This window comes from Ictidomys tridecemlineatus, chromosome 12 (genome assembly GCF_052094955.1).
Source record: "Ictidomys tridecemlineatus isolate mIctTri1 chromosome 12, mIctTri1.hap1, whole genome shotgun sequence".
Lineage (NCBI taxonomy): Eukaryota > Metazoa > Chordata > Mammalia > Rodentia > Sciuridae > Ictidomys > Ictidomys tridecemlineatus.
In genome coordinates this window covers 65663604-65781566 of record NC_135488.1, presented here as the reverse complement: position 1 = coordinate 65781566, position 117963 = coordinate 65663604, and the positions used below count along the sequence as shown (strand labels likewise).

The following is a 117963-nucleotide window of genomic DNA, read 5'->3' as shown; positions in this document are numbered from 1 at the left end:
AAGGTGGGGGTGATGGAAACACACCTATTCAATTTCTGAGGTTGTGGGAGAGTCAGGAAGAAAGAATCAGGAGGGATAGGAGAGAAGAATTAGATAAAAGGAAGCAGAGTAAATTTTCTTGCTCATTTTGAGTTCATGAAGGAGGCTATATAGAGGCTCCCTGCCCATGTGAGATGAGCTGGCACAGCCAGGAAGAGAGTAACTCTAATATAGCCTCCTAGCCTCTGTTTCATATTGGAAGCTAGAGGGTTTACCATCATGTCTACTATTGGTGGGAATAGATTGCCTCACAGCAGCTACTGGAGGGAGATTGCCTAGTTATGAAACTGCAGTGTCTTGGAAGAGATTTGGGTCTACAGCAAGCCATCACTAAGGGTAGGCCTGATCAGCATGAGAACTCTCTCCCATTCACCACTGCTGTGCCCCAGAGAAGAGGCCACACTTACATCAGATGTAAGTCAGCAGCAGATGCCAGCAGAAAGTCCAGGGACAGATTAAGTCAACTATGCTTCAGAAGATAGCCTAAGACACTGTCGCCTAAGATAAAACGGTCAAACAACAGATGTTGCATGAGTTTTTCTGGCACAAAATCATGTGAGTCCTTCTGCCCCCAGGTGCCATTTTGAATGGGAGTAGGCAAGAAGGCAGTGGCAATACAAGAATTTTCCTCAAAGGCATGATATTTATAATGCTTTGTTACTGGATTTTATCAAAGGTTTGAAAGGAATTGAATATTAAATCTCCCTTTCTCTGCTAAAACCCAGAGGTTAGGCCTTAGGAAGAATGCCTGATAACTTATATCAACTAACATTCCTTTCCTATGCATATTTAGTTGCGTAAGATAACCTATCATGGTATTCAGGATAACTATTGATATTTATATTTTTCAATTTATGTACCAGTTCCTTTTCAAAATAAAATTTCCAAAGTTATACAAATGTGTATGAGATTATATGCTTATGCCACAGTTCAGTAAAAATAAGGCAAATTTGATGTCTTTCATCAGGTGAATTTTCTTACAGTCAGCCCACTTCATTCCTCCTACAGTGCTGCCTTGACACCTGGAGGCATTTGGAGTTTATGCATTTCTGTATTTAAAGAATCAAATGACTCTTTAGGATACAGAGGGAGGAGAGAAAAGAAAAGTCACAAACTAAACTAATACACCTCTCAATTCTTGTACTTCTCACATGCATCCCATTTGGGATATAAAATTTGGGTTTCCTTTGTGTGAAATGTGCTAGCTGAGAAATACAGCAAAAAAATCACACGACATGGAAATAATTTTGAAAAATGAGGGTGGGACGGCCCTGTGAACTTTAGGGGTTCTGCTTCCACAATGGAAGTAGAGAGAGAGCAGCCTGTGTTTTCTTTATTTATACAAGGGGGCTTCAAAGGATTTCAACGGAATGTTCTTTTGTCAAATAAGGTAGGAGGTGGGCTGTCCAAGTCTAATGGGTAATGCCCAAGTCCGGAGCTACAGAGCAGCATCTCTAGCTGAGCTCATGTGTTTTCGTAATAAGCCACAAAATGACTTGTAATGCCAGACCACAATCTCCTTGGCTCCAAGGCTGAATAGAGGTTATTCAAATAGCTCAGGGATGGCCCTCCACAAACACCAAAAGGATGTTTTAAGTCATTAAAAAAAAAAATGGACATGGATCTACTTAAAAAAATATGCAGAAGTAGCTTGTGAAAAATTTGTCTGCCTCATTCTGTGGGCGATTGTAGAAGGCTAAACAGGATATAGTTCTTCAAAAAATTAAGCTTGAGTGTTACTTTAAGGGTATTCCCTCTTCTTTCTTTTCTCCTCTTATTTCTTTCTTCCTTTTTTTCAGTAAACTAGTGCCAGACCCAGTGCATATGACAAGCATGATGGCACTCCTGGGTGATACATTAGGGAAGGGGACAAGAAAAAACAAGTAGATACACATAGCAAAATAATTGCAGAGTGTAGAGGGTCCTCCCTATGAAGGCAAAGGGGATGAAATGAGAAATCATAAGGGCTCCAGTGGGAAACCTGCTTGGATCTAGCAGGCAAGGAAAGCCTTGCCTAGGAAATGATACTTGAGCTAAGACTTGAAAGTAGATGATCCAGTTGACCCAATTTTCTCAGGAACTTTCTTGGCTTTAAAACTCAAAGTCCTGCATCTCTGGAATCCTCATAGTCTCAGGCAAACCAAGATGGCTAGTCACCCTATTTGAAAGATTAGAAAGAGACAGCATTGCAAATGGGGGGGGCTAGTACCCCAGAAAGAGAGGATGGCACATTCAAATGCTGTAAATGGGATAATTTGGCATAGTTGAATTCTCAGTCTAGAAGGATAGGATGAGCAAGGGGATGCAAGGACAAGATGAACCAAAGACAGGCAGGGACCAAGTCACACAGTTGGAGGCTCCAATTAATTTGACGTACACTAGAAAGCTATTGATGGGTTTTATGTAGGAGTGACATGATCTGATAATTTAAAAGCTCATGTTGGTTTCTGGATAGAAAATGGATAGAAGGGTCAAGATTTGAAGCAAAGTTGGAATGACATGATAGTAACCCAAGAAAGTAGTGACATTTTTGAGAAGGGTTAAATGTAGGACACATTTTGGAGGTACAATGGACAGAAATTGCATGGCTATCTTGTGTTGTCTAGTTTAGTCTGTGGGCTACACAGTTGACTACAGTGGGGAAAACTGAAGGAAGAAGAGGTACTTTATGCCTAAATCTTCATCCTTCATATAAACTAGTTATATATGAAAGGCCATTAGTTTTAGAACAATGTAACTCCTTGAAAAGAGACACTCATTCCAGTGCTATTTCAAACATGCTTCCTGCCTGCATAAGGAGAAAGCTCAGAGCCCTGCGAAGGGGTAGTCATTCTTGAGTCTCAGGCAAAACCAGTTATGTCAATTAACACTTAGACAACCAGTGAACATTTCTTCTTGGAGAAAAACAGTGAAGGAGATGAATAATGTGCTAAGCAGAGTCATCAAGGCAAGGACATAGATGAAAAAAAAAAAAAAGCAAGGATCTAATGGACTTCAGCACAGCTGTGCTACTTCTTGACACATAAATCCTGTCCACCATTACAGTGTGGGAGAAAAGAAGAAGGAGGTGGAAAATAAGAAGAAAATATTGTAAAAGACATTGTGGACAAAAGAAAACATAATTTATAAGAAAAAATATGAACAGAAATTCAAAAGAATAAAAAGGGAACTGTAAAAAATAGGAATTGAGATGAGAATGACTAAAAATTAAGTAATGGATTTGCTTAGAAGTAGAAAATAAATAGGGACATGACTAAAAATTTAAAGAAATAGAGATTAAGGTTAAAAATTTGGGTTAAATTTAAAAGAAGGTAAAAAAGATTCAATATACAAGTCAAGAGCAGACAAAGTGAAAAGTAAAAACTCTAAAGTCCAACCTTGGAAAGCTAAAATCATCACAAAGCTAAGCTAAGCTGAAGGATAAACATAGAGAACAAAAATAGAGAGGCGACAAAAGACTAAAGGAGGAAGTGCATAAAATTAAAATGTTAAAATTTGCTAAAATTTAACTCTAAATCCCCAAGCATTTATGGAATGAAGGTCTGGAAAGACAAGCTGCTATTATTTAAAAAGAAATAAAGCTGTCAAGTTAAATGGCTTACTAAAAGTGATCTCTGGGTTGGGCTCTCCATTTGAGCTTCTTAAGGGCAAGGCTGGCCTGAAGTGCCAGGCTCTGAGATCTCTGATATGTCTTTTTAATGCCAGTAGCAGTCTTACTGGTTAGGAGCAAGGAATCATCCTGGAGCATCAATACTAACCAGAGTTGACACTGTTTCTATTGCCATATCTTTGTTTCTATTTGTCACTGCATAAACCTGTGCAATACAGAAAATACCAGAGGGGAAATGATCGTTGAGTGTGAAAATATTGCTAATGACTTCTGCTAATTTAGTGACTAGAGACATACTCCAGGATGAGACTGGCAGGGAAAATAGCACAATCACTCAAAAGTGTTTTCTTCTGGAACAGTGTTCTCCCTCTTCATTATGGAACACTCCCAAAGCCAAGCAAGATTAAAACAAAACAAACCTAACAACAACAAAAACAACCCTCTTGTGAGGCAGAATAGCTGAAACAACTTTAAAAAGAACAAATTTGGAAGACTCATCTTGCCCCATTTAAAACCTAAGACAGTGGAGTACTGGCATAAGGATAAACATACAGATCAATGGAATAGACTTAAGAATCTAGAAATGAACCCCACACATCTATTGGTCAATTGAGTTAATTTTTTATCTTTTTTGTAATTGTATATGGACAGCATGCCTTTATTTTGTTTACTTTTATGTAGTACTGAGGATCAAACCCAGTGCCTCATAATTGTGAGGCAAGTGTTCTGCCACTGAGCTATAGCCCCAGCCCTGGTTAATTGGTTTTTGACAAGGATAGTAAGACCATTCAATGGGGAAAGAATCTTTTTTCCCAATAAGTTGTGTTTGGGACAAAAAAAAAAAAAAAAAAAACCTATCAAATACCATATACAAAAATTTCTTGGAATGAAATGAAATGAAATGTCCAGAACAGGCAAATCTATAGAACATCAGCAGTGAGTGAGGTGATGGAACGGTGGGGCATGTGGAGATCGGGTAAGATTGCTAATTCTCATGACAGTTCTAATAGTAGGATACGTTTGTTATCTTCATTTTACAGATGGAAATCTGAGGCACAGATAATTTAACCACATAGTTAATAGGTGGAAGTTGCAGGAATGCAATTCTTCTAAGGGTTATTGGGAGGAGAGCTTCTACATAGTAAGCACTCAACTCAGAGTTGCTGTTATCATCTATGGCTATTAATCCTGAATGATGACTTTTGAACTACAAATACATGATTCTTTAGGCAGGGACAGGAAAGTAGAAACTAAAACTAAGAGTGAGATAAAGTTATGTATTATAGTTGGGCACATTTTGCTTTCCATTTTGAGAAGTAGGATATTAGTGTGTGTGTGTGTGTGTGTGTGTGTGTGTGTGTGTGTGTGTGCGCGCGCAAACTTACCTGTGAAAACTTTTTTATTTTTATTTTTGTACTGGGCATCTAATGCAGGGATGTGACTTACCACTAAGTCATAGCCCCAGCCCTTTAAATTTTTTTTTTTTTTTTGAGGCAGGGTCTATCAAAATTGCTTAGGGCCTAAGTTGCTGAGGCTGACCTTGAATTTATGATCTTCTTGCCTCAGCCTCCTGAGTCTCTTGGATTATAGGTGTACGCCATCACGCCCAGAGATAAATTTATTTTTAAATGAAATGGAATCTTGCACATGAATATTGATTATCTTGTTCAGTTCTCCCAAGGCCCCTGGCTTCTTCTGTCATATATATAAGTTTCAAAGGGAAAGAATAAAAACATAATTTTACAAGTGCTTCTACCTTTAGGTGAGTTATTTTTATAATCCATATCATATATGAGATTAGAATTTATTTACAATGTTGGTAAGTATGAGAAATTTCTTTGTACTTAAAGACTGTTAAACCAAAAACGCTTGATTCTAGGCCCTTAGAACCAATGATATCAAAGCTGACATCTGTTAAGTCAATGAAATTAACTCACCCTTATAGCCCAACTTCATAGAACTAAAGAATCAGTGGAGATAGTGGGCTGAAGTTTTAGGCACCCATAGAATACAAAATAATACCCTTGTGGAAAAATAACTGCACAGATAAATGACAGATTTTTTTTTGTGTGTGTGTGGGGGGGCGGGGTATTAATTGTACCTTTGGAGATTAAAATAGAAAACTACTGGGTAGCTAGGCCAGGACTGAAGGGTGTAGTGGGATGAGAAATATCTTCATTGGGGTGTTATGTCCCCTAGCATCTTAAATTTATAGCAGTAGTGGCTGTTTTTCATTTTGGGGGGTCATAACCCTGTGTTCTCTTCAAAAATAAAAGACCCCACCCCACTATCAGTACAACCCTGCCACGTTGGATGGGAAAAACTGGTTTCAAGTATGTGATCTGGACAAATCTTGACTTCTGAAATTTTTCATCAGCAAACATGGCTGAAGGGAGGCAACTCAAGTGCTTTCTTTGCATGGGTTTCAATTGAAATATTGCTCCCTCTGCTGGCAGGTGGTTAGCATTTACCACATCTCAAGGATGATGTGGAAAAAAGGGTCTTTCTCCTCCACCCACAAGCTATTTGACCTTGTTCAAGTTGCTTTACTTCTATGAATCTCCATTTTTGTATCTTTAAAATTTTAAAAACTGCCTTTCAAAATGCCATTAAGACTATCTGATTTATAAACAAACACATAAAAGATATTTAATGGGAGATACTGTCAATGTAAATTGTGGGGAAGAAAGCTAGCCTGTTTAAGTTTGTTAAGGTTATAAAATATGATATTCAGTATCATTTATTTTCTGAGTTTGAGAAACTTGTGTGTGCACTGTGTTAACCAAGAATCTACTATTATGAAGCATGTAGTAATAATGTAATATTTGTAAAGTTATTGATAATTCTCAAGAAATCTATAACTTAAGTCACAGATGCCCAAAAGCCTTTTTATAAAATTCAATACACATTCTTAATAAAAGTACTAGAGAAAATAGAAGTTAATAAATATCCCCTTAATATGAAAGTTGAGAGGGGTGTACTTTTTAGAAAAAACCCTACCATATCCAAGTCAATAAACAAACTACAAACAGGGAGAAATGTAACTGCAACATATATCATAAAGAATCTCCTTAATTTACAAAGAACTCAAAATTGAGAAAAAAACAGAGACTCATACACACCAAAACCCACAAGGGTTCCTTAAACATATTAACTTTATTCATGGCAAGAGAAACATGATAGGAAAGTTCTTTCAATTTTACTGAACATCTGAAAAAGTTCATGGTAAATCATTGGGGAAAAACTAAGATTACAACTTCTTACTATCAGGTTGGTTTGCAATCAGAGCTTGAAGATACACTTTTCCGTGATCAATGGAGGGAATTTTAATTTGGCAGGATATTAGATAAAAGATAAATTTCTTTTTATGGTGTTATGGTAATAGGAAGGTGTTTATTCCTTAAGAAATACATGCTTTGATATTCAGGGCTGAATTGTCAGGAGGTCTGTAACCCTTCTTTTAAATACTTCTACTCAAAGAAGTGTATAAGTGATGGTGGTGGTGGTGTGTGTGCACTTGTGTATGTGTGAAATGCAGATTACTAGTGGTTCTTTATGAGAGTGATTTTTTTTCCCCAAGGACAGTTGGCAAAGTCCAGAGATAATTTTGGTTGCTCTGGGAGGACATGCTACTGGAAAGCAGTTGGGGTTGCTGCTTGACATTCTATAATGTTCAGAACAACCCCATAAACAAAGAATTATCCAGTCCAAAATGTCAGTAGGTGAAAGTTTAGAAGTTGGACATAGATAAGAATGAAGCCAATATGGCTAAAGTCAACAATTGTATATCAGGTGATTATACTGTCATGTTTTAAATAAAACATTTAGGGGAAAAGCAAGTGTAAAAAGAGTAAAAGGAGTCTAAGAGAAAGAAAAACTTCACTCTAAAACAACAGGGAAAACAGTGATAAAAACAGTCTTTTTTTTTTTTAACTTTCTTCTTCTTTTTAAAAAAGTGAGAATATAGAAATTGTGCCCAGTCTATTCTCTAGGTGGTGGCAATAACAACAACAACAACAAAAACAGCCACAGCATTAAGTTGAGAGATTTTCAAATGTAATTTTTAGAATATTTCTTTTATAATTTTATGTATTTTCTACCAGGCTTCCACTGTGTAATGATCAGATTGTATCATTTTGTCATATTAAAACTAAATCAAAATGAGCAAACTGGGAAACCATTAGCTGGTTCCTTCCCTGGGGCTCAGAAGACTTATAACTGAAAAATAGGCCTCAAAAATAATTATTAAAATTTTTTTTTGACAAATTAATTTTTATTATAACACAGTAAATCGGCATGGTTTGTAAAACTCTGGGTTTATCTTATTTTAGCATTCATCCTGACCCAACTGGGCAAGGACTAGAAGGTACTGGAAAATGCAGAATGAGTTTACTAAAAAAGTGGGGTTTATTTATGGTAGAAATGGATACAAAGATGCTGATCTCTTATCAGTAATGTGACTAGCAGGCCTTGCTTTGCTAATTACCTTTTTAATCTTAGCCTCTGCTGTTTTTCAGTTCTTTTTCTTCCTTTCTCAGGGTTATTTTATTGTGAAGAACAATAATAAAATGAATTGATATCTCTAAGTACTTTTCCACTGTATATTTCATCCCTAGTACTTCTTATTTTCTTGTAGCCTTCCATCTGTGAGTTTTGTGGGGAAGGTGGATACAGATAAACATGGAGTCAGAGCTCAGATTTTAATTTCTAAAGACTTAAACCGAAACCCCAAAACCAAACACACACACATACACACACACACACACACAAAAAAAAAAAAAAAAAAAAAAAAGCCACCCCACAAAAACAAAAAAACAAAAGCAGAGTAGAAACAGAAGAGTTCAGTCAGTCAGGCCACAAATGCAAAGATCCCAGGCATTTGAAAAAAGAAGAGGATCTCCTTAATTGCAAATAATTCATATTGAATAATGTAGGACATATATTTATTTAATTAATTATCAACAAATAGGAAATAGGAAAAAGATAAAATGTCCCAAATCAGCATTCCCACCCAGAGATTGAGATGTTTGCCAGATGAAAGAAAGAAGACAGATGGTCACAGGAGAATAAAGGAGGGTTATCTGAGGCATCTCTGGAAGGGTCCAGTTAGAAACCTCCAGACACATTTGAGGATTTCATGGCAGATTCTGTTCCACATTTCTCCAGGAACTTGGGAGAAAGAAGACCTATACCAGTACATCAAACTGGAAATTGGATATTTTGTGGTGTGTTTAGGCAGAATGGGTCTGAGGAGGGAAGGAGTTAACTTTACAAAGTCACCACTTGGTCAGCTCCCATCTTCTATTCCCTGAGGAATGTGGAGTTGGTGGGGGATGGGACACATTCTAAGATTTAATCTTGTCCCTGAAAAGTGCTCCTGCTATTTTTGTGTTAATTCAACGTCAGCACATTACTTGATCTTTGGGGGTTAGAATTGCCAGGTAAAATACAGATACCCAGTTAAATGTGAATTTTGGATTTAAACAAAGGAAAAACTTTTTAGTATAAATATGTCCCATACAACATTTGGGACATACTCATACAGACAAAATGATTTGTGGCTGACCTGAAATTCCTGTATTTAATTGATAAACCTGTCCACCCTATTTGGAATTCTTCTCTCCTTTTTTCCCTTCATTTCCTAGCATTTAGGAAGAGCAAGCAGCTTAAGTCACAGCACACTATCAGGAGTGAGGGTGCTGTTTCCCATTCCAAATAGCCTTTCTGCACAGGCCTCTTTCCACTTTGGACAACAGTCTCTTCTCTCATTGTACCTTTTGTCTCTGTCATTTGCAATCTGTTTTCAGCACAATTAGTGCTCAGGGAATGGCAGGTGGGAAGCCCCCGAGGGTCCTCCCACAGTTGTCTCTGGGCTACCGCAAATCTCTCTGATATTGCCATTGCTGAAAAGACCCTGCAGCATCCATGATTTGGCTCCTGGTTTAGTCGGTCAATCCCATGGCTTCTACTTTACCTTATTATTTGCCGTATTTCTCAGTTACTTCTATAGCCCTCTCATGAACCATGGGAACTTTTTGAGATACCCTCAGTGTCCCACTAAACTGAGGGAAATTTGAGAGCTACCTTTCTCTCTCCACGCCCTTTGGAACTCTAACATGAGTGTATCAAACCTTTATATTTGTTCCATAATCTCTAAATCCTTTTTTCTTAAAATTGTTTTTTTTTGTATGTGCTTTGGCCTAAGCATTTTTCTATTGTTCTATTTCTCAATTCACAAATGCTCTTTTTACAGTGTTCTAATCTGCTATCATACTTACATTATTTTGTTATTGTAGTTTTCAGTTGTAGTATTTCCATTTAGTTCTTTTTAATTCTCTAGTTTTCTGGCAAAAGTCTCTATTTTAATCTACTTCATTTTCCCCTCCATTTGCATGGGCATACTAGTCATAGTTATTTTTAAATTGTATATAGGCAATTTATAAACTCTACTGTCTTTAAAAAAATTTTTTTTTAATTTGTTTTAATTAGTTACACATGACAGTACAATGATCTTGACATATCATACATTTGAATCAGATGGTGTATAATTTCTCATTTTTCTGAGTGTACAGGTTGCAGAATCACATTGGTCATACAGTCACGTATATACATACAGCAATAATAATGTCTATTTTATTCTGCTGTCCTTCCTTTCCCCCTTCCCCACCCCTCCCCTCCCATCACTTCGCTCTACCCAATCTAATGTGACACACTTCTTTTTTTTTTTCCTCACATCATCATACATGTATTCTGTATAACGATGAGGGTCTCCTTCCATCTTCCGTGTAATTCCCCTTCTCCCTCCCTTTCCCTCCTACCCCTCTTCCCTATTTAGTGGTAATCTTCTTCTCATGCTCTTCCTCCCTACCCCATTTTGAGTCACCCCTTTATACCAGAGAAGACATTCGGCATTTTAAACTCCACTATTCTTGAGACTTGGTTCTATGGTCTGGTTTTTGCTCATCTTATTTTTAATGATTTAGTACTATCTTTGAGCATGCCTGATATTTTTTATAAATTTAATGTATACATTGCATATGGAAAACTAGAGACTCTAGGCCACATCATCTTCTTTGAGAGGATTCACCCTGTCCTCTGCTAGGCAGTGGGTTTTATTTACTCGAATCAAATCAGGGATCCAGTCAAATTGAGGATAGAACCCTTTGAATGGAGTCCCCTAGGGGTTCTAACTGAAAACCTAGGTTGTTCACTAGATCCCTTGCCTCTGCTGGATTTTCAATTGTAATCATTGTGTCTTCAGTACTGTGAGACTGTAAAATCTCTATTTTGTTTCTCACGGGTTTAGCTCTTTAGCTTTCAATCCTGTAGAGACTGAGAACTTAGCAAATGTCTTGGAGGAAACCAGTCATGTGTCAGGTAATGTCTACAAAGTACTTAGCACACAGTTAGCCACAGGAGAGTATTTAGAAATGGATTATTAAAAAAGAAGCTGTGATTCTATGGACAAAAGTCTCTGAAGTGGAAAAATTTGGTTACTGCCTTAATCCAATGTCAGACTACCATCTCCTATAGTACAATTAGATGTTACATACTTCTTAGGTGATGAAATAAGAAGTATATTATATTGCCTTTGTAGTCTAACTGCTAAATATATTTTACCTAAATCAAATCATGAAGAATCAGATGAATCAATTACAGAATATTCTATGAGATAATCAACTTCAGTTCTTAAAAAAATGTTAACATTTCGAAAAACAAAACCAAAGGCAGGAAGATGCTTCTGGTTAAAAGGGATTAATGAGACAAAAACAAAACAAAACAAACAATAAATCCAACCTAACCCAACCAAAACAAAATAAAAAACTCTACGTACATATATAAATCTTGTTTGAATCTGTAAGACATTTTGAGGGCCACTGGTGAACTTAAAATGGACTCTAAATCATATGATATTGATACTAAAACTTTCAGATGTGTAAATGATATTACATACAGAAAACTATATTCAAGAGATGACATGCTGAAGTACTTAGGAGTAAAATATTATCATGCCTACAATTTACTTTCAAATGTTTTAACAAAAATAAATATTAAATAAAACAAATGTAGAAACATGTTAGCAGGGCTGGGGATGTGGCTCAAGCGGTAACACGCTCGCCTGGCATGCTAATCCCAAAAAACCAAATGCCAAATGGTTTCTCTGATATAAGGAGGCTGATTCATAGTGAGGTTGGGAGAGGGAGCATGGGAGGATTAGACGAATTCTAGATAGGGTAAAAGGGTGAGAGGAAAAGGGAGTGTGCATGGGGGTAGAAAATACGGTGGAATGATATGGACATCATTACCCTAAGTACATGTATGAAGACACAAATGGTGTGAATATACTTTGTGTACAGAGATATGAAAAATTGTGCTCCATATGTGTATTATGAATTGTAATGCATTCTGCTGTCATAACAAATTAGAATAAAAAAATAAAATACTGGGCTGGGGTTGTGGCTCAGAGGCAGAGCACTTGCCTCACACATGTGAGGCACTGGGTTCAATCAGCACCACATAAAAACAACAAAATAAAGATATTGTGTGCATGTATGACTAAAATAATATTAAAAAATAAAATACTGAATCTTTAACTGTAAAAATAAAAAACACTCCAAATTCCTTAACACTCTTTCCAATAATCTTACTTCTTTTACACACTGGGTAAACTTAACACATGACTTTATCTATGAGTACGAGTGCGCCTTCCTTGCATTCTGCTCCACCCACTTACATTCTCAGATGCTAATGGCTTGCTCTGATAAATGCAGGGTTTAAGTCCATAACATACAACTAATCAACAAGTTTCAAAGTTTTCCTTTTGGTATAAACTGTGATCATAGCTTATAACTTATTATACGAGTTGTTTTAATGCAACAGTAGTATAAAAACCAAACTAAAGTTTATTCATTTAACTTGCAAAGTAATACATAAAATCGATTGAGGTGACCCAGTAACATAAAATAAAAAGTGGTACTTTTGAGGCTCAGTTTATTTTCAAGTGTTTATTAAAAAAATAACAAAACACTTCTACTTTTCTCTTACATCTTTATAGAAGAGTAAAACACTTATTCCTTTGGTAGCATTAATATCAAACATCTCCTATGTCTTGAGCATTGTACTTGCAATTCAATGCAATCTTGTCCATTAACAACATAGTAAATTTGTTACTATAACAATGTAGACCTTAAATTACTTACAATAAAGAATTTTATTATTATTTTGAATAGAATTAAAATAAATAAACTATAGAAATAATTTAACAAATCTATGGGGTACTACCATGTGGAATACAAAAGAATAAATTAAAAATGGTCCCTGCCATTAAGAAATTCACAGTCTAAAGAGACAGAAAAAGAAAATATAAAATTTAGTATAGTATGACAGCTTTGAGTGTGGTACAAACAAAGAAGTACAGAAACCTTAAAAGGATCACTTAATCCAGAATGGTAGTAGGTAGGACGGTTTCCAGGCTAAGGTGATGAGTTCTACAAAAGATTTTGCCAAGAAAAGAATTCATGGAGGATGAAAGGAAGAAGTTTATAGATATATCAAACAGCCTGTGCAAAAGGCAGAAAATCAAGGGAATTTACATGTTCAGAGAACTGCATAGCTTGATGTCACTGAACTGAAAAGTTATAGGATGGAATAGTGATGTGATAAGAGGCTAGATACAGGTCAGACCACATCATTAGAAACTGTACAAACTTTGCCAGGGAATTTTGACCTTTACCTGAATGCACTGAAGTGTAACTGAAGTTAGGTCATATTATAATTTGGGGACTTAGAAAGATTATACTGGTGAGGAAAGAACTGGAGGCAGGTACACTAGTTAAGAGGTTATTAAAGTAATCCCAACTTCAGATAAGGATCAGAATTAAGTAATGAAGCAGAGATAAATATGGAGAAGGATTGAAATGCCTAGGTATTAGGATGATAATATCACTAAACCTTGACTTCTGCTTGAACATGGTGAATGTTGGAGAAGAGTAAAATATGGTAACTACTGAACAAAGCCCATCATTCACTGAGGTCTTGGCTGAAGAACAATTATTTCTGTGAGAGAATGAGTTCTGATTCAGGTGTCTGGAGCCTATGGGGCAGATCTGATCTGTGTCCTGGGTGTGAACATCATCAGCACCAATGAGGGCCATAGTTGATGCTGGAGGAGTGGGTGGGATTATCTAGGATGTTCCTTAAGAAACATCAACATGTAGTAAGTAGCAGAAAGAAAGTAAGTCTTTGAAAGAAGACTGAAAAGACTGGTTAGAATAAGTAAAGAAAAAATCCAAGAGGTTCTAGCCCCAAACCTAGAAGTTATAAGAACTGAATGTTTATGGGTGTCAAATACTTGAACAACCAAAATGCATTCAATGGATTCATCAATTAAGTCATTTGTAACTTGCATAACAACAGTTTTAATCATGTGGAGTGAAGGTCAGTTTACAGAAGATTGAGCAATGAATGACTGATGAGGAAGTAAGAGTCAAAGAAGTGTTTTCAGGACATAAAATTAGAAGCACTATGGACAAATCAAGGTTTGATATCTTAAAAACATAGACTTACGTAAACCACAAATATCACCCCCTAGACAAATAGACAAAGGAAATTACATCAGGTAGGGATTTTAGTGCAAAGGCTGAAACTCAATTTGTGTTAGTTTAGGTAAGCAGACAGGGAATGACTAAAACCAGGGTCCCAAATGCAAACACACCTCTCCTGTAGCTGTTTCTCTTTCCTATTGTCTCCATATTCTCTTATAAATAATCTGTTTTTGTGTGGCAGGGGACCATTTCAACAGTAAAGAGGAAATGGATTTTCTCCTCTGACTCATGGAAGAGGGTGGTTTGGATTATGTTTCTATCCCTAGACTCACACAGAGGTAGGGGAGACAGGACACTGTAAATAACAGCATGGGGAAGAAGTGAGAAGGACAATTTCCCTAATTAGGGTGATCTCTATTAATAAAGGAAGGCAATAGATGGTGAAAGGGTTGGGCAAAGACAAGAGTTCACATCCATTACAAAAGATGATACTACTATATGTGTTCATATGCTATTGTACACAGATGCTATTCATAAAAAGCTTTAAAGCTTTAATTTTTCCAATAATTTCAAAGTGCTTTCTTATTATCTCTTATTAAATAAAATTAGTAGGGTCTCTTTCTTTCCAATTACATGGGCAGAAGAGAAGACTGCTGGGTCCAGGAATTATGCTCTATGAATAGCATAAGTTGTGGAGAAGACATAGGAGGAGACAGGTTAGCAGTGGCAATCAAAGAATGATTGAACTAATATGCAAATGTTACAGAGAGGTGGTCTTCAGTTCAATGAGGACAAACTGATATTGATCAGAGTTATCCTAGCATACAATAGGACTGTTCTGTCACATAGTGGGGATCCTATAAGAAGTATTTGAACTTGGGTTTGCTGACTGACAGGGTTTGAAGGAGGAAATTATTGTACAGCCCTGGAAACGGAACTGCCTGATTTTCAAGGCCTTTTCCAATTCTAAAAAGATAAGTAGAAGATTATCACTTATTTTCTGCTTGATCCAACAATGGCAATTTGTATAGAGTGTATAGGCTTCTTTCTTATAGTTGCCTACTGGTTAAATTCTAGTATTCTGGATTCTTATTTTTGTGCCATAGAGAACACTTAAAGAAGAAAACCTCACACCAACTAAAATGCTTTGTAAATACTTTTTAACATGGTGGTGACCCGATTCATAATGAACACTATAATGGAATATTATATCATCTGCTCTTGCGAAAAAGAGAAATAAAAGTTGAAATAAAGGTTCTTTGAAAGTTGTAAACTTTAACAAAGTCAAGTGTCAAGGATTCTTTAGGATAACTTAGATTTTCTTTTAAATATGGAGAAAACAAAAAGGAGCTGAAAGTCCTTTGTCTTTATACCAATGAATAATACACTAGATGGTGCTCTAAGGCCATCAGAAGTTTTACTAGACTATATATTATATAGCAGTTCTGATGGTATTTGTGCTTTGGAAACTTTCCACACATTTTCAGCCACTGAGAATAATCTCAGGTTTGTAGGAAAGTAATGGAAATCTTAATCTGATGAGCTTTAGCCCTAAAATCAGATTGATTTTAAACTAAACCATAGGTTTAACATTTAATAATTTGATAATTCAATTTGATTCCATTGGAATGGAAAATTTAAAGTTATTGAAATGTGAGTTTATTATTCATTTAAATATATTGCTATTATTTTCATGTAGTCCTCCAACGAGTTTATTTATGTCTATTGTTTAAGTTAGTTTTTCCAAGTTGCTTCCTAAATTTTTGAATTATCATTAAACAGAAAACACAAATACCAATCAAACTCTTATCATTTAGTCTTACTAAATACCAACACAAATACATTAAACAATACATTTGAAATCATTCTATCAGTATATTATTCCTTACATAAAATAGTTCATGATTTTTTCACATTACAATAAAAGCAAAAAATATTTTTTACTAAAGTGTAAAACAAAAATAAAGTTTTACTTTTAAATGTTAAATATTAAAAAGGTATATAAAAAATATCAACAGAACTTTCATAAGTACAGACATTTTGAAATGTCAAAGTCACAAGATCTGACTGTAGTTTTTTCTACTTATCTTTCCAGTTCTGCTTCTAGAATTTCTCCCCACGTATCTGCATCCATCGGGCACATAATTTTTTCTGGGAGGCTAATGGGAGAACGTATGTTGCTGTATCTGCCACTTAGCCATTCATGCTTTACTTTACTCTTCTGGTAATTCCTCAGAAGTATTACCTGAAAGGGGTAAACCATCATCGTTCAAAAAGAATGTAGGAAGTGGTTGGTTAGTGAATTTGTTCAAACTAGAGAAGCTGACTCACAGGGCTGAGAATATTAGGTTCTTACATTGATATACACGTTAATACATTCATGTGTATGCACATGAATGTGTGCATGTGTTTATGTATATGTGTGTACACAGAGACTGAGCCACAGAGTTTACTGGACATTTTGGATAAGGAGACTGAAATGGCTAACAGGAAAGTTCCTGAATTTAGGATTTGAAAATATGAAAGGGTGAATGGGAGATAGTGTGGAGTCAGTGTATTTAGCAGGAAAATAATAATAACTCAACTTTAACTCATTTTCCAAAGTCCTCACACTCTGTACATTATTCTGCATATGTAATCCTACCATTTCCAAACCCACCACCATAATACTGTCAAAAGCACTGTGAACAGGAAAGGGTAAACTTACCCTCCAGGAATAACCACTTTCTAGGTCGTCATCTATTTCTCTTTGGCACACAGCTCTTACAGTCAAGCAGTGGGGCTTCCATAAAGAGTCACTGTTTCTTATTGTGTAATTCCAGCTCCTACATGTCACAGAAGCTCTGCACAAACTCTGGATGTCCAGCTGACTGAAAATTTTAAAAGTGACTTCTAGAGGCAGCAGTTCAACAAAGTTATTTTGACTCTCGTTTATTGCCTTCTCAGCATCCACAGAGTTCAATTCTATGTCAGAAACTCTCAAATTATTGTTTCTCTTGGAATTTTTCTGCATAGCGTGATGTTTTAATAAATTATCTTCATTTGTAACCTAAAAGGCAAAGTTTAAACATATTCAGTCTCTTCAGATAAGACTACAAATCCTACTCAGAATGAGATACCTTTTGGGGTATGATTAAAGAATTTTAACTCTTCTTTACTTAAGCTTCTCAATCTGTAAAATAGGGCCAATGCTGTTTTTCATGTGGTTCACAAAGATTGACAGGGATAATTTATAAAATAGCCTCACATCTGAATCACACATGGGAGGCACTCAACATTTTGGTTACCTTCTTTATGGAATATTTTTAATAATGGGGTTGTTTCTAAATGTTTTGTTTTGTTTGGTTTTTTATTTGTTGTTTTGTTCTCAAAGAACACTGTCCAAAAGGGGAAATGATTCTCCATGTCAGACCATATTTATTGAGTTTATATTACTGAGAGAACACATTCAAGTATTTACTAAAAGTACTTTTTAAAAATGAGTATGAGTCAATTCTATCAAACCCAAGTAATAATACTTGTTTGTAAGAACTGATGTATTGCCATTAAGTTCTTCATCTATAAATTGTGACTTAATCATAAGAAAGATTCTTTTTAGTAATTCATATAAGAATTGTTTTTCTACCTGCACCTAGTGGGTAGGGGCTCAATTTGACACAAATACTAAAGGAAATGGACCAGAGAATGAGATCCTGGTCATAATGATACAAAGTCTCAAATATTTAATTCAAACTAGTGTTTTAGAGATGACCTCTTAAAGATATCCTACTGGTATAGTTAATTATGAGCTAAGTATAATAGTATCTAAGGCATCAAACAAGTGAGCAATAACTATAAACAATGTTTATAATTCAGCCAGCTGGATTATGTGACTACAGATTTAAAGGTTCTGAAATTGCTATTCTTGAGCTACCTTCACATATAAAGACAGCTTGTATTTACTTAAAATCAGTTTAGAACGTTTTGAACTTCATTTTAAAATGGGCTTCAGGGTATAGTAGAAGGGGTTCAAGATACAACTGAATGCTTCTTTTAGCTCAGCTAATAGCAATTGCCCTAGTGGCTCCCATACTTTAGGCTGTTTATGATACAAATTACTTGTAGTGATTAGAATTGTAACCCCTGTGTTCAGGAAAGGACTTCGTCTTGAGGTTTTGGGGAAGTGAGAAAACTGACAAAACAAGACGATGAGTCATGAGCAATGAATCTTCCCACATTCTCCCCTCCTACCATCCATACAAACCAAAGCCAAACCACCATGTTTTTGAAAAGAATCTCATATTAGGAGGATGTTACACTGTATTTAAATGTTCTTACTGGGGAATAAAACGCTTCCTCCCATCAGAATAATTCCACTGGAGGAGGAGGAAGGTTTTTGAGATTGACAGTCGGAAGTGCCTTGACCAGGTTCCTAAAAATCTCTCTATGAATCTTTCTTCAAGTTCAATTTTGACTAGTTGCCTGTAAAACTACTTCTTTTCTGTCTTTCATGAATCAAGCTTTTCAGTTTGGTAGGACGTCGGGCTCAGACTAGCTCTCGGAGAGCCTCCATCCTTCTGGAAACCACGGTCGGGACCTCGGGTCTCATCCCAGTCACTCTCCTGTGTGCTCTAGGTGAGCTGCAGCTGCCTGAAACCCAAGAACACCTGGCACTGACAAATGAACAACTGTCAAAACTGTCACCTCGGTTCCAAGCCACTGAAGGAAGGCTGGGCTTGCGCATGGGTCGTGCCCCAGAGAGTGCAGGCCTATAGGTCCGCGAAGGGAAGACCCTCCTACCTACTGGGCCGCGGTGGACTCTCCTCCAGCAATTTAAATCCTCCGGGATTCGAATCCTTCCCCATCGTCCTTCACATCCCGCCCACTCTAGCCCCGCCCTGCCGACTCAAATTCGCACAGGCGCAGAGGCGCGCGCATTGCCTCCTGGGATTGGTAGTTTTTCTATGTCATCTCAGCTTCTGAACGAAGGCAATGGAAGGCGCCAAGGACTACAAGGCCCGGCGTCCTCCAAACCCGGTGGGCGGTGAGAATGGATGGGGGTGTAGGGAAGCCGGGGTTTTTAAACAATAATTCGAAAGACCTGAAGGGGGAATCCCCGATTGCGTCACTCGTTCGGGTGGAGGGCGGGACTCCGGAAGTGGCGCTGGGGCCCCTGCCCCTCAAGGAGTGAACTCTCCCGAGCTGAGCCTTTGCTCCCCCTCCCCCTCCCCCTCCCCCTCTGTTTTCCAGGGGCCTGGGCATGCCCCGCGCGTGTCTGTGGAAGGCGGAAACGGCTGCTGGGGCCCATGTTCTTGCGAAGGGACCTAACTAAGCCCGCCATGTCTGGGGGCTTCGAGCTGCAGCCGCTGGACGGCGGCCCCCGGGTGGCCCTGGCGCCCGGGGAGACGGTGATCGGTCGCGGGCCGCTGCTGGGAGTAAGTGTGAGCGGGGGCTTAGCGGACCTGGAGAGCCTTGTGAGGTTCTTGCTGGCTCTTGAGGCCTTAAGTCCTGGCTCCATTCCTCACAAGTCCTGCCTGACTGGATTTTGGAAGTTTGAGGCAACATGTTTTTCAGTCAACTCACAAAAGCACGGCCTGTATTAACCATCATTATCATTTTATCCAGGGGGTTGGCAAACTAAGACTGTGAGGTGTTGTATCGACCCATGAACTAAGAATACTTTTTCAGTTTAAAAATGTGAAATTGGCGAATAGTTACTCCAAGGGTTGAGGATATTGTATCTTGGCTTGCAAAGCCTAAAATACTTACCGTAGAATCTGGCCCTAAAAAGGTTTGTCAACAATGAAATTATCTCACCTGAGTTAATCTCTTTTCAGCTCTAGCTTTGTGGGTCTTTCTTTTATTATAATAACTTTTTTAAAAAAGTAATCTCTATAGCTAATTCTTAAGTAGTATGTGTAGTGTTCCAGCCATTGACCTACAGAAACTTTATTTTTAATTTTTTTAATTGATACTGGAGATTGAACCCAGCGGTGTGTAACCACTGAGCCACATCCCCAGCCCTTTTCTGTTTTTTTTTAATATTGAGACAGGGTCTCACTAAATTGCTTAGGGACTCACTAAGTTGCGGAAGCTGACTTTAAACTTATGATCCTCCTGAGTCACTGGGATTACAGGATTGTGCCACCATGCCCCACTAGGAGACTTTATGTATACCATTCGATTTAATCCTTTCAAGACCCTGTGAATCAGGTGGTTTTATTATCTTTATTACGAAATTTGAACAATAGATTGGTTATTTAAAGGTGATACATATTGCCACTAAGATATATGTTTATTCTCTTTGTTACAATAAAGAGAAAAGCTTCAAATTACATTATGGAACTCTATAAATGCCTTCCTGAGCACATCTCTGCCCCCGCCCTGCCCGCATCCAACACTTCTTGTGTATTGCCCAGTTTGTGTAGAGCATTTTGCAGACCTTAGTACTGATGGGGCAAACAAAGCTAAGTGGGGCATGGGTCCCTGCCTTGTAGGAGTTCTCTCTTGTATTGATATGTGGCAGCCAATACCAGCAAGTAAGGAATGTTGACTATTACCCTGGTTAACTTACAGTGTCTTAATGGACCATTGGTTACTTACAGCTCCTCTGGGAAAAAAAGGTTGTCTTGAGGAAGTTGGTTCCAACGGTGTGTGTGTGTGTAATTGTAGTAAGGTTATTGAGTTCAGTACTATATATTTTTCCTGGGCAAGTAATTATTTAAATGTTACATAACACCTTGTTACTTTTCAACATAGTGTGTTAGCCTATTAAACATTTGAAGGTGGGACCTAGGAGTGTTTTTTGGCTTTACTTGTTTCTTTTAATATCAAGGTTAGAAACTCAATGTAGTATGTGCTTTTAGTAATCATGTGTCTGGACTAACAAGTTTTTACCTTGCTTAAGGAATTGTGTCACCAATACAGAGTACTGTGGGACTGGTTAAACGATGGATGGATTTTTGGCTTGTGTTTTATAAATATGGCAACAGGCTGCAGACCCTGGCACATTATAAGCCTTCAATGCATCATCTCTTTATTTTTGTATCTCAGCTTCTTACTTTTTCTTGCCTTCAAAAAGAGTCCCAATGTGATACAGAATGTAAAAAGAATATCTTTGAATTTTGAAGTGAATTTGAACATTGTAAAGAAGCAGTGCTACCATTTACTAAAGCTTAAGTAGCAACATTTGTAATAATTATGTGTTAATTAGTTTTGCTGTTGTATTGATTAATAATTTGCTAAATTCAGAAAATAGTTGATAAGTATATAAGAAGGAGTGTAGAAACAAAAAGAAGGTGAAATAAATCATTGCTGTCAAGAAATTTCTAGGTTAGAGGTATGATACATAAGCAGATAGATAAGCGGGGTAAATCCTTAAATGGGGACTGGAGCCAAGCATGCATTTTGAGTAAAGTGGGAAGAGTAAGAAAAGCAATATAGGAACAATAATAAATGATAACATCTTGCCTCAGGGTTGAGGCCACAAAGAGAGGGATCTCATTGTAGTTCCTGCTTTTTGCTCCAATCTGGTTATAGTGTGATATTGTTTTTACAGAGTAGTAAGCCATCTGGATTTTAGATATTATCCCCCCTAATTTTAAAAAGATCACCCTTAATTAATTTTTTTCAACACCATGAATCAAACAGAATTATGTTATTCGGTACAGAGAAGTATAGAAGATGCTTGTGGTTAAGATGAAGGATCAGGGTAAGCTTCCTGAACTCAATGACATACTGAGTTGGACTTTGAAGTGTTAGAACAGTTGTAATTTGGTGTGTAGGAAGTGGTGGTAGGGATGGAAGGGCCCATCAGCCTGATTGAATATATGAGTTAAGGCTCTAAGATTTGAAAGTGTATGGCATATTGGATAATTGAGTAAATACTGACTAGACTCTCAGTATGTCAATGATTCTGTTTAACAAACATTACTTTTTTAAAATATTAGTTTTAGAAAAGAACTTTTAAAAATTTTTTTAGTTGTAGGTGGACACGATATCTTTATTTCATTTTTATGTGGTGCTGCTGAGGATTGAACCCAGTGCCTCGTGTGTACCAGTCCAGTGCACCCTACCACTGAGCCCCAGCCCCAGTTCTTAGAAAAGAACTTTTTATTGAATAGTTTTAGGTTCACAGCAAAACTGAATAAAAAGTACAGAATTCTCATATGGTCCCCCATCCTTTCCCTGCTATCAACAATCTCACACCAATGTGGTACATATTACAATTGTTCAATCTACATTGACACACCAGCATCTCCCAAAGTGCATAGCGTGCACTAGGATTTACTCTTGAGATTGTGTGTTCGATGGGTTCTGACTAACGTGTAATGACATGTATTCATAATTGCAGTAATGTGCAGAAGAGTTGCAGTGCCCTAAAAATCCTCTGTGTTTCTGCCTATTTATTCCTCCTTCCCCTGAACTCCTGGCATCCACTGAACTTTCTACTGCCTCTACTACAGTTTTGCTTTTTCTTGAATGTCATATTGTTAGAATTGTATAGTATGTAGCTTTTTCAGATTTTACCTAATTATATGTATTTAAGTTTCCTCCATGTCTTTTTCAAAGCTTGATGACTCATTTCTTTTGAATGATGAATTATATTTTATTGTTTGAATGTATTACAGTTTATTCCTTCACTTACCAAAGGACATCTTGGTTGCTTCTGAATTTTGCAATTAGGGATAAACCTGATATAAACATCCATGTAGAAATTTTTGTATAGTCATGTTTTTAATTTATTTGGGTAGATACTAAAGAGCACAATTGCTAGATTATGTTGCAGGAGTGTATTAAGTTTTGTAAGGAATTGCTGAACTGTCTTTTTAAACTGGCTGTGTTGTTTGCATTCTTACCAGCGAAGAATGAGAGTTTCTATTGTTCCAGGTGTTTATGTTTTGGCCATTCTAACAGATGTATAAGGAATTGCTTTGCATAACATCAGTGACTCCAAATTTTCCCTTCCTGTTTCCTACTCACCTGGAATGTACTATCTGTTCACATGTCTCTATACTTTTGTATGAATTTCTTTCTCTGGAAGTGTGATTTTGTAGATAGTGTCTTATGTCTGTATTTTTTAAAATTCTGAAGGTGATTCTGTTGCAAAGCTAGAGTTGAAAATTACTTCTAGACATGCTAAATAAAATGATTGACACAAATTTTTAAGAGGTCTCTGCTGAATTGAACTGAATAAGAAAAGTAATGTAACTTTTCAGAAGCATACATTTTCCTAAGCTCCAAGTGGGGATTTAAATCCAATTTCATCTTCCTAAGCTCTACTTATGTTTTCACTTACTATCACAATGTATTAATGATGAGGATGATGTTCTTGTACTTGTATGGCATTCACTATGCAGGTAGCATCGTGAGGTAAATAGGTTGGGTGAGTAGAAATTTAATGATATCAAGTCAGGCAGTTCTATTATATTGGCTAACAATTCAACAAGCTTGAAATAGTGTATCTCAAAAAGCATTGGATTTTAGTTTTTAAAATCAAAATTATCCACATTTGGTCACTGTTATGGATAAAATAATTGTTTATGAATTAGCCCGATAGTCTGCCATTTACACCATTATTCTTATGGGAAAGTACGTTCACAAGTCCAAAGAATGTTTCACATCTAGTATATTAGTAACCTTTCAAGAGAGCTGGTTAACACCTTTGAATCTTTTTATGGAAAGCTTCAGGCCAAAATTGAGTCCATTTCTTTAAACTTTCCGTATCTTAACATCTTAAGATGTTATCTTAAATCGGGCTTTGGTACATTGTAAGAACAGTAATGTTAAACATAATCAACTAACTTGCTCTGCTGTGGAATAGGACCAACTTCTCATCAAATGTTATGGTAGAGTCTCAGTGGTAATGACTGAACTCTGGAGTGCATGCTGGGACTGACTCTGGGCAGCTCCATATATAAGAACATTGATTGGTATATAGAAAGACTTTTTTTGCAATAATTGGTCTGCATTCAATTTCAGTCTTAATTTTGCAGTTTTATTGCTGGAGACACAATAAACACGAAAGTACTGAGAAAACATCTTATGAAAATTATGCCTAAAATAGATCCCATATTTCTCCCTTAGTTTATGAATTTTCCCATAATACTGGTTCAAATTTGATTTTAAATGATTTTTAGTTTACTATAAAAATTTGAATTTGCCTATTGTTAAATTTGTCTATTGTGGATAGATTAAACTAGATACCCTTAATTATAAAGTATTGTATAATATAATTTTTATTATCTTAGTCCTTAGTATATCATATGGTTCATACTGAAAAGAAACATATCTTGTCTATTTGGCTGTACTTATGTGTATAAGAACCATGCTAAATGGTAATGTTAGCTATTGGAATGGGCTTCTTTTGCTCAATTCAATATAGAAATCAAAAATACAAAGTATAGCTTTTTTTGTACCAAGCTCATTTTGATGTAAGCTCTTGGTATTAACACCTCCCTGCTCTTAGTGTTACATACAGGCCCATCCTGGGGTTCTTTTGCTTAGCTTGAGATAGAAACCATGAAGAGGCAAACATGAACATGGCTTTGCTGGTGCTTATGCTCCATCACAAAGAAGACTGTGTCCCCAAACTGCTTGCTGAGAATATTAGCAGAAAAGTTTATATAGACAAAGAAAAAAGAAAAAATACCGGCTTATACAAGCTAATAGCTGTTACACACAGTTACAGGATTTCTTTACACATCTAGTCACTTCTTTGTTGGCTGCACCAGGGCTTGCACATGAACATGGCAATCAATGTGTGTGCCTTGGATTTGTCTGCACTTGCTTCACAAAAGATGATATAGGTGCTTTCTACTGCTGCCCCAGGAAGATCAGATATTGGTCAAATTAAGGCATATTGTACATGAAGGGCTGCTGGAAAGCTTTGGGAAGAAGTTAGCAGCTCGTGAACTTGGTCTGTTGTGGAAACAATTCTTGGATTCAGGGCTCTCCTTTCCCTGTCTCAGGAAATTGAAATCATGAAATATTTTTGCTTATGTTTTTTAGAAATTTTTCTAGGAAAATATTATAAGAAAAATGAATTGATGTTGTTTTTTTCGGTAAATATTATATTTATTTTCAGTAAATATTATATAAAAAGAAATGAAAGTTACCATTGCATTCTATTTCAGAATCCAGTAGTTTTCTGATTTTACTCCATCTAAGTTTGATTTTACTTTGAGAATTTTGAGATCAGTAGTTAAAACAGGTCAGAGATGTGATTCTGAATACTTAGGCATTTCTGTTAGTAGTATAAGAAAAATCTCCATTTTGTTTGACTTAATAAATGCTAAAAATAAATATTTGGCAATAACCAAATCACAATTCAATTTTTATGTTTTCATATTTTTATCTTTTCTTCTGGCACCATGTTTACATCTTAATAATAGAAAAGGAACTTGTACAAATACTAAAATGAATAAAACATTCAATTCAAAACCAGGAAACAAAGGTCAGGTATCCATATGGTATCAATATTTTGTATTGATACAAAAGTGATATAAGAACAGAGAGCCTTGAATATGTTATTAGATATCTAGATCATTATAACAGTTGTTAGAGTAATGTGTATTAATCATAATTGCTTTTGACTGCAAGTACCAGAGATGTGAGAAACAGAATTTAAGCAAACAAGATTGATTTTTCTTCTGTAATATATATGAGTGTACACATACTTAAAAAAATTTTTTTTGTAGTTGTGTATGGACAGCATGCATTTATTTTATTTGTATGCGGTGCTGAGGATTGAACCCAGTGCCTCACACATGATTGGCAAGCACTCTGTCACTGAACTATAGCCACAGCTCTGCATACATGCTTTTATTTCTTCTGAACACAGTTGAAAGTACATTGCATACATGGTGGCACTTAATTGCTAAATACATCAACCTGATTTTTTTTAAAAAATGAAGATGTTAATTTCTTCTTCACTGTAAATACTTGGATTAAAAGTCTCACTATTGCCTACCTGTTTTCTTAACTACTATGATGGCCCCAGATCTTAAATACAGGACTGCCTAAATGCCTCTTAAATTTTTTGTCATTATAATATATATTTGTTGTATTTGAAATGATTCCTAATGAGTACATATTATATACATTTTGTTCTCATTTTATTAATTTTGTTGGTAAGATTTTCTACTAGGTGACCATCATGAACAGAACTATCATGTAAAGTTCTGGGATCTTTTAGATTCCAAGCTGATCTTGGTCTCCATCATTTACTCTTCCGTGTCTTTGGGCAGGTCTCTTAATTTCTGAGTTGTTTTGTTATCTGTTAAATGAGGATAATCATTTCAATTTAAAGTTGTTGGGTGAATGATATATTTCCTAGCTAGCCTACTGATTTCAGAAGCATTGCCAAGGGTTTTAATTGCTTAATTGTTTTGTGTTTTCTGAAGCATGTAGCTGTATTTGGACTTTTAATTTTTTAATTTTTTCTCCTGTAGATAACTGACAAGAGAGTATCCAGAAGACATGCCATTCTTGAGGTAGTGGGTGGTCAGCTTCGAATCAAACCGGTAAATATGTCATTCACTATTTATTTTATTATTTTGTCCCCCACCCTTTCAGTGCCTGATTAGAAGTATTTATTTTCTGAGTTTATGGAAATAGGGAATTAATGTCAGAATATGTCCTTCTAATTGCCAGAAGTTCCTTGGGAGATTAAGATCTAAATTGTTAAACTATGATTTTTCTCACAGGACAAACCTACATTTGTATGGTTAGAATTTAATGAAAAAGTGACTGCCAGTTCATTTATATATTATGCTCTTGTTCATAACTGCATATTTCAAATAAGATTGTATAAGAAAGCCTGTAACTATGTAATGGTTGGTTTTTTGGGGTAGGAGTTGTATAGTGTCACAGGGTTGTATTTTAACAAATTTCTATACTTTATATAGAGTTGGATATTTCTAAAACTTTGAACTTATTTAACCTCAAGTTTTTTGTTTGTTTGTTTGTTTGTTTTTGCTGGGTCTTGAATTTAAGGCCTTTCTCGTGCTAGGCAAATGCTCCTCCTTTGAACTACATCCCTAGTCCCCTGAAATTTTAAAAATAATTTTTATTTGGAATTCCCTATTGAGGGTTCTAATTTTTATTATTTACTTTGTAGTTTAAGCCCCAATGATTTGCAGGGTCAGCAATTCTGAGAGTATATTACGTGATTATTCTCTTTCATTTGTAGAATCTGTTGTGTAGGAGAATGAAGTATTATTTGTATGAGGGTCCATTTATTTTGGATGAGGTGTGTGATGATAAAATCATTATTATGGAATTAAATTAATTTATATTTTAAAACCAGTTTGTATTTTCATCTTTTATGTACAACTGCTTGTTGTTTCACTAGGTATTTCTTTTTACACAAGTGTTACTTTTTTTTATTCTTGTATTGAACTGTTTCTAAATTTGAAAAGTATCTTTTTTTAAAATCAGAGCATTGTAGTTATATGTAGTATTGGGGGTACATTGTGACAAAATCATATATGCATGGAATTTGATTTACCTCATTTCAGTACCTGTTCTCTACCTTTCCCTCCTCTCTTCCCTCTCCTCATTCTCCTTCTTCTACTCTATTGATCTTCCTTTCCCTTATTTATTTTTTATTGGTGCTTTCTACATATACATAAAGGTGAAATTCCCTGTGATATGTTTATATATGCATATGATGTGACTTTGTTAAATTAATTCCTCATTTTCCTCCCCTTTTCCATCTGTCCTCCCTCCTTCTTGATCCTCCTTCTACCCCACTGATCTTATCTATATCTTTAAGATACTCAACCCTCCCACCTTCCCTTATCTTTCCCTCACTTCCACATATGAGAGAAAATATCCAATCCTTGATTTTCTGAATCTGGCTTATTTCATTTAGCATTATGCTCTTCATTTCCTTCCATTTACTGGCAAATGCTATAATGACATTCTTTATGGCCGACTAAAACTTGATATTGTGTGTGTGTATCACATTTTCTTAATCCATGCATCTATTGATGGACATCTGTTCTGATTCTTTAATTTGGCTAATATGAATTGTGCTGCTATAAACATTGAAGTTATGTATCACAGTAGTATGCTGATATTAGATCTTTTGGATAAAAACCATTAAGAAGGTAGTCATATGGTGGTTCCATTCCTAGTTTTTAAAGAAATCTCCATACTGCTATCCAGAGTAGTCGTACTGATTTGTAGTTCCACCAACAATGTACGAGTGAACCTTTACCCACATTCTTGCCGGCATTTATTAAAATTTGTAGTCTTGATAATTGTCATTTAGATTTGCATTTCCCTAATTTCTAGAGATGTCGAACGTTTTTTCATATATTTGTTGGCCATTTGTGTTTCGTCTTTTGAGAAATGTCTGTTAGTTTTTTTGACCATTTATTGATTGGGTTATTTGTTATTTTGGCATTGAATTTTTTGAGTTCTTTATATATTCTGGATATTAATCCCTGGTCAAAGGATCAGCTGGTAAAGCTGTTTCTGTAGAGTCTCTTAAACTCTTAGTCATTACTTTTGCTGTGTAGAATCTTTTTAATTTGATGGCATCCCACTTATTCTTTTTTTTTTTTTTCTTGAGCATTAGGGGACTTGTTACAGAAGTCACTTCACGCACCAGTGTGGTGAAATGTTGACCCTATGTTTTATTCTAGCAGTTGCAAAGTTTTGGTCCAATTTCTAAGACTTTGATCCATTTTAATTTTTGTTCAGGGTGAGAGATAATGATCTAATTTCTTCTTCTACATATTGATATCCAGTTTTCCCAGCACCATTTATTAAGAAGATTCTTTTCTGCAACATATATTTTTGGCACCTTTGTCAAGTATCAGATCACTGTAAATATGAGGGTATGTCTCTGCATCTTCTATTCTATTCCATTGGTTTTCATATCTATTTTGATCCAATATCATGTTTGTTTGTTTTTTTCTGTAGTTCTGTAGTATAATTCAAGGTCAGGTATTGTGATGCCTCCTGCATGGCTCTTCTTGCTGAGGACTGTTTTGGCTATTATGGATTTTATTATTCCAAATGAATTTTAGTACTTTTTTTCCTAGTTCTGTGAAGAATGTCATTGGTATTTTGATGAGGATTACATTAAATCAATTGCTTTTAGTAGAATGGCCATTTTTATAACATTAATTCTGCCTATCCAAGAACATGGGATTTCTTTGTATCTTCTAAGTTGTCTTCAATTTCCTTCTTCTGTGTTCTGTGATTTTCATTATAGACATCTTTCACCTGCTTGGTTAGATTAATTCCCAAGTATTTTATTTTATTTTTTTGAAGTTATTGTGAATGGAGTGGTTCCCTGGTTTCTTTCTCAGTGGAATCACTATTGGAATATAGGAAAACTATTGATTTATAAGTGTTGATCTTGTATTCTGCTACTTTGCTGAACTCATCAGATTTAGAAGTCTTCTGGTAGAGGTTTTGGGTCTTCTATATATATGAGATCAAGTCATCAGCAAACATAGATAGTTTGAATTCTTCTTTTCCTGTTTGTATCACTTTAATTTACTTCTCTTGCTTGGTTGCTGTGGCTAGAGTTTAAAGAGCTAAATAGAGTAGGAGTGGTGGGAATGGACATCTTTGTCTTGTTCCTGATTTTAAAGGAAAGCTTTCAGTTTTTCTGTGTTCACTATAATGTTGACTTTGAGTTTGTCATGTATAACCTTCATAATGCTGAGGTAAGTTTCTTTTATCCCTAGTTTCTTTAGTGTTTTTAACATGAATGAAGCCTGGATTTTTATCAAGGGCCTTTTCTGCATCTATTTAGATAATCATATGTTTCTTGTCCTCAATTTTATTTAAGTGGTGAGTTAAATTTATTTATTTGCATATGTTGAACCAACCTTGCATCCCTAGGATGAAACCTATTTGATCATTCTATATTTCCTATATTCTTTCCCTTAGTGGGCTTTATTAACAACAAAAAACTTTAAGCAGAGCAGTTCATTACAAGGATGTTAGAAATTGGGGACTGGAAAACAACACAGTTTAAAAAAAAAAGTCCATAATGTCCCAATTCCCGGAAATGTCATATATAGTTCTTACTACAGCACCTATTCTGCATTAAATAATATTAATTAAGTACTACTATGTTGTAGGTATTATGCTAAATACTAGGAATCATATATATAGGTATATTATCTTCTCCATGTGTTTTTGAGTGTGGTTTGTTAATATTTTATTAAGAATTTTTAGAGAGAGGTGATGGGAAGGGAGCGGACAGGAGGGGGATAGGAAAGGCAGCAGAATACAACAGATACTATTATGTATAAACGTGGCTGTATAACCAATGTGATTCTGCGATCTGTACACATGGAAAAATAATTCACACCCCATTTGAATCAAATGTATGATATGTCAAGATCATTGTATTGTCTTGAGCAACTAATAAAAAAAAGAATTTTTTTGCATCTGTGGTCATCAGGAGTATTGATCTGTAGTTTTCTTTCCTTGATGTGACTTTTGTCTGATTTTGACATCAGGATTATACTGGATTCATAGAATATGTTTGGGAGTGTTTCCTTCCTTTCAATTTCATAGATTAATTTGAGAAAGATTGATGTTAGTTCTTCTTTAAAGGTCTGTTAGAAGTCAGCTGAGAATTCATCTGGTTCTGGACTTTTATTTGGTGGAAGACTTTTAATTGCTGTTTTAATTTCATTACTCAATATTGATTTGTTTAGGGTTTCTATATCTTCCTTTTCAATTTGAATAGGTTATATATGTCTAAAAATTTGTCAGTGTCTTCTAGACTGAAAAGTATCTTTTTAATTCTCATACTGGGAAAATGTTTGAATAGAGCTGAATTTACCCTATCTCAACCTGAGTACATAATTTTTAAAAAATTATATCTCATTCTGCATTGTCTTAGTATTTCAGAAAAAGCGTTAATATTTGTAGCCAGTATCCCTTGATAGCTCCATTAATTACCATCAATTATTCATCCCTTGATTCCTGTTCAGCTATCTTATCTTAGATGAAACTTTCTGGATAATAAGCTCCTTTATGATAGGAATTCTGACTAATCTTTGGATTCCTAATATTTAGCATAATATCTATTTAGCATAATACCTACCACATAGTGCCGCAGTCTGGCTGGGCACAAATCACGAGCCACTTGAAGATTCAAGCAGGAACGAAGTTTATTTTTAAAACCCATGCCCCATGCTGCCCACGTGAACTCTCCAGGAACTCCCGAGAGCTCCACCGGAACTTCCGGGGCTTTGCGGGCACTCAACCGGAACTCAACCTGCGAACTCCACCGATGCGAATTCTCTAGGACCTCCACAAGAGCCCAACTGGAATTCAGCCAACCCACCGAACTCTATAGGAACTCCACGAGAGCTCAAAAATAGCAGGCACCCAAGGCAGCAGGAACTGCTCCTTCTGGCAAAATGACAGGCACCATCTTGACCTAGCTGGGGCTCTCAACATCTCCCCCCTTTTGTTTAATGAAACAACAAGAATGTGGCTTGGGGACCGTGCCTGTCTTAGGTTGTCCAATAGTACATATGGTCCTCACCCATCATCGGATGAGCTGACCTCAAGGCGTCAGCCTCCTGTCTTAGGTTGGTACCATTGCAATTGGATCTTACCCGTCATTGACTACCAGCCTAGCATTTAGCCACACTTGTGGATAGTGATTTTCACAAACACCATGAACAACCTGCTACAAGCAGAAAGGGGAGGATATAAAACGCCACGACACCAAGCCAATTGATGGCCCCTTTTAGAAAAATTGTACCACCGATGACATCATCAGCAAAGATACCCCAGCACTACAATTCGCTGCACCAACAGATAGTTCACAATGCATACAAGTGATACATAGTCCAGGCAAGTTCTGCAAGCAGTTCAAAGCAGAGGAATCCATTAATATGTCCTTTTCCTCCCAAAGTAAATCAACTCCTTGATTGAGCATCACTTGTTGAGTTACATTATTCATTGATGCATCAGTTTATACAGTTTGTTGTGATAGCTATTGCAGAAGCTGTAGTTTGGTTTTATCTTTGTCTTCACCGGCACTGGGATGAAGATAGGAATTCTGGCAGTGATGGCTAAAAAAATTTATGTAACATTCCAGCAGACACTAAAAAAAAAAGCAATTTTCTAAACAATTTAGTATCCTGAATAGAATTAGATATAATGAAAAGGAAAGGTGAAAGTAAACAAACAGATCTGTTAACCTCCTTTTTTGTTCACATTTTAAAACAATCCTCAACAGCTGTTTACCCAATTTAAATTAAACCATTTAAATCACATGAATAATAATACAAAAATTTGGATCCGTTTTTTCATGAGCGCTCCTCATATATGATATATGGACATACGCACATACAGACATGCAACACAAAACACAAGTGTGCACACATAACACAATATATACATACATACAATAGTAAAGGCCTTGTAGCTTTTTACAGGTGAAATCCCCATTGCAATGCTCACAAACTTCACAGTCAAAAAATAAAACTGATCAGAAAAACATTAACCTAGGTCTGTATGAGCTCAAAAAGCAAAACAAAACTTCATGATGTGGGAAAGGGCAATAATAAAATAGATATTGAAAAAACTATCCTGGTTACCACCTGGGTTTGACTCTTCTTTTGATATCCCATCCTTTTTTCTGTAACTTGCATATGGATCTGAAGGTATTCCCATTAGCAAGCCCCAAGGTTTCTTACATTTGAAATAGGCCTTAATGGTGTTCATCATTCATTAGCCTCCAGGTGTGGAAAAACCATTGTTGCAGACGTAAGGATAGCCAAACTGGAGTTCTGGATATCAGCTGTTACGGATTTAAGCCAAATCATTTTCTTTTTGGTCTGTAGAAATCGCTTAACTGTCTCTCTGGAATCCAAATCGGCTGCTGTTCTCCCTGTGGAAACACACAAACAGATTCCCGACTCCAGACAATCACTGGGTCAGGACCTTTCCATTGTCCTGTTAGAATATCCTTCCAAAGTACCTTGAGCTTATGTACATTTTTTGGACACATGTGCCTTTCCGTAGCACTAAGCCCTGATGAATCCAAATTTTAAAAGTTATTTTAAGTTTATCTTTTCCCAATTCCCTCTTTTTGCTTTAATAAGTACATTTTAATGGTTTGATGAGCTCTTTCAACTATGCCTTGTCCCTGTGGATTGTATGGGATTCTTTTATATGAGTCATGCCAAATGATGAGCAAAATTGTTTAAAAGAGGTAGAAGTATAGCCAGAGCCATTACCTGTTTTTAACTGTTTTGGAATGCCCACAGTGGCAAAATTTTGTAAGCAATGAGCTATAATATCTTTAGTTTTTTCTCTGGCATGAAGGGAGCCCATCAAAAATCCGGAAGAAGTATCAACTGTAACATGCAAATATTTCAATTTTCCAAATTCTGGCAAGTGTGTGACGTCCATCTGCCAAATATGGTTAGGTATCAGTCCTCTAGGATTGACTCCAAGATTAACTTGTGGTAAAAAGGTCACACAATTTTGACATTGTTTTATTATTTGTCTAGCTTGTTCCTTAGTTATTTAAAAATGCTTTTTAAAAGTATTTGCATTGACATGGAAGGATTTATGAAAATTTGTAGCTTCTTCTAGCTTAGAAAAAAATATGTATGTCATGTGTAGTTTTATCTGCTAAATCGTTGCCCAAACTAAGGGCTCCAGGCAATCCTGTATGTGCCCTGATATGTCCTATAAAAAAATGGATCTTTTCTGTCCCAGATTAGACTTTGTATAGTGGAAATCAAAGAGAAAACAGTAGAGGAAGGGGAAATCCTACCAGCATCTTCAAGGGATACTATAGCATTAACTATATACTGACTATTGGAAAATAAATTAAATACAGAATCTTTAAGCATTACAAAAGCTTGTAATACTGCATTAAGCTCTAACTTTTGAGCTGATTGTTTGGGTACTAAAAGTTTGATCAGGGGTAACTATTGCTGCTGTACCATTATTTGACCCATCAGTGAATATATTTGGAGCATTCATGATAGATGTTTTTCTTATTATTTTTGGAAAAACTACAGGATGAGAAGACCAAAAAGACAACAAAGGATTGGATGGTAAGTGGTTATCAAATGAAACATTAGATTTGCACATGATTATTGCCCAAGTATTTAACTCATTAGCTAGCTCATCAATTTGATCCATTGTATATGGAATAATAATTTTATTGGGAGAAATTCCAAACACTCCCTTTGCTGGTTTTATTCCTTTGAGTATTAATTGTCCTACAGCCTCAGGATATCTAGTAAGAATAGTGTTAGGAGAATAAGATAAATGTATCCATAATAATGGACCTTCTTGCCAAAATACTCCTATAGGAATATTTTTTGTTGGTAGTACAATAAATAATAAAGGTAAACTTATCAATTCTATCCAAATGCATATTTTCCATATATGTTTCAATGATTTTTAATATCTTTCTTGCTTCAGGCATTAATATGCGGGGTGAATTTGGATCTGATGGACCTTTTAAGATATCAAATAAAGGTCCCAATTCTCCTGTTGGTATGCCTAGATAAGGCCTTATCCAATTTATGTCTCCTAATAACTTTTGAAAGTCGTTAAGTGATTTGAGTTGATCTACTCGTATTTGAATTTTTGGTGGACGGACCATGGTCAAGGATAATAGAACTCCTAAGTAATTAATTGGAAAGTTTAATTATAGTTTATTTATTGCTATCTCTAGATTGTAATTTTTTAATAAATTTGTAAGTGTGGCATAACATTCTAGCAATGTGTTTTTATCTTTGTGTGCCAATAATACATCGTCCATATAGTGAAATATTTGTAGTTCAGGATTTTGATTTCTAAGTGGCTGGATTGCTTTGTTAACATAAATTTGACACATAGTTGGGCTGTTAGCCATCCCTTGAGGGAGTACTTTCCATTCATATCTCTGATTGGGACCTTCATGATTCAGTGCAAGGATAGTAAATGCAAAACATGGACTATCCTCAGGATGAATTGGAATTGGAAAAAAACAATCTTCAATATCTATAACTAAAACATACCAGGTTTTTGGCAAAGCAGACAATTGGAGAATCCCTGATTGAGCAGGTCCCATAATAACCATCTCATTATTAATGGCTCTTAAATCTTGCAATAATCTTCATTTACCAGATTTCTTTTTGATGACAAAAATGGGAGTATTATGGGGAGATATGGAAGGTTGTATATGTCCCTCCACTAATTGTTGTTTGACCAGGTCATGGGCTGCTTGTATCTTTTCTTTAGTCAGGGGCCACTGAGGAACCCATACTGGCCTTTCTGATTTCCAAGTAATTTTTCATTGTCTCAGTGACCCCTCCTGAAAACCTAATCCATGTCTGTTTTTTGATCTATTTGTATTGGTGGCACTATACCTTGTCCTTGTTCTCCTAATCTTTTTTCTTTCTTAAAACCTTGTCTAGCCATAATAGTGGGTGCATTTAAATTGATGTTATTTGTTAATGTTAGACCTAATTGATCTAGAACAACTCGTCCCCATAAATTTATAGGAAGATGATCCAATACATATGGCTGTATAGTTCCTTCACATCCTTCAGGATCCTTCCAATCTAATACCATCACACTTCTATGGGGATTAGTTGCCACTCCTAGGCCTTGAAGCGTTTGAGTGGCTTGTTGTAACAGCCAATGTTTGGGCCATTCTTGATGAGAGATAATGCTAAGGTCTGCACTTGTATCCAGTAGCCAATTAAATTCATGTCCTTGAACACTTAGTTTTAGCATTGGGCGAGAATCTAAATTTAAAGAAAGCATAACCCAATCTACACCTGTGGAGCCTAATCCCCTGGAACCTCTTTCTCTAGTACGACTGGAAAATTTATCATGTAGGCTGGGTATTATTAATAACTGTGCTATTCTATCTCCTGGTGAAATTACTGATATACTCCTTGGAGAACTGGCTATAATTTTTATTTCACCTTCATAATTGGGATCAATTACCCCAGGACTTATCATAAGTCTTTTTAGTGTAGAAGAACTGCATCCCAATAATAAGCCTACTGTTCCTTGGGGAAGAGGCCCTTTTACCCCCGTGGGAATGATTTGAACTCCCATCTCTGGAGTTAGTACTGCTCTGGCGGAGGCGCAGATGTCCAATCCTGCGTTCCCTCTGGTTTGTCTAGTGAAAATGTTTGAATAGAGCTGAATTTACCCTATCTTAATCTGAGTACATAATTTTTAAAAAGTTATATCTCATTCTGCATTGTCTTAGTATTTCAGAAAAAGCGTTAATATTTGTAGTCAGTATCCCTTGATAGCTCCATTAATTACCATCAATTATTCATCCCTTGATTCCTGTTCAGCTATCTTATCTTAGATGAAACTTTCTGGATAATAAGCTCCTTTATGATAGGAATTCTGACTAATCTTTGGATTCCTAATATTTAGCATAATACCTATCGCCTTGTAGTACTTGATTAATATTATTTAATTCATAATAAGTACTGTAGTAAAAACTATGTATAACATTTCTGGGAGTTGGGGACATTATAGATTTTTTTTAAAAGTGTGTTGTTTTCCAATCCCCAATTTCTAACATCCTTGTAATGAACTGCCCTGCTTAAAATAAAGTTATTTTTTGTTAATAAATCCCACTAAGGGAAGGAATATAGGAATTTCTTAATTTATATTTTGCCTTTTCTGATAGAATTTATTATTAGTTTAGATTTACTTTTTTCAAAATAGCAGTTATGGCTAATAATACAGCTGCTTCTCAAGTGAAAGATCCATATCTTAACGCTGACTTTCTACATGGTTTAGATTCACTCTTCTATAATTCATGTTAATGAGAGGAAGATTTTATACTGAGTACTTTTTTGGATAGGTATTATGTCTTTAAAAAGTTATTATGGAACATTTATAATATAAAAGTATAAAAATTTATAACATAAAAGTATAAACATTTATAACAGTATAAAGAATAGTGATGCCAACTTATCAAACATGGGAAGACATAAAAAAAATTCATTTTTAAGGAAATGTACAAGTTTAGTACTAGAATTTGAGTGCTGTTTTAGAAAAAAATATGAAATTTTGAGTTTTTTTCAAGAATTTTGTATTCACTTTATTTTACTTGAAGGAAATTTGCATTTTAGCTTTGGCAATGTACTTATAGATCCTTTGTTGTATGAAATGCTTAATATAATATTAATTTGGTTTCAGTAAAATATCACCTTGAAATAGATTATTTATTTTTATAGCTATCCTTGCAAAGTGCGATATAGAGAAATTTACAGGAAGTCTAAAACTGACTAATTGTTAATAGAAGTTTTAAGTTCTTACAAATAATGAAAACAAGATGAATAAGCCACTAATCCTTTATTCATTTTATCTGTGTTATATCTTATATGTGTTATGTCTTATTTATTCTCTGTTCCCTAATCAGTCATAAATACTTTGACCATCTAAGGCATATTATATATGCAACTGTAATAAAATGTTGAAGGAAGTTTTAGTTAAAACTTTGTAGGGGCTGGGGCTGAGGCTCAGCGGTAGCACACTTGCCTGGCATCTGTGAGGCACTGAGTTTAATTTTCAGCACCTCATATAAATAAATAAATAAAATAAGGATCTATCAACAATTAAAAAAAACTTTGTAAATTCATAATAGCTAAACTGTGGGACCAACCTAGATGCCCTTTAGTAGATGAACACGGCATATATACACAATGAAATATTACTCAATAAAAGAGAATAAAACCATGGCATTTGTAAGTAAATGGATGGCGTTGGAGAAGATAATGCTAAGTGGAGTTAGGCAATACCAAAAACCCAAAGCCGAACGTTTTCTCTGATATAAGGTGACTGACTTATAGTGGATTATGGAGGGGAAGCATGGGAGGAATAGACGAACTCTAGATAGGGCAGTGGGTTGGGAGGGCAAAGAAGGGGACAGGGAGTTAGCAAGGATGATGGAATGTGATGGATATTATTATCCAAAGTACATGTATGAAGACACGAGACCACACTTTATATACAATCAGAGATATGAAAAATTGTGCTCTATATGTGTAACAAAAATTGTGATGCATTCCACTATCATTTATTTAAAAAAAGAAAAAACATTGTATAACTGAATATAGCAAATATTTTTTATTATGATGATACATTCTATATGTTGTATGAATGTATGTTTAAATGATAAAATGCATTTTTATTTTCCTTTAATTTGAATATCCATATCCTCTACCAAATAAGAAATAGTTTTGACAATGCTGTTGCATACATTAAAGGCAATTACTAGTTCAAACTTTTAAGTTGGATGAATTTCTCCTTTATTTCCCCCTGTGGTATTTCTCCTTTAAAATTTTTTTTGGCTTTACAGCAGTTCTTGGAAATAGTGCATGAGATGATGTTAGCTCATGAGGAGATGATATTAGCTTTTTTATGTCATTTAAATTTAATCTGCTGTCTAATATCAGCAGGGAGAAAATGCATTATAAAGGCAAACTGATGGTGTTCTCTGTAAATTACTGTATTATCAGTGGTTAGTTATATTTTCAGGGTGAATTCATAGCTGTCAGTGTTTCATTTAATTTTAATAAATCTTACTCATTTTGATTCTTGAATAGCTTAGGCAGTAGTTCTATAACTGTATATAAATTACAATTTTTATTTGCCTTTTGATGTTGATCCTCAGAACATATGTCTTTAGGTGATTGTGTTTTTTCTTTCACAAAATTCCTGAGTCATGATTGTTTTTCTCCCTAGTTCTGAATATACTGTAAAATATTTGTAAAATTCTATACTAGTCTTTCCTTAATTCATATTGTTAAAAAAACAGACTTTCTAAATTAAAGGGAAAAAAAGCACTGAAAATAATAGAGCCTCTTTTTTGAGCAGTCTTTCTTTAATATTTAATGATAACTCCAAGATAAAGCTATAGAAAATTGATTTATATTTTAGTTCCATTTCTACAGGGTTAATGTATCCTTTGTAGCACTTCGTAAGTTATAGCATTTCTATTTAAATTTGCATTTATAATTTCTCAGATATGCTAAAAGGCATGCACCAACAATATGTCTCTCATATAGATAACTTGTATATTTTATTCACAGTGGGCTTGGGTTTGCTAATATTTTGTCTGCCCTTGTCTGCTTTTAGGATCAAAGTTAAATTCTTCTTACTGAAAGAATTGAGGATCCATACATCTCTTTGGGCTTCAGGAAAAATTTGAAAATTCAGTGAAATCTTTAAATCTACTTGGTTCTGGTTTTGGGAGGGCTTCGAAAGCTTTTTTTTTCCCCTTTGGTATTTATTTTTAGTTATAGTTGGACCCAATACTTTTATTTTATTATTTATTTTTATGTGGTTCTCAGGATCGAACCTAGGGCCTCATATGTGCTAGGTGAGTGCTCTACCACTGAGCCCTAGCCCCAGCCCAAGATTTTTATTTAATTTTGGTGGTGTTGGTGGTCAAACTCACGAACTCACCCATGCTAGATAAGTTCTTCATCTCTGATCTGTATCCACAACCCTAATTTTTGTGTTTTTAAAATATTATAGATCCAATTCAATCTTCTTTTCCTTTCATAATGAAATACTTTTAAATAACCCAGGCATACACATAAATGTACTTTTATTATTTTTAGTCAGTTTAAGATTCAACTTCAGCCTTACTAATTTATTGGCATAAAGTGTTTACAGTATTATTTTTAAGTTTTGTCTTATATGTATTTATGTCATTGTTTTTATTCCAGGCTTTGTGTGTGTGTGTGTATGTTTGTCTTTTTCCTGTTTGGTTATTAATATTGTTAAATATTTGCCTACTTTATAACTTTTTAAAAACTTCCTTTTGGACCTCATGTTTGATGCCATTTTAGTTGGATTATAAATAGTTTGACAGATTTTTTTTTATCTGACTCTCAGTGAGTATTATGGATTTAGGTTTAAGTTAAAGGATCAGACATTATACTTTCTTGGAATATTATTTTTCCTCTTAATTCTGGGATCTCTAATTTAAGAGAAAGGAAATGATGATCATAGAACATTGGTTCATTTTCTTCATGGGATTTACTAACTGCCTAATGGTTAATTACCTATATTTTAAAAGTAAAATGCTTTTAGCTGAGGAATACATTCAAACTTAATATTTCTTTGTCTTCAGGTTTGTGATAACTTTGTAAAGAAATATAGTTTCCTTTCTTAAGTGTTTTGCCTTTTCTTCTCCTACAACTTTATGCCTTTGTATTCAATATCCTATTTTTTGTATGCATAGGACTTTGTTAATATTTAATGTTATTAGAGATTCATCTGAATTTTTATAATAGTTATGACTAAGATTATGGTTGTTTATAATAAGAAGGAAGCTCACTTAAAGAAGATGCAGGTTTCAAACAGAAACTATTCCTGCTTAGATTCCTGCCTCTTTTATGAACCTAGAGTTGCTAACTCTGCTGACCATGGTATACTAAAGGAAAAGGGACTTCACTTAATAGGGTGAGGAGTAAACAGGGAATAATTCCCAATTCCAGCAGTGTGTATAAGCTCAGAAACTGCTAATGTGTCCTGTGCTTGTTACACCCCAAAACTCTATCTGCCATGAGGCAGAGGACAACTTCAACAGAAATTAGGCATGACTATTAACATAGTGAAAGGTTCTTAAATATTAAGTTTAAATTATATCTTGATTTTTAACAAATCAGCCACTTCTGACTCTTTAGGAATACAGTGTTGCATGAAATACAGTGTATCTTATGCAGTCTTGTGTACATTTTTGTTAAAATGACTCTTATAATAAGAGTGACTCAATAAAATAATGGCCTCCCAAATTGGTATTGCCTCTGTTTTAATTTTTTACCTCTATCTTTTATCTCCAAGTTTTATTTTACTGTTTCTTATAACACAGATTTAAAGAGTAAAAATGTTTCTAATAGCAGATATACATAGGAATGGCATGTGACCAAATTCTCATGAAACTAAGTTGTCAGAATTAGGTAGATTATATTCATCTAACTTCAGTTATATCTGTATTTTTGTTGTTCTTCAGCATATTTCCAATCTCAGGGTGGTAATTACTTTTCTCTACTGGAGATTGTTGATGTCTCCAGAAAAAGTCTCATTTAAATTGATGTAGTTACTCAGTATAAAATTCTATCAAAATCAAAGATCTGTATTACTTTAGATTGCTTTGTCCAACACTAAAACTTATTTATTTTAAAAACCCAATGAAATTGTTGACAGAAAGCTATCTGACCTATGGAAATGGCCCATTTAAACTTGACTGTAGTTGAGATTTTAAAAGTGCCTTTCAACATATTTTTTGTTGTTGTTGAGTCAACTCTCATTTTTGTTAACATGGAGATAATCAGAGGCAAAAATAATTTAAAATAGTAGGTTATGTAATGGTTTTAACTGAGATATATTTACTACTTGTGACTTAAATATGGATGATAATCTTTATAATTGCAGTTCATTCAAACAAAATAAGATTCCTTTTCAAGGGAACTAGAAAGAAAACTGTGTTGTTTGCTTGAGAGATTTGATAAAAGTTTCCCTTTGCATAGTTTCTCATTTCTAAATTGAATTAAGATGTTCATGTTTCTTGTCCCAATGTCCAATTGTCTCTGCTAAGAAAAACAGAAGATGTTTTTAATCAGTTAATTGATTTGTGGAGTAGTGGGAGGTAGTCTTTTTCTTACTTATGTAAAAGTAATTATCATGGAACTTATGAGAGCCAAGTTTATTAAACCTTTAAGTATAAATTGATAGGAAGTTGTTTTGATATCAAAATTCCCGGTCACTTCATATTTAGTTGTATTTCTATTGTAGTTTCAAGTTACAAAATCTCTGTATTCTTTTTTTCTTTGATAGATACACACAAATCCATGTTTTTATCAGTCTTCTGAGAAAAGCCAACCCTTACCAATGAAGACAAATCTGTGGCGCTGGTTGAATCCTGGAGATAGTTTTTCTTTGTTAGTTGACAAGTACATTTTTCGTGTTTTTGCTACACAATCGGAAACAGACATGGAATGCACATTGCGGTAAGACTGCATGGTGAAATGAGAGTAATAATAGTTGTAATTCTCAGTTATTGCAGGAGCCATTCTATGCTCTGATTTAGAGCTATAGTAGCTACATAATTTTGTGTGTGTGTGTATGCATGTGCATTTCTAGAAAACATTTGACTTTAGAAACTGAGGAACTCATTATGCTTCAATAATGATTAATCCCATATGTGGTATCTTTCACCTTTATAATCAGAATGTATTTTCCATTCAGTAGTAACCAGGATAGTTAATTTGAAATTGACTATATTTTCCTTGTTTTTTTAGCTTTCTAAAGTTTATTAAGGTATTAACCTTTTAGACATAGTTGTATCTGTTTTTATAAAAATAACAGAAAATACAGAATAGGGAAATGAGGTATTAGAATAAACATACTGATAATCTGGTATAAAGTTAAAATTCAAACACTAGTGTTTTTGAGCCAGTTATTGGAAGATTATTTGATTTTATTTTAGCTTCTATAAGCTAAACTTTATAAGCTAAACTTGTATAAGCTAAACTTAAACCTGTAGAAGTAAATGGACAAAATTATACAGAGTATATTCTTTAATTGCAATCTTAACTCAGAAATAAATAACAATAAGATATATAAAAATCTTCACATATTTAAAAATTTGCATATTTCTAAATAATTCCTGATCAAAGAAATAAGTCACAAAGGAAATCATAAAACATTTTGAACAGTGATAACTGGAAACACTATAAAAACTTGTGAGATGCAACTTAGTTCTTAGAAAAGAAAGATATAAAACTTATACTTTAAAAAGGTAGAAGGAGCAAATTAATCCCAAAATAAGTAGGAAAAAAAGGAACTATACAAGATTGAAAATCAATGCAATAGAAAATAGACAAAAAGAAGACCACCAAAATCATAAGTGAGTTATTTAAAAAATTAATAAAATTGGTAAACTCTTAGTAGGGCTTACTAAGAAAAAAAAGTGAGAAAACACAAATTATCAATATCAGGAATAGAAGAGTATCATTATTAATACTGCAGACCTTAAAAGAAAAGCAAAGAAATATTCAAAACTATGTCAATAAACTTGGCCATTTAAATGAATTGATATATTTCTTGAAAAATAAAACTTACCAAAATGGATACAGGAAGGAAAAAAATTCTGATAAATCCTAGACCATTAAAAAAATTGTTAATTTAAGGATTTCCCACAAGGAATATCACTAGCAAATTCTGTTAAACTTACAAGGAAGAAACAATGACAATATTACATCTTTTTTTTTTTCCCAAAAAACAGATTACACACTTCCTAACTTGCTTTTTGGAGCTTCCCTAATTCTCATACCATAATCAAACAAGACTTTACAAAGAAATAAAGCAAGAACTAAAGGCCAACATTTCTCATAACAAAATATTTACAAACCAAATCCAGAAATAAGTAAAAAGAATGATACACTATGATCTAAATACAAGAGCTAACACTGTATAAGTCCTAGGAAAAACATAGATATAAATCTTTGCAGCCTTGGTGTCTTAGATATAATACCAAAAAGCACAAGCTTGTAAGGAAAAAGTAGATAATTGGACTTTGTCATATTTAAAAACTTCCATTTCTAAGGACACCATCAAGAAAGTAAAAGGCACCAAATGAATGAGAGGAAATAACTGTAAATCATGTCTCACAATTTATTTATACTCAGAATAGCTAATTTTTTTATAATTCAACAACACAAAGACAACCCAATATAAAAATGCATATCTGATTTGAACAATATTTTTAAATAAAAACATGAAAAGGTGTTCAATATCATGAGTTATAGGGTAATTCAATTAAAACCACAGTGAGATACTACTTCATATCTACTAGGAAGGCCTTACTCAAAAAGATATTAACAAATGTTAAGAATGTGGAAAAACTAGGAACTCATATATTGTGATGGGATTGCAAAATGGTACATCTTCCTTGGAACATATTTTTGATAGTTCCTCAGCATTTTAAACACAGAATAACCTGTTCTAGGTTTGTAACTAAAAGAATTGAAAACAGGTCTATTCAAAGACTTTACATGGATGTTCATAGCAACATTATGCATAATAATCAAAAAGTGGGTAAAAACCCACATGTCTGTCAGCTGTTGAATTGATTTCAAAGCAGAATATTCATAGAGTGGAATATTGTTTCTGCCATTAAATATGATTCCCGCCATTCAAATTCAAGTCTGTCCAGGTGCAGTGGTGCATGCCTGTAATCCCAGCAACTCTGGAGGCTGAGGCCGGAGGATCACAAGTTCAAAGCCAGTCTCAGCAAATTAGTGAGGCCCTGTCTCAAAATAAAAAATTAAAAAAAAAAAAGGGCTGTGGATGTGATATGACTCAGTGTTAAGTGCCCCTGGATTCAATCATCCTTGGTACCAAAAAAAAAAAAAAGCAAATCTGCTTTTAAAGATTATTCTTTTTGTAAGAAATACTAAAACAAACAAAACAAGCCAATTATTAATTGCATTCTTCTCAGCTAGACACATTTATAAAATCTTCCATCTTCATTTTTTGGAGTTCACATTTATTGGTGCATAGTTTACATGCAGAATTGACTCTTTTAAAATGTACAATTCAGTGCACTTTGACAAATATATATAGTCATGTTAAGTACCACTGCAAAAAGATAACACTCTTTTTCTCCCAAAAGGTCCATTATGCCTCTTGATAGTCCCTTCACTCTACCTCCAGTCCCTGTCAACTGCTGATATGATTTGTGTACATGTAGCTTTATTTTATGATTTCCTTTAAATTGAAGCATACAATATGCTTTTTTAAATAATAATTCAACAACTGTGGATGATCCTAATACACTTTGCAGAGAATATGAATTAAGTAGTTCAGTGAGTATGTTCCCCATGTGACTGTGGATACTCCTGTGTAAGGACATTTAGCTTCTAGTTGTACTATACGTTTGAGGAGATTATACAGGTGGTGATACTGGCCAGAATTCTGGTAGCAGTTGTGTAAACCCGAACTCAAGATTTTATTAATTATTTTTCTAGGAACCTATCTAGCTTAGCTGATGGTCTTGCAGTTTACATTATCTCTGTAGATACAGGGTGGTGATCTTAACTTTTATCTGGGAAAATACAAAGAATAAATAAATAGCTCTTAAGCCTGGAGAGAGATGATTGGCACGCATTTCATAAATCACTATGGTTTTAAGGCCCATGATTTGGAAAGAATAATTTATTTCATGGCAATATGGATGGCAGAAGATAAAGAACATATTCTATGTATTTTATTCTATTATATTATAATCATTTTTTAAAATTTTTGCTAAATTTGAGAAAAGAGCACAACAATGACATGGTCTCTGGCAAAAGTGTTTTAAATGATTAATAAAAAAATTTCTATTTTATTTTATAGAAACAGCCAAATGCTTGAGGAAGATAATATATTGAATGAAGTACCAAAATCTCCTGTGACTAAAAGTTTGCCTGATAAGACAACTGGCACCTCACAGGTAGAAAGAAGCACAGAACTACCCAAGACCCAGACTACTACCACTAATAGTGTGGTAAGAAATTTCAAATAGCATCACTCATAATATGTTCTTTAAGTTATTTTGAGGAGACAAAAGACAACTAAAATTATTCCAACAGTCTTGCTAGCATTGATTTGTTTTGCTGTTATATTAAGCTTTAGAGAATGTCACACTATAATGACGTTTCTACTGATAGATATGACGAATTTCTGGAAGAAATTTAATGCAATTCACAGTTGTAGATGAATATTTTTATGGTAGAGTTTTTGCAAAGTAAATAATTTTACAAACTCTTAATGATGCATGATTGTCTTTAGGAGTTAATGGAATAAGTGTCTTCTTAGTCTTTCCTAGGTGAATGTAGAGACTTCAGTAAGCAACAGTCAAACCCTGCCCAAAGGAAAAGAGTTCTTCCAGCTTGGATGTTAGCAGAGAATTTAAGTGATCAAAACCTTTCAGCATCTGTCATCAGTGGAGGTAGGTTTTTGTTTCTGCTAATGCTGACTTTAAGGAAAATATCAAACAGATTTAGAAAGTTTTTCTGAACAAATAGAGTAGTGGTTGTGTCAGTATAACTTAACCTAAGAATTTTGTAGATGTACATAGACTCTAATTTAAAACATAAGATATTATCTTATGCCATGTATCAAATATTATCCTAATGATTATTTATATTTCATCTAACAAGCAGTATTATGTGCCAGATTTAGGATATTAATATAGATTTTCAAATTAACTTATTGGTGTCACATCTAAGATAAAATGTGAGTACAATAAAAAGCATTTAAAATTAGTGTCATTAATTTTTTTTTTTTGTACCAGAGATTGAACCCAGGGGTGCTTAACCACTGATCCACATTCCCAGCCTGTTTTTTATTTTTTACTTTGAGACAGGGTCTTGCTAAGTTGTTCAGGGCTTTGCGAAGAGACTGGCTTTGAATTTGTGATCCTCTGCCTCCCAAATTTCTGAGATTACATTAATTGAATTTTTAAAAAGCCAAATGCACAATGTCTTTGCCAGGAGATTTTAAAAAGGTGTGACCTCTCTTGTAGTATAGCTCATTGTCAAGATAGGTATCACAATAATGTATGTTTTCTGCTGAGTATGCCCATTGCTCCAGTTCTGTCTGTTTACCAGGAAATGCTGTAAAGTCATTCTTCTTCATGGCTGAGTAATACTTCATCATGTGACTATACCACATTTTCTTTATCCATTCATCTGTTGAAGGACACCTAGGTTGACTCCATAACTTGGCTGTTGTGAATTGAGCTGCTATAAATGTTGATGTGGCTCTATCACTGAAGTATGCTGATTTTAAATCTTTTGGATTTATACTGAAGAGTGAGATAGCCAGGTTATATGGTGGTTCCATTCAAGTTTTCTGAAAACCTGACTCAGTACAAAATGAAAACAGGGGGCCTGTTCAACTGTTTTGGGGCTGGAGTGTACCTTAATGGTAGACTACATAGCCAAGTTTGATCTCCAGATCACAAAAAGAAAAAAAGGATTTATTTCCTTTTTATTGTTGCATAATAATTAAACATAGTAGTGGGATTTGTGCTTACATAGTTATACACGCACATAATAGAATGGTATAGTTTGGTTAATGTCATTTCTCAGTACTTCTCATTTCTCTCCACTTCTCCATGATCCCCTTTCTCTGCCATATGGGCTCTCTTCTATTTTCATAAGATTCCTGCCCTACCTCAATATATGTGCACCTTGTTTTTTTTTAACCCTTCTTTCTCTCTAGCTTCACATGTGAGAAAAAACATTTGACCCTTGACTTTTTGAGTTTGGCTTATTTCACTTAGCATGATTTACTCCAGTTCCATTCATTTCCCATAAATGATATACTTTCATTCTTCTTTATAGCTGAATAAAATTCTATTGTGCTTCATGAGCCCTAAGTTACTTAGAGAGATCCTGTCTTTAAATAAAAAATTTTAAAAAGGCTGGGGATCATCCCCAGTATCTCAGTGGTTAAGTGCCCCTAGATTTAATCCCTGGTATAAAAAAAATTCTATTGTGCATATATTCTTTATCTATTCTTCTGGTGATAGCTATTGTGCTGCTGTAAATATGGGTATGTATGGATCACTATAGTATATTGACTTTAGGATAAGTACCAAGCAGTAGTATAGCTAGGTCACATGATGGTTCCATTCCTAATATTTGAAGAACATCCATACTGTTTCCAAGTGTTTGTACTGATTTACAATCATCTTATATAATGTCTTGACCATATTTCTAATAACTACATTAAAGTGTGTGTCTTTGTGCAACTTTTTGGTTATCTCAGTGCTGCAGTCCGGCTGCAGCAAAATAACCAGAGGGTGACGAGGAACTTGTGTATATTGATACAGCAGGAGTGGGAGCTGTTTATTGTAGGACTGGAGGGGTATATATACATTCCACACAGCTTATCTTAATTAACATAAACTAGATACAGCAGTCAACCAATAAGGAATCTCCATACTCAATGGCTCGCTTGCGTTACTTCACAAACCACTCCCTCTGCAAAATGCCAGGCGCCATCTTGACTTGCTTACAGACTCTAACATCTCAGGTTAATTTTCTATTAACTGCTTTTTAAATATTGTATGGATCATATTTTTTTGTATATTCTGTAGCTAGTGATTTTCTGTTGGATATTGGTGATATGAATGATAGATTATCAAGGCTCTTGATTTCATTATGTTTTCCTAAGGAAGTAGTTCTAATAGGCAGTTAACTTGGCTGGATTCAGATCTTAGTCTCTTGTTTCCCCTGATGTGGACAGCAACTATAGTCTCTCTACTTAGTTCCTTTGGTTTCCAACTGTGACTTTTTTCCTGGATTCCGGTGTTTCTTCCATGAACATTATAGTATAATAGTCAGCAAAGGATTTGGGTCATTTTTATTTGTAGAATTTTGTTCTTCCTGTTGCCACCACTGCTGCTGCCTTCTCCTCCTCCTCCTCCTCCTCCTCCCTCCTCTTCTTTCTCTCTCCTTCCATCTACTCCTTTCCCTCCTCCTTTGCCCTAGGGATTGAACCCATGGTACTGAGCTACATCTTGTCCTTGTTATTTTATTTTGAAACAGGGTCACATCCAGTCCTTGTTAATTTATTTTGTGAGGCAGTGTCTTGCTGGGTTGCTGAGACTGGCCTTGAACTTGCAATCCTCCTGCCTCAGTCTGCTAGGACTTTGGAGATGCACCATGCCCCCTCTGGACTCCCTTTCTTCTGGGATTTTATTCCTCACTTTCTGTCTTTTCTACTAACCTCAAACCCGACTGAAGCTTTCTACATTACTTGTGAATTGGGAAATATCTTCAGGAAAACAGAAATTCATAAGCCGCAAAAGTTGTAGTTAATTTTTCAAAGTTAGATTCTTCTCTGCCTGTCTTTTTGTTCACTATCCAATGCCTTCATATAGTTGTTCCTTTTAATATTTTTGTCCTGAATTTATAATGTTTTATTTGATTTGATTAGTTCAATAAAGATATTCTGTAAATTTTATTTTGAACATTATCTTTTATAAATTATAGTAGAAATGAGTACCTTTTTAAAAAGGGAATATTACTGTCCTTAATGATTCTCATATTCAGTAGTCATGGAATTCTTTGAAATATTTTGATCAAATGTACAATGTACAGAATATACCTTCTTTAATGTAGTTGGATTAGAGTAGGATCATAAGAGTAGGTTATACATTGTATGTTGAAGGAGATGTGGTTTAATCTGAAGAATTCTCAAAACTAAATCAAAGAGTTTCCTGATAAAGAGTTTTATTTTAATATAATGGTTATTATCCCCTCCATAGTAATTTCATGTGGAAAATATTTTTATCAGTGACATTACTTATTAAACATGATCCTCACTTTGTAGAAAGGAAAATGAGGGTTGGTAGTGGGAAGGAGCGGGTACTTTCCCTCAGTAGAACAATTTCTCTCCAATAGAAAGAGTAAGTTTTCTTAACTAAAAGTTATATCAATGCAAACTACCTTCCTGAGTACAAATCTTTTTATTTCAGAGTTGTTTGTACTATAATTGCTTTTATGTTATCACTTTTAGATTGCTTATAATAGTTCAAATATGTTTTGCTTCAAATAACCAGCTATTATATTAACTTTCATTTGACAGATACACCATATAAAATATGAATTGCCTTTTTGGGCACTTCACCTTGAAAATACAAATGACAGTTATCTGACATTGATCAGGACTGGAATATTACATGGCACACAGTGCACCAAAATGCTAAAGCTTCAAAATAAGATCTGAAAGTTTTTGGATTCAGGCCTATCTTCATATAAACTTAAATTTTGGTAAAAATACATACAAGAGCAAAGTTAGGTTCCTTAATACCTTAAATGGAGTTAAAAAGTATACAAATTTAGAAGAGGAAAAATTAAGAAGTATAAAACAGTTGTGTACTTGAATTCTGATAATTAAAAATTAATATAATTAGACATTTCTATTGCATAGCTTTTAAAATTGTTTTATTCAACTAAGTAACTAATGACCTGCATCAATAAACCATTGCTAGATATTTAAAAAATCATCTTCCAGGACACCTTTTAGGCTCATTAATATGTGTGCAACTTCTGTCTTTTGTACCTGTAGTACTGTACCATGGACATTGACATTTACTTAGATTGTCTAAAACCAACTTGATATTTTGAAATCTTTTGAACACTTAGGATCAGGACAGCTAATGTTAACTGATGATTAATGACTTATCCAAGATCAAGTAATAAATGCCAGAGCTGTAACTGAGACCTAGCTCTTTCTGACTGTAAAGCCCGTGTTCTCAACATGTCACTATATAACCATTTATGTTTACTTTCTGAATGTCCTGGTTTGGTTTGTTTGTTTTTGATATGTTCTTTAACTCTTGGTTGGTATTGATTCTGATAAACACTTATGCTATTCTTAGGTTGTTTAATTTTTACTTTTTTTCATGAATAACTTCAATTTTTTTGAAAAAAAATTTTGGCATAGAAATAATGGTGCATTTTTCATGTGTTAATATAATTAATGTTTGTGGGCAGCCAATCTGAATGATTTTGCATTCTCTTTCCCTGAGCTGGAGAGGCTCTGTCACTACATCTGATAGTGACCTGGACATTGCCCCGGTCCTGGAGATTGAGGACGTGTCTGTGTCTTCACACATAGGCATGTCGCTCCATGGATAGAGCCATGCTCACCTGTTCCTTTGTGATATTACCCCTTTACTCTATTTGGGTTAGAATGTTCCATGAAAACGCCCTGTGTGTATTTCCTTCTCTTGCTCTGCTTTTGAGTGTGGCCTTCCTAGATATCAGTCATCCTGCTGATAGCAGATATCTCAAAGCTAGACTCACCCCGGAAACCTGACCTCTTGTCTCATTTGAATGGCTTCTCTTCAGTAAAAGGGTTCAGTACACACTTGCTTGCCGTCTTTCTTTCTGTGGACCCTTAAGGTCAGAGGAGCCATCACAGGACCCCCAAAGAAAAAGGTATCTCTGTCTCTTCTGTCTCTTGTATGGTTATTTTGCACAGGCCAGTTCTCCTGGAGTGACCCTGAGTGTTTTTGTCACTAGGAACACGACAAATGTTGTTGGTAGATTTCTTAATATTATATCATGTCTATGTTTCCAGAGTAAATTCAACCTTGTCATGATGGCTTCTTATTTTTATACTCTGTTAGATTAGATTTGCTATCTGGTATAGGACATCTCTATATTTATAAATACATCAGTATTTTTCTTCATGCTATAAATGGCAAATTTTAACATTAGAGTCATGTCAGCTTTGTATAAAATGAATTAAGGTTTTTTTTTTTTTGTATTTTTTTTGTATTTTTGTAGGGGCACTTTGAATACCTTTTCATTGGAATTCCCCTATATTGCTATCTGGGCTGGATACCTGCTTTTAGTAATTGTTAGTTATGACATAGGAATAGAAGTTAGACCACTAGAAAGAATGAAACACTCAGAGACAAATCAAAATAGATACATTTAATATAAAAATTATCTGCTAAAACTGGTGAGGAAGGGATACATTAATCAATAAATGCTTGGGGGAAATATCTATTTGGGACAAAGTAATATTAGATCCCTACTTATACCATATTCAGAGATAGAGTCTATTGAATTAATAATGTCAACATAAAACTTAAAATTGTTAATGTATTTGATGTAAATATGGGAAATATTTTTAATAGTTCTGAAGACTTTCAGAAGATGATAGGGAACCTAGAACCACAAAGGAAAAATTGACAGATTTTCCTAGATAAATATTTAAAAAATATTTGCATGCAAAAACTTACTCAGAGGCATATAATGGACTGGTAAACAATATACTGGGAGATATTACCTGTCATACTTAGAAAAAATTGAAGATTAAAAAAATTGTCTATAAATAAAAATATTATACTCAATAGAAATTTTGCATATTGTATGTGATGTATTACAGAATAATAATTACTAATTGTTAATAAACATATGACTCTACTATTAGGTAAGTATAAATAGAAACATACAATTGTAATTTCTTATTTATTAACTCATCAAAATCTATTGCTGGCAGAATGGGTATTATTGAACATTGTTAATAAAAGTATAAATTAGTATAGACTTTTAACATCATCTGCCAGTATCTCTTTCAGTTTTTAAATGTACCACACATTTTGACCCAGAAGTTGTAGTTCTAGGAATTTATATTACAAAAAGAACAGCACTTATACTTTTAGTCCTATATGTGTTTATATATTTGTATTTTTAAATATATTTGCTTAAACTTAGAAAAAAGTTGAGAAGACTAGTAATTACTAACAGGTTGTTATAACTGGTTTCTCTGGAGGATAAGAGTGGATGGAAGTTTTTTTTGGTACTGGGGATTGAACTAGAGTCAATCACTGAGCCACAACCCCAACTCTTTTTTTTTTTTTTTTTTGAGATGGGGTCTTGTGAAGTTGCTCAGAGTCTTGCTAAGTTGCTGAGTCTAGCTTCAAACTTCCATCTTCCTGCCTGAGTCTCCTAAGTCACTGGAATTACAGGCTTGCACACTGTGCCCAGCTCAGAACAGATGTATTTTAATGGCACATATACATCTAGTTGAGCTATCACTCATATAGCTCATAAGTATAATTAGTAACAGTTAAAAATAACTTCATTAATAGTTAATTTCTTTTATATTTCTGTCATTCAAATGGACTTATCCTGGGCATAGAGTAGTATTTGCTTTACCAAATTGTTATACAATCGCTATAACCCAATTAAGCTATTTGTTTTATATACTCTTTTTGAAGAACATTTTAACAATATTAAAATAATTTCTTCCCATATAAAAAGAAATTAGCTTTTGTTCTTAAAGAAATATTTATAGGGGAGAATTTAGAATTTTAAATAATTGGCTATTTTAAATAAGTATATTTAATTTTAGAATTTTATGTACATGTGTAACATGTGGAATGTGATCCACTATCATTTTGGTAGAAGGTGTGTCTTAATTTACATTTCATAGTTCTCAGTATAGTAAGCAAAACTGCTATACTATTATTAGTTTATTTGGTTTTATGAATTCATAACTGCTGTTGCATATGTTGCACCAAGCTGTATAGTTCTATTAAATCTCATTCCTCATAGTTTTCTAAAATGCTAGGAAATGCTTCCTAATATAGATTCATGATGAATATTTAAGTAATTTAGGCAAAGTTTAGTATTGACTAGTTTATGCATATGTTTTATTTAATAAATACAGTAGTTTCCCCCTTTTCTGCAGGAGATTTATTCTGAGACCCCCAGTGGATACCTATAACCATTGATAGTACCAAAATCTATATGCTGTATTTCTTCCTATCCATCCATATCTATGATAAAGTTTAATTTTAAAGTTAGGCATGGTAAGAGATTAGCAATAATAAGTAATATTAAAATAGAACAATTTTGGTAATATACTATAATAATATAATAGTTATGTGAATATGGTCTCTTTTTTCTTCCTCTGAAAATATCTTTTATTATCAGGCAAGTTGATCCATAGTTATAATCCCCACAACTCAGAAGTCTGAAATAGAAAGATTGCATGTTTAAAGCCAGCCTTAGAAATTTTGTGAGACCTTGTCTCAAAGTAAAAATTTAAGATAGGAGTGTCCTCAGTAATTAGAATGCCTCTGGGTTCAATCCATAGTACTTAAAAGAAAAAAAAATGTTTTGTACTTTAACCTTTTCACTTAAAGAACACGTTTTATGGCTTATCTTTGGCATATCTGAGTTGCCAACATTATTACTCTTGAGCTTTAGGGCCATTATTAAGCAAAATTAGGGTTAATTGAATGAGATACCACAACAATTGGTCTGATAACCAGCACAGCTATTAAGTGACTAACAATATACAGTGTGGATGCTGCTAGACAAAAGAATGTTCAGGTGGGAGAGTGATGGAAGGTATAAGATTTCATTATGCTACTCAGAATGGCATGCAATTTAAAATTTATGAATTGTTTATTTCTGGAAGTTTTCATGGGTGACATAGGTAAGTGAAACAGGAGAGTGAAACTATGGTTAAAGGGGGACTACTGTACATTATCTTTATAATGATTCAATTCATATTCCTATTTGATAATATGAACAGCATTCCATTGCCCTTTTTTCCCTGAATTTAAGGAATATTATTTCAGGCCACTTCAATATCCTTCAGAATAATGCTAAGTAAACTATAGGCCATTTTTTTTCAAATAAAGTTTTATTGGAACACAACCATAATCATCCACATATGTCTTGTATGTGGCTGTTCTTTTGTTTCAAAGGTAGAGTGAAGTAGTTGTGACATACACTGTATGGCCTACAAAAGTTAAACTGCATTTTCTAGCTTTTTCCAGAATATAGAATAATGATTAAAGATCAAATATATCAGAATACCTATATTCTGGATCTCCAGGGAATTTGGGGGCAAATTCTGTTCATATTCACAATTCACTTAGTCAAAAATATTTATTGAGCACCAGCTTTGTACTAGGCCATTTGTAGGTACTAGAGACTCAAGAAAGAAAGAAATAATTAACAAGGCGCATAAAATCTTTTCCCTTTTGAAGGTATCATTCTATTATAAAGGAGACAATTACCCATGAAATTTTTTGGAGGGCCGTATTGGGGATTGAACTCAGGGGCAAATCATCTTTCTTTCTTTTTTTTTTTTTTTTAAGAGAAAGAGAGAGACAGAGAGAATTTTTTTTTAATATTTAGTTTTTAATTTTTGGCGGATACAACATCTTTGTTTGTATGTGGTGCTGAGGATCGAACCCAGGCTGCAAGCATGCCAGGCAAGCGTGCTATTGCTTGAGCCACATCCCCAGCCCTATTTTGTGTTTTATTTAGAGACAGGGTCTCACTGAGTTGCTTAGTCCTCACTTTTGCTGAGGCTGGCTTTGAACTCATGATCCTTCTGTCTCAGCCTCCCAAATCTCTGGGATTACAGGCGTGCACCATCATGCCTGGCCAGCCATGAATATTTTTCTCTTAAAAACAAGTAGGTCTTTTTGATTTTGTATTAGATCATTTATGACATTTAAATAAAATATACTCACTTAGGTTTACCAACTATATTGAAATTACATAGGATAAGATGTTCATTGTTATTGAGTCTTAATGTCTTCCTTGACAAAGTCTGTAGAGGTCATTCTCCTTTTGAGTTATTTTGGGTTCTTATCTCTGTTTAGGATAAATTGTATTCTTCACTGTGGATGTTAAATATTTAGTAAGCATATATAAGGTTCATTGAGTTGCTCTATGCAGGTTTTCTTTTAGAGAAATTCAGTTCTGCAATGAAAAATATATATAACTAACATGTGTCAGGTGCTTTAGTAGATAGTTTACATATCAACACATTTACTTCTTCTGAAAACTCTGTGATTTATTAGAATTGCCACTTTGCAGATGAAAACAAAGTTCAGAGATAGAGGTAAAGTGAAACAGCTAAGGCACAGAGCTCCCACTGGCACCTTGGCCTTGTGATTTGCAAATAAGTTTTTTTTAAATTGGCTTTACTGTAAATGGAACTTTAATTTTATTTGCTCTTTTATTCTCTTTTTTTGTATGGAATATTGACATGTGAAATATGGAATATAATTTTCTTTGTCTTTATGTATGTGTGTAAGATAATAATATAATCCAAGAATGTGGAAAAGAAGGAATCTCCAAAGATAAAACCCAAGTAAACATGACCCAGCAAAGAAAGCGAGTAATTTCATCAGGAAATTCAGAAAGTATATCAGCAGAAGATGATGCAGGAAAAAAGTGCAAAAATGCTGATCAAGAAAAGTCTGTCATTTCATCCAAGGTGATTTTAAAAAAATGTTATTTGACTATTTACTTTCTTATGCCTCTTAGTGGAACCTCTTTTCCTTCTGGAAAAATGTATCCAGTCCCTATGGACTCAACTTTGCTTATTTATAAAGTCAAGTTTTATAAGTGAAAGCAAAATATATTATGGCTCATATATATTTGACATAAAAACTTATTAAACTTAAAGTTTTCTTAGATAAACTTTGAGCCTTCACACATTCTGCTCTTTGACCTGTTTGACCTCTGAACATATCAATTACCTTTGCCTTTTTTTTCAGAAGAGAAATTATTTTATTCAAAAGAACATCTGCGGTATATATGTTTTACTGTGCTTATTCCAAGTCATAACGTTTGATAACCATGAGAAAAACTTTATATCTTTTAAATTGATAAAGAATACTAAGCAAATCCAAGATATTCGAGGTATTTTGAAATTTTGATGACATCAAGGGAGTATTACAGACAAGTCCCAGAAAGAACTGAGCTCTGCTTGGCTAATTGTTCTTCTTCCCTTAAAGGTTCTGCAGGAGATTTACCTCTCCTTTATGCAGAGCTTTCTGATATAGCTGGGCCAGAGAACATGACTGAGACTGAAGGCCTGAGTAGGGCCTTTCCAGAGCCCACCTGCATCTCTGCCCACTTTCTTTCAGCTGGTCCTGTAGAAATGGCTATATTGCAGAACAGGTGAGAGAAAGTGAAAAATGAGAGAAAACAATAGGTTGGGCTCACCTGTCTAGTCAGATGGAGGGCAGTTGCCAATTATTAAGAACTCAGAGAACAGTTTTGGTGAGGCCTTCAGAGCAGAAGTGGGATTGTTTACTTGGGAAAAAATGAATTATATTCTCTTAAAGAAAAATAGAGAGAAGGGATAGAAATCACCTCCCCTGCCAGTCCTTGTTCCTAAGATTCTTACTCATTTGTTCTGTGTGGTCTGTTTATTAGTGTGTTAGTATTTTAATGTGCCCTCAAAGTTGAAAGCTACTGATAAACCACCATTCGGCATCACAGAGGAAACTGAGTCCCAAGATTACATTGCTAGAAACCTCAACTCTCAAATAGATCCTTTCATTTGGGATACAATGGATTTTTCTCCTATATAGATTAGATTGTGTGAGAGGCTTTGTGACTGTAATCACTTTGCTTCATGAATTAGTTCATATTTTTCACTTTGCTCTGAAGTAGTTCACATTTTTCATCAGTTCTTTTGTCTTTCTGAAACTCTTAACAGTTATGTAATTGTCTATTTTAGAAGTGAAAATTAGAGTTCTTGAATTGATTAATGAAAAGAAAGGTTGTTATGGTTTGAATGTTTTTGTCCCCTCCAAAAATTTATGTTAAAACTTAATCCACAGAGCAACAGTTTTGGGGGTGGGTTTGCTCATGAGGTCCTTGCCCTCATGAATGGATTAAAAATGCTGTAACAGGGGCTGGGTTTATGGCTCAGTGGTATATTGCTCGCCTAGCACAGGTGGGGTGCTGGGTTCAATCCTCAGCACCACATAAAAATAAAATAAAGTTATTGTGTCCAACTACAACTAACACTCTTAAAAACCCTTGTTGTAGCATTTTTAAAATATTTTTTTTTTGTTTTAGTTGTTTTGCTTTTCTGTCACCTCAGAAGACAACATTTATTCTCTTTTGCCCTTCTATCTTCTACCCTATAAGGAGACTTCATCTTGGGCTTCTCAGACCCTAGAACTGGGAGAGAATAAATTTATTTCTTTATAAATTACTGCAGTATTCTGTTACAACAGCACAAAACAGATGAAAACAATGGTATTTTTTTAAAACATAATTTTACATAAATCATGAACTTTGTCAGAAGTAATACTAGGAAGCCTGATCCAGTTTAAAGCAAAATAGAATTGTAAGGTGTATCTGCTGTTTTTTTGCTGTGAAATAAGCAACCCCAACACTTAGTGGCTCACTACAACAAAGATTTATTATTTCTTATAATTCCATGAGTTGGCTGGGTCAATTTGAACAATTTTTTGTGGCATATTTTTAATGTCTGCTGGGCTGCATTTTAACTAGGAGCTGTGCTAAAGCTGGAGCATCTGAGATGGCTCCAGGAACATCAATGGTGCCTCATCAAGGGTGATGGATAACTAGGAACTGGCTGGGTCTCCCACCTTCCACTTACCATTAATTAGTCTAGACTGAACATCTTTATTGACAGCTGGATACTAAGAGGGTCAAAGAAGCTGCCAGATCTTTTAAGATGTAGAGCTAGAACTGTTACTGTGCCATTTCTACCACATTCTTTTCATCAGAATAAGTCATCAGGTCCCAGGTAGATGGGATAGCTGGTAGAAGAGCAAAAGAAATTTAAATATAAGTTGAGAATCCCTAACCTAAAAATCCAAAATCTGAAATACCTTGAAATTTGAAACATTTTTGCACTATAAAGAGCTCAAAAAGTTATGGATTTTTAAGTATTTCGGATTTGGGGTTTTCAAATTAGGGATGCTCAACCCAATAAAATCTACTCAAATATTCCCAAATCCAAAAAATTGAAATCTAAAACATTTCTGGTCCTAAACATTTTGGTTAAGGGATACTCAACCTGTAGTAGGCGGGAAACTACTTTTCTTAGAAGTTTGATATAATGGAGGACAGCAATGTGAGGTGGGAACTTTTGCAGAGGGAGGACCTTGAAATGTTTTCATCCACAGAATTAACCCTTTTAGCTCTTTAGAGGAGAGTTTAAAAGAGAACAAGTTGAAAGTCTCAGAGGGAAGAGATTATGGCATTAACACAGTCAGGAAATAAAGAGAATTAGAGGCAGGGCAGTGACTAAAAGGATAGTGAAGTGGCATTGGATTAGAAAAATATTTATGAAAGCAAAACTGTAGAGCTTGTTGCTTAGATTTTGGGAAAGTACAGGAATAAAGGACTTTTAAATTTTTGGCTAAGATTAATAGATATGTTCTGTTGGCAGAAACTGGTAGAGAATACAGACAGAATTTCAGCTTTGGCATTTTGCGTTGAAGTGCATAGAATAATTGAGGCGGAAATGTTGAGCTAGTGTTAGAATATATGAATTTGAAGCTTAGGAATGAGGTTGTGGCCAGGAAGTTGGGTTTTTTCAGACATTAGCGTGTGTATACTAATGGAATCGATGTAGGGCTTATAAGGCACAGACATTTGTGCCAAGGAAAGCTTGGAAACAACAACAAATTATCTCATTGAATTCATTCTAGAAGGAAGTTCTTTTTCCTGTTCTTTGTAGTATATTAAACTTCAGATGGTTGAGGGGCAGGAGAGGACTTCTTGGGCAATTTAATAGACTATTTTAATAGCTTTAACAGTACATTCCAGCCACCTGCAAGCACCAATATTGCCTTCTACCAGCTTCATGCTCTTTGTTCTCTGAAATTTTAAACATGTATTTTCAGATTGTAGGGGATCTGGCCATTCTACCACGAATCTCCAGCTTTCTATACTTAATCCTTCACATTTGCATCAATTCTTAATAAATTAGCTATGTGAAATGCTTAGAAAAAAATGAAGCTCTCTGTTTTCCTCCTACCCTTCATATAGAGAGCCTTCCATCTTTTCTGTTCCCTCATTCACCAGTTGCTTTAGCTCATGACCTTTTAATTGGCATAGTACAGATTTATCTCAGCAAACTTACAGAATACTTCAGGTAATGGATTTTGGGATCATTTATAAATAATTGAAACAATGTTAAATTCTTGAATGCCAAGGATCTACTGTATATCAATATTTCATGAAGTTCCATAAAGAGCATTATGAATTCTAACTTTTGTACCTCTTAAAATATATTTGAGAACTCCTGATCCATAGTATTGCTATTCCTCTCTTTTTTAGAGAGTAAATTGGCATGTCAATTAAACATACTCCTTGTGAAGCCTTAGGTTTTTTTAAATAAAACAAATTCTTCTTTATATTTAATGAAATTAGAGAGTGTTGAACTATGATGCTATAGATTTCATTTCTTGTATTTTATTTTCTTTGGATTTTCAGGGTTTTTTTTATTATTTCTTGCATACCTAACAATAGAGGAGTGCATTACATTCATAATTTTTTTTGCATTGCAATTCTTAATACACCTTTATACCACAATTTATCAAATCTCTATTTGTATATAAGGTATATTGACACCAAAATCACATCTTCATACATTAATTTTGTATAATGATAACTGTCTCCTTCTACTATCCTTGCTATTCCCATACTCCCTCCCTTTCCCTTCCACCCCTGTTCCCTAATGGGGTTGGGAGAAAGAGCAAGGGAGGAAGATTACCTCTGGATTTTCAGTTTTTATGTAGCAAAATACTATATGCTTTTTGTTAAAAGCAGATTTGGAATCATGTGGATTAAACACTTTGATTTGCCTCATCCTTGGACCTACTTTATGTATTCGTTTTATGTATTCATTCAAGCTTTACATCTGATTTGCATAAGTACATACACATATAAATACATGGGAAGGTTTTTTTTAAGCTAAAGAGTATTATAGTATACATATTGCTCTTGTTTAGTTAAAAACATCTTTAAATATGTCATTATTACTTTAATGTCCCATTCTATCCCCAGGCTTTACACAAAGAGAACCAAGATGCCAGAACCTTTTAAGTTCTAGGATAGTGCAGTGTTTGTGGGGAGAATTTACCTCCTTCCTTTCTAAAAGGCACTGTAAGATAATTAGTTATGGAGTTTAGAAATTCCAGCAGGAATAAGAGACTGACATTTTATTGGATATCTGCTTAGGTAATGGTATGAAGGGGGAAAAAGAAAATTGGAAAGAGCTGACCAAGTGTTGGGAGGTAGGTCAGGATTGCCCCATTCCCATCCTAGAGTTTCAGTTGCTGGTACGTTCCAGATGGTCCCGTAGTAGTGGTATGAGACTGGAATGGAGCAGCTTAGAAGCAATGTATGTTGTTAGAGATGTGACATGAATGTTACCAGCCAAAGCTAAACTACAAGAGCTAGACACATGATTGCTTTCCCCGTGGATTATCTATTACTATACAGAACCACAGTAAGATCTAGGTTAGTTCCATTTGCAAGGTGAATAGTATTGAGTAGTATTTTGAAATTTACTGTATTTATTTGAAATGTGCCATATTTCTTAAAAAAGAAAGAAAATATTAAGACACTAAAGCAAATACTTCAGAAGAAGTCATATTAATAATAACTTAAGAAATTTGAACTATTGGATTCTAAGTAATATCAGCTTTTTTTAGCTGGCAGTAATATATATGAGTTCCTTACTTATATATGGAGGTGAGCATTTATGTGTAGATGTTATGTAGTCATCACATCGTATGAATGGTTACCAGGATGGCTTGTATGTATCTGAGCAATGCTTCTGCTTCACAGGAAGGATAAGTTATTAAGAGATCATTTAACAAGATAAGGCTAGGATTATTCTTTGTGCTAGTGGTAAGTATAAATTTAAAAGCTTCTATAGTACTAATGAAAATGTTTATTTGTTTCAAAACATCTTTAAATTGGTTAAACTTTTATATGGAAATGCTTTTTTTTCTGAATTTGTCATTGCATACCTTCTTGCAGAATTTTTTTTTTGATTGTGTGAACTAGGAACAGTTTTACCATTCAGCTACAGAAAAACCATAATTATATTTAGAGGGTATAAATAAAGTATTTCAGTAATTTTATAAGATAATAAGGACAGTATATGGGAACAGAATGACACATGTTTGAACAGAGACATTTAAGAGCTGTTTTTGAGAGATTATATTCAAATTAAATTAAATATCTTTATGTTTCATTTGTATTTTTCTGATTATTTTTCATTGAACATCTGACATAATTATAAAGGTTTAGTGCAACTTTAAATTTATTTTTTAATAGTTGCAAATTGTTTTAAAGTTGCTAAACTAGAGATGTTATAGAGGAGATTTGTCCTATCCTTGGTTCGTATGTCTTTGCTGAGAAGAATTCAGAAACACACACACAAAACTTAGAAATATGAAACAGCTTTAAAACTCTCCACTTCCCAGATCCACCTACTATTGGATTGACAGTTATTTGTCTCATATTTTGCTTTCCCAGGGACTTAGGGTCTTGTGACAGTCACAAGTTCCATTTTTTTTTTTTCTGATCAGCATTGTTTGTGTATCTTGTTTAAGATATTTCAGCAATTTGGCCCTTTTGAGCAAACATGTCCTTACCCCTGGTTTTTACCCCCTGAGTACATCTATCTTCCTCCTCTTATAAAAGGAGTAGTTTAGAGAGCTGAGATCAGGCCAGGGTCCGGGAAGGCTATCTTGTCAGACCTTGTGGTGCCACTGATGCAGGACTGTTGATTTACTGATTTGTTCTTCACTAAGTATTTCTTAAATCCCTGGCCCACTGCTCATGTCAAACTGCTACCTAACAGAGACAGAAAATAGTGATTTTTTTTAAAAGTAACTTTAAAATGTGAATCTTGAAAGTTTTCAAATTTTACATATTACATGGATATTGTAGTTTCATGCTTCTGTGCTTAAATTTCTTTCAAAAACATTTCACTTATTTCAGATTTTTTTATTTTTTAATAGGAAATGCCAGAATCATTTTCTACATTTACTCTGAGTAATACAGATATAAATACTATGAAGACAAATACACAGAGAAATGAAATTCCAGTAGAGGAGCTTGGTAATGTTTCTGAACATAAAATCATAACTAAAGGAACACCAAATAAAGAGGACAAGGCAGTGAGTTATTCTGAAAGTTATTCGAGTGTTCCAGGCAGGTCATCCTGTGGTGAGTCTCAAGGATCTCATCCCGAGTCTACCTCTGATTCCTCCAGTCCTGAAACTTTACATTCAAAAACAAGTGATTCAGTTCCAGGAGGTTCCGAAGAAAACAGAGTCAAGAGAACATCCTGCATGTATGGGGCAAACTGCTACAGGTAAAATGAAATTAGAGGTAGAATATAATTTCGGTATTTTAACAGTACGTAGCTACGTAGATATATGCTGTAGTATATCAAAAACCTAATAAAACCCATTAGCCTAAAGTTAGGAGCTTTTCTACTGGTTTGCACTTTCTCTATATGCATTCTAGCAAATCCTGCCAGAAGCTCTTAAGATACAATGGGTCATTGAATGTTTTATATGTAGACATGCTGACTTATGCAGGAATCTGAATACTGGCGAATCCAGACTTAACTACCTGCCTATTTAATGTCTTAATATTCTAGAGATGGCTTCATAAATAGTTGTTGGGTATAGTCTATTATGATAATTTTTAATTGTGTTTAGGCCTCTTATTGTATTGTGTATTTTTATTTATTTATTTTGGCACTATAGGTTGAAGCTAGGGCTAGATAAGCACTCTATCCATTGACCTAATACCCCCAGTCTTCTAAAACAACTGAATATGTATTTCCTGTGTTAATTGATTGTTCCTGTATTTATATCACTTAATCACATTGTACTATATTTTCTAACTTCATATTTTGTGAATTCAAATTATATTCTTAGTTTTAGACTGTAGTTTCATCTGAAATGTTTATAGTAGCACGTAAACAATTGTACAGTTAAATTTCAAAAGGATTTCTTTGAGTGCCAACTTGTCAAACTAAATATCATAGTAGTTCATTCCAGTAGTTTGTTGTCTTCTATGCAGATAGTATATTTACCCCATATATTCTGGTATTTTTACGTTTGTATTATTTCTTTTTAAAATTAGCATTCAAATAATTGTATTTTTCAATGTCAACAGTTCTAAGTTTTGCATTTATATACAATTTTGTCTATTTGCAGTGGCCTTATTGTATATCTAGAATGTAATATTAAAACTTATAGAGTACATAAGCCTGATCTTGCTCTGGGTTTTGAAGAATTCCATTTTGAATTTGTATTAGTTCCTTAGGCCTGCCATAACAAAATACCACAGACTTAGTGGCTTAAACAACAGAAATTTATATCTCTGAGTTCTGGAGACCAGAAGGCCTAAACCAAGGTGTGTGCATATTTGTTTTTTTCTGAGACCTCTTCCCTTGGCTTAGAGATGGCCATTTTCTCATTTAGCCTTTTCACAGTACTGATACCTCTTTGGTGTTTCTTCCTCACTTCATAAAGATACCATTTATATTGGATTAGGGCCCTACTCTTATGACCTCATTTAACCTTAATTATCTCTTTCATAACCCTATCTATAAATGCAGTCATATGGGGGACTAGGACTTAAACACAGGAATTTTGAGGGGCACACAATTCAGTCCAGAAGATGTATTCAGTACTATCATTGTCTTTGTTAAAAGGTGATTGAATGTTTTATCAAGACCATAATTCACTTATTCACATTTGATAATGATACAAGTTAGTTTTAAGTCTTACCTTTAGTTACTTTATTTTTCACGAATTTTGATGTGTATATATAATTAATAGGTAAAAATATTTAAGATTCAAACCTTGAAAATAAAATGTTTATAATTATAACAAAGGGGAGAAAATGACATATATTGAGTTTTTGCTATATATGTGCATTGTAGAAATCAATTAAATGCAGCTATCTTTAGCTGCACTGATACCGCTTTGTTTCATACTATGTCTCTCTCTAGGACAAGTGAATAATCTTCCTAAGTCTCCTTGCTTTCCCTCAAGATTATAAGAATAGAGTATACTGAATAGAATATTATTCTTGAATGTTAGTTTTACTCAATCCCTTGATGTCATGTTGTTGACTCCCAAATCTGTATCTCCCAAATAGATTTCTGTACTGAATTTTATTCCAGGAATATACCACTTACATCTGCAGGAACTTCAAATCCAGCATTTCTAAAACAATTAAATCTTATTTCAATCCTTTGAGAAACAAAACAACAACAGTAACATTTAACTTTATAGGAACTATTGTTTCCAAAAAATCTTCTTTGAAGACTTTATTCCTTTGGGGTCATATAGTTTTTCTGTTTAATATCGTGTATTCCATGAATACATTACTTTAAAAAAATCAACCATAAATTGAGTTGTCTGTTATTAGCATATATGAAATTTATGTCTTAAGTATAATTTATAGCTTTTATCTATATAAACTCATATACATAATTTAAGGTGATAGTATGTAACAATATTTTTACCTCTGGTAAATGTGAAGTAATCTTGTTGAAGACCAAACTTCCCATGAGACCAACTGGAAAAGCTAAATAGTCACATTTGAAACATCAGAGGCAGCCAAGACTTTGAGTCTCTTTTTCTCCTTGTGAAAGCTGCCAAATTTTTAATGTTTCAGACTGAGGGTTGAGGGGCCAAGCAGAGTTTTGGGCAGTCTCTTGGGACAACAGTAATGGAGTTCAGGGTTTGCCAAGCAGGAGGGACCATGAATGTGGAAGCATAAATGTATTTCCTGGGAAGGAAAATATGAGTATAAGTATAAATGAATATTGACTAGATAAAGAAATAATAATTTTTAAGATGTACAAAATATATTGAAGTGAATATAGCACTAAAGTGGTTGATGATTAAAGCAAGTAAAAGCATTCATAGCTTTGTAATAGCTCATAAATTATAAGAGTAATAATTTGTATTAGATATAAATTAAAAGTTAAACTTATAAATAACAATTATTTTTTAAAATTTATTTTTTAACAACATTATTTATTAAAAATAAGAAATTTCTGAGTAATCATCCAAAAAGTACTTATATAATTAGAGGCTAATGAAAACAGAAATGAACTTATTTAGAAATGTGATTAACTAGAAGAAAGCAAGAAAGGAGAAAAAAAGAAACAGTTGGATAAATGGAGAAAATAGTAAGATAGTAGAGTTAATGTTATCAGTTATTAGGAATTATACGCTCACTTAATAGAGAAAGATTGTCACCTGGATAAAAAGAAAAAAAAATTCTTCAATCTCTTTGTAAGACTCATACTTTAAATATAAGAACACATAAAAGTCAAAATTTTAAAGACAGAGGTTTCTCTGTCTTTAAACCCTTAAACTCTAAAGAAGATCTTGTATATGTATTACTAATAAAAGATAAAGTAAGAACTGGGCTTGGCAGCACACGCTGTAATCCCAGAAGCTCAGGAGGCTAAGGCAGGAGGATCATGAGTTCAAAACCAGCCTCAGCAAGTTAGTGAAGTCCTAAGTAACTCAAATGGCTTGGGGGATGTGGCTCAGTGGTTAAGTGCCTCTGAGTTCAATTCCCAGTACCAAAAAAAAAAAAAAAAAAAAAAAAAGTAAAAATTAAGGCAAGACATTACTGAAGATATCGAAGTTATTATGGTTTGAATATCTCCTAGAATTTTTGTGTTAGAAAATTAGTCCCCAATGTGGCAGTGTTAGGAGGTGAGGAATAAGGGGAGATATTTGGATCATGGGAATAAAACTGTCATGAATAGATTAATGTCTTTATTACGTGAATGAATTTTTGCTCTCATGGCATTGCAAGAGTGAGTTGTTATAAAACAGTGTTTTATTACATACTCACTTGTTTTTCCCTACCATGTTATGATGCAGAATGAAGTCCTTATGAGATGCAGCCCCTCAATCTAGAACTTCTTAGCCTCCAGAACAATGAGCTATATAAATTTTTCTTTATAAATTACCCAGTCTTAGGTAGTCTGGTATAATAACAGAAAATTAAAATAGAGAAGCCATTCATATTGGTAAAATAATCTTTAATATGAAAATACTAAATTGTTATGCACCTAATACTGCAACTTGAAAACATACAGAGCAGAAGTTAAAAGGAGAAATACATTTACAATTATAATAGAAGATTTTATTATTTTTGACAGCCATAAGTCAATCAAATAAAATCATTAGTAAGACTATAGATTTGTACAAAACAGTGAACAAGCTTGCTTTAGGTATTTACTATACTTCACTGAAAAACTGATAAAAGTACTTTTGGAACACTTCTCAAAGTAAACCATCTCTTAGGACATTAAAAAAATTTTTTAAAGGATTGAAATTGAACAAAAATAAGAGTATTTCTGAGTACAGTGTAACTAAGCTAAAAAATCAACAAAGTAGTATGAGAAAATCCCCTAGTATTTGGAAATTAAGAAATTTGCTTCTAAATGAAAAACCACATCGATGTTAGAAAATGTATTAACTAAATTATACTACAGCTGTGACTTATGAAAACTTTTATAATGTACTTAAATCTGGATTAGAGGAAAATTGATTGTCTTAGATGCATATATGAGAAAATAAGAAAGACCATCAGTGAACTGAACTTTCACCTTAGAAAAGGAATAACAAATTTAAAGAAAGTAGAAAGAAGAAAATAATAAAGGTAGAAGAAAATGATGAAAAAAAAGATATAAAATAGAGAAGCTAAAGGTTTCTTTTTTGAAATAACTAATAGCATTATAAACTCTCAGAATGACTGAAAAAGAGGAGATAAGTAGGGAGTAGGAGGAAGTGGGGATAGTGCAGAAGTGGAGGCCAAATTACTAATACTGTGAAGGAAATAGGGGCTTCACTGAAAATCTTATAGACATTGAAAAAATAATGAGTGAATATTACAAACAACTTTATGCCAGTCAATTTAAAATTTGGGTATTAAAAAGTCAATTAAAAATATATAAGCCTAAAAAAAAAAAAAAGAGAAATGAACAAATTCTTGTGAGGGGGACTCTTAGCCAAATGAATACAAGTAAAAATATGAAATCAACATAGTCCTATATCTATTGAAAATTAAATCCATAATTATATACTTTGATAAGGAAAGGTATGGCCCCAGAGTACATTACTGGTGAATTACATTAATCATTTAAAGAAAATGGTGATTATTATATAATATTTTCAGGGAATATATAGAAAGAAATCTCCCAATTCAATTTTTTGAAGCTATCATAAACTTGATAGCAAAATCCAATGAGAATATAGAGTAAAAATCTTAAACAAAATAACAGCAAATTGATTCTTGCTGTATATTAAAAGAATACTCTGTCACTACAAAGAGTTATTTCAAATTCAGACTTATGCAAAGTTGATTTGATATTTAAGAATCAACTAATGTAATTCATCATATTAATAGGTTGTACTTGTTTGCTAAGACTGTCATAACAAAATACCACAGATTCAGTGGCTTATGCAATAGAAATTTATATTTCATTTCGTTCTGGAGGCTTGAAGGCCTCAGTCAAGCTGTTGGCAAATTTGTTTATTCCTGAAATCTCCAAAATTTGGTTTACCCTGAGATCTCTCTCCTTGGCTTGGAGATGGCTGCTTTCTCAGTGTGTCCTCACGTGGCTTTTTATCTATATTAGTGCTTTCCAGGTGTCTCCTGCTTATTTTATAAAGAGTACCAGTTATATTGGATTAGGGCTTCATCCTTTTGACCTTATTTAACTATTTCTTTAAAGGGCCTGTCTCCAAATATAGTCATATTAGGGATTAAGGCTTTGATATATGAATTTTTTGTTTTGGTACTAGGGATTGAACTCAGGAGCACTCAACCACTGAGCCACATCTCCACTACTATTTTGTATTTTATTTAAAGACAGAATCTCACTGAGTTGCTTAGCACCTCACTGTTCCTGAGGCTGGCTTTGACTCATGATCCTCCTGCTTCAGCCTCCTGAGCTGCTGGGATTAACAGGCATGTGCCACCGTGCCCGGCTTTGATATATGAATTTTGAAGAGATGTAATTTAGTCTCTAGCACAGGTTAAAGGAGAAAAATCATAGTGATAATCTCAATACAGAAAAATCATTTCATAAAATTTGTCATCCCATTTGTGAAAAAATTTTTAGCAACATAGGAATAAAAGATATTTTCAGTTTAATAAGGAACATCATACTTTTGGGTGAAATATAAAAGTCTTTTTTCATGATGGTGAAAACTAAACAAGTATGCCTGTCATCACTACTCTTATTCAACATTATAATAGAGATCATAGCCAGTACAATAAGGCATGAAAAAGAAATAGACAATATGATTGGAAAGGAAGCAGTCAACCTATAATTATTTACAGATGACATGACCATGTAACTTGAAAATTCAGAATAAATTTCATATTCTTTGTATTAATAAATTAATTTAGCATAATCATTAGATTAATAATTCAAAAATAAATATATTTCTGTATCACAGCAACAACTGTTAGGACTTTTAAAACTAGAAGATTTGTGACAGTATTAAAACCTTAACTAGCCAGGACTAAATTTAACAGAAGATGCAAAATATATGTGGTGATTATATTAAAAAATTAAATAAGGACTGTATTATGCACATATAAGAAGAATCAATATTTTGAAGATATACATTTTATCAAAATTTATAAGTTAAAGGCATTCATCAAAATCTTAGTAAAGTGTGCGTGTGTGTGTGTGTTTGTATGTGTATAAACATATGTGTGCACAGGGTGTGTAAGTTTTCAAACTGATTTTATAGTGGAATAGCAAAGGACCTAGAATACTGAATAAAATCCTCAAGCGCAAACATGAGTGACTAAATGCTACCAAATAATGAGTCTTATTATAAAACTGTAATATTGGTATAGGTTTAGATAAATAGTACAAAAGAATACTGGGTCTCAAACCAAACCTATATGGCTAACTTTATGATAAAAGTGCCACTGCCAGTCCATGCATTAAGCATGAACTTTTGATCAGTGGTGTTTGGCAATTGGCTATCCATGAAAAATAATAGTCTTAATTTTTCCCCATACCTATCAATCCCAAAAAAAATTTCAGGTGGATTTAATTTTTTTAAAATGTAAAATATATAACAATAAAGTTAGCAGAAGGTAACATAGTGGAATACATTCATGGTATGGGCAAAGTTTCCTTAGCTTGATTAAAATATGATCATAATCAGGTAATTCAGGTGACCAATTGGATTATGTTAAAATTACCATTTTCACTAAATCAGAATATAATATTAAAAGAGTGAACAGGCAAGCCACTAAGAAGTTATATGTATATCAAGGGACTTATGTAAAAAATAATTAACTAGCAAGCAATAAGAAAATGATTGCACATACCTGTGATCTCAGAGTCTTGAGAGGCTGAGGCAGGAGATCACAAGCTTGAGGCCAGCGTCAGCACTAAATAACAAGGTCCTAAGCAACTTAGCAAGACCCCATCTCAAAATAAAAAATAAAAAGACATTGAGATGTAGCTCAGTAGTAAGGTCCTCTTGGGTTCAATCCTCACCCAGTACCATCCTGCTCAAAAAAAGAAAATGATTACCAGTTCAGGGGGAAAAAAAAAAAGGAGCAGAAGGTGCTTTGCAAAAAAGGATATCTAAATGGCCAATAAGCATATAAGAGGATTTTAAAGCTCATTAGTCATTGGGGGAACATATATTAAAACATAATAGTGCAGATCAGTATTGTTAAACTTTTTAGATGACCAGAAAGTAAATATTTTCAACTTCTCCATCCATATGGTTTCGGTTGCAACTACTCATGTCTGTTGCTGTAGTGCACAAGCAAGCAACTGTAATAGCAAAGACAGTGCTGATGTCACTACTACCCAAAGTCATCTGTAGATTTAATGAAATCCCTATCAAAATCCTAGTCATATTTTTTTCACAAATAGAAAAATGAATCCTAATATTTGTATAGACTCTCAAGAGATTGTGAATAGTCAAAAGAGTCTTGGGGGAAAAATTGGAGTTCTCACACTACTCTTAGAAAAAAATGGAGAAAGTTCATATCATTGGATTTGACAAGATTTCCTGGATATGACACTAAATCACAGATGATAAAACTAGAAGTAGATAAATAAGACTACATCAAAAACTTAAACTTCTATGCATCAAAAGATATAATCAACAAGATAATGTGGAATGCTTGAAAATGATGAGATTGAAGCAGTAATAAAAAGCCTTTCAACAAAGAAAACCCCAGGTCTATGTGGATTTGCAGCTGAATTCTGCCACACCGTTAAAGAATTATTGCCAATGCTCCTCAGATTATTTCATGAAACAGAAAGGAAAGAAATGCTTAAAAACTCATTATATAAAGCCTGTATCAGTCATCCTATAAAGCCAGTATCACCCTTATACTAAAACCCCACTGAGACACTTCACGGAAAGAAAACTATAGACCATATCCTTGATGAACATGGACGCAAAAATTCTTAATAAAATATATTAAACAAATGTAACCAAGAGGTGAAAGCCTTCTGCAAGGAAAATTGAAATGATATAAATTGAATGATGAAAAAAAGAAATAAAAAAAGACATCAGAATTAATATTGTTAGCATGGTCAAACTACCAGAAGTAATCTACAAATTCAGTGCAGTCCTCATCAAAATACCAGTGATAGTCTCAGAACTAGAAAAAAACAATTATAAAATTCATATGGAACAACAAAAGACCTAGAATAGCCAAAGCAATTCTGAGCAAAAAAAGAGTAACTGGAGGCATTACAATATCTGACTTCAAATTATACTACAGACCATAGTAACAAAACAGCTTGATACTAGCATAAAAATAAGATCCATGGAACAGAATAGAAGATACAGAGACCGACCTACACAACGAAAGTCATCTGGTTCTTGACAACATTACCAAAAACTTAAATAGGAGAGAATACAACCACTTTAACAAAATATAGCCTTTTTAATAACCTCCTTAACAAACCAGTTTATATGTAAGATTGAAACTAGATTCTTACCTCTTACCCTATACAACAGGCAATGTAAAATGGATCATGACCTACCTAGGAATAATATCAGAAACTGCAACTGCTAAAACAGGTGAAACACTTCTAACTATAGATATAGGCTACAACTTCCTCAATAGGACTCCTATAGCTCTGGAAATAATACCAAGAATCAGCAAGTGGGATGACATCAAGCTAGAAAGCTTCTGCATAGCAATGGAAACAACAGCATGAAGAGAGAATCTACAGAATGGAAGAAAATGTTTGCCAGATACTCTTCAAACAGAAGATTCACATCTGGTATATATAAAGAATTACCTCCTCCATAAAACAAAAACAAAAAGACTTTATTTGATAAATTGGCAAATGAACTAAACAGACACTTCTCAAAAGAAGTCATATAAATGACCAATAATTATATGAAAAATTTTCAACATCTCAAGCCAGCAGAGAAATGCAAATCAAAACTATACTGAGATTCTCTCTCCAGTCAGAAAAGCAGTTATCAAGAACACAAGTAACAATAAATACTGGTGAGGATGTAGAGAAAAAGTAACCTTTTATGCACTGTTTGTGGGAATGTAATTAATACAGTCACTATGGAATCAATAGGTATGATTTGAAAAATCTAAAATGGAACTCCCACAATGGTCCAGCTATACCATGCCTTGGTATTTATCTAAAACAATTAAAGACAACACACTTTAGAGATACATGCATTTACATGTTTATAGCAGCACAATTTACAGTAGCCAAATTATGGAACCAGCTTAGGTGTCCATCAGCAGATGAATGGATAAATAAAATGTAATATGTATCCACACTGTAGTTTTATTCAGCCATAAAAAAAGATTGAAATTATGTGATTTGCAGGAAAATGGATAGAAGTAGAGAGCATTATGTTAAGCAAAACAAGCCAGACTCGGAAAGATAAGTGCTGTATGTTTTCTCTCATATGTGGAAACTAGCAAGAAAAAACAGGAAAAAAAGAAAAAGGAAAAGGAAAAAGGAACTCGTGAAAATAAAAAGAGGGAGATCTTTAGGGTAGAGGAAGGAAGTCGGGACAGGAGGAAGGAAGAGCAGGGGAAGTTACTAGAGTGGAATTAGTCAAATTATGTTATGTGCATGAATTAATATGCCACATTCTGTATAATTAATATACACCATCGAGAAAAGGAAAATATATGCTTACAAGTAGAAAGGGTTAACATCCAGAATGCATAATGAACTCACATAACTTGAAACAAAAAATAACCCAATTAAAAAATGAGGAAAGGTCTTGAGTGAACATCACTTAACACCTATTAGGGCAGCCACTATCAAAAACAACAAAGGAGAAAATAATAAATGTAGGTAAGGATGTGGAGAATTTGGAACCCTTGTATACCATTGGTGTGATTATTAAAGGGTGCAACCACTATGGAAAACAACTGAATTTCTTCAAAAAAAATTTAAAATAGAAATATCATATGACAGAGCATTCTACTTCTAAGTATATATTCCAAACAATTGAAAACAGGATCTCAAAGAATTGTCTGCACACCTGTATTGATAGCATTCATAATGGCCAAGAGGTGGAAGGAGCACAAATGTCTGTGAGTGGATGAACAGGTAAACAAAATGTGGTGTCTACACACAGTAGAGTATTCAGCCTTAAAATGGAGGGAAATTCTGACATATGCTCCAGATGGGTGAACTTTCAGAATATTATGCTAAGTGAAATAAATCAGTCACAAAAAGACACATACTGTATGATTCAACTGATACGAAATATCTAGAGTAGTCACACTCAAAAATAAATTAGAATGGCGGTTACTGAGGTCTGGGGTTAGGGCAAATGGGGAGCTGTTTTTTAATGGATATAAATTTTTAGTTTTGCAAGATGAAAACTTGGGGGGATTGACTGCACATGATGTGGATATAATGAAGTGTATACTTAGAATGGTTAAGATGGTAAATTTCATACTTTTTTAGTAAAAAATTTAAAAGGCAGCAGGCCATATTTGGTCTGCTTCCCATAGTTTGTCAATTTATGCTATTAAATTATGCTTTCAGACAAAAAAACAAAACAAAAAACTGAGAACAAATGTTGGTGAGGTTGTTGAAAACCTAGAACTCTAATAACTATTGGTGGAAGTGAAAATTGATACAATCATTTTAGAAATTTGGCAACATTTATCAATGAGCAAAAATATACACTATCATCGCTCTTAACTGTATGTTCAGGAAAATGCATTCTGTCTGCACCGAAAGGCTTATTTCAGAATACTTATTGCAGTCTTGTTTATATAAATTAGTAGATTAAATTAACCCGAAAGTTCATCAAGAGTAAAATGGATAAACTAACAGCTTTATAAATGGAATAATACTTAGTAGTGAAAATGCCTTCTAATTTTAATAATATGTTTTAATCATACAAATATAAAAAAGTTAGGCTGTGTATTTCTTATTATGTACATACTGTGTATTTCCACTTAAGTTCAAAATCAAATTACATTGGTCTATTGCTTTATAATATCACTATTCAAAGTATGATCCAGAAACCCATGGAAGTCCCCCAGAACACCTTTGGGAAATATGTTAAAGCTGTTTTAATAGTAGTACCAAAACTTTTTTTGTGTGTATTCTTTTTCACTGCCCTTCTCTCACAAGTATACCATAGACTTTGTCAGAGGCCATATAATGTGTTTTATTGTTAATGATTAAATGCGGAAAAGAACAGGAGAAGCGAGATGCCTTATTTTAAGACAGATGTTACATTTCTACAAAAATTTTTTTCCTTAACAATTATTTGTAAAAATGGGAGTTCATAACTCACTTGAATCAAATGTATGAAAAATGATATGTCATGAGCTTTGTAATGTTTTGAACAACCAATAAAATAAAAAAAGAGAATTATTTGTGTTAAGATGTGTTATTTGTGATAATTTGTAGAGGGTTTATTACTGTTATTTTAAAATAAGTGTATTTTCTCATTTTTATTTCAAATAGGGTAAATAACTCAAATAAACATGAGCTCACTCAAATTTTAATAAATTTATTAAAGAGATCTGAGTTAGAAAAATGCTTTTAGAAGACAAGATAGTTAACCTTTGCATAGTAAAATTGGTTTGATGATTGAAAGGAGACTTTGTAGAATGTTGGTAATATTCTGTTTTTTTTAGCAGAAGGTACATAGATGTGTTCACTTTGTTAAGTCTTTAAATGCTGTATATGCTTATGATATTTGTATACTTATTAATACATATGTATGCAATATGTTTGCAAATTGTCCTTTGATATTCATGATTTTTCACATGATCCCAGAAATTTATGTGTTTCTATGAGAGTTTTGAACTGACTACATGTCATCAATTTTATGTCATCAACATAAAATTGATGTCATCTATGTTTATGCCATTGGTTAACAAATTGGTTCTTGTTCTGGAATAATGAGATGTTTATTGCTTGATTTCCCTCTATATCCACTAAAAAATCTTCAATATCCTATTAATTTTTTTCTGATAGTATATTTGTTACCCTCATAGGAAGAATCCTGTTCATTTTCAACACTTCAGCCACCCTGGTGATAGTGATTATGGAAGTGTACAAATCATAGATCAAGATGAAACTGATGACCGGCCTGAATGCCCCTATGGAGCATCTTGTTATAGGTATGTAAATTGAAATGCTTGCCTCTGTTTCCTCACTCTGTAAACTCTCTTATTTATTCAAGACAAACTGAGCATGAGCAGCCTTCAACTTTTACCTTCAACTTTTAGTTTTTGAACTTCTATACATTATAGATTTTCATTTTGTTAATAGATAGGATTAAAATTATGTTTCTTTTTAGATTATTCTAAATAGTTATTAACCTTATACATACCTGAAAAATTCATTCATTTCTAACTTTCTAAAATGCAAATCAGATAATTTAAAAGCTCTCTTTGTACCTCCTACCTCACTCCTGTTTTCTGGAGTTGAATCCAGGGTGTCGTGTGCTAAGCATGTAGCAAGTGTTCTACCGCTGAGCTGTACCCTTCAGGACCTTTCCCAGCTTTCTTAACTTCTACCACTCCACCATCCTTGCCAACACACAAAACTCAATTGGAAAAGAAGAGTAAGAGTACCTATCTTCTGTGTTTCTATAGCATCTTGGCTCATACAGAGTAGAACTCATTTCTTAGATTATGCTTCTTCTGTTTTTTTTTTTAAAGAAACAAAAGATTGATGTGATTTTTTATACCTTTATTATTGTATTTATTTATTTATTAATTTATTTTATATGGGGCTGAGGATTGAACCCAGTGCTTTGCACATGCTAGGTGAGTGCTCTACCGCTGAGCCCCAGCCCCAGTCCCTGGATTGTGCTTCTTTCCCAGAATGTCTCCCAGGTATCTTGAGAGCAAAGACCCTTATGCTTGGTATCTTGCAACTTTGTTCAATGAATGAGAGAACTTGAATTGAACCAAACTTCTACGGAAAGAAGTAGTAATTCCAATACAAGAAACCTTTAATGCCAGACAGCCATCTTTTATAGATAAATTTGAATATAGATTATTGAATTACTGGACACCCAGAAGTTGTTCCAATTTCGGTGATTGTGCTTTTCAGTAAGATGTCAAAACAGGCTTCTGAGTCTAGAAAGAATAATCAAAAGGTTTACACTTTATCATATGAAAAATAAGTTCTCCCTTCCAGCAAAAACAATATCCTGCAAAGAGTAAGGGGATCTTATGATCAACCTTGCCAAGAAAGTTAAAATTTAGGAGAGATGAACAAATTCCTAGAAGAACAAAACTTAAGAAGCAGACATAAGAAAAAAAGGAAATTGAAATAATCCTATTGCATTAAAGAAACAATACGTAATTAAAATCCTTCCAAAGAACTGATATATCCATGTAGCTCTAAAGGCAAATTCTACCAAATATTTAAAGAAGAAAGTCAAGTTTTTACATAAACTATTCCAAAACAAGACAAAAGAGTATATTCCCCAGCTCATCTTAAGAGTTGCTCCCAAAACTCAGTAAGAATAGTAAAAGAAGGACACATTACTTTTGAATGTAGCTCTAAGTATTCTAAAAAAATTGAGTCAAGCATTAAATCAAAAGGAAAATTTAATACAACCAAATGGGATTTGTCTTAGGAATAAATGTTTCATTTCACATTTTAAAATAATGTAATTTGCCATTGTCATTAAAATAAGTAGAAAAGTTATATGGTGATCCCAGTAATTATGTGATTTAAAAAAAATTTCTGAAAAAATTCAGCATTCACTGGTGATCAAAATTCACTACAAAATGGGGACAAAAGGGAACATCTTTAATATAAAGAATATCTACAAAAAAAATTATAGCAAATATCATACTTAAAAGTAAAATATTAAAAATTTCTTTTCTGAAATAAAAAATGTGACAAAAATGCCTATTTTAATTACTTTAATTCATCATTGTCCTGGATATTCAAAGCAGTGGAGTAAGACAGGAAAATAAAAGTAGGTAAGAATTAGAAAGGAAGAAATAACACTGATATTCACAGATGGTATTATTGTAGACGTAGGAAATACAAAATTGCCTACTGATGAGTTATAAATATTAATAATGGTTTAGGAAGGCTTTTGGATACAGAGAGCAATATTCAAGATCAATTTTATTTCTATTTACCAATGCCAACCAGTTAGAAAATTAAAAAATTAAAGGTAAAATTTATGTGAACATCAAAAAATATTAAGTTCTTAGGAATAAATATAATACAAAGTTGAAAACCTCTTTGGAGAAAACTATAACACTTCAGTGAGAAAAAATTTTCAGAAATACCCAAGCAATTATAAAGATGAAAGTGTTTGTGATTCAAAGATTCAGTATTGTTAAGATGAAAGTTTTCCTCAAATTGATTTCTATGCAGATTCATTCAATATCACAGTGCTCTTTGTGTAAAAATGTATAATGTGATTCTAAAACTTTTAGAGTTGTGTACAGGAATGAAAAATAGCCATGACAATCTTAAATAATGAAGAACAGTGGCAGGACTTGTTATAACTTATGGTGATTAAAACAGTGCAATGTGGGCACAAAGATGAAGTAATAAGACTGGAACAAAGAGAAACAAAGCAATGGAACTTTAAGTATTGAGGGAATAGTTTCATGATATAGTTAATATATTTGTATTTTTTGTTCCAAATGGTTTTTACAGCTCATGTCATAATTTATGACCCTACATTGATATGACTTTTCATTTTTAAAGAAATTTTTGTAATAGAGAATTTTTTATATGCACATAAATATAGAGAATGTAGAATAAATTCCAATGAATCTATCACACATTTTCAATAATTGACAAACTGAAACTGGCTATTATAATTTCACCTCCCCTTACACATTACTTGCTAACTCCTGCCCTTGTATTATTTTGAAGCAAATCTCTTGAGCTCATGTTTTTATTCCATTTTATCCATAGGTATCTTTGCATATATCTCTAAAAACATATAACACCATTATTAAGTAAATCTTTAAAATCATTTAATATCCTATCTAATATCTAAATTCCTTTATTAACATTTTAATATTTTAAAACTTTGTTTCTTTGAATCAGTGTCCAGTTAAGGTCCATATATGATAACAGTGACCATGTAATTGAATAGGTTCGGTTTTTTTCCCTTGTAATCTATTTTTAAAGAAAGCTAGTCATTTTTCTTAGGAGTATCTCCTAGTTTAGATTTTAATTATTATATTAAAAGGGTAACATTATGTTCCCTCTGTATTTACTAATAACTTGTAGTTAGAGCTGGAGGTTTAACTAGATATCTGTTCCAAAACATGAAAATTGCTTGGCCCAATGACTATGTCTCTCTTAGTCTCCAAAATGATTTTACCTTAAAGACCACATTGTCTGATGTTTACAAGTGCTTTGGGATTCCTCTAAAATCTAATTATTATTATTGATTTATGATTTAATTCTATGTCATTATATTATGTACTCTTTTGAATTTAAGTCTTTAGAAATTTATTAAGATTCAGTTAGGCCTAGCATATAGCCTATCTTTGTTGAATATACCATGGGCATTTAAATGTATATTCTGCAATTACTGAAAGTAAGATTCCATAAATGTCAGTTTGGTCAAATGGTTATAGTTTTCTTCAGATTCTTTATATTCTTGCTGATTTCTTTTTACGGGGGTGCGGTGTGTGCAGATGTTTTGATAGTTACTAAGAGAGGAATGTTAAAATTTGTCCTCATTGGAAAAGCCATAAAAATGGAAAATTAACTCAGAGCTGTTTCTCTCGACTACAAATTGACTTTACAGTTGCTACCTGTTTTGGTAACCAAACACTGTCTTTTAATTATTATTTTTTACATATTTTTTCAGAGTGTAATTGTTACCTATGAGAGTGTTGGTCTGATAGGGCCTTCCCTTTCATAACTAGAAATGGATCTCCTGTTTTGTCTGTTTTGCACAGCTTTCATTGGTTATTTTTTTGTGATAACTTTTTTCATTCTGTTACTTTCAGTCTGTGTCCTTAATATTTAAAGCACATCTCTTATAAATAGTATGTAGTTGGCTCATTGGTTTTTATTTTTAATTCAGCCTTATAGTCTTTTTTAGATGGAGTATTTAGTTCAATTACATTTAATATAATTACTGTTTTTTAATTCAATTATTTATTCTAATTTGTTATACATGATGGCAGAATGCAGTTCATTTCATATTACACATATAGAGCACAATTTTTCAAGTCACTGATTGTACATAAAGTATTTTCACACCACTCATGTCTTTATACATGTACTTAGGGTAATGATGTCTAACTCATTCCACCATCATTCCTACCCCTTTGCCCTCTCCCTTCCCCTCCCTCCCACTCCCTCTCCTTTATCCTATCTAAAGTTCCTCCATTCCTCCCATGTTTCCCCCATCGCCATTTTGAGTCAGCATCCTCATATCAAAGAAAACACTTGGCCTTTGGTTTTTTGGGATTGGCTTACTTCACTTAGCATTATATTCTCCAACTCCATCCATTTACCTGCAAATGCCATGATTTTATTCTCTTTTAATGCTGAGTAATGTTCCATTGTGCATATATACACCAAAGTTTCCCTATTCATTCATCTACTGAAAGGCATCTGGGTTGGTTCCACAATTTAGCTATTGTGAATTGTGCTGCTATAAACATTGATGTGGCTGTGTCCCTGGAGTATGCTGTTTTTAAGTCCTTTGGGTATAAGCCAAGGAGTGGAATAGCTGGGTCAAATGTTGGTTCTATTCCCAGGTTTCCAAGGAATCTCCATACTGCCTTTCATAGTTATTGCACCAATTTTCAGTCCCACCAGCAATGTAAAAGTGTGCTTTTTCCCCCACATCCTCGTCAACACTTATTATTGTTTGTATTCTTGATAGCTGCCATTCTGACTGGAGTGAGATGAAATCTTAGAGTAGTTTTGATCTGCATTTGCTAGAGATGCTGAACATTTTTTTATATGCTTGTTGATTGATTGCAATTACTGATATTTTTTAGTATATTTTTTCTTTTTTGCTATTTGTTGCCTGTTTGTCCCACATATTCTGTGTTCCTTTATTCTTCTTTGCCTAACTGCTTTTGAGTTAACTATGTTTTTAATATTTTTTTAGTTGTAGATGGACACAATATCTTTATTTCTTTCTTTATGTATTTATTCATTTATTTTTATGTAGTGCTGAGAATTTACCACTGAGCTACTGACCTAGTTATCCATTTTTATTCCAGTTTTTTTTCCACTGTTGACTTTTTAGTTTTTTTTTCTTTTTTAGCATTTACATAAAATTTCAATAGATATTCATGATTTATTACATTCTATCTTACTACTGATATTTTAACCATTTCCCAGAGTGTGATAATCTTTTGTCACTTTAATTCATTTATTTACTCTTCTGCTTTTTTTCATTATTGTCATCATATATTTTTATATCTATACATTAACTCAAAAGACTGGTTTTTTTAAATTAATTTATTTATTTAGTAAGTAAGTAAGTACCAGGGATTGAACACAGTGGAGCTTAACTACTGAGCCACATCCCCAGCCCATTTCTTATTTATTTCAAATTTTGAGACATGGTCTTGCTAAGTTGCTCAGGACTTTACTAAGTTGCTGAGGCTGGCTTTAAACTTGAATCCTCCTACCACAGCCTCCTGAGCTGCTGGGATTACAGGTGTGTGCCACCACTCCTGGCTTTTTAATATTTTCAGCTGCAGATGGACACAATAACTTTGTTTATTTTTTTTATGTGGTGCTGCAGATTGAACCCAGTGCCTCGTGTGTGCTAGGCAAGTGCTCCACCCCTAAGCCATAACCCTAGCCCTCTGCTATTATTTTAAGTATCAACATTTTTTTATATTTAGTTACATATTTATCCTTTTGTATTCCCCTATTTCTCCTTGGTTCTTTCATCTGTAATTATTTTCTTTTAATCTTAAGAACTTCTTTATTATTTCTTAGAGTAGCAATCTGAAATTTTTCTTATTTTGGTTCTTTTTAAAGGCTCTTTCATTTGGGTATATAGAATATTAGCTTTTCAAAAATTTTTTATCACTTTGAAGATATCATTCCATTGATTCTTGCATCCATAGGATTAGTTGAAAGTTATTTGTCTCTCATTGTTGCTCCTTTGAAATTAATGTTGCTTTCTTTTTGGTCACTTTTAAGCCTTGTATGTTTGTTTTTTTGTTTCCAAAAACCTAATTAGTATGTGCCTCCCATATATTTCTCCTTGTATTCTTCCTATTTGGAGTTCCCTTAGTTTTTTTCCACATTAATGTTTTCATTAGTTTGGGAAGATTTCATAGCTGTTATAGATATTGCTTCTGCCTCATATAATAATTTTGTCTTTTTCACAATCCAGTTAAACACACATTAAACCTTTTTATGAAGTCTCACATAGCATTTCTGCATTGCTTTGTTCTTTCCATTATTTTCTTAATCTGAAAAAGATTTGCTTCAGATTTGATATTTACTGCTTTACTGGTTTTAGAGTTTACTAATGCTGTCTTCTCAATTTTGTCTATTCTGCTTTTGAACCCATTCAAAGAATTCTTTTTGGGAGATGCGGATACCGAGTGATCAGGGGCGCTTGATCACTCAGCCACATCCCCAGTCTTATTTTGTATTTTATTTAGAGACAGGGTCTCACTGAGTTGCTTAGCACCTCACTTTTGCTCAGGCTGGGTTTAAACTTGGGATCCTCCTGCCTCAGCCTCCTTAGCCTCTGCGATTATAGGCATGTGCCACTGCCCTGGCCAAAGAATTCTTAATATAGGATAATGCATTTTCCAGTTCTGTGATATAAATCTGATTCTTTGGGGCTGGGGATGTGGCTCAAACGGTAGCGCGCTCACCTGTCATGCGTGCGACTCGGGTTCGATCCTCAGCACCACATACCAACAAAGATGTTGTGTCCGCCGAGAACTAAAAAAATAAATATTAAAAATTCTCTCTCTCTCTCTCTCTCTCTCTCTCTCTTTAAAAAAAATCTGATTCTTTTTTATAGGTTCTTATTTTGGTGAAATTATTCAGGTGTTCATTCATTTTCCTCATTTTTTAAATCTTTACCATATTTAGTCTTAATTTTAAAATGCTCATTTGCTAATTAGCATTTGTGGATCTGCTGCTTTTGCAGTTTTTTTCCTCTTGATTATTTATTCTATAATTTTACCTTTTCTCATCCAGTTTTTTTTTTTTTTTTGTACTGTGAATTGAACCTAGGGGCACTTAACCACTGAGCCATATTTCTAGTCCTTTTTATTTTGTTTGTTTCTTGTTTTGGGGGTGCTGTGGTGGATTTAACCTAGGGGCAACTTACCATTGAGTTACACCCTCAGTCCTTTTTATTTTGTATTTTGAGACAGGGTTTCACAAAGTTGCTTAGGGCCTCATGAAGTTGCTGGCTTTGAACTTGTAATCCTCCTGCCTCAGCCTCCTGAGTTGCTGGAATCACAGGCATATGCCATCACATCAGCTCATATGTAGTATTTTTAAATTATAATTCTAACATTGTATATAAAAATAGCTGTAGGAATTCTAGAAGTTATTAGATATTAGTGAAGGTACTTTTTGTACTTGGCAAATCCTAATCATCTCTTTCCAATCAGAGTTTTAGATAAAAATAGCCAGGTTAAAGTTTTAGTGAAATTCAGTCTCTCTTTGGTTTGTCCTTATCCTTTTAGTACAGCTTTTCTAGATTTTTGTTTGAGAGGCAGGGCTCTTTCTTCTTAGCCCCAAAGCTTCCCTTTGTAGATTTTGATCTCCCATCACCTGTCACTTACACTTCCTAAATTCTGGCACAATTATTGGAGGGGACAATAGTTATATGTTTGTTACAGGTACCTACCCTTATCACAAGTCCCTATAGGGGGACTTGTCTCTGAAATGCTGCATGAGTGGGAGATTTTACACTGCCTTTTTGAAATTTTAGACCTAGACCTTCTGCTTCTTATATCTCCCAGGAACTCAGCAAATTTTGCTCTAGGGAAAAAACAATTTGTGTTTGGAACTCCTTCAGTTTACAAACTGTTATGACAATCTCATGAGCATATGGTAACTTCTATTAGTTTCTCTTTCTTCAAATAGAGTTCCTGTACTTGGCTCAAAATTTCATCCTTTACCACATCAAGAACTGGCAACTGGCTTTAGGGAAGAAACAAGCGGTGATTATCAGCTCACATAGGGAGAGTTTTTCATCTCTAAATGAACTTTTAAAATATCTTTTAGATATTCTAAAATTCTCATTGCTCTCAGAATCCTGTTATATAAGTAATTTTAACCATCTTTCAGGTTTATTTTAGTTATAAAAATAAGGGTATTGGTTCACTGTGGTGTCCTATATCCTTTCCAGAAGCAAATCTAAATGTGTTCATATCTCTCTCTCTCTCTCTCTCTCTCTCTCTCTCTCTCTCTCTCTCTCTCTCTCTCTCTCTACCTTTCTACCCCTCTTCCTCCTGTTCTAAACACATAACTTTGTCTTCTTGCTGTTTTGAGACAGGGTCTCGCCAAGTTACTAAGAATCTTGCTAAGTTGTTGAGACTAGCCTCAAACTTAAAATTGTCCTGCCTCAGCCTTCTAAGTTACTGGGATTATAGGTGTGTGCCACTATGCCCTGCCAAATATGCCTATTCTTTAGGAGAAAAAAATTAAAGCACAAAGAGTACTTAGAATACTGATGTTGAAAATGCTGTCTCTAGGTCATCGATCTCTTTAAAAGATCAGGAAATAGTTAAGAGAAATTACTCCAAAACTAGTAGTCTACTTGTGCTAATAAAAATGTTCATATCTATATCTAAGTATATTTATCTAGAGATATGGTGCTTTTTTTCATCTATTGATCTCCTTTGCATGCTGATTCTAGTTGTAGATAAAAACTTGAAGGTTTTTTTTTCTCTTGCTAATTTTTATTATAGTTCAGAGAGACCTTTAGAGAGTGTGAGATATGATATCTTACTCTGCCTGAAGTTTTAAAAATAAGGAAATGAAAACTAAGAAAGATAAACTTGCCCAAAACCCAAAGCTTGTGAGATCAAAACCAAATCTTTCTCCTCCAGTCCAGAATTTTCCCATGATCTTGCCTGACTCCATGATTATTAGTCATGAATGATAGTGTCTTTTTAACCAAATGACAAACTATTTCATAACAAAAAAACAACATTAACAAAAGAAAACCCCCACTTAAGGTAATTTGAAGAAATCATGACTTTTCCAGGTCAAAAAATAATAGAAAAAAATATATATAGTTATATGCCTTCTCTTTATCACATTATCATTATTATTTAGGCAAAAAAATCTAATAGACTTATTTTATATCATTGTTAAACTGAACCAATGCCATATTATGATCAATTTACTATTCACCAATCTTTTGTGTATTTTATTAGCCATATACTATTTAGTGCTAGAAAATAAACCTACTGTATCAAAATGATACAATGCTCTAAGTTAGTTTGCACATTTTCACGTAAGTGCACACCAGCTTTTTCCTACAACCACAAAAGAAAAATATTACAGTTTCACAAATTATAAAATTAGCAGCAGCCACAACAACAAATTGTTATGTTTAGAAAAGTAGAAAAACATATTCCAAAAGTAGAGTTGTGATAAGCCTATTTTCCATGGTCCATGGTGGATGACACATTTGAAAGGGAACTGAAATCATTTTGTGTGACGTGTTTGTTTATTCCATTTTAACTTTAGTTTTTGCTTCCTAGTTTTATGAGTCAATTCCTGAAAAGTGTGCAAGTCAGTTTCTCATTTTGATATATATGTGTATTAGATATGATATTCCACGTTAAATAATCTATAGTCTTTTTACTGCATGTCAATTAACTAAATTTATATGTTATTTTATCATATTTCCAACTATTATAATTTTAAGGGCCAATGTTTTGTCACTGTAGAGCAAATATGTAAACACAAAACAGTACATGCATGGGTATATTCTAGCTATTCCATTTCATAAGAACAACAGAGAAAAATAAATATGGATCGGATATGTAAATTCATATTTTAGTAAAAATATAGATTTCCATAGTTTGGTTTTTAGAAAAGGATATGTAATATTATGTTTTACTTTATTTTATACTACAAGTATTATTAACATTTTCTCTGACTTATGATATTTTTGAAATCTTATATTCCACTTGAAAATATCAGTTGGAAACACTAGAGAGGTGTTGTCATTTTAAGTATCTTGTTCATTTAATTAATTTATTTTTGCACTGTATGCTGCTATTTGGCAGAAAACTTAGTTTATTGGATTTGATTACTTTAAGGCACTTGTCTGAATTAGAACATTAGATACATAATGTCCAGCATAATCCAGTGATCACTGTCTCTGCCTGTGACTCATTCACTTCCTTTGGTGAGTAATAGGATTTTATGCAGATTGTTATTTCTATTCTTACTTGCTAAATTAAGACCTAAACTTAGCATACATACATGCAAAAATGAGTGAAATCCATGTTACACCAACTTAGTTTAAGAATGTGAAGTTAAACTGTGTAGCAGTTGCCTAAGATTAACAATTATTTGACATGTATTTTGCAAATGAAAATATTGGTGTCTTGATCTTTTTCAGAAGCTAGTGCCCTCCTTTTGTTAAAATTTTAATGTTCTTTAAGAGGGATGTCTAAGAGAGGTATGTCAATCATCAACTCTAAGTGCTCTTAGGTAATACTGAATCTTCAACATAGCCTGTATAGTGTGAAAGAACACAGTGTTTTGCTACAAACATAGTTCATTTATTCAAAACATATATTTAATAGAAAGAAAATTGACTTCTTTTGTTATTTGATAATCCAGTTTCATAACTATGATACAAAGAGTTCTTTACTTTTTATTTTTAGGTGGAAACAATATTTTATTTTTATTTGGTACTGAGCATCGAACTCAATGCCTGCATGTGTGCTAGGCAAGCACTCTACCACTGAGCCACAACACCATATACAAAGTTTTATATTATTTTCTTTTTAATTTTTGGAAAGTGTTCCAAGTTGATGCAGTATTGCCTTAATTGATCATATACAGATATATTTATCTTAAATTATAAGATAATATTTTTAGAAGCCTAATAAAAAGAATATGTGTATTTAATATAAATCTAGGTCATATTATTAAAGCAAAAATAACTAGATCTTTGTAAGGAGACTCTAGTCGTCAGGTAGTTGAGAATACCCAGAATTAATCTGTATGAAGCTGCCATGGTTTGGGTATGGCCCGAGGATTCAGTATTGGAAATTTACCAGTCAAAATCATATATTAATGGTATTTGCAAGCGGGCTTTAGAAAGTAATTAGGACTTTGATAAGGTCATTAGAGTGAAGCCTCCATGGTACCTGAAGTGACCTTATAAGAAGAGAAAGAGAGATTCCAACCTGTCTATTTTTAGATTTCCTAGCCTCCAAAACCATGAAATAAATAAACCTCTATTCTTTTCAAGAAACCTACTCTGTGATATTCAGTTATAGCAGCATAAAATGGACTAAGAGGTCATCACATTATTTATAGATAAGAATAATCAATGTTAGTAGGACCTTATTCCACCTTATAGATTTTACTTATAGAAGAAATAACCTCTTGTATCATTTTCATGCATGCAGTTCTTTAGTAATGTGTAAGAATATGATCCTCAAAGTATTTAGGCTATTAATCACTTGGTATACAGTTTTACAAAAGACTTGGCTGTCATCTTTTTTTAAACTTCACTTAGAAATCACAGTAACAACATAAATTATATTCATGTAGCCTTGATAAGACACACTGGAATGTCTTCTGTGTTTTGTTTTTCTCATTTATTTAAATATGCATTCATTTTCATAAAAATAAATTTATTTTTCTTTGTTATATTTAGTGTTACATATATATGAGAATTTTCAGTTCTTTTGTAACACATGGTAAATTGTAGTGATTTTCAGTTAACAAATTGAATGCATTCTATTATTTCATCCTACTTTACTCTTTCAATATTTAACAACAGACTATATTTGTTAATTATTTTCTTCAAAATTTTAAAACCTAGATATTAGATAATATGGAATTTGTGTTTTTGCTTCAGGTTTTAAAATAAGTGTTGAATTTTAAAGATCAAGATAAATTATTTTTTTGGATAAAATAAAAATATAGTGTGACTGTTAAATATTGAGCATTAAAGGTGTGCTAGTCACTATTCTAGTACATGATGTAAAACCATTCTTTACATTCATTTAAAAATAATAGTATTGCTGGGTGTGATGGTGCATTTCTGTAATTTCAGCAACTTAGCAAGACCCTAAACAACTTAGTAAGACCCAGTCTCAAAAGAAAAAGGGCTGGGCCTGGGGATGTAGCTTAGTGGTTAAGCACCACTGGGTTCATTCCTGATACCAGAAAAAAAAAATCATTGTAAGTTATCAATGTTTGGAAAGTAAATGAAAATAAAAATTAGTATTATGTTATACCATTATGTAGTTAAACTTTAGGTAGCTCTATGATGGAGAAAGAATGAGTTTTTAATCAGCTGACTTAGGCTCTAGTATTGGCTATGCTAATTTTCCAGCATAACTTTGCATAAGTCATTTGATATACATGGGTTTCAATTCCTCATTAAAACATGAAAAACACAGATTGGATTGCTTATACTCTGGAATCCTCTCAATATATTTATATTCATGAAGACACTAAGTTATGTTCCTGGCTTCTCAAATTTAGCCTTCTTTGCTGTCTTCTCTACTTCCTTATTCATAGATATCACAGAGCTCAGTTTTTAGATTTCTTGCCTTTCCAGGGGAAAGTTTTTGGATTTCTCAGTTTTTAGATTTCTTCCCCTTTCCATTCGATTCTTACTTCCTAGGTGAGTTAATTCATCAATTTAATGACTCTAGATTGATATGTTTAAATGCTTTCATCTGGTTGCATCTGAAATAGAACTGTTAATTTTTATTGTGAAACTCTTTTTAAAGTGTTTCTCATCTCTGTAGATGAATCCACCATTTACATGATGTTCAGGCCTACAACTAAAAGGCACTCTTGATTTTTCTCTTTTTTTCATATCATGCATTCAATACAGCCCTATAAAATACACTGGGCCCTCTGATCACTTCTTATTTCCTCAACCACTATCACCTCACATAACAACTGTTTTACCTGAAAGACTGAGTAGCTTCCTAAATGATATCCTTATTTTTTCACTTGCCCTTCTGTAGTTCATTTTCCCCATAGCAACTAGAGTAATTCTTTACATGTAAGTGCTATCATATTGTTTTTTCACTCAAAATCTTCCAATGGTTTCACATAATGAACTCTTTATAAGTTCTTCACTGACTTCATTTCCTCCTTACTCATTTCCCTTGAGCCATAGGAATTTCTGGGTGCTTTTCCAAATACCCTACCTTGTTTCCACTGAAGGGCCTTATCTAATATGAACACATTTACTGTTTCCTTTTGCTGGAGTTTTCTTCCTTCAGATATGCATTTGATTTACCTCTTTGGAAAAGCCTTCTCTGATTTCTCTACCTAAAAACCTATCCCACATCTCCATGGTTATTTAATCTCTGTACCCTTTGCTTTATTTTTCTTAATAGCAATCACTTCCTGAAATTATAAATATGTATTTAGCTATCTTATGCCCTAGCACAAAAACCCAATGAAATTGCGTGTTCACTACTGACTGTGCCTCTGCAACCTACAACAGTACTTGGCACATAGTATGTATTTAATGAATTTTTTGACAGAATAAATGAAATGAATAGTTGTAGAGTCTCTGTTATTCTTATGTAAACATTGTTTATAAGACATCATCAAGAAATATTAGAAAGGGTCAGATTTTCCATTTTTCTTATAGTTATGAAGATTTATAAGTGTCATAGTGGGAAAATTTATACAACACTGTGTTCTTATGTTTTAAATATTTTTACCTAAACTTTTTGTTGTTGATGCACCTATGTTTTGAAAACCTGAATAATGTTTTAGGAAGTACATATTTTAAAATAAAATAATTTTATGTTTAAAACTCAAAAGATTATTGTTAATAATTAACATCAATAAAAATTATTTTGGAACATGCTGGATTACATAAAATGACATTTGTTAAAGAATCTCTTGTTTTTTATCAATGAATTTTGATTAATTCCTTTTATTATTAAGAAAAAGATCTGGGTGGAGTTTGTCATTGCCCTCAAAAGTTATTTTGAAGTTTATATATCCAAAAAGAACTTCATTTACCACCTAACCATGACCCAGAAATATATGAAAAAGACATTTTGTCTTATTTTGAAATAACCAATTTTTTAAAATGGAATATACATAATTAAATATTAGAAATTATTGTATGAATGAATGAAATATGATTGGGGAAATACACAACATAGAAGGAAAAATTCAGTCATTTGGTATTAATTGCCAATTACCTTTACAAACACATAGAATTTCCACCTATTAGAAATCTTAAAGTGAAATTGATTTTTATATCATAAATAGCAAATATGTATAAAATGCTTAATAGCTTACAAATGTGTATGCATTACTTCAGCTTGGAACAACCCTGGGAACAACCCCAAGTAAGGTAGCTGGTGTTGTCCAAGCTTTTCAAGTGAAGAAAAAACTTGTGAGTCATACAACCAGTAAATGGCATTGTTTGAATTCAGGCTTCACTCTTCTCTGATTCTGAAACCTGACCCACTTCTATGTCATGATGCTAATGATCTAAAAGTTAAAAACCCCAATGAGAACGTTCAAAACTCAGTGCTAGAGCTGGGGATGTGGCTCAAGCGGTAGCGCGCTTGCCTGGCATGCGTGGGGCCCGGGTTCGATCCTCAGCACCACATACCAACAAAGATGTTGTGTCCTCCGAGAACTAAAAAATAAATATTAAAAATTCTCTCTCTCTCTCTCTCTCTCTCTCTCTCTCTCTCTCTCTCTCTCTCTCTCTCTCTCCTCTCTCACTCTATCTTTAAAAAAAAAACAGTGCTATTTCTATTAATGATTTGTGATAGACTCTTAGCATTCCTAGTTGACAAGTGATTGATTGACTACAGGTAAATGTTTTAAAGTGCAGAACAATCTGTGTCTCAGGAATCTGATTGCAGTGGACTCTGACTAAAATGATTGTCAGATTTTCATTGTTTTCTGAGAGAGTAATATGAATTTTTAAGTCTTTTTATTTATTTATAAATTGTTAATGGCAGGAAATTCTAACATTTTTGTCTTAGGTTTATGTAAAAAGATTCATTGAGCACGTTGACTATTAATTTTATAAGAGTGAATGCAAAGCAATTTCAGCACATCAACAATGTTTTCAATCTAATGAGAATAGGCATTCTCTGGGATAAGATATATAGAAAAACTGACTTTCAGAGAGTTAGTTTCTGAAAACATTGTGATCCATGGAGTAGAATTAACTGAAAAAACCTAAGTATTAGCATTTACTTTAAAAAGTTCATTTTCAGTTCAGAAATTATTAGAAACTATTTTGTACTCCAACTGGGAAGAATTTATTCTGTTTATATTATAAAAGATTCTTTCAAATGCTTTAAACAGCCATTTTTCTTTAGAAGTAGTAGAAGTAGGAAAAACAAGTGTCTTTTTTCTCTATATAATAAGAAAAATGTAGCAGATGACATAATCTTATATATAGAAAATCCTAAATATTTCATTTAAAAAACCCATTAGAACTAATAAACAAATTCAGTAAATTTGCAGGATATAAAAATCAACCTACAAAAATCAGTAGCATTTGTATACACTAACAGTAGTATCTCATTTACAAGAGCTACAAAAAAAAACCCACTTTAGGAACAAATTTAACCAAGGAAGGTGAAAAACGTACACTGAAAACTATAAAACATTAATGAGAAAATTGAAGAAAACACAAATGCAAATGGAAATGCATTTTGTATTCATGAATCAGAAGAAGTAACATTGTTAAAATGACCATGTTACCCAGAGCTATGTACTGATTCAGACATTCTGCACAGAAAACAGAGAAAACAGTTCTAAAGTTAATATGGAATCAAAGCAAACCCCAAATAGATAAACAGTAAACAGTCTTGAGCAAAATGAACAAATCTGGAGGTATCATACTCCCTGACTTCAAAATATATTACAAAGTTGTAGTAATTAATGGCCATATTACCAAAAGCTATCTATAGACCATATATGATCCTATCAAAATACCAGTGACATTCTTCTCTGAACTTGAAAAATAGGCCTAAAATTTATTTTGAATAAGGAAAGATCCTTATCTCACATTATACTACAGAGCTTTTATAACAAATACAGCATGGTATTGGCATAAAAACAGATGTGAAAACCAGTGGAAGAGAACAGAAGACACAGAGACAAATCCACATAGATACAGCCATCTGATCCTAGACAAAGTGTCAAAAACATACTTTGGAGAAAAGAGAGCCTTTTAAATAGATAGTGCTGGGAAATATATAACCACTTGTAGAAGAATGAAACTGGCTTCTCTTACCCTGCACAAAAATCGACTCAAAAGTAGATCAGAGACCTAGGAATTAGATCAGAGACACTGCAACTGCTAAGAGAAACCAGGGTCATCACACCAACATATTGACACAAGAACTGACTTCCTTAAGAAGATGTAGTAGAATGAAATAGACATTACTATTACTGTGTGTACATATGTGACTGCATGACCAATATGATTCTGCAACCTCTATACTCAGAAAAATGAGAAATTATATCCCATCTGATTCAAATGTATGATATGTCAAGGTCTTTGTACTGTCATGTGTAAAAAAAAAAAAAAAGAAGAAGAAGAAGAAGGCTGAAATTATATCATTTGCTGGTAAATTGGAAAATACTCTACCAAGAGAAATAAACCAAACTTCCATAGTTAAAGGTCAAATGTTTTCTTATTTGTGAAAGCTAGAGAAAAATAGGAATTTTTAAAAGGGAGGGATCTTACTAAAATAGAATGGAGAACAGTGAAGTAAAGGGAGGGAATTGGGGGAGGAATGGGAAGGGAAAGAACTACAGGATGAAATTGACCACATTTATTTGCAGATGATATGATCCTATACCTAGCAGACCCAAAAGGGTCTACAAAGAAGCTATTAGAGCTAATAAATGAATTCAGCAAAGTGGCAGGATATAAGATCAACACGCATAAATCAAAGGCATTCCTGTATATCAGTGACAAATCCTCTGAAACGGAAATGAGGACAACTACTCCATTCACAATATCCCCCCAAAAAATAAAATACTTGGGAATCAACCTAACAAAAGAGGTGAAAGATTTATATAATGAAAATTATAGAACCCTAAAGAAAGATATAGAAGAAGACCTTAGAAGATGGAAAAATATACCCTGCTCATGGATAGGTAGAACTAACATCATCAAAATGGCGATATTACCAAAAGTTCTCTATAAGTTCAATGCAATGCCAATCAAAATCCCAATGGAATTTCTTGTAGAAATAGATAAAAGAATCATGAAATTCATATGGAATAATAAAAGACCCAGAATAGCAAAAACAATGCTAAGCAGGAAGAGTGAATCAGGCGGTATAGGGATACCAGACTTCAAACTATACTACAGAGCAATAGTAACAAAAACAGCATGGTACTGGTACCAAAACAGGCGGGTGGACCAATGGTACAGAATAGAGGACACAGAAACCAATCCACAAAACTACAACTATCTTATATTTGATAAAGGGGCTAAAAGCATGCAATGGAGGAAGGATAGCATCTTCAACAAATGGTGCTGGGAAAACTGGAAATCCATTTGCATCAAAATGAATCTGAACCCCTATCTCTCGCCATGCACAAAAGTTAACTCAAAATGGATTAAGGAGCTTGATATTAAATCAGAGACACGGCATCTGATAGAAGAAAAAGTTGGTTATGATCTACATACTGTGGGATCGGGCCCCAAATTCCTCAATAGGACACCCATAGCGCAAGAGTTAACAACTAGAATCAACAAATGGGACTTACTCAAACTAAAAAGTTTTTTCTCAGCAAAAGAAACAATAAGAGAGATAAACAGGGAGCCTACATCCTGGGAACAAATCTTTAATCCACACACTTCAGATAGAGCCCTAATAACCAGAATATACAAAGAACTCAAAAAATTAGACAATAAGATAACAAATAACCCAATCAATAAATGGGCCAAGGACCTGAACAGACAGTTCTCAGAGGAGGACATACAATCAATCAATAAGTACATGAAAAAATGCTCACCATCGCTAGCAGTTAGAGAAATGCAAATCAAAACTACCCTAAGATACCACCTCACTCCAGTAAGATTGGCAGCCATTAGGAAGTCAAACAACAATAAGTGCTGGAGAGGATGCGGGGAAAAGGGCACTCTTGTTCATTGCTGGTGGGACTGCAAATTGGTGCAGCCAATTTGGAAAGCAGTATGGAGATTTCTTGGAAAGCTGGGAATGGAACCACCATTTGACCCAGCTATTCCCCTTCTCGGTCTATTCCCTAAAGACCTAATAAGAGCATGTTACAGAGACACTGCTACAACGATGTTCATAACAGCACAATTCACTATAGCAAGATTATGGAATCAGCCTAGATGCCCTTCAATAGATGAATGGATAAAAAAAATGTGGCATTTATACACAATGGAGTATTACTCTGCATTAAGGAACGACAAAATCATAGAATTTGGAGGGAAATGGATGGCATTAGAGCAGATTATGCTAAGTGAAGCTAGTCAATCGTTAAAAAACAAATACCAAATGACCCCTTTGATATAAGGGGAGTAAACAAGGACAGAGTAAGGACGAAGAGCTTGAGAAGAAGATTTACATTAAACAGGGATGAGAAAAGGGGAGGGGAGGGGAGGGGAGGGGAGGGGGGATAGTAGAGAATAGGACAGACAGCAGAATACATCAGACACTAGAAAGGCAATATGTCAATCAATGGAAGGGTAACTGATGTGAAACAGCAATCTGTATACGGGGTAAAGTTGGGAGTTCATAACCCACTTGAATCAAACTGTGAAAGATGATGTATTAAGAACTGTGTAATGTTTTGAACGACCAACAATAAAAAAAAAAAAAAGAAATTGACCACATTATGCTATGTGCATATATGAATATATCACAATTAATTTCACTTTTGTGTATAACTATAATTTTGAAAAATAATAAATAGAAGGAAGACCATTAGAGTAGAATAAAGAGAGGGGAGAGAAGAGGGAAAGGAAAGGGAAAGCACTGGGAATTGCAATGGAGCAAATTATGTTTTTTGCATTTATGAATATGTCAAAATGAAACCTATTATTTATAACTATAGTGCACTAATAAAAACATAAAAACAGCATGATACTGGCATAAAAATAGACCAGTGGCACAGAACAGAAAGTTCAGAAGTAAATCCACACTTTTACTGCCAGCTGACATTTAAGAAAAACATCAAGAACACAATAAATGGTGGTGGGAAAATTGGATATCTACATGCAGCAGTATTAAATTAGGCCCTCATCTCACACCATGAACAAAAAATCAACTAAAAGTGGATTAAAGACCAAAATGTAAGAGAAGTTGTGTTTCATTTGTGTACAATGAGATGAAATGCATTCTGCTGTCATGTATAACTAATAACAACGAAATACAAAAATATAAGAATCAAAACTATAAAACTACTAGAGGATAAAGTAAAAAACTCTAAAGATATTGGTCTGACCAATGTATATTGGTTATGATCTTCAAAGCACAGGCAATGAAAGCAAAAGTGGATGAATGGATGAATTACATCAAACTAAAAAGTTTAAGAACAGCAAAAGAAATAACCAACAAAATGAAGAGCCAACCTAGAAAAAGGGAGAGAATGTTTGCAAATCATACATATGGGGTTACTATTCAAATTATGTAAGTTACTCAATAAAAAGAAAACTGATAATGTAAGTTAAAAATTTTTAAATATTCCGGGCAAAGAACCTGAATAGATAAAAATCTCAAAGGAAGACAGAGAAGCGTCTAACAAGTGTATGAAAATGTTCAACATCATTAATCATCAAGAAAATGCAAATTAGAACTACAGTAAAATATTACTTCACAGTTGTTACAATAGCTATTAAAATATGTAAAAATAGGGTTTGATCCTCAGCAGCACATAAAAAATATAAATATTGTGTCCATCTACAACTAAAATTTATATTTTTAAAAAATATGTAAAAATAAGTGGGTGGGCAAGGATGTGGAGAAGAGGGAACTCTTTCCTGTTGTTAGTGGGAATGTAAATTAGTATAGTCATATGGAAAACAATATGGAAGTTCCTAAAATATTGAAAATAGAGCTTCCATATGATCCAGCAATTGTCCTACAGAGTATATACTATATATATGAAATCATTAAAGAGGTAATGTTCACTCCTGTGTTCATTGCAGCATTATTCACAATAGCCAAGATAGGGAATCGGTTAGAGTGTCTATCATAGATGAGTGGATAATGTTATATATATGCAATGGTATACTAGTTAGCCTTAAAAAAGAAAGAAATCCTATCAGTACAAATGAATCTGGAGGACAGAATGCTAAGTGAAATAAGTCAGGATGAGAAAGAAAAATACTTCCATTATCTCAGTAACATATGGAATCTTAAAAAGTCTTAACTCTCAGGAATAGACAGTAGAATGGTGGTTACCAGGTGCAAAAGGGAGTTGGGTTGGGGAGATGTTAACCAAAGGATACAAAGTTTCATCCATTTGAAGCAAATGTAAAACAGGGTAAATTCAAGACATCTATTGTATCATATTGTGACTATAGTTAATAACAATGTACTGTATATCTGGAAATCTCAGAGAGTCAATTTTACCTGGTATACCACACAAAATGTGAAGAATATTAGGTAGAATATTTGTTAATTAGTTCAATTTAGCCCTTCCATAATGTATATATGTTTCAAAAAATCATATATAAAATTTTGACAAAAATTTAATTTAGAAAATAGAAAAACAAATATTACATCATTTTGAAAACTCTTATGAAAGTTAATCAAAATGTTTTTGAAGGCAAAAAGTTGATTATATTTTAGTATGTAGATGAATCTATGAAAAGCATAGTTGGATACTACCTTGTAAAAGATAGTATTATAGGAACTATGAAAGGTATTAAAAATGTAAGAAAAATCAGCAACTCATTTGACAGATGATCAAAATAATACACATATATCACATATGCATATAAGGCATGTATATAAAGTATATATTATAAAATTTCATAATAGATTTTCTGTTCTTCCGCTTTGGAATATGCAACTGTAAAGCTGTTTTCTTCATTTTTTTTTCCTAAATGGCTGGACTTCTTTTAGGTAATATGTAAGGTTAGAGTATTTAGATGGGATTTGTGAGTGCAACTGTGTGTTCCAAGAGAATAGAAAATGGAGAGCCATCTGCTGAAACTCTAAACTGTACCCTCCCCTGTTTTCTGATACCATATCTTTGCTTTCCCTTTTTAAAAAGTTAATGTGACTTTTAAACATTCTAGTTTTATAACATATTTCAGCAATCTTTTAACCCTCATTCAGTGAATAATCTGTACTTGAGTCTCAATGTTAAATTCCTTGGTTCCAGTTCTTCACTTGTAAGAGTCAGAGGTTTAGTCATTTGAGAGTGTCTATAATATCTTTATTTTATTTATTTATTTTTATGTGGTGCTGAGGATCAAACCCAGTGCCTCAGGCATATGAGGCAAGTGCTCTACCACTGAGCTACAACCCCAGATCCCAATTATCTTTTTTCTAAATTAAAGATGAATACTTTTGGTATTAATATCTTTGCTTTTTTGTTCTTCCTTCCCTGATGTCCAGTATTAACTGTATTTAAAAAAAAAAACTGAATTTAACAAGTCAGTGACTTGCACCAGCATGTACAGAAAGGAAAGATCCTCCTACAAATCATCACACAGCTTTGTTTATTTTCAGCTCTCTTCACATCTAAGTTATCCAGTTCATTTTTCTCAAGTTTGAATTTCTTTTCATCAAAGGTCAGATTTAGGTTAATTATCCCAACCTCACAATCTTACATAGAATCTTTTTTTCCATTTCTCAAAACTGTTGAGTTATGACCCTAATTAATTACAGTTGTAGTCTTGCATTGTTTAATGTCACATTGTAGGAAAAGTTATTTTAACAAGAAAAGATACTATCAGTAAGGAAAGTCACTGTCACCTAACAAGGCCTGGCTTATAATAATTACTCTGAATATTTCTTGAAACTAATAAGGAATGAGTTGATAGCTAAGATCAATTATTTACCATCTTCTAAACTCTTAGACTGTAAACTTACTATGTTATGGAATCTCACAACAGCTTTGTATGGGAGCAAGTTCTATTGTTATCTTCTGTTTTACAAATGGGGAAACTGCAGCTTAGCCTGTAAGGTGGTGGTTGAGCCAGAATTCTAATTCGATCTTTCTGATTTTGATCTCTACCCTCTTTTAGTCATTACCCTCCCTCTTTGAATAACAGCATTTCTATAGAATTTTTACTTTTTTTTTTTTTTGAGGGTCACTCTGAAAAGAAGATAATGTCTTGTGAGTTTTTTTGGTTAATTTTAAATTTATCTTGGCAGGGAAGAGCTCATTTTTTAAATTAAATATGTATTGTTCAGTGTGATAAGCACATGTGGCTATTATATTTAATTGTACATTAATAAGAATAAAATTTAAAATTCAGTTTCTTGGCTCTATTAGCCACATTTCAAGTGCTCAATAGCTGCATGTACTCAGTGTGCAGATAGCATAGACAGAGAAATTGCCCCTCATCACAGAAAGTTCTATTAGAGAGTATTGTGAAGATTTTCATCTTTCATTTGCAACTCTTGAAAGTAGTAGTATTTGTAGAAAACAGGTTCCATGTTACCACGCTTTTAAGCAATAACTTTGTTTTTCTGGGTTTTATCAGTTCCTTTAAAGTTATGTTTTTATAATTACTTCCTATTATCTAAAAAGTTATGATGAGGATTTGAAGCAAATGTCATATTTGAAGCAAATGTAAGTACTAGGCACTGCTGGAAATAAGACACAACAATCAAGTGGATGGTTCTCAGTCTGACTAGAATTTATGTTTATTTATTTATTTACTTACATATATATATATATATATATATATATATATATATATATATATATATGACATGACAGCGGAATTTATTACAATTTTTCATATCTCTGGTTGTATACAAAGTGTATTCATACAAAGTATATTCACAATTTGTGCCTTCATACCTGTACTTTGGATAATAATGACCATCACATTCCATCATCATTTATAACTCCATGACCTCTCCCTTACCCTCCCACCCCTTTGCCCTATCTAGAGTTCATCTGTTTTTCCCATGCTCCCTCTCTCCCTTATCCCATTATGAATCAGCCTCCTTATATCAAAGAAAACATTCGGCATTTGGTTTTTTTGGGATTGGCTAACTTCACTTAGCATTATCTTCTTTAACTCCATCCATTTACCTGCAAATGCCATGATTTTATTCTCTTTTATTGCTGTGTGTGTATGTATATATATATATATATATATATATATATATATATATATATATATATATATATGCCACACTTTTTTTATCCATTCATCTATTGAAGGACATTTTGGTTGGTTCCACAGTTTAGCTGTTGTGAATTATGCTGCTATAAACATTGATATGGCTGTGTCCCTGTAGTATGCTGTTTTTAAGTCCTTTGGGTATAAGACAAGGAGTGGGATAGCTGGGTCAAATGGTGGTTTAATTCCCAGTTTTCCAAGAAATCTCCATACTGCTTTCCATATTGGCTATACCAATTTTCAGACCCACCAGCAGTGTATGAGTGTACCCTTTTCCCCACATCCTTGCCAACACTTATTGTTGTTTGTCTTCATAATAACTGCCATTCTGACTGGAGTGAGATGAAATCTTAGAGTGGTTTTGATTTGCATTACTCTAATTGCTAGTGATGGTGAACACTTTTTGCATATATTCATTGATTGATTGTATATCTTTGTATATGGTCCTTGGCCCATTTATTGATTGGGTTATTTGGGTTTTTGTTTTGTTTTTGTGTTTAGCTTTTTGAATTCTTTATATATCCTAGTGATTAGTGCTCTATCTGATGTGTGAGGGGTAAAGATTTGCTCCCAAGATATAGGTGTTCTATTCACCTCACAGATTGTTTCTTTTGTTGAGAAGAAGCTTTTTAGTTTGAGTCCATCCCATTTATTTATTCTTGATTTTAATTCTTGTGCCACAGGAGTCTTTTTAAGGAAGTTGGGGCCTAATCCGACATGATGGAGATTTGGGCCTACTTTTTCTTCTATTGGACACAGGGTCTCTGTTTTAATTCCTAAGTCCTTGATCTACTTTCTCTGCATGGTGAGAGGTAGGGGTTTAAATTTATTTTGTTGCATATGGATTTCCAGTTTTCCCAGCACCACTTGTTGAAGAGGCTATCTTTTCTCCAATGTATGATGCCTTTGTCTAATATAAGATAACTATAATTATGTGGGTTAGTCTCTGTGTCCTCTATTCACCTGATTATTACACAGGTTTTTTTAATCCAGTTCATAATTTGCCTGGACCTCTATCTTCTTATGGTCACTACTATAATTGGAAAGTATAGCTTCTAGGCAAGAACTTTATCTCATTAGGCTCACATTCATTGAACATCTACCACCTGGCCATTTTTATCCATTGAACTATATATGGAAATATGAAGTTGAGTGGGAGGACTTATGGAAAAGTTCAAATCCTTACTTAACCTAAGTTCTTTAGCTTTTTAAAAATTGCTTTATTTTCTAATGGAAAAAAATTTTAATGAAGAACAAGGATTATTTAGTGTGAGAAAGAAGGCCTAAGGCTGAATTTATTACTTGTTTCCTAAAAGATATCATAAGGGGTACTTCCCATCTTCTCATTTTTCAATTAAAAAAAAATGCTTATCAAATGTCTGTTTTGCCCCTGGGTCCCAGACTCTGTCTCCTCAAGGGTAAAAATGTATAACTTGCTATATATCTTAACTTCAGTGCCAGCTTAAAGCCAGAATACAATGAAAATTTCATCTAGTACTTAAAGAATTAATAATCAAATGAAAATTCATCATGTAAAAATAATTATTTCTGTTACAGATATATTAGAAAGTTGTATATTTGAGCATGTATCTATTGCTAGTATACATGATACTCCTTTTTGTCACCTCAGGAAGGAGTATCACCCATCAAATGGATTATGATTGACATCTGCTTTGGATTTTTGCTGGCAAAATTTTACATTATCTGGAAAATATCTTATACACACAGGGTGCCAAATATTTGTTTAACTAATAATAGAAGAAATGGGTCATAGATACATATAATTTTAAAATGATGTTCCATTAGTAGTTTATGTTTGGCTTTAGAATATGTAATATGAATTTATCAACAAAATTGACTTTCTTTTTTTTTTTCCTTATAACAAACAATTGGCATTCTTTCGAGAGTCATTAGTCAAATAGTTTTTTCCTTAGGACTCAAGGAGAGCCTTACTAGTGTCTTTCTGGACAATATGTGCATGTGTATTTATCTAAATACATTCAGATATTTGTGTCATATATTTTACTATTTTACATTATATTATTGTGTGTGTGATAATGACATTTCAGAAATACAATATGTTATGTCTTACAAACATGACATACTATGTTTTGACTCATCCTATCTTTCTAGAGTATAAGTTCCTGAAATATGAACTTCATCTTTGTATACCTATGCATATCTTTGCATAACTCTTGTCTTTGCATTTAGAAATGTGCCTGGCCTGGAATAGGTACTTAGTAAATACTGTAATTAAAAAGAATATTTTTCAATAAGAAGGCTTTTGGCCTAATTTTTTCTGTAAGTTACTTAGTATTCTAGTTTAAATGGTTTTATTAGTTTTTAGTAAAACTAGATCTTATTTTTGCTTTTTTTTTTTTTTCAGGAAGAATCCCCAGCACAAGATAGAATATAGACATAGTACTCTTACAGGTAAGTAATTTTACTTCAGGGAGCTCAAAATTAAATCATTGGATGATTCTCCACTTAAATCTAGATGCAGTTTTTAGGTATTATAAAAATTTATCTTTGCTTTTGTGAATGTGTTGAATTGCTGATTTTAATATATATATTAAAAGTTGTGAACCTTTTAAACAGCAAATGTTTTCCCCAATCATTGTCTAACAACATATAATTTTCCTTGTATCTGTTAGGATTCTTTTGTTTACTAAGTACCTGAAAACAAAATTTCAGCTGACCTAAGAGATAATGAAAACTCATTGACTCCTATAAATAAAAAGTGCTAAGGTAAAACTTGATTTAGACAAGATTTTTTTGCTTTGGCTCATTATAATGTCCCCAAGGACCCAGATTCCTTCCCTCGTCTGTCTAGAAGAGTATTATCATCCTAAAGCATTCTGTCCCACCCCAAGGTCTGTAATACACTCTATTCATCTGGTCCAGTAAGCACCTGTGTTAACATTTGAGGAGAATGAGAATGAATAATCCTAACTCTCATAGGGGGGAAAGTGAAATGCCCTCTTTTTACTGGATTCAGTCATATTCTTACCCTTGAACCAAGCACTATGGCCTCTGCTTAGTTTAAACCAGAGTAGAGTCACCTTCTTCAGAACCCAGGGATCCCCAAGAGAAATTGAAGCTTTGGGGAGGAACGAAGGAGAGGGGACAGACATCAAATATCCATCTGTTCAGTTTACATTTTTTACCTTCTGTTTGTCCTATTTCTGAACTCTACTATTTTTCCCTTTAAAAAATTCTGGTTTTTATATATTATTTATAGACTAGTTCATCAAACAATATTTCTGCCCACAAAAGAAAAAATAAAATATATATTATGGATGCTATGCTTGCCTGCACTTGTACAAGCATATACAAAACTAACTTGTAGCAAAGTGAGGAAAGTAATTTCACAGTAAAATAATTCCATTTAGTATTTCTAATTGTAACACTTCAGTACTTCAGATATAATTATACTCCCTTTATCTCAGCTAACAGAAACTAGGGGTTATGTTATGCTTTCTTTATTAAGCTGTATATAATGATGTGCTTATGGTAAACAAAGTAGCTTTTTTCAAGTAATAATGTAATAACATTTTGTTAGAGGTATATTAACAAGTCATGGCATTGTCTCCTGACATTTGTATATGTTTATAGAAATAGGATGTATTTACTTAAGTTATCGTATGTATCATCTAGCATAGTTTAAAGTATCCAAATTTGTTATGATTTCTACTATTTTGGTTACTTGTAGTAAACTTTTGCTGAAAAATTTAATGGAAAATATAGAAATAAATAATTCATAAGTTTTAAATAACATTATATTATTATAATCACATTTTATTACTTATTTATTTTTAGTTATGTATGGATATATAGATATATATGGTTTATATATATGTATACATAGGTATATATGTATATATACACATCTATGTATCTATATATAGTATGTGTGTTTAGCCTGCAGCCAGCACAGGCTTCATAAATGAAGGTTCACCTACGTGAGAAATCCAAAGGGAGTTTAGAATTAAAGATTCAGGCTCTATTATTACCTTTAAACCAGCTCCAGGATGGCTTCTCCTACCTCCAGCCTCCAGCTACCTATTAGAGTAGCGAGGTTTACTGAAGAGGCTAGTGAGAGAGAGAGAATACACCAGGGAGTGGACTTTTTTGGGGGAACAAAAAATTCTGGGGAAAATCCCATCCAATGAAGATTAAGGGGGGCAGTGTCCCAAAGTCAGGTGTGACGATTGGGTCTTCAGGTACTGGCCAGACACGCCTCCACACGGACAAGCCCTCAGACCTGAGAAAAGCTCTGGACACAAGAATATGCCTCTCGCCCAGCCAGGGAGGTAACTCAAATTACATGCAAGGATGGCCTCCCACATGTGTGTATGTATATTATATACACATACATCTATATATCCATACATATAAGTATATATCATAATACTGTTTGGGGCATCTAGTGGGGAGGTTGGAATATATCCCTCATAGTTAAGGGAGGACTACTTAATGTACTTTCAGGAGTCACTATGCACCAATACATTCAAAACATCTCTTCCCCTTTTAAACTTATAAATTGAGAATCTGGAGTACTTCAAATATTAAATTAAATTTTGAGGTGATTTTTTTCATCTCCCAAATCCATAGTTTTAACATTACCCAAGATCTGAATCTCATATATATGTTAATTCATTTACTCTTATACTATCTTATTATTTGTTATCTGTTTTCTATTTGTGCAAGGTCACAGAGACATGAGAACTAGTTTATAACTATGAGAAGTAGCTCTGGCTCTCAGTGTTTGTTGTGAGGTGCTCTGAAATCTTGGAGGAAATGAAAGGAACACTCTATGGTGGGGCTTATCAAGGTAGACTTTTGAAGTTGATTTTCAAAATGCTAGGATTTCAGTTATCTTTGTTTCTTGACTTTGTGGTGAGTGGGTGTAGTACAATCCAGAGAAAGTGAATAACAGTCAAGGACAATAAAAAGAAATGTGTTTAGAAGCAGTAGGTAGTTTTAATTGATGAAGACTCCCAGTAATCACTATGGCTGATACAAAAGGGTATATCATGACCAGATTTGGCTCTTTAAAGCCAAAGATGTGGGCACTTTGGCAAATAATGGTGAGCCAGTATTTTGTGAAAATCAAGCTGGTAATGAACAGCAGTCTGAATTATATCCAGGGAAATCTTCTGGAGATTAGTGAAGTCTTCAAGTAAGGGACCAGAAAGAGGATGGCCACCGTGAGAGTGGAAAAATGGAATTGGATATGAGAGAGGTATGGAAGGAAGAATCAATAGGATTTGCCAACGGATGAGCCATGGTATTTGTCTGGGATGAGGTAAAGGAAATAGAGATGACTCTAGATTATAATTATATAATTATAATACTATCAGGAGACTGGAGATGACATTTACACATAATAGAGATTAGGAAGAAAAACTGTGTAGGTTTTTGTTTTGTTTTCAAATTACACATGTTGAATTTGAGGTGGGGGCATCATAACTATATAACAAGATAATAAGCCCTACATGGTACCCACATAAGATTATCATATTAAACTTTTACTATTTAATCTCTGATTTGTAACACTCCTAAAACACTTCAATCTAAAAAGTTTTTCTATTCCAATAACAGTTTATTTAGTTCATTGTTTTTTATAAGTTTGTTGTCATCTGTTGTTTCTTGTATATCTAATTGGCTTAATATTTTACCAACTTTCAACACATTTTCAGAGTGTTTTTGGCATAAGACACTGAATGCAAGAGTAAACAGTGCCAGGAAACTTTTATTTAATACATTCCCAGCTACCTTACCTGTTGACAGTAGTTAAAATAAATTATCATCCGTGTCTTATCACCTGATCTTTGCAGTCATTTTCCTGGCCTCTGTTATTTTGGGGGATACATTATTCTAAGCAGTTGTTACCATTCATGGATGAAAATGTAGAATATTCTAGGATAACTACTTTAATATTTCTATAGTTCTGCAATGGTATACACATATGTTTATATATACATTCTTTTTCTTCCTGAGAGTTGAAACCTGAAGATTTACAAAAGAAAAATATTAAGGAAAGTTAGTGGAATTTAAAGAGATTTTATAAACTGACTCTTAGTTTGGAGAAAGCTTAAAGAATATGGAATATCAGAAGGTCTGATGCAATGGTATTTAAAGAAGAAATAAACTTTATGTATAATAAAGTATATCAGAAGTATAGAAAATGATTTCCCAAAATAAGAATACCTACTAGTAGCTAAATTGATGCATTAAAAAAAGTCTTGGTCTGGGCCTGTAGTTCAGTGCTAGAGCATTTGCCTAGAATGTACAAGGTGCTGTGTTCAATTCCACCCCTCCAAAAAAAATGTTTTCATAATAAACGGAAACATTATTAAAAATATTATTATAGTACATAGTGAATTTTCACCTTTAGGGATATTGGGTCAAATTATTTTTGTACCTAAAGAAAATCGGTCCTAAGATTTATAGGAAAGAAAAGGAAAATAAAGCTTTAAGAATCAAGTTGTTAAAAAAAAAAGGATTAAGTTGTTAATCTGCTATAAAGCAGATTAACATCTTTTATTCTAATACTAGAAAGTTATTTGGAAAAATCAGCAAAGTAAAAATGTTCACTCCAGCATTTCTCCCATCATGGAGCTAACATGGCCTGCTCTTTGCTAACACTACAGACTTAGTTCTTGAAATGAGAATTGACAGTGAAATTTAAATAGTAAAAGAAATATTGAAAATAAAATTCAAATTGTTATATTACAAATTCCTGTGCAGAAGTAGAAAAATCAGAAATTATCATATACTAATATGAAAACATAGTTAATATCATGCTGTTTATTACTTTTTAAAGATTTTTTTCTTTAAAAGAACTTTTTCTATATTTGTTTGTCATCAGGTAATCAAGTTTTAAAAAACCAATAGAAACTTATTTCTTTTGTTTTGTATTCAAATAGCCAAGCTGCCAGTCCATCTTCACATTTTATATTCACTGATTTGTGACTATAAATAGAAGGTTATAGAGAAAGTGAATTTTTCTACTTTGGCCTTAAAATTACAATTTTGGAATCAGAAATGGTCTTTGAGATCATTTAATAATTTTCTTCATAGATTTAAAAGGTAAATTCCATTAGGTTAAGTGACTTGTTCATTGTCATTGCCTTTAAAAAAATATTTTTTAGTTATAGATGGACACAATACCATTATTTTATTTATTTATTTTTATGTGGTGCTGAGGATTGAATCCAGTGCTTTACAAATGGTAGGCAAGTGCTCCACCACTGAGCCACAACCCCAGCCCTGTCATTTCCTTTTATATGACACTGATATTTGGATGTCTATCCTCAAGTCTAGTCCTATTTCTTTCAAGCCATGCTATTTTTTTCAAAGTGATCTTTCACTGCCTGTATTTGTTCTCTAATGTCTTCTTTGAGATCCCAAAACATTTTAATCATGTATATCCTGAAATTTTTCACTGTCATTTTTTCTGCTATAGCTGTCAATTCCTCTAATGTGTTGTCTTGAATTGTTTGTGGTACTTTCTTCCCTTGGTCTTTTCATGTTGCTCGCATTTCTTTCTTTCCAGTTCTTTGGGACTGGTGTGTTATTGTTTTTACCCTATAGATTTGTAGTGCTCTTGTATGGTTCCAAGATCCCGCCTTTGTGGGGAAAGACAAGGTTAACAGATCCCAATACCAACAATACATCACTTATGAACAAATTATTGTTACTAAGACATTTATAATTAGTCTCAATGTCCAGAAATGTTGGATTCAATTATTATTTAAAATATAATCAGTCGTTTCATAAAAGGTGTACAGTTTCTGATGGCGGACAGTGAACTGGGGGTCGGGTGTAGGACAGTATGCTAAGGGGGAAAGATGTGAGGGTATAGGATTAATATAACTTAGGAAATTTGGAAGAGATCTCTAATGAAGAGGGTTAGTAGCAGGAGAATAGACAGGAAGTAATTTAGGGTAGACAAGTACATGGGAGGACCATAGAGTACATAAAAACAAACACAAATATGTATTTAGAAAATTACAGGATATAAAAATAGTAAAATTTGGAGGTTAAGAGAAGAAGAAAAAAAAGGGAAAGAAAGAAAAAAAAAGAGAGAAGGGGGGGCTTATGCAATTCCTCTATATTATATTTTTCTGGTGACTCAGTTCTCAGAGTTCTAATTCATGTAAAGTTCTTGGATTCACATAAGTTGTGGTTGTGAGGACCAGGGGATAGAAGGGTAGAGGAGAAAGAAAAGGGATAAGGGGAAAAAAATACTCCTTAGAATTCTGTTTCTTTCCTGCTTCTCTTCCAGTAGGTGGAGTTGTCTAGTTTAAGCTTGAGTCTCTGCCCTCAGGGTAGTGTAGGTAACTTGAGTTCGAAGACTTGATCCACCGGTATTGTCTCCCTCTCCCACCTGGAGCTTCCCTAATCTTGGTCTCACTGTTTTTCTTTAGGTTTTAGATCCCTCCTCTCTTTTGCTTATCAGGTCCCTAATGCCTGACCTCTCACCCTCCAGCTGGCTCCAGGTAGGCAGCGCTCCTGTTCAACCTAGAGCGGTTTTGTATTGGGTAGTCACTGTTCCTGAGTTAACGCAGCTGGGAGGAGTTGGAAACACAAGTACCTGTTCAGTCAAAGATCTGTGCTGATAGCCACACCCACCAAAAAATGGTGAGAAAGGTTTTCCAAGATGGAGTCCATCTGCTTCCACTGCCAGGGTGTCTGGTGAGGTTGGGGAAGCTGGGATGTCCTTGTGCTGTGGCTAGAATGCAGTCCGATGACCTGTGTGGGAGCAGAGCACAGTCTAGAATTCTGCAGAGGTGCTGATTTGGTGATTCTGCTACACCGCCTCAGAGGTGCGTGTGTGTGTGTGTGCGCGCGTGCTTAAACTGCAGGCTTTGAGTCCCCAGTCTTACTGGAACACAGAGGCTCTGATTTCTGCACAGGTGGCAGGACTGGTGGTCCTGTCACATGCTCTGAGAATGTTGTATTCTGTCTAGGTGAGACCTTGTGGGGAAGCTGCCTGACTGCTTTCTTGGATTCATGCACAGAGCAGCCAGAAACAGTACCTCCTCTATTGCACCATCTTGGATTCCTTCCTCCATAGTATTTTTTATTAGTATATTATAGTTATTAGTGTATTATAACATTGGGGTTCATTTGACATAATTGTACAAGTATGGAATATAATTTGCTCCAGTTCAGTCTCTCATACTTCCTTTTTTCCTCACTTCCTCCCTTCCTCCATTCTCTTTTTTCCACTCTCCTGGTATTTCTTCTGTTTATTCATAGTTCTTTTGTAAATTAGCACCTCGTGTGTGTGTGTGTGTGTGTGTGTGTGTGTGTGTGTGTGTGTGTGTGTGTGTATAAATGAAGGTGAAATTCACTGTGATATATTCATATATGTACATAGGATAGTTTAATCAGTTTCTTCCATAGTTACTCCGTTTTTCCTGTCTCTCCTCTCCACCCCCAATCCCTTTACTTTACTTCACTGATCTTTCTTCTATTCTGTAGGATTTTGTATCCCCCTTATTGCCCCTACTTCAGTCTAACTTCTGCATATGAGAGAAAACATTTGACCCTTGATTTTCTGAGTCTGGCTTATTTCACTTAACATGATGTTCTCCAGATCCATTCATTCATTAGCAAATGCCACAATTCATTCTTCTTTATGACTGAGTAAAACTTCATTGTGTATATGTATGTGTGTGTGTGTGTGTGTGTGTGTGTGTGTAAAATATATATATATATCTCACATTTTCTCAATCTGTTTGTCTGTCTATAGGCTTCTGGGTTGGTTCCATAACTTGGCTGTTGAGAATTCTGCTACTATAAATACTTCTATAAATACTGATGTGGCTATACTCCTATAGTATGCAGATATCAGTTCTTTTGGATAAGTAGTAAGAAGTGGGATAGCAGGATCATATGGTAGTTTCCATTCCTATTTTTTTCATTTTTTAAAGGACTCTCCATACTGCTTTCCAGAGTGATTATACTGATTTGCATTCTAAGTAATATATGAGTGTACCTTCTCTCTCACATCCTCACCAGCATTTATTATATTTGTATTCATGATTATTACTATTCTGACTGAAGTAAGATGAAATCTCAATATAGTTTTGATTTGCATTTTCCTGATTGCTAGAGATATTGAATTCTTTTTTCATATATTTGTTGGCCATTTGTATGTCTTCTTTTGAGAAGTGTCTCTTCAGTTCTTTCCTCCATTTACTGATTAGGTTATTTGTCAAGCCATGGTATTTTTTAGAAAATATTTTTTTAGTTATCAGTGGACCTTTGTTTTATTTATTTATATGTGGTGTTGAGAATCCTCACACATTCTAGGGAAGTGCTCAACCACTGCACCCCAAACCCAGCCCACAAACCATCATATTTTTAAGACATTTTTGTTGGGTAAGAGGATGGGCAATCAAATAAGAATAACAATAAAGAAACCTATAAGCCTACTAGATAAAAAGCAAGAATAACAAATAAAAGGAACACATTTCTTCCAGGCTCACTTGCTTTGGAAGAAACAAGCTCACTTCTGATTTTTCTGATATACTCAACAATTATATTTCAAATAAACAAAGTGTGCTACAAGAAAATGCTGTAGGCTGTTAATTTTTTCAAAAGTACATTATGCTGTTTAATTTTGTGTACATCTACTGGAAATAATGACTATAAAAACAAAACTACAAAAAGTTATATTGTTATTGATTTTAAAAAATTAAACGGGTCTCCTGTTTTTATTTTTGTGCTTACATAAGTTTTTCATGAACAACAATGTAATACTGTGTAATACTGTATTACATCTCTATGTAATACTGGTGTGGTAGTTCAGGATTCTTCTATGATGTGACTCCTCAAGACTCAGCTGTCTTGTTCTCTAACTAAGAAGCTTTCTTTGATCTGTTTTATGGAAACTTTACTAGTTCCATCACTTTAAATTCAGATGCCTACATTCCATGCTCTATGTTTCAGCTTGCGCAGTTGGAGAATGTATTCACAGAGGTTGTGGGTTTTTTTCCCCCCTGCTTTCAGTGTTTTCTATACTCCTTTTGCATAAAAACATTCATTTTTATGTTAAAGGCAGATGTTTTACTCGTGGTTAGGTGCTAGTCATATTATTTCTGAGCTGCTTCCTGAAATGGTTCCTTTTATTCAGGAAATCATATAATTATTTAGATCAACAAGTTCATTGAATCAGTGTATTTCCTAAGGACAGAAACTGACATTTCTCTGAAAATATCGTCAAAGATTACCAAAACAAAGAAACAAATATAATAAACCTTCCCATCTGAATGGCATTTGCATTGTATAATATCTTAAATTTTTGAATGAGTCTGCTACTAAAATCCATTGATTATCTCCACATAGAAAATCACATGTCATCATTTAAAACCATGCTAAGTATTATCTGTATGATACCACTAATAAAGGGCGTATTGCTGAATTACAGAACAGCCTTTGCCCTTATGTTATGACTTTGCCTTTTCTGGTGCAAGTACCTGTTCTTCTAAAATACAGTAAATGAAATTTGACTACCAGCCACAGTGAGTTCCATGAGTAATGGTTTGTTAATATTCTGGAGTTCCTCTTAAAGTAACATGAATGTATAGACATAAAAAAAAAGTGTAAATGATAGATAAAAATAAATTTTGAGTAAATAAATGAAATTTTTCTGATTAATAAGCCTCACTGCTTCAACAAATGAGTCTGCTTAATAAATTGCTGAAGATTTTCAATGTTCATTGAGGCTTAAAATCAACTCATTTAGCCAGTCTCTTCCATAATTCATTATATTGACAGGCAGGCTAGTGATTTAAAAGTAAGAAGAATTCTGTAGAACTAATAATGTTAAGTAGTTGGTTTGCAAATAGTTCATTTATCCATTCACATTTTCAATAAATACATGTTAAGTGGCATTATAGAATCTGAGGATTCAACAGAAACAAAAGCCTGCCCCTGTAGAATTTTACAAAGTGGACAGTGTACATATAAACAATTGCATGATATTACATGGTGATTGAAAGACACCGCACTACGAATGAAAGACATCACACGGGAGAGGTTCCACTTTATTACAAAAGGCTGTGGGCTTATATAGATCTAAGGAGAGGTGGCAGGGCTTAGGTAAATGACGGGTCACCTGTTTATTGGTAAGTTCTTCAGTTCCAGAATCCAAGAAGTTAATTCTTATTGGGGATAAGGTTTCCCCGCCAGCAGGATTTGAATATTGGTGCTGGCGGGAAAGGGAGAGGCAGGAAGAGAAGCCCCTTAGGCGCCATGTTGGGGTTTTTGGGGTGTAGCTGCCATTATATGTTTTCCCAACAGTGATAACTGCTAAGAAGAAAAAATAAATCTGTGTAAAGAGAGTGAATAGCAAAGAAACGTGGTGATACTATTTCAGACCAGATGATAAAAGAAGCAGACTCTGATATTTTGACATTAAGCAAAGTCCTGAAAGAAGGAGCAAGGCAGGTAATTATGTGAAGTTTGCCAGGAAATGGGAATAGCAAGTTTCAAAGCCCTAGTGATGATCATGTTTGGACTCTTCTAGGAACAGCAAAGAATAGATGAAAATGTAACAAAGAGAGTAAACTATGAAGAATGGCATGAAATGAGATTAGAAAAGTCAGTAGTGAGCTAGCCAGTTATGTAGTGTCTTAGAAACCAAAATCTACAAGTCGGAACTTCAGACTTTATTCAGAGTGATACACAAAGCTGTTGGAAAGTTTTCTGGCTTCCCTGTGGAAAATAAACTAGAATGGAAGCCAGAAAGCCAGTTAGGAGGATATTGCATTCAGGAAGAAAATAACAGTATTTGAAACAGGTTGTTACTATACAGTGGATATACTTCAAAGGTAGAGCCAACATGCTCTCTTGACATACTGGAGCTGCGTTTTCAGTGATGAGTATATTCAAGATGACTTGAGCTGGAAGGTAGAAGGGTTAGAGGAGTCATGTATGCAACACTGATAAGACAGTGACCAGATTTGGGTGTGGTGACTCAAGAATTGGGTTGTGCAACTGTTATGTTCCAAGTGTCTGTTAATTATCTATCCAGTTGAACATAACATATAGTCAGAAAAATTTACGGACTTAGGACCTAAGACTAGATGGAGTCATCTAAGTAGTAGGTTAAAGAAGAGATCCCAACCTGAAACATGGGCACTCTAGGAAGAGCCAGCAAAAGAGACTGAGAAGGAGTAGCCAGCAAGATAAAAGGATAACTTAAAATTTGTTTTAGGCTTATATTGATTTTTTTTTAAATCCTCTAAGGTAGTTTCAGAACCTGAAGGGAAACATCTTACTGGGATATCATTAGCACATTACTATGTGATAAGTACATTTCCATCCTACTAAAAAAAGTTATATAGATAGGTACTTCTCAGAGGAAATTGGACAAGCACATAGATTAGTGTTCTTTCCTCATCACTTTATTCCCCAACTTCCAACTACCTTGGAGTCCCAAGTATTTCTTCAGTGTATGTTATCACTTTTAAAAATGAAGGAGTGAGATTAGCTAGACATAAAATATTCTCTCAATATATTTACCAGGAAGTATTTATATGTACAAATATAAGATTTTCCTTAAGTAAATGATGTCATATAGTATATTATGCCAGGAAGAGTTTGTATGTACAAATATACCATAAGATTTTCCTTAAATAACTGATATGTCATATAGTATAATATATTATGCTAGTAAGAACAGAACAAGTTATCATGTAGCCTTTTTAGCTTTGGCTGCAAAGAAATTTGGAGAGAAATTTGATGCTCGATGTATAACAATGTTAAATATTGAGGTTGGCTTTTTGTATACTGTTTTTTATGTTCTTTATTTCTTTTATTTGCATTTTATTATTATGTTATTATTGTTATTGATATAAGCTATCCCAGATCTTCTCTGGAATGAGTAGTGATATTAAGAAAAATGTAAACTCAATGGGCTATCAGAGTTGAAAGATAGATATATTATTGTTTTGCAATTAATCTCATTTCCCTATCAAATTAAGTTTTAAATCCATATTGCATGCAAATATTTTAGGAAGACCAAAACATATACAAAAGCATAGACATTAATATTTTTAAAATACTGTTTAATTTAAAGCATCATGGCATTATTTTAAAAAGTAAGGAATTATCAGGCAAAAAGTAAAGGGAAGTCAAGAATTTAGAGAAGTAAGTAAGCCTGAAGCCACTTTTCCCTTGAAAGCACTAGGTAATCCCAGAAAATTAACTCTCCTTTCAGTAGTCTTTCAGGGTAGAGAAGGAGACAGAAAACAAAAATTCTTCATCCATATATAAGTTGGGGAGTCTGACAGGAGATCTTCTTCTATAGCAGTCTGGAATCCAAGATCTCAGAGTGAAGGTGAAGACACATTGGAACAATCTGAAGAGAATTCAAATATGACAGGACTTTTCTGAGTTATCCAGCAAACTTTAGTATTTTTAACCTATATGTTTGCTGTTCATCAGGGATTGTCCTCTACACTGAGATTTCCAGATGAAATCTTCCTAGTTGTTTCTTGGATGTTCCACATTATCCTAGAGTCTGCCACTACCCTGCTCTCAACCAACTCTGCTGCTCACTATCGAAAGAATATAAAGAGTTGGATAAGGGATAAATGAATCTGGAGACAAGAATTTTCTAGTATTGTAATATTATTTAGAAATCTGAAAATTTTAGTGGCTGTTACCATAGCAATCCTAGCCTTTATTAAAACATGAACTCTAAGAATATTTTAGATCTATAAAATTAACTTTGCAATATACCTAACTTGTATCTTCTCATTTCATTATAGCCCTGATGTGTCAAATCAGATTTTGCTGTGTTTGCTCTGATAACAAACACTCCCAAATTTCGGTGTATCACACACACACATAAAAAAAAATAGGTGTATTTGTCCTTCATGGTGCAGCTGCAAGTTGGCTGTGTCTCTGTCCCATGTGTGTTCTCATCCTGGAATTCAGAGTAAAGGATTAGCCCTGATTAGGGGTATGGCATTCATGTGGCAGATGGAAAAATGACAATGACAGAACCACAGAAGAACTCCTAAAGCTTCTGTTTCCACTCATGTTTCTTTGGCCAGGTCAGTGGAGAATAGGGAAGTCAGTGGAGGATGAGGATCCCAGGAAGGGGCAGTGAGTAACTGGGAAGGTAGGATTGCATGACTATAATCATGGTTTTTTAAGGAACCATTATTTTGACTCATGGCCATTTTAGTTCCAGGAACCTCAAAATAGGAAAAGTTAGAAAAATAAATAAAAAATGGTCATTTTAATGTGCTTTCTTAAAATGTGTAGTGGTTAGCTATGTATTAATAAAATAGAAGCAGAAAAATATTTTATCTCTAATCCCAGGTTGAATGGCAATTGATGTGTTATATATCAATACTCTGTTTTAGATGAAGATAATGATGATGTTGGACAACCCAATGAGTCTGACCTGAATGACAGCTTTATAGATGATGAAGAAGAAGAATATGAGCCAACAGATGAAGATTCTGACTGGGAACCAGAGAAGGAAGACCAAGAGAAGGAAGATGTGGAAGAGCTTTTGAAGGAAGCAAAAAAGTTTATGAAAAGAAAAAAATAACTCTTTTCTGCAATAATATAGGGCTCAATTTCAGGAACTAAGGTGGTACTAGAGTGATCATTATTTTCTTTCTTTTGATAGCTACAACTTTTGCTATTGACTTTTTGCAAGTAAAATATTGAAATGTCAGCCATTAAGGTAGTAGGTGGAATTTATTTTGTTGCCTTACTTAAGCACTTACTAGTAGAAAGCAGATAGAGGTTAAAGAGGAATCAAATTTTCCCTGTACTTTGTATATTGATAATAAAAAGTAAAAGCCTTGGTTGTACAAAACTCTTCTCTTTTTTTCTTTCTTTTTTTTTTCTTTTTAGTCACCGTCTTTGTAGATTATTATGCAAGAATAACCAGGCAAATTACTGGATGGTTGAGAAAGCATGTGTCTTTCATTGTATTGAAGTGATTCTTCAAGCAAAACCAAGCAAAGCCATCACATAATGGCTACTATTTTTCTAGTACTCTAGATGTGAGCTTTGTGATTTCATTTAGTAGTTGTATCTTTTGTAACTTGGTAAAATTATTACCAACTGGATACTGAAATAGATTCATCTAAGCTATAGAAGAAAAATGTTCACTTTGCAGGGAATGTATGTTATTTTGTGTCACACAGTTGTAATTTACTGCAGGTCTGAATTTTGACAGATTTTCAAACTAAAGTCCTAACTGATTATGTTAACTCTCATGGTTCTGCCTTTGCATTAAGAATATGGATATTTTCATATTCTTTTTTTAATAGTTATTTTTTATATCTTTATTTATTTATTTTTTGTGGTGCTGAGGATCTAACCTAGGGCCTCACACATGCTAGGTGAGTGCTGTACTGCTGAGCCACAACCCCAACCCCATTTTCACATTCTTTTAACCATAAATTTCTTAAATGATATTAGTTCTTTTGAGCTCAGAGCTCAGATGAAAGTAGCATGTTGTTTGCCAGTGTTTAAGTTTCTGGCTTCTTATATCAAACAAGGCACCTCTTATACTTCAGTTTGATGAAGTATATCTCTATTTATATTTTAAAACTACTTTTTACCCAGAAATACTCTTCATTTTAAGTGACTCAGAATTTTTAAAATAAAATGTAGAATTTTTAACAACAGTTGGATGTGTGTACCCAGGGCAGAAGGCATATTATTGAAATCATAAATTACTAAACCAAAAGCATCCATATGAAACACTAGTGTTATCTACTCTAAAGGAACTTCAAGATTTGTCTTAAAAGAGCTAAACAGATTTATTTTCAAATCTCTCTCCAAGTAATTGCTCAGTATTAAAATTCACTTAAACCACAGCAAGGATAAGATATTTCTCTAGACTATTACATATTATTCTATTATTATTTGGGAACTTTTTTTTCCCTCTGCTAATATCTCTTTAGTCTTGGGGGCTTGACAAACATGAATAAAATCTTTGACATTATTCTTATCCTGGCACTGACTAAATCCTTAAGGGGTTCTTTAATTTACTCCTCAGTATATACCCAAAGATTGAAAGCATGTCCATATAAGAACTACACACAATGTCCATAGGAGCATTATTCTTAATATGTAAAAAGAAGCAATACCAAAATGTCCATCATCTGATGAATTGATAAACAAATGTGGTATTTCTGTGCAGTAGAATATTATTTGGCCCTAAGAAGGAATGGCATACTGATACATGCTACAGCATGGAAAAACCTTGAAAATATTATGTTAAGTAAGAAACTAGACCCAAAAGGCCACATATTATATAAACTCATTTATATGAAATGTCCAAAATAGGCAAATTCATAGAGAGAGAGAGAGTAACGGGTGCTAAGGACCTGGACAGTGGGAAGGAGAGAAAGATTGCTAATGGGCCTAAGGTTTCTTTTTGAGTGATAAAAATGTTCTAAAATTAGATAGAGGTGATAATCACACAACTCTACAAATATACTAAAAACTAATGAATTATACACTTTCAATGGGTGAATGTTATGGAGTATTATATATCTCAGTAACCCTAGTATTTAAAAATAATGCAAAGAGTAACATCAATCTTTTTTTTTTACATTTTGTTTTATTTATATATGACAGTGGAATGCATTACAATTCTTATTACACATATAGAACACAATTTTTCATGTCTCTGGTTGTATACTTAGTATATTCACACCAATTCGTGTCTACATACCTGTACTTTGGATAATAATGATCATCACATTCCACCATCATTAATAATCCCACACCCCCTCAGTCTTTTAAAAATAAAAAAGCATTTAAAGTCAAAAGATATTCTTGATATAGTAGGGTAATATAATAGTTCCTCCTAGTTGCTTTTTTTGTTGGTTTAGTTTGGTTTGGTTTGTTAACTGGGAATTGAACCCAGGGTTACTGGGTCACATCCTCAGCTCTTTTTTTTTTTTTTTTAATTTTGAGACAGGGTCTCATTAAATTGTTGAGGCTGGCCTCAAAGTTTGAATCATCCTACTTCAGCCTCCCAAGCTACTGGGATTACAAACTTGTGCCACCACACTGGGTGATAGTTGCTTTTTAAGATAGTTTGATGCAGCTTTAAAAATCATCCTAAGGACACTTTATTTTTGTATATGCATGTGTGTGTGTGTGTGTGTGTGTGTGTGTGTGTGTGTGTAAAACAATTAATTACAATGTAATGAATATTTGCCACTTTTAATTAGGCAGTGTTTAAAATCTGTGATTTCTAGAATAGAGAGGAAAATTGCTGACATTAGGCTGTCAGTGGTTTCAACAGCAACATTAACAAAAACTTCATTCCTTAATTAATTGCTGTTTTAAACTGCAGATAAGAACCAGTTCTCCCTATAATGGTGTGTCCATGGAATTTAAATTATATCCCAGCTTTCTTCATCATAGTAGAAATGATGACTTAATACATTTCTTATCTCTATGCTTAATTCTAAAACAAATGTTTTTGGTTAATCTTTTGAGAGGAGGGTTTCCTAGTATCTTGGGAAACTGGAGACATGAAAATATTCTCTTCTTGTTTGTTTTATTTATTATTTTTAGAGACATGAAGATTCAGGGGGAATACTTGGGTATTAACTCTGCTTTTTCCCAGGTTGAGAACAGCCTTATTGATACCTAGTGGTTGTAAAGCCTTATTGATCCTAGTGGTTGTAAAGACTCATTGTAATTAAAGCAGATGGATTGTAAGTATGATTTTTCCAGAATGGTGATGTCAAATTGAGAATAGAGGGATAGTGACTTTCTTGCAATTAATATGTGCAAAGTTCAGTGTCACTGATATTCCCTATGGAGGGCGAAGTTGCACACTGTCCTGCTATATCCATCCCTGCTCTGTGAGGTCACCTTATTCCCAATAAGTTGTCCTTGTTGGCTAGGCGTCTATAATGGTGTGTGTGTAGTCTCTTTATACTCCCTCATTGATGCCTTCTACCAGTCTGCAAAACTAACCTACAAAGCTATACCTCTGTAAAGCACATGGAAAGAAAAGAAATAATTGTTACTGATGTTATTATTTGCCATCCTATGTACACAAAATATTATTATCATAGTCAACCACAGTTGTACCCTTGTGTTCTAGACCCTGTCTTAGGTACTGGCAATTCAATATGCTTGCAATTTATTTGGGGTAATAGGATATTTAGTCATCTCCTTTAAGAATTTGTCCAAATATCTAATGGCCACCTGGGCCACCCCATTTAACATTTCAGCTTTCCCTACCCGCAACATTTCTAGTCCCCTAACCTATCTTTGTTTTTCCCATTACATTCATTTCTTAATGTTCTGTGTAATTTGTCTATGTTTATTTTTCTTTCTTCCTTCTTTAGATTGTAAACAAATAGATTTTTGTT

General features: G+C 33.7%; 2 protein-coding genes across 5 annotated transcripts; one reads left to right on the top strand and one right to left on the bottom strand.

Annotated features, from left to right (window-relative positions):
- Positions 1 to 12639: 12639 nt before the first annotated feature.
- On the bottom strand, positions 12640 to 19067 carry Fbxo48 (F-box protein 48). Of its 3 annotated transcripts, none has more exons than XM_040271155.2 (3): positions 18877 to 19067; positions 16901 to 17242; positions 12640 to 16438 (listed from the first exon to the last, which is right to left on the bottom strand). In XM_040271155.2, the coding sequence occupies exons 2-3, from the start codon at positions 17204 to 17206 to the stop codon at positions 16277 to 16279; spliced, it is 468 nt and encodes a 155-aa protein (XP_040127089.1). In that variant the 5' UTR covers positions 17207 to 17242; positions 18877 to 19067; the 3' UTR covers positions 12640 to 16276. The 3 variants fall into 3 exon arrangements, with proteins under 3 accessions (XP_040127089.1, XP_005322238.2, XP_040127090.1); XM_005322181.5 differs by having other exon boundaries at positions 18973 to 19065; XM_040271156.2 differs by having other exon boundaries at positions 18977 to 19065.
- A 240-nt stretch (positions 19068 to 19307) lies between these two features.
- On the top strand, positions 19308 to 114425 carry Aplf (aprataxin and PNKP like factor). Of its 2 annotated transcripts, XM_040271101.2 has the most exons (11): positions 19308 to 19607; positions 26625 to 26696; positions 34206 to 34241; positions 42004 to 42176; positions 45565 to 45715; positions 46027 to 46159; positions 55808 to 55989; positions 62528 to 62883; positions 75078 to 75203; positions 100950 to 100996; positions 113962 to 114425. In XM_040271101.2, exons 1-11 carry the CDS (start codon positions 19479 to 19481, stop codon positions 114150 to 114152), a joined length of 1596 nt encoding a protein of 531 aa, XP_040127035.2. In that variant the 5' UTR covers positions 19308 to 19478; the 3' UTR covers positions 114153 to 114425. The 2 variants fall into 2 exon arrangements, with proteins under 2 accessions (XP_040127035.2, XP_021579993.2); XM_021724318.3 differs by lacking the exon at positions 34206 to 34241 and having other exon boundaries at positions 19311 to 19607.
- The last annotated feature ends 3538 nt before the right edge of the window (positions 114426 to 117963 follow it).

Excerpts from the sequence above, each read along its gene's own strand:
- Fbxo48 (XM_040271155.2), bottom strand. The coding sequence starts at position 17,206 with ATGCAGAAAAATTCCAAGAGAAACAATAATTTGAGAGTTTCTGACATA. Across the intron at positions 16,439-16,900 it reads AAAGTGGTTATTCCTGGAGG|GTAATACTTCTGAGGAATTA; the intron begins GTAAGTTTACCC and ends TACCCCTTTCAG.
- Aplf (XM_040271101.2), top strand. The coding sequence starts at position 19,479 with ATGTTCTTGCGAAGGGACCTAACTAAGCCCGCCATGTCTGGGGGCTTC. Across the intron at positions 19,608-26,624 it reads GTCGCGGGCCGCTGCTGGGA|ATAACTGACAAGAGAGTATC; the intron begins GTAAGTGTGAGC and ends TTTCTCCTGTAG. Across the intron at positions 62,884-75,077 it reads TATGGGGCAAACTGCTACAG|GAAGAATCCTGTTCATTTTC; the intron begins GTAAAATGAAAT and ends TTACCCTCATAG.